The sequence below is a fragment of the Malaclemys terrapin genome, chromosome 1 (genome assembly GCF_027887155.1).
Source record: "Malaclemys terrapin pileata isolate rMalTer1 chromosome 1, rMalTer1.hap1, whole genome shotgun sequence".
NCBI lineage: Eukaryota > Metazoa > Chordata > Testudines > Emydidae > Malaclemys > Malaclemys terrapin.
In genome coordinates this window covers 237718957-237863135 of record NC_071505.1, presented here as the reverse complement: position 1 = coordinate 237863135, position 144179 = coordinate 237718957, and the positions used below count along the sequence as shown (strand labels likewise).

Here is a 144179-nt window from a genome sequence, read left to right as displayed (position 1 = left end):
AAGGTGTTTCATTCTTTGTGCCTATTCAATCCTTTAGTTCAGATGATAAATATATTCATGGCCAGTCCTTTGCTTATTTTGTTATTTAATCATTGGACAGGCATCCAAAACACAAGATGTACACCTGTAGCTACATTTTAGAAATTCAAAAGAATAAATAAATCAGAAGGTTTGACAGGGTCACAGCAAAGGTGGCACAGCTGCAAACACATTTGTTGTTAGGTTTAGGTAGCAGTAGGAGCCAATGTTACTAAATTACTTCAACCTAGTGCCAGGCAGTTTTAATTCGGGCAAGAATGTTTTCCATGTTTTAAAAGAGCAGAATCTGTATGCCTTGTTCTCATCTCTACCTACTTCATTTACTGTGTTTTCTGTTCTACATATACAATCCACCTTCATCCTCATTTTAACTTCCATATGTACAGTATTGTACAGGGAGTACAGTATTGTACGATGCTGAACAGGGAGAATACTGACATCATGTGATAAACAAGAAACCTCAGATCCCTGTTATGTTACTTTTCTATTTAAACTACCCCATTCTGGGATGTGACTAAGGTAAGGTGTATTTTTTTTTAATTTCTCCTTTCCAATTACACAGCAGCCAAGATCACAAAAGTACCATGTCAAAATAAATACTGTTCTACTCTGTTGACAGCCTCAGGAAAAGTTCATGACTGAAATAGCACAGAAGTATAATTATATCTTTGCTCTGTAGAGGGTGGTCCATCTAGGTCAGGGCTGAGGTCATTGGCTGTGTGGGGAACTTATTCACACTTAGCTAGTCTGCCTCTTTCTGGCTTAAGGATGTCAAAAAGTTCATCTTTTTAACTATCTTGAACAAAAATGTTATTTATCCTATCAAAAGAAATAGCTCAAGGAAGCTGAACTGAATAAGGCACTTGTTGGGAACTGAAAGGACAACAGCTTATTTATTAATTCATTGATTTCACCTTCTTAGTCCAACAACCCCTGCAACTAAACATTATATTATGGAAAAACAGCAAATTACATGGGGATGGATGGACTCTTACAGAAAGCTATTGGGGAAGGAAACCCAAGGAACCTTTGCTGGATTCTCTCCTTGTTGATTTGTCTGTGATTTCTCTCTCTCTTTCTCTCTCTCTGTTTGTTTCCATCCTCCTTTACACAATTTTTATTTATTTATTTATTTATTTAGGTAGGTAGTTCACCTGCCAGGAGGGCACAGGAAAAAAACAACACAGGAAAAAATTGTTCCCATACTATTGAGGAAGAGTGATCTTGTGGTTAAAATACTGAACTGGGACAAGGGGCTTTGTGATCTCTTCTGCCACAGACCTCCTATGCAACTTTCAATGAGTCACTTAATCCCTCTGTGACTTTCTCCTACTCTTTTGCTGTCTTGTCACCTTCAGGGAACAAAGCACCTCTTACTATGTATTAGTTTAGTGCCTAGCACAATCTCAACTGGGATCGTTAGGTCCCGCTAGCACAGGGGTAGGCAACCTAGGACATGTGTGCCAAAGGTGGCACACGAGCTGATTTTCAGTGGCACTCACAGTTCCTGGGTCCTGGCCACCGGTCTGGGGGGGCTCTGCATTTTAATTTAATTTTAAATGACGCTTCTTAAACATTTTAAAAACCTTTTTTACTTTACATACAACAATAATTTATTTATATATTATAGACTTATAGAAAGCGACCTTCTAAAAACATTAAAATGTATTACTAGCACGTGAAACCTTAAATCAGAGTGAATAAATGAAGACTCAGCACACCACTTCTGAAAGATTGCCAACCCCTGGTCTAGCACATATAATAAATAATAATTTCAGACTATTGTATTGTGAGTCAAACTCTAGAAAAAAGGAGACTCACGTTTTAGTCAAAATTTTAATTGAAATCAAATTTATTCTGGGCCCTGAACAGAAGTGCAAAGGATGGCATCCCCCCTCCCCCCCCCGCCTCCTCATGTCTATTCCTGGACTGGCTGGAGCAGAAAAAGTAGGGCCACATTGATTCCAATCTATTTTACCACACACTAGATTATGTTCTGTAGACATGTTTTCTATCTTCCTATTACAGTACCTTACATCTAGGTCTTTGTTCTATACACAGGGGAATGGCTGCAGACTGGAATAATCCTGCTGGTCTGGTTCACAGAACCAGCGCTAAGCATGAATAAATCATAGAATCTCAGGGTTGGAAGGGACCTTAGGAGGTCATCTAGTCCAACCCCCTGCTCAAAGCAGGACCAATCCCCAAACAGATTTTTACCCCAGTTCCCTAAATGGCCCCTTCAAGGATTGAACTCACAATCCTGGGTTTAAGCAGGCCAATGCTCAAATCACTGAACTATCCCTCCCCCCGTAAAAGTTACAGTGATTACATTTGTTTACCTTTTAATATATTGAACACTTACAAATATAGTATTAATTATGTGTATAACAGAAAATAATATTTGTGGATGGAAACATTTTCATAATAATATTATTCTGTGGGAAAACACAATGATAAAGTAAAGAATGATATATACTATGCTTTGATATTTAGTAACCACCTTTACTACTTCAGTTTAAAATGGACTGAAACACATATTTTCCAATTTATAAAGATCAGTTTATGAAAGAGTCTTTTTTTGTTTTGCAACTTTATTGAATTCAAAACTTCAAATATAAAAATGGCTAGAGAATGATTTCAGGCCCAGACCAAAAAAAATCCCTGACATTTATATTTCAGGAAGCAATGAGTCTCCAGATCTCCAAACTATCTCTTACAGAGGAATCATTCTCTCCCTGGGGGAAGAGAAAAGCTATTGGAGCACACATAAAATTTAGGTGCTTGAAGATTTTCTCCAGGACTTCTCTTAGATTTGCTATCAGAAGAAGCAATAAAACTGAAATTTATGTTTTCTCTTTAACAAATCTCATGCTTTCTGATCTGGTGTTTTGTCTTGCAATTAGTGCTGTTTCTTAAACTTAAAGTGATACACACAGAAGTGGTGGCACAGTGTTTCTTGTCGGTATTAACATGAAAGAAGTAAAAATACAGCTTTTAGAAATATTGTTAGGAAGATAATCTTAAAGTTAATATACTTCATTCACTTCCTTTTTATGACAGAATACTTTTCCAAAGACTCAGTAGAACATGGCTTGTTCATGACTTTAAAGTTGCTTCTTTCGCTGGAGATTGCGGTAAAATAGTAAATTAAATTATGGTTGCTACAGATTTCAAGCTGTAGACTTCCTAGGTGAGAAGTTCTTCCTAACATCTTGTCTCTCTGAAAGAGACATTAGCAATGGAAAGAACAATTAGGTCATATAATCATTTCTGCTGTTAATGTTGGATTGTTCCCTGCTGTGCAAGAATGTTCCATACACCTTCCTTTAGAGGATTGTCTGGTGCTTTGTCTAAAAATGAATTTATTCCAGGGGCATACACAGGGGGGACGGGGGAGGGAAAGCAGGGTCATCCCTTCCCCCCCCCCCAATAATTGACAGGGCTACAGAACTCCTCTGACCCCAGGGCTGGGGCGCGCGAGTTCCTGTGGTCCCAAGGCCATGGCAGGGGCACAGAACATGCCCCTCCAAAAGCCTCAAATTTTTAATCCTGTGCACGCCCCGGTTCATTCTATATCTCTATTTCTATACACCTGTAGGAGTGAAAGTTAAAATGAACCAGGCCCAATTCAGAACCATCCACAACTAACTATGGACATAGTCCTGGAAACTAATACTCTCATGTGGACCATTATAATTGCATGACGTCCCATTGCTAGTCAAACTCTGGATAGCATTACATGGTTATCTGAACTCCAGTCACTGTGTTACAGTGAGTCAACTGTCCCCACATATAATACTTTATATGATAGCTTGTTACTATAGTTAATGCTTTGGGATTCCTTGACATGAAAGGCAAATTATATTGTAAATATGAGATCTTATTATTATTTATAATATAGATTTTATGACAGATAGCAAGTTCTTATAGACGGAGCATACAAATTTTGGATTCAATTAAATTACATAGGGTCAGATTTTCAAAACATCAGAAGTCCAGAGACATGTATAATGGCATGTTTAGGACTATACTGTTACATAAAAGTATGTCCTGTGGAAAAGCAGCACCCAGGAACAGACCAAGAAATGAATTGTAACTGTGCGAGTTACATTTAAATTCCTGGTTCTCCCCTTATTCCAGGTTGCAGTAACAGATTACTTGTTCCTATTCATCTCTGTTGACTGATGCATTGGAGACGGGTGAGCTGAGCAAAGATTCCCCCCATTCCTCACCCTTGCCTGCCCATGCTCCACCCATATGCACGGGATGTAGAGTATTGGCCTTTGGGAGATGCTTTCCCCATCCCCACACTATGACCCGCAATTCATGCAGCTTATTTAGAGAACACATAGGTCAAGACACAATCTTGCTCTTGAATTTGCATGGATGACTGAGCACAAGAATCAGGTAATTGCATGCCCACATGACCCGCTAAACATCTAGCTGACTATTTTTGTGCAAAGGTGCCTGATTTCAATTATTAATTGTATAACTGCATAGGCATTATGAGCATATTTTTGCATGCTGACCTGGGTTTCTAATGTTTTGAAAATTAATCCCCTAACCTTTCAATGTCTCAGTTTCCTTGTCCGAAAAATGGGGAATATAAAACTTCCTTAATGACCTTACATGATGATGTGAGGATTAATTAATTGGTTAATGTTTGCATGGCACTTTGAACATGTAAACCGATATACAAGTGATAATTAGAGTATGCAATAATTTGAACCTAGAGGAAGTTCTAACTTTCGTATCGACACTGTAGTAATTGCTACACTAAGTAGAGTTGATTATAAAAACAACAGGATATATTTTATTGTACGTCAATCAGCAACAAAGTCTTCATTTCCTCTGACCAAACCAACAATTCGTATTTCATTTATTTCATGCAGTTAATTCATTACATAGCTATGCCCAAACCACAATGCAGTTTTAGGGACCAGTGACTGTGATCACATATATGTTTTATTTAAAAGAAAAATATTCACTAATCTGATTTACGTGATATAATGATATCTGAATAGAAATTTGTACTAACAAGTGGAATGATGTAGGATATTTTGGATTAATTAACTCATTATGATAAAATAGAAACCAGCCTCACTTCAAACTGAACCCAAACCCTTTCAAAGATTAGAAAAAACTTCTGTGAATGTGTATGTACACATGTTTTTACTTCCAGCTTTTGCCCAGTATAATAAGTGAAAATCCCACAAGAAAGGCTATTCTCATGAGATTCAGACCTAGCTGAAACCAGGAAGTAATGATAATTTAGTGGAAAGGATCTAATGGATTTCCACCATGATATGTAGTGTGAATAAACATTACCTTTCAGAAGCTTTTTGGACAGAGCTTCCAAACTCTCTTAGGATTCTCCAATCAGTTTGTGATAATACGGTATATCAAATAATGTGTTCTAGTCTCAATGAAGTCAATGGGAAACTCACTTTTACTTCTGTGGTCATCAGTGCACACCCTTAGAAAATAGCTTGAAAAAACTACATGCATCCGATGAAGTGAGCTGTTAATCTCTAAGGTGCCACAAGTACTCCTTTTCTTTTTGCCGATACAGACTAACACGGCTACTACTCTGAAGCTTGAAGAATGTGTGTTTGCAATGCTACCATAAGCATTTTTTTCCCACCAAATACAAAATTCAGAAAATTTTGGCTAACTTTTTAAACTATCCTGAAACAAACCCATCATCTGAGAATCTATTCAGCATTTCAAAATATTTGAAGGCTATCATAAACTGATAATAGCAACCTATGGAGTATTCCCAAAGTATCCAGTATTGGTGTTCAGCATTTGAGCTTGAAAAATGGTCACATATATTCTAATAGTTGTATTCAACCAAATCATGCAGACTGGTTTTGAAGTTTTGAAGATTCCTAAATATCAAAGACTTGGATAAGCTGTCAATGGATCATAGCTCTAGTATTTATAAAATACTAATACTTATTTCTAGTATTCCACCAGTTCTTCTTTTTTTGTTTAACAGGTAAAGAGTGGGATCTCTCACTAAATATTCTTTTAAATGTTTAAGGATTGCACCTAAATTAATGCTCACATTACAGTTTAGAATAAATGCTATATGCTCACAACTTTGCATCTTTACATTATTAATAGGATCATTGGAATGTTTCAAATTCTGTCACATCAGTTTTGATCTTTCCATCTAGCTCAGCACATTTCTCCATGTTTTGACTGAGTGTGCATTCAACAATGATTTGTCAGTTTCCTAAACAAATCTGAAATTTTTGTATAAATCAGTGACATAGTGGTACTTTGAAAATTTTGTGTCCATAGATTAATTCCTTTTTTATCTTTTATTCCAGTGTTTCCCAAACTTGGGACGCCGCTTGTTTAGGGAAAGCCCCAGAAGGGCCGGGCTGATTTGTTTACCTGCCGCTTCCGCAGGTCCAGCCGATCGCGGCTCCCAGTGGCCGCGGTTTGCTGCTCCAGGCCAATGGGAGCTGATGGAAGCAGCGGCCAGTATGTCCCTGGGCCCGCGCCACTTCCCGCAGCTCCCATTGGCCTGGAGCAGTGAATCGCGGCCACTGGGAGCCGCGATCGGCCGGACCTGCGGATGTGGCAGGTAAACAAACCGGCCTGGCTCTCCAGATGCTTTCCCTACACAAGCGGCGTCACAAGTTTGGGAAACACTGTTTTATTCCAATCATTGAGTGATCAAAAGGATTTCTTTATAATGGAACATTTTAAAAAGGAAACAAGCAAATACATTGCAAACATTAGGTTGGTTAGTAGGTAGATATATACACAGACACATTGTCTAGTGCACTCTACAGTGACTTATCTAGGTTTAAAGCAGAGTTATATGAATGTGATAATGAACGATAATAGTGTTTTCTTTATATCAGTCATATGTACAGTTTACTATCTACATGATGTCATTCCAGTTTCATTTATATTGATGGAGGGGATGATGCAAGATTTAATTATTAATTTTAAATAACTGAACACCATAGAACTCAGGGTTCAAATACTCAGAGATTCAACTCTGCCTTTCAACATTCCATGCTAGAAACATCGAGTGTCAGAAAATTAAATGTATTGATATATTTTGGATCAGACATTAAAAATGCCTTCTCCATTTGGATATTATGGTTCTTATGGCACTTTCTTTAAGAGTGGGGGTTTGAGTAGGTGTTCTTGACAAAAATTTCTTATTGTTCCTTTTTTGTGCTCTAGTTGTCCACATGACTTCTACATTTCAGTGTTGCTTTTATGTATATGTAGCGAACATATTTTATATCCTTTGGGATGAGATGTACTGGGTAAATAAAAGATAATATTTTTACTGAAGCATGGAGGCCTAACCATGATTTTACCAAGCAGATCTTAGTGAGGTCCGAAAGCCACTATTACTATGTATTGAGTACCATTCCTATGCCATAGGCTGACAAACGCAGAGCAAGACACAATCTCTGTCCTGACCGTTTTACAACATAAAGCAGAAAAAAAATAATGAAGTTCACACATGTAAAACAGGAGTACAGGCTCTGATCTCAGAATGGTGCAGAGTTTGGGGGCTTTTTGGAAAATCGTCTGTCATATCAGCGGATTATCAGTGAAAGACTTCATGGCACAAATGTATTTAAAGAAGGGATATGAATAGAGAAATGGAATTCATCTGGAGCACAAGGGGTGTAGCTCCCACCACCGCTGAGGGCCAGCACAAGTCCTATGTGTTACCTAAATCCCTCTTACTACACTGCATCTGGGAGTGGGCCTTGCAGCCTGGATCCACTGACTCAGAGTAGCTCTCTAAAAATAGCTGTGGAGATGCTGCTTTTATAGTGCAACTCCGGCTGGAACTCAGGCTCTCGGGCCTTGCTCCCCAATCCCCAGGCTTTAGAGCCTGAGGTCTAGGCTTAGTTGCAAAATCTATGCAGATATTTTTAGAGCACTAGCGCGAGTCCTGCTAGGGTAAGTCTGTGGCCACAGGCTGGGTGGCTCGCTCCCAAATGCAGTGTAGACATGTCCTAAAATCCTAGTACTTCCAAGCATTAAGAAGACCATAGAACAGTGAACAGAAAAGTGAGATGCTGAATCTTCTCTGATATCTCCTGCTACCTTGAAAGCTACATGGATGTCCTTATGCTGCATTCACAGTCTGCTCTTTTTTAGGGGCGAAGGGAAAGAACTACTAGTTTGTCTCTCCATATTCTTCTGCTATTGACACCTGCCATTCAAATTCCATCCAGTTTGTTGTCTCTTTTTTTTTCTTTTGTTAATAGTAAAAAAGGATACATAGGACACTGGTGAGCAAACTATTTAAAAGTTTAATACTTTCAACTGCAACAGTTATATCGGTGTTAGCTTAAAACAAGTTAAAAATAAAAGTTCATGCACATACAGGACTTGTATTTTAATGAGGTGATTTGTGTAGAACTGTCATTGATTGTTAACATTTACAAATATAATTAATTCACTCATATAAAACAAATATTAGACGGATATATTTTAATGAATTTAAATCTATGTATAAATGCCAGCAGGAAGTTCAATCATATTTAGTCAGGAACATACATTAATCTTGCTTAGTTTTGTCCTATGTGGTCCACTGGCCAGGCTATACACAGAAAATTAACAATAAATGCTTACATTTGACCTCTCTTTTGTGCTTTATGAAAACATACACTATTTAGGTTTTAATTGTGCAATTTTTCAGCTGCACAAAATCTAACAGTCTGCCCAATGTCTAAACTAGATTTGTTTTCCTCCATGTAATCAAAATGAATTTTAAAAAATAGTTTTCCATGTAAAGTTTAGCTATATTTACATGTAACAAAACAAGAATAGTCTGGCAACCAATTAACAATAATATATGCACTGAGTAGGAAAAGAATCAACATTTATCTGCAAAACACCATGCCTATTTGCTCCCATACTAACCTCTGTCTCTCCGATCACCCACCTCCTCTTCCAGCAAATTTTAGGGAAAAGGGAAGAAAAGCTAGAATGAAATATAAGCAGATACTTTTTGCTTGTGGAGGAGACATGACTACACTTACTACAAACACTTAGGACACAATTCTCCCCTGAAATACTCCAGTTTTATACTGGACAGAAAGTAATGAAGCCTGAGCATTAGGCTTGGAATAACTGGACACCATAGATGGTGACGTTCACTTGTTTGAAGGTATCACATCTGTTTTATTTAGAAATTGTTGGGAAGTTTCTTCCATCTCAATACATAAAATGGTGGGCCTGTTACAAACAGAGGGGGAAATGGTGGCAGTTAGCCAGTGGCTGAGTAGTGGGTGGTGCAGGGCCCATGTGGAACACTGGAAGGCACAATCCCTGAGCAGTGTGCAAGAGAAACGTGCAGGCTGCTCTCTTAGGTTTGGCCAGATTGCTGTGCAAGCCAATGAGGAATGGATCATACTCCCTACTCCTCTCTCCTCCCTTTGGGCATAGTGAAACTGCAGTCACTGCACTCCCCTGGGTTCCAAGGACTTTGACAACTGTGAAATCCCCTGCACAAAGCAGGAGGCTCCTTGTGTTTTCCCCCCTCATCATAGAATCATAGAATCATAGAATATCAGAGTTGGAAGGGACCTCAAGAGGTCATCTAGTCCAACCCCCTGCTCAAAGCAGGACCAATTCCCAGCTAAATCATCCCAGCCAGGGCTTTGTCAAGCCGGGCCTTAAAAACCTCCAAGGAAGGAGACTCCACCACCTCCCTAGGTAACGCATTCCAGTGTTTCACCACCCTCCTAGTGAAATAGTTTTTCCTGATATCCAACCTGGACCTCCCCCACCACAACTTGAGACCATTGCTCCTTGTTCTGTCATCTGCCACCACTGAGAACAGCCGAGCTCCATCCACTTTGGAACCCCCCTTCAGGTAGTTGAAGGCTGCTATCAAATCCCCCCTCATTCTTCTCTTCTGGAGACTAAACAATCCCAGTTCTCTCAGCCTCTCCTCATAAGTCATGTGCTCCAGACCCCTAATCATTTTTGTTGCCCTCCGCTGGACTCTTTCCAATATTTCCACATCCTTCTTGTAGTGTGGGGCCCAAAACTGGACACAGTATTCCAGATGAGGCCTCACCAATGTCGAATAAAGGGGAACGATCACGGTCCTCGATCTGCTGGCAATGCCCCTACTTATACAGCCCAAAATGCCGTTAGCCTTCTTGGCAACAAGAGCACACTGTTGACTCATATCCAGCTTCTCGTCCACTGTGACCCCTAGGTCCTTTTCAGCAGAACTGCTACCTAGCCATTCGGTCCCTAGTCTGTAGCAGTGCATGGGATTCTTCCGTCCTAAGTGCAGGACTCTGCACTTGTCCTTGTTGAACCTCATCAGGTTTTTTTCTGCCCAATCCTCTAATTTGTCTAGGTCCCTCTGTATCCGATCCCTACCCTCTAGTGTATCTACCACGCCTCCTAGTTTAGTGTCATCTGCAAACTTGCTGAGAGTGCAGTCCACACCATCCTCCAGATCATTAATAAAGATATTAAATAAGTTTCAGAGTAACAGCCGTGTTAGTCTGTATCCGCAAAAAGAAGAACAGGAGTACTTGTGGCACCTTAGAGACTAACAAATTTATTAGAGCATAAGCTTTCGTGGACTACAGCCCACTTCTTCGGATGCATATGCATCCGAAGAAGTGGGCTGTAGTCCACGAAAGCTTATGCTCTAATAAATTTGTTAGTCTCTAAGGTGCCACAAGTACTCCTGTTCTTCTTTTTTTAAAGATATTAAACAAAACCGGCCCCAGGACCGACCCTTGGGGCACTCCACTTGAAACTGGCTGCCAACTAGACATGGAGCCATTGATCACTACCCGTTGAGCCCGACGATCTAGCCAGCTTTCTATCCACCTTACAGTCCATTCATCCAGCCCATACTTCTTTAACTTGGTGGCAAGAATACTGTGGGAGACAGTATCAAAAGCTTTGCTAAAGTCAAGAAATAACACATCCACTGCTTTCCCCTCATCCACAGAGCCAGTTATCTCATCATAGAAGGCAATTAGGTTAGTCAGGCACGACTTCCCCTTCGTGAATCCATGCTGACTGTTCCTGATCACTTTCCTTTCCTCTAAATGTTTCATAATTGATTCCTTGAGGACCTGCTCCATAATTTTTCCAGGGACTGAGGTGAGGCTGACTGGCCTGTAGTTCCCCGGATCCTCCTTCTTCCCTTTTTTAAAGATGGGCACTACATTAGCCTTTTTCCAGTCATCTGGGACCTCCCCCGATCGCCATGAGTTTTCAAAAATAATGGCTAATGGCTCTGCAATCTCACCCGCCAACTCCTTTAGCACCCTCGGATGCAGCGCATCCGGCCCCATGGACTTGTGCACGTCCAGTTTTTCTAAATAGTCCCGAACCACTTCTTTCTCCACAGAGGGCTGGTCACCTTCTCCCCATGCTGTACTGCCCAGTGCAGCAATCTGGGAGCTGACCTTGTGCGTGAAGACAGAGGCAAAAAAATCATTGAGTACATTAGCTTTTTCCACATCCTCGGTCACTAGGTTGCCTCCCTCATTCAGTAAGGGGCCCACACTTTCCTTGATTTTCTTCTTGTTGCTAACATACCTGAAGAAACCCTTCTTGTTACTCTTAACATCTCTTGCTAACTGCAACTCCAAGTGTGATTTGGCCTTCCTGATTTCACTCCTGCACGCCTGAGCAATATTTTTATACTCCTCCCTGGTCATTTGTCCAATCTTCCACTTCTTATAAGCCTCTTTTTTGCGTTTAAGATCAGCAAGGATTTCCCCATCCTGTGCACTCACTTAAGGGCCTATAACAATCTAGTCTTGATCATTTTTCCTACAGATGTGTGAAGTCATATCATCACATGCTAATCCAAAGGCGAGTCCCTATAAAGCTAAAGATTGGTATTGCATATTTAGCCATCTTTAAAAATTACTAAAGTATCTGTTCTCATACATCATGAGTTGCTTCACTGCTCAGAATTTTCTCTTCTTTCAATCTACATATCACCATCTTTCTGCACTCTACACAGAGTGGTCCCAAAATATCTGCACATACATAACCTTAAATCTCTTTTACCTCTCCACAGGATACAAAATGACTCCTTAGATGAACAAACACCTAGATAAATACCCCAAAATCACATCAAGTTGGTAGCAGCTATAGTTTTATATTAATTTTTCCCAAAAGACACTTTTGCTGAAGTATCTTTGTCAAATTGAACTCACAAAGAGCTAAAAAGGTCTGTTTGTGCATGTGTGTTATATGGAGGGACAGAACATCTTGTGAGTCCTATAGGTGACAAATCAGTGATGGCTCCATAGAAATGAATGTGATTCAGCAAGCCAGAAACTGCAAAAGCAAAACGGAAAAAAACACAACCCAACTGAAACACAGCTTATCTATTTACGCAGCAATTGATAAAGCCTGACAACTTAATTAAGTCTCTTTTATTAAGGTTGCAATACCATGTGATGTTTCAGTGATAGTAAACTTAACTGATATTAACAATATTAAAAAGCATTCTTCTGAAATGACACAAATTTAAAGTTTGCACTTTAAAAATATCCACTACAATAATTGATCCAAATTAAAGTAATGAATATAAAAATAACTATTTTTGGTATCGTCAATAAACACATATTTGGGATGGTCATATGACAGAGGAGCACCAGATATATTTCCGTGGATTATTCTGTTTTATTACAAATATGGCAAGATTGGAGCAAATCATACTACAATTTCCATATTTTATATGTGAACAACACTGATTTTTGTGGGGAGAGGATAGACACATGTGTGTTTGTGTATGTGTGTTTTTGTTTGTTCAGGGAAAGAGAGTAAAAATTGTACAATCACTTAGAATAATTCCTGGTTAATACAATACTTATGGTTCAAATCCACACCTTTCTGGAAATAACTACTCTATGATATACATTATTAATAGTGTTTGTATGACACTAATACTTTAAGGTGAGCCAGTAAGGGTATTACGATACTGTAAAATTTTAATCCCAAGTACTGTGTCTATAGTAATACAATGTATGTAAATTATTGCTTATATGAGTTTTAAGTTGATTTATCTATTTGTAACTGTTCCTGTGTAGGATATCTTTTGCTCTAACTTAGAAACGTGTGTATTTCAAACCAGTATATTTCTCTTTACCCTTTTATATTTGATCAATAAAGTTTGGTTTGATAGGTAAATAGAATTTTGCGGAAAACATATTACAATGACTTTATAATCAAAAACGCTTTAGTTTTTAAAGTCATGAAGGTTATTCAACTATTCAAATACATTTTATATTCAAAAATTGAACTTTGAGGTTCCTATGTTAGGTATATTATTCCACTGAAAATGAGTGGTAGTTAAAAAATTATTTAATCTATTTTTTCATCAGTTACATCCTTGATATGAGGGGCTAGACACTACCACCATATTTTAGATATTATTGCACATTAAATACCCTAACACTCTATTAAAATGGACTGTGTCATAGTGGAGGGCCAAAGGGAAATATAGTCGAAAAATGGTTTGCCTTTAAGAAGGTTCCCAGTCCATGTATCATTTGCTACAGTGCACACTAATTTTACCTGTTAGTATACAGGTGATCAAAGACACTACAAAAGGAACAGGTCATTTAAATCACTGATAATGCAGCATTGTTCCTTGCAATATAGTTTTAAGAGTCATGTCCAATCTGGGTTTAAATTACTCTGTCCATGGGCCTTCTGCCATTTCATCTCAAAGGTAGTCTCATAGAGGATACCTTTAGAAAGTTTTTTTAATATCCAGCGCACATTTTCTTGTGCTCGGCTACAAAACATTACTTCTAGTGATAACTCTCTTTGCGACCCTGAACAATTTTTGCCCTTTGTCAGTATTGAGTTTATTCTTTAAATATTTGTGAAGAGTTATTATTAGACCTGATTGGAATTTTCTGTCAGAATCATTTTCCAATAGATAATGCCATTTCTGCAAAACTGATAAAATGCAGTTTTCATGAGAAAAGTTCAATTTTGTTAAAACATTTTCAATTTTCTGTCAGGAAAACCTAAGTGAAATATGTCATTTCAGCTCAGTTTTATCTGAATTGGAATATTTCATTTTGTTGAACTGACCCAAACTGTTTCCTTTTGAATCAGTTCAACATGAAACTGAATTTCCCTATCATAGCACATTGCCTCATGCAAGTTGTAGATCGGGCCCCCGTTCTAGCCTATCGACTGGCGTCCCTGAAGCTCTCATACTATCTCCCAAAATGCAATGTGGACTCCCCGCTGACCACGTTGCTTGGTAAATCATGGGAGTTATGTGACTGTAGGGCCATCAGACCCCAGGAGCTTAGTGGGGAGAATGGAGCATCAGGCTCCTGAACTAAACTCCTATAAGGCAATGCATTGCAATGGGGAATGCAGTTTAATGTTGAACTAATTCAAAAGGAAACAATTCATGTCATTTCAGCAAAAAACAAAACAACAACAACAACAACAACAAACTTTTCAATTTTGGGAAAGTCAGAAAGCTTTGTTTCGATTGAAAATGTCAAAACAAATGTTTTGACATTTCCATATTGAATTCTTTTGGAGTATTTAATTTTGTGAAAAGTTAAGAAATTTCAACTTTTCATCCCAATTTAGATCAAAGTCAATGGGAATTTTGCCATTTGCTTCAACAGGGTCATGTTTTCACCCTGTGAGGACCATATCAGGGGGTGAAAGGGTATTTACTTTTTCCATCAGTCTCCTCAGTCACATGCACAAGAATTTCCCCCTGGAAGGTAGTGCTGAGCCATCCCTCAGGGAGTAATGTGCCAATGGGGTGAGGCTTGGAGATTAGTGTAGAGATATTGAGTCTTTGCACAAAAGTCCCTGCCCTTCACAGGCATCTCAAGATCCGGGAGACTTTGCCACGTTCTTAGGACATCTTTTCATCTCTTCTGCTGCTCCTTTCATGGGAAGGGAGGGACCCACTCTGCATGGAATGCATGATGGAAACTCAGACGGACTGATTCTTAATTACACTAAAGCCCCTTTACAAAAATTTAGTAGTGTAAAAAGGCCTTAAAATGGGTGTATGTAACATATTCACCATGTTCAGACCCCTTTACTGCCAGAGTAGTGTAAAGGCCTTAACGTAACTGAAAGATAAAGCCACTGAGATTACCATTCCTTGTGTAGATTTTTGCCATGTAGGAGACGGTGTGGCCATAAATGCCCTAATTCTCCAAAATTGACTTTCCTGAAATGTCATACACTTTAAATGCTGTACTTGATTAACCAGTTGTCTGTTGATTAATTAAAACATCATAGTCTCTAGCACCAACCTTCCTTATTTTGATATTCTTATTTGATAATCTTTCCCTAATGGAGAAAAATAGATGATTTTAGATGAGAAGAACCAGCAAAAGAAGAAAATATGAAAGTAAAGACTCAACCAGATAGCATGGTTTGTATCTCCTCTTCAACTTGCTGCATCAACTTTGCCTCACAAAATGGCAGCTGTTCCTGCAAACAGCGAACTCCAAGAAATTAAAAAGTGCAATGAAAAGGCTGGGGCCTGGGTGTGTGTGTGTGTGTCACAATTACATTGTTATATGCACCATTGATTCTCTGAAGTCTGGGTCACAGAGTTGTCCTCCACCTATTTTAGTAACCTTTGGTGATCCATGTTTAGATTTATTAGTCACCCAACACATATTTCATCAGATAAAGCCTCCATCCACCACACCCCCATGGGCATACATCCTTGATTGTTGCTTCATGTTTGTTTTCACTTTCTTCCAATTGTGAAAGTCTGTAGCAATTGCTAAAATAATTTTCTGTTCATTGGATAAAGTGAAAACATATTCTTATCCAAAGAACTTCACAGCTATGTTCTGCACTGGCAAATTCTATTTCAGTGGTCTGGTAAATAATTCTAATATAGGGACCACCCCCTCCACCGGTTTCTATCTTTTCTTCACAGATTATATTCATCACTGTTCATACTCCAATTATGAGAAACATCCCACCAAATTTCAGCCGTGCCCATTGTGTTTGTTATGCATTTGTGAACGTTCCCTTTTGTGGTCTTTTAGGTATTTATTAATGTTCGCCTAATTTAATATCTTTATTGCCTTATTTAATAGATCTAAAACTGCAAACCATAACCTAAGTATTTATCAGAGATGCATATTGTGATGAAAGGAAGACACTGCCTTGCATTTTTGCATTTTCTTTACCATTGTCTACCTGCCTTCTATGTGCTGTTATAATTATTTTAATAATAAATAAAATGTTAAAAACAATGTTACCCTTTCTAAACCTTTTAGATATGAATGCAGGGACAAAGATGTGGTGCACTGCTGAGTAAGGAGATGTATCTTCACTTCACAAGATGAGTGAAACAGAAGCCTTCACAGAGGCCTTCACCGAGTGCCTCTGACCCTCTGCTTTCACATGAAACTTCAGTGTACAACAATCTAGACCACCCCACCCCAGGTGAGAAATGAGAAATTTTAAGGGCCGTTGAACACTAAGCATTTTCACAGTAGGCCAGCACACATTTATTCAGCACAGGTGTTTCTGTAATTGTGAAACACTGGTAAAAACCTCACAATGTTTAATGGCCCTCAAACTCATGCTTCTACTGGTTTGTAGTGGTGATCTAGTGTTAATACACTGGGCTATAATATAAAAAATCATACAAATACATGCTGGTTCAAAAGCTGAGGAAGTGTCCCTTACACTCAGTTTGCTAGCTGCATTGCTTTGTTTCTGAATTTACAGGTCTCTGTTATGTCTCTCTCCCCACTCCCCTTGTTACCCAAGTCCTTCTGTTCCTCCCTGTGTGCTCTTCCCCAGTTGGCCATCTGTTTCCACCTGTATTGCCCCCTCCAGCCAATCAGTCTCTGGTTTTTTCCCCTCTCTCCTTTCCTTCCACATCTTAACCATGTTGTGTCCCATGTCCCATCTCCACCTCCGGAACAGCATGTCCCTACCTGTTGCTATCTTCCTCCCTTTTTTCCCCTTCTATCCTGCTAGTCAGTGAGGCCCTCCACAGCAGAAATCTCCACACCCATTATCCCTCCTGCCTCTAGACAAACACCCTCTTTCTCTAGTTTTAGCCTCCTTGCTAGCCAACCTGTCCCTGTCTCCTTCCCCTCCCTTGCGCACACTGTCCTCCCTCACGCCACCCAACCTCTCTTTGGTTGTCATCTCTGCACCCTTTACCCCAGTCAGTTTGGAAATGATATTTTAGGTACCACTTATCCTACAAAAACAACCTCATTAAACCTATTTTGCCCCAAGCAGTTCAATAGCTTGGTTTTTCTTTGCCTGTGATGGCAGGAAAAAAACCCATATGGTAGGAAGCCATGTTCTAGTGTAATTGCTACCCAAGGTTGAAATATGAAACACGTGTTTATATCTGTGCACCCAGGTAAGGTAAAATATGAATGGGCCACAACATGCTTCATAACTGTGATACCACAGGGTTACTTTTGTAGCGTGTAGCGAGCCATAGTGAGCTGCTGCCGCAGCAGACCAGCATAGGGTCCCTGCACTGGCTTTTGTTAAAGCTGACTGTATTTATTTGTTTTACTAAAAAAATACATTTTTAATCAAAAACATGATAGGGAGGGGAGAATGAATAGGAGGGTTCCCAGTGGGCTGACTTCAGGGGACAGGATGTGCTTAAATAAAGGTACTAGCATTGTTTTATAATTGGAACCGGTTGAGAATTTTCCCTTGATTTTTTTTTCTACAGAAACTTTGTTTATACAATGGAAAACAGAAATTAAATAGTTCATTCTGGGATGGTTTGACTCAAATCAAAATATTTCTGTTTGTTCAATTGAACCAAAATACTTTGTTTCGCCTCAGTTTAACTTTAAAACTACATTTGTCTAAGCTGCTGCAGTGCCTCAGGGGAGCTGTAGTTTGGGTGTTGAGCTGTTCTCCTTGCCTGGACTAGATGCACTGCAGTTTCTACTCTAGTGTATCATTGGAATCACCTAGTAGTGGTACAATGTAAATCTTGCACAACTCTAGTGTGAACACCTTATGCTCTTCATGGTGGACTGTTGGGGTCACATTAAGTTTGTACAATTAAAAAATACACTATGGATTGCATCATGCAGAATATACGCTTGCAATTCAGATTTTGTTTCCATTGAGAAATAGAACGGATCCTTTCTTGTCCCCAGTATTCTACTCTATAGGTGTTCCACATCTCAGTTACACCAATCAACCTGTATACTGCAGAACAAAACACAGACAAGACACACAACAAAATGGGAATAGTATTTTAGACAATATTCAGCGTTCTGGAGGTTTTTATAATGCTGCACTTGTATGCAGATCTACAACCAGGAATTTGTTCAGCAAAATATAAGGTAGAAATGTTCAATACATGTTTTGATATAATGGTACAATGATACAATTTTTTGCAGCATCTGATGTTTCTATAGAGTGCATAGGCTAGACTACTCATGCTTATGTGGAATGGCATCTTCATTTGTGATTAATCCCACTGAAATCAATGAGTAAGGTACTACTCAATCTCATTAAGGATATCAGAGTCTCTTTTTATGATGTTAGTGAACCAGTTTTCAGGATGGTGGTAGAATATAATCCTTGGTAGCAACCTTTAATGGAAGAACTTGGCATACATTATTGTAAAACTAATTTCTCAGTGTTTTTCTTAATCTTTTTGGAAATGTTATACAGATATGCCATCATCTATTGTACAATTGTTTCATATCAGGGAACAAACTCACGTCATCCAAATTAAATATTTGATCATTGATGTCCTTAATAATTAATAAAATAAATAAATAACTTATCTGTTCATAACCCCGTGATCACTGAAGGCTTGCTCTTGTGCCCCAATGCTACAAGGTGTCTCTTGAGAGGTGCTGAGATCACTCAACTTGCATCAAAGTTAAGGGTGTTCAGCACTTTCCTCAGGGTTTTAAGCAGCTCACAGTACAGGACTTTGGTTATCGATATGTTTAACTGCATTACTCTGAATGGCTTTTAATGTCATCCTTCATAGATCTCAGGTAGCAGAAGTGGAATGTGAAGTAGTCCCAATTTCTTTCATACCAGGAGACTCATATACATGCGTTTCAGAGACCTTTCAACAAGTCTACTCAATAAAATTTGAGTCCATTCCAAGTTTATAAGGGTTCAATCAGGCAGATGTTAATCAGTGAACTATGCATAAAAAAGCGAGCAGCCGTTTCCACCGTCTCCAAGATACTTGCCATAGAATCTATTATTCTAGTGCCACAATTGAAAAAGGGCTTAGGTTTTAATTGAATCTATTTTGCAGTCTCGAAGAAATTAGGGCTCTTCCAGGCTGATACTTATTCTAATGAACCTGAATACTATGAAACACCCTTTTCCCTCTCCCTCCCCCCAAAAAAATTCACTGACCATAAACAAGACTGTATCTCTGGAGGATTTCCTGTGCTCTACAGATGTAAAGGTACACTTTATAGTGTCTTAATAATGGTATTTGTCTGTATGTCCAGTTCAAAACCATGGCAATTGGTTAAATAGTTCCCTTGTACAATTTCATCAAGCTGATAGTGAAGGAAACTGCTCTTTTAAGGAATACAAGAGACATTTCCTTTGACGGTCTATTAATCAAAGCCCCTTTGTTTAGTTCCTGTGAAACTATCTTTGCTACTCTTCTGAAGCAACAGTATCCATGAAATTTCTTTTGTATAGGTTTTCAAACTTTATAAAAGCTATCTCCTCTTATGGTTGAGATCTAATCCAACTCCCACTGATGTCAGTGGGAAAAAAAAGACTTCAGAGGGATTTGGAAAACATTCTTCAAGAGGGTTTTTGTATTACTGTACTTCCTGAACAAGTCTGCACATGCAAACTGTTAATTATATGTATTATTTACATAACATCATAGCTGTGCATAAATGTCATATTCAAGGTGTGCATCAGAGCCCAAATTAATGGGAGTCTTTCCATGGACACTGGATTAGACCCACAAAATGAGGAGATCCCTGCTTCAAGGAGCATACAATCTAAATTAGACAGATATAGCATGGGAATGACAAGCAGCATGAAGAGAGGGAGTAGGATGTGAAGGAGAAGTAACAGAAGAAAAAGGGAAACAATAGAAGTCAAAGGTAGGCAGGTGCCTTTGTAAAAGAAATGAAAGGTTAGCTCATTCTTTCAGTGATTATGGCAGAGGTAAGGAGTGTGACAGACACTAGCATGATGTTCAAATCAATTGGTATATATTTGTTTGGGAAGTCTACAACTTTCCCAAGTTTGTTGGAGGTTTCGCTGTTGAATCTAACTTTGTTTTACTGAAAAGAGGCTATAAAATCTCTTTTCTAGTTCAACCTGGCAAAGATTGGCTGGCACACAGTGTATCTGAAATCCAAGAACTTCAGGGACTCTACAATTTAGGTCCAGATCAGTGAGAGGTTGTGTCACCACTTGCCCTGCAACCCTGGGTGTCTCACAATGCTTTGCTGCTGTTGATGCCAACCTGAGCTGCTCAAACCCAGCCTACAAGCATGCGGGTCACTTCTTGAGTGACTGCATGCTAGACAGCCCTGGTTCAGGAGCTCTAACCCCAGCATCCTGTCAACAATCCACTGCCCCACTCTGGCTTCCACCAGCTTTGGTTACAACCAGCACAATCACCCCAACACAGGCCCAGTCCCAATTTCCCCCAAACTTTGTGCTTTTATGTGTCCAGCCCTCTCCTGTATAGCTCAGAGAAATAATAAGGTTTGTTGCTCCTGTGAAGAGACAAAATCACATCACAGCTTATTAACTTAACTGGAGTAAATACACCTTTTCATTTAACCACCATGCTGAGGTGGTTTATAGTAAAAACTAAAACAAAGTTATTAACAATAGGATTTAGGTTGAGTGATGCCAAGTAAAAGGAATAAAGTTAGAAAGTGTTACAAGCAACGAAAAAGAAAACGTGCTTCTAAGGGTCTAAAACTTAATCCAGCAAGATACAGGCTTTGTTCAAGATGGTTTCTCTCACCAGTCATTCTTCTCCCTAGCCATGGCTGATTTTCCCTCAGTCAGTACCTTCCACAAAAGTACAAGATGCTGCTTTACTTGTCTTTCTAGGTGAAAGATCTTTGCCTAACCAGCTTTTTCACCTATATTCAGTTCCAGAGACTTCAAACCTCCCTCCCCCTGCCTTGGTTGAAGGAGCTATCTTTCTCAGCTCGCAAGAAGAGCTCTGTTCCCTTGTGTCTGGCTAGTGATGTATGCCAAAGATGGCTTCTGTCTTTGTTCATATTTTCCAAAGTTCAATTACTTTGTTTCAAGAGGCAGAATGACCTCATGATGCTTTCCCCTTCCAACAGGCTTCCCATCCCCTTGCTGATTGCTATGTACATGGAGCTTCCATTGTTTCTGGTTATACCATGCCTAATTTACATAGGAGACAAGTAGATAGCTGTAACATTCCCTCCTGTATGGGCAGGTTGTATAGCCTAATATCAATGAGTATCCATAATGCCTTATATAGTGTTAATACACACATTTCCCAATTATATTAATCACTCGTGTGTCATTAGCTTTCAGAAGAGACCTCACTCTGTAAAACAGTAATATTGTATACAATCAGTTGATTCAATTGCTTAGCACTTGAGGTCCTGCTCCCCTGTCTTTATAGACCAGTAAACCTTTGCAACGTATTCTTTGAAAAGTAAAACCCAGACCAAGCTTCTCTCTCCTGCTGGGTGTAGATGCCACGTGTTCTTGTTAGTGTGAGGTTTGCCTACACCCGTTGTTATCTTGATGGGTCCATTTAAGGAATATGCAAATACAATTTCATTTTCCTTCAAAGTACTTTGGAAGTAACTCCCAGGTGGAGAAAACACATTCCTTTGCCTAGTGGAGACCTGTTTACCAACTCCCCTGGCATACTTGGTTTATACATACTTTAGTCATAATTCTAGAATATATCCATAACTCTTAATACCCATGACATACATACATACATCACATAAGAATATTAATGATCAGTGAGTTAATAGTTTGCAACTGACACGCCACAAGGCATATTTTGTACAAATATTTTTACAATAGTGTGTCGGGTGTGAATCACACAGAGGAGTAGAGAGACAATTCCGCTACTGAAAAAGAACTGATTCACTTGGATTAGAATTGGAGAAGAAGATGCAGAGGAAAAAATGGAGACACACAAACAAGAAAGAAGGAGAGAAACAGAAAGGAGAATGGGGAAGGAATAGTAACAAAGCAGAAATAACAATGGTACTACTGGGAAGTGTATTTTCCCACTGAATGGTGCTGAATATGACGAGAGGGTACTGAACATAGAATAATGATAATGGAGAGTTTAGTTACTGTTACATAAAGGCCATATTCTACCTGATTTCTGTACAAACCTCTTATTGCCCTCAATGGGAGTTCCTCTGTATTAAGTAGGGTGTTAGTCCTAAGTGCATAAATTGGCTCATAAATCATAATTAAAAATAGAATTTGGCCCCCTCTGAAGGCTGAGTTTGACAATTCCCGTAATAGGATATCTTTCTTCCTTCATTTATATGATTTGGATATAGCTTTTTAAGCATAGGAAATCTATTATCTACAATTTGTTCTTGTCCTTTTGTGCTAAAGTATTTTCAAGAATGAACCAGTGAGGGTTTGAGTGTCAAAGCTGTTCAGTTCACCTGGTGTTAACAGGTGTCAACATTAAAGGGTGAATCATGCTTACTTTACTCACATGAGGTTTCTCTGTGAAGCCAATAGAATTACTCAATAGTAAGGAAGATGAGCAACTTTAGAAGTCTGATTCTTAATGGTCCTTTGACATCTCAAGTTGATGAGCTGAGGTTTTAGGAGACTATGAAATTTTAGACAGCCCTGTGGAAAATCTTGGTTACTCATCTTAGAATGTTAGCATTGTTCTGAAAGTCTTTATCAATCTTCCCTGGAGATTAGGGGCAGGAGTGCAGGGGTTTGTTTTATGTTTTTCGTATCAAGTTTAGCTTCTTTCTTTTTACTAACTTTATGAGATGAGTTTTGTTCATGACACACTTTTGTAAGCTTTTCTTAAGAGTTATTTATTGTCCTGGGAATTAAACAAGATATTGCTGTCTTTCACTTGAATCGGAATCTAAGTTTGCCATCTGTTTTTTCCATTAAAAAACCCTTGTAAGGTTAATTTTGTCTTAATAATTTGAGGACATTTGTACATAAATGGATGTAACTGCATTTAAACTAGGGAGTCTTACAGAACTGTCAGTCAGTATGTATATATATTAAAAAAAAACCCAAGGGGGAAGGGATAGGGTGCTGCATCTCGAAAACTCACAACTCCAGGGTGGCTTATAATTTTCAAAGTTGTTAAATCATTCTAGCATTGCCATTGTAATCTCTCAGAGCAGAAAACAGGAAAGCTTTATATTTAGAGTTGTAGGACTTTTGCTTGAAGAGCACATACAGAAACACAGCAAATTAGATGGCAAAGCCTGAGTAAAGGTGACTTTTGGTTGAAGGATGCTGCAGGCCATGGTTGGTTAGCTTTGTTCTTGGACCATGTTTGATGTTACTTGTCAAGTCTCCAGCATAGAGAATTGGCAGAGAGAGAGAGAGCTGCAATTAAAAATAGGTATTTTCTAAACAGCAGCATTTTATTTTTATAGCTGGCATATCCCTCAGTTTGGATCTTTCACTAGATGAATCTGGTTAATTATTTCTTATATGACTTAGGCCTTTGTCAAGACTACGTTAACTACTAACAGAAATACGCAAGAAACTGTCAGGCATTCATGGCGCTCTAATTCCCAAGCTTATTTTTGTAAACAATGATGCAATTTTCTTTGATGGCATCACTCCCTGTCAGAAAAATAAGAGATCAAACATGAATACTTCATTTTTCTTAACAGTATGGCATGGCAAATGTATCTCTTCCAGAAAAACCAAGGACACAAACAATGTTCATGCAGGGAATATAGCTTAAGTAATTCACACAGTATACAAACATTTATTGGTACAAAACCTGCAACATGAGGTTTTTGTTAAATTTTAACAGTGTTTTCTCAAATCTTCAAAGCTTGCCTTGATGGTTTGCTGAAGTAATTGAACCACTCTTGAGTTGTTTTATATAGGACATCTTATCTTTCTTTCATTACCCAGTCCGTGGCTTCTTTTCTATTCCCATGAAATCCATGTACACACTTTAGAAGCCCTCCTGAACAAGCTTGCTTCTAACTTTCACAGAGCCCTTAGCACAATTTGAATACGAAAGAGATACTGAATAAAAAGCTTTAATCTCTTGTCTGCTATTCTTCTTTCTTGCCTCTCTTCATCTCCCCTTCTTCTAAGAGCTTTTCTGTGTAAGTAAAGTGAACACTTTCAGTTTAAAGTAAGTATAATACTCAATAAGATGCATTGGGAAAGTGAAATCGAAAGGCTGGCCTGTGAAGCTTCTCTATCACAATTTAGCAACATTTGTGCTGCATTTACTTTTGGTTAAGCTTTTGCAGGTAAAAGATTAGTAAAGAGCTCTCCTTAACAAAATCATTCAATCAGCAGCAAGTATAGGCAGTATCAAATGTGCCCTCTACTTCAAATACTGTGGGGCTCTTTCTTCTGATACCTCTTCCCTTAGTTAACTGGAATTGCTTTGAAAGGGCTTTCTGTTCTCCAGTCTCTTGTCAATTTGAATGCCAGGAAATGAGCCCCCTTTGTGAGATTAATTAATAGCAGGAGCTGATCGGCCCAAGCCCAATCACCACGCAACAGAGCTGTAATTGCTACTTTGTGGAAAGGAAAGAAAAAGTTTTGGTTGCAGTTTAAGAAGAGGGTTTAAGGAAAGTTCTTTGAACTAGAGGTCTCAGTGCACTGGATTAAGGCAAGAAGCAAGAAGGCCTTTGAAGTTTGTTAAGAGGTTTTGGAGGAGAAAAAAGTTGGGTGGCAAATGGGAGCTGGCAACATCAAAAGCACTTAGCACCACTCCTCACCTGCTTGTATTCAGAACCGGGACCAGACTGTAAGCATCATTTGCTATCAGTTTAAATTATCAGTTTGAGGTTTTGTTTTGATCTTAAACTGCAGTGTGAATATGTATAGATACATGGGGGGGTATACACCTGTACATACACAGGTATGGGAATACATACATATATTATATACATACACATACAGGGAAATGTTTATTCACATCTGTCATTTGTCACCAGACCTAGCTACAGAAGTTTAATTATTGCTACTTTGTTAATTATTGATATTTGTGCTTAAAGTCATGCTTAAAGTCACTGATACTCATATTGCTAGTCTCACTTTCGGTTAAAGAACAGGCTTATTGTATGCAAGTATTGCTAACTGGTTCCAAACATTATATACCTTCTGGGAATAAATAAAAGGTAAAAGGGTCAAATGCAGGCAAAATACAACTTGCAGAAAGTGGGTACAACTCCCATGGAAGTCTTTGGGCCAAAGTCAGCAGTGATGTAAATGCTTGTTTAAGCTGGCCATAACGTGAGTAAAAGTGTATGTGACAAATTAATATCATTTGTACCGTTTTAGCATTTAGTGGGTGTGCAAAATGGATGTAATTTAAAAGCAGATCTTGCTCCAGCAGCACAAAGGGGCTAGAAAACTGTCCTAATGGGATATCTGACAATTATATCTGGGGTGGGGGAATCTTCAAGTGGCTCAGAGCCAGCATAGCCAGTTCTACTCCATCTGTACCTGACCATCATAGGGATTTGGCAGTCCCTAGCCACTGTAAAAATATATAAGACTACTGTAAGGCAGTGGAACTTAGAGCTCTAAATTATGCTGAGGGACAATCCAGCCCATGGAAATCAAGACTGCAAAGGTGGTGAAAGCCACTTTTGTCCACCTATCATTTACACCAGTGCAAGCACTAAAATCAGTGGGCCAAATTCATGACTAATGTAACTCCAATGTGGCACCTTAGAGACTAACAAATTTATTAGAGCATAAGCTTTCGTGGGCTACTGCCCACTTCTTCGGATGCATCCAAAGTGCAGTAGCCCACGAAAGCTTATGCTCTAATAAATTTGTTAGTCTCTAAGGTGCCACAAGTACTCCTGTTCTTTTTGCGGATACAGACTAACACGACTGCTACTCTGTAACTCCAATGTGTTGATGATGACCTCAGATTGCTAGCAGAAATGACATGGGCCATGTCCATATGCTTAGAACCTAGGAGCATTCTAATTTACAACACAAATACCTAGCCACAAACATGATGATACATTACTATTTCTTCATTATGCCTACTAATTGAGGAGAATAATAGGATGAAATTCCAGGGTGCCAATAATTAGAAAAAATTACATCACTATCAACTACCTGCTTAAATACAACACACAAGATTTGTTTTCTACTGCTGGAAACTGCCTTTAAAAAAAAATTCTCAGCACTGGATAAAAATAAATTTAAAAAACAAAGCATTTATTCAAATTAATATCAATGGGCATGTTAACACTCTTACATGACTCCTCATGAATCATCTGATTCATACTTTTTTCCACCTATTCATTTTAATCCTTAACCGGCACTATTAAAAGAAGATACTAAATGAAGCCTTATTGAAATAGCAAGAGTAAAATGACATTTTAGCTGCAAGACTTTTGGTGGGATAGTAAAAAAGTTAGAAAGGGCAAGTCAGCTAGAGAAGATGGACAAGAAGCTCTAGTTCAGGGATCTCAAACTCAAATGACCACGAGGGCCACATGAGGACTAGTACATTGGCCGGAGGGCCACATCACTGACACCCTCCGGCCCTGCCCCCATGCCACCCCTTCCATGAGGCCACATCCCTGCCTCTTCCCACCCCTTCCCTGCCCCCATCCCAACCCCTTCCCCAAAGTCCCTGCCCCAACTCCGCCCACTCCCTGCCCTTATTCCAACCCCTTCCCCAAATCTCCACCCCTGCCCCACCTCTTATCCACCTCCTCCCCTGTGCGCGCGGCTCCCCACTCCTCCCCCCTCCGTCCTTGAAAGCGCTAAGAGCTGACAAACAGCTCTTTGTCAGCGGGAAGCGCCTGGAGGTAGGCAGAGAAGCAGGGATGCGGCGCGCTGGGCGGGTAGCAGGTGAGGGGAGCTTGGCAGCCGCAGGAAATAACTCAGGGGGTGCGGGGAGCTTGGTGGGCCGCGTGTTTGACATCCCTGCTTTAGCTGGTCTTTTCCATTAGTATCTGTAGAGATCAGGGCCTGCTCTAGGCACCAGCAAAACAAGTTGGTGCTTGGGGCGGCACATTTTTAGGGGCGGCATGGCCGGTGCCAGAATGCCGCCCCTAAAAATGTGCCCCGGCCGCCCTAGCTCACCTCCGCTGCTGCTGCCACGGCGCACGAATCAGCTGTTTCGCGTGCCGCGGCGGCTCGGGGTCTCCCCCTCCCTCCCAGGCTCTCAAACCTGGGAGGGAGGGGGAGATCCCGAGCGGCCGTTTCGCGCGCCGCTGCTCCCCCTCCCTCCCAGACTTGAGAGCCTGGGAGGGAGGGAGGGGGAGAAGCGGCACCCGCGCCGCGGCCACTCGGAGTCTCCCCCTCCCTCCCAGGCTCTCAAACTTGGGAGGGGGGGGAGACTCCGAGTGGCCGAGGCGCGGGCGCCGCTTCTCCCCCTCCCTCTCTCCTAGGCTTGAGAGCCTGGGGGGAGGAGGCAGGGCTGGGGATTTGGGGAAGGGGCGGAGTTGAGGCGGGGCCGGGGGTGGGGTAATTAAAGAACAGGGGGTGGGGGCGGCCAAAATTGTTTTTGCTTTCGGCGGCAAAAATCCTAGAGCCGGCCCTGGTAGAGATCACAGAGACTCAGCCCACCATGGCTGGGGTGAATGCAAGACTAACTTTCTTTCCTGTTTACAGATAGACTCTTACCTCCTTGCTCTATTCCCCTAATGGTCACTCTAAATGTTCCCAGCTAACACCACAGCATCTTCCGTAGTTCTAGCCTGTTCTTTTCATTGTTTTAATGAACTATTTGGAGTGCAGAATGAGCAATATAGTCATATAAAGTACTGAAGCAACAGATTGCTTATGTAATATTTTCACTGTATAATTTTCACCAATATTTTCACTCATACCATGGAGCTCACTCCTGCCCCCATAGACACCAAGCATGTTCCGTTGAAGGACCAAATCCTGACTTCAGGGGGTCTGCTCATGCAGGGAGATCCACTTTTGATCCAATGTCTGAATGCCTCCTATTCAAAACAAGAAATTTACCTTTCTAATATTTTCATTCTGAACTGTCTTTGGCAGAAGTATTTGATTATTGATTATTGTCATGCATGTATTCTACCTGTATGGCAGCATATATTGCAGCATGTCAAGTTATTTTCATATGTATATACTAAGCAAGAAGGAGACAAATATAAAAACTAAAAGAAAATTTCAGAGTTGAGACAAAATAAGTTTAATTATGGTAAGTATACTATTGTTGTGATAAAATTTACTTTAGATAGATAGATAGATTAACTGTTCTTCTAATTTGGCCCATCTTTCCTCAAACAGAGGCAGAAATATTTGCAGCCAATCACTGCTAATGTTACACAGATGTTTGTTATAAGCAATTTAATATAATAGCAAGCTTAGAGAGAAACAAATTCCCCACCTTGCACTGACTGAAAGCCTAGGACACATGTGGTTAAATATCGCAGGTCATATCATATGTAATGCTAACTTTTACTCATCTTGGGCAAAACAATGGCATAGATATCTTCTTTATTTAATCATACACATTAATTCACAAAATGTCTAAAAGATACCCAAGCCCGTCCATATATCATTGTTTTTCAATGAGATTTCTATAATTACATCTGTTAACAAATGCAGTAAATTCAATTAAAATTTAACTGACAGTGCATGAGAGCAAAGCAGGTTCTCTCTTTTTATGTCAAACACCTTATATTATGCCATGCATGTTAAGATTTACCACTCCTTAAGGCTTGCAACTGTAACATTTTAAGTGATATCTGGAGGCTTGTAATTGTATGTGCACATCAATTATGGATTGGATTCAGCATTTTCGGATAACTTCACCAATCACAAAGACAGCCCAGTGGTCTCCTGGCATTTTCAGAGCAGTTTGGTTAAAGGTGTAATACATACAGCCTTGTTAGTTCTCAGTGATGAGGGACTCCTTTCCCTGTTGGGTTCTAGCTAAAGCACTGACCATTGCTTTTCACTAACAATTTCTGTCTGCTCCCTAGAGATGTTTTAATGAGCCCCTCTGACATGGCCAAAGGCAAGCAATATTCTCTGGGCCAGTGAAGTGAAGAGCCAAAGCTTAACCTACTAGGCAAGCAATAATTAATAAGGCATTTTTGATTCATCTCAATTCATTAACAAAGTTAAAAAAATTATTACTGCTAAGCAACACAACGTTAAGTCTGTGGCGTTGCTCACAAGTATTGAGTGAGAAGCCCATGCCAAGGCCTGTGAATATATATAAAAAATAATAATTTGTTACACAAATAAATGAATTTAGAATACTAATTTGGGGGGAAAGGCAACCGACAGATAAGTCAAAGACTGATTTTAGTGGAAAAAGATCAATCTGTTTTCTGTTTATTTTAAGGAGAGGAAATGAATACTGATTGGAAATGTATAGGCAGTTGGGCTTGTGCAGCATTTGGTTATGTTTTTGCAGAATACTCCATTTGTCTCAAATTTTCCCCAAATTTTTGGACTAAGTGCTAGTTATCCAAATTGATAGTGGGAATGTGGTATGACAGCATTACAAACTCCTTGAAATCATTGCTGTTGAACTGCACTGTGGTGTTGCACTGTGACAAATAATTTGGCAGATCTTAGCTAGTGCATTTTTTTTAGGAGGCAATTCCATTTAGTATTAATAATCACTGCTTTGGGATGGGCCAAACTTCTGTAGGGAATATTTGAAACATGCTAGTCTGAACTGATTTAGAATCCTTCCAAATTTTAATTTGCATCAATTCGGGTTCTTGAAAGGAATAACCAATTAGGAGCAGTTGGATGGGGCAAGGGTTGGTATTTTTTTTCTTCCTTCTTCCCCCAAGTCTAGGATATAAGGAAAGAAGAATAAAGGAAATATTTCCAGAAAGAAGAGTAAAAAGAAATATTAGTTAAAACGAATGCATCAAAACTGAAGCTCTTTAGAGATATGGAAAGGGCATCAATCACTTCTGTGGGCACATTAAGCCGTTACATATTATAGCCATCTCGGTTTAAGTGGTGTAAGGCTCATCTCATTTGCATTTGTTGTGTTACAATCTTGCTTCAGGCCTGTCTCCGCAGTGAATAAGGTGGCTGTGCAAGGCAGCTTGTGGCTGGCATAAAGGATATGTCAGAGTCAAGCTGCTTCACTAATCAGCTTTGCTGGGGCAGATACATGATAGTCTATGTGAAGAAATTTAGATAATAGTCTACAGCATCCACTAGAACTGTATATAGTGTATATGGGGCTTTAGTCTAACTTCTAATCCTTCATGGAAAATGTGTAAATACTGCGGTGATGTTCTAGTGACCTCTAAAGGCAGCTGGTTTGAGCTGTTATTTTGTTAAATCTCATGCTTTGAACTACACATAATGTTGATGTTCTTTAAGCCTCTTCATGGGGAATTTTTTCCAAAGGGTATGATTAATCATGTTACATTAAACCTTTCCTATTTCGTTTTTGTGTTCTCACCCCTCTCCTTCTCTCTTCTGATTCCAGGTAAGCTCCCTGCTCCTGCTCCCATTAGACTCCCCTTCTCTTATGGATTGGTCACACTTACTGACTGTGCTGGAGGCCAAGTCAGGGCTACACGCCCAAGCCAACAGCAGTCCCAACTTGCATGGCCCTCCCCTGGGGCCCAGCAGTGGTAGTCTGCAACCTGTGCTGTGGTCTCTCCCCATTCTTCCTCTAAACAACTTGGCTTTAGCATCAATTCCCCTGCCTCCAGCAGGCCAGATCAGAGGCTTTATTCACAGAGCCTAAAAGTACCTTGCCACAGGTCAGCAAGCATGATGTCGCTTCGAGTTGAATTTGACTACACTGCCAGGCTGGCTAAAAAGTAAGTTTTTAAAGACATTGCTTTTCTGTTTCAGCGTTTTTGTTTGTTTCTTTCTTTGTCTGTTTTAAACAACATCAACCAAAAGTTGGGATTCCAAAATCAACCTCCCCCCACCTCCATCATCTCTATGCAGTACAACACTTTCCCCCTCATATCATTGCCCTTTGCTCAGCTGGCGGGTACACTACACCATTTTTATTGAGTGCCAACTTGTAAAGGTGGCTAGGTCGAGCCAGGATCCTTCTACTTATTAGATGAAAGCTCCAGTCATGAGCCTCTGCTGTTTGTTCATATCATGCATACAGCAGTTTGGTTTGTATGTATGAAACTCACTGTGCTTTCATTTGCCTTAATCATCATTAAACAATTAGGTAGGACATTATTGGTACACTGGCATAATGGTAAGAAAAATTAAACCTCTGAGGGTAACAAAAAGCAACAGAGTATTTTGCATGCAGGTGATTCTTAGGAATAATAGAACAAGAATGTCTTTTTCTTAGTTCTCTATTGAGGATGAGAGGAGTGTTTTAAAAAATGGCACCATGAAAGACCGATAAAGTTGAATAGTTGGGAGATAATAACTCTAATGGTAAAGGTCCCTGCATACGTATACCACCCTGCCTCTGGCAGTAATCCTGGCTTTGGGGATCTGAAATTTCCTAAAGATGTATTAGTGTCTTATACACATGTGCTCTTGTGCACTCATAATCCTTTTCACTAGCTTCTTAGCTGCATGCTTTGTATTTAAATTTTCCTTCTGACCAAGTAAATCCCTTTGGATGAAGTGACAGGAGCTTTTCAGCACCCATAGCTGGGTGACAGCTGGTGCAGAGACTCTGAAAGACTGCAAAGTGTTCCTTACTAGCTTTCTTCAGGACCGGTGTCAGCCACCAGCTGAGCGATTTGTTAGTTCCCCCTTTGGGCATCAGTCAGCTGAAGAGACTCACATTAAATGCTAGAGTAATACAATAGATATTAATATAAAAACAATATCTTTGCTTCTGGCTTAGCTGTGCTTTTAATTAGATACTTATTTATTACATATGAACATGGTACATTTTCATTACATTCAGTGTAACTCTTTATTAATACTGTAGGAAGTATAGTCTGGTTTCAGAAACACACGGTTAAAACTTTGGTTTGAAAAGAAGTAATTGTCAGCAGCCTTTCAAAGAGCAGTGCAGTGGTTAAAGTAGTTTAGTTACAGATCACAGAACAAAATGTTTGTATTTTTTCCCCTCAAGTAAAGTTTCCCTGCAATGTCCAATACATAATATATTCTGTTATTTATAGCTAAATTTGAAGGTTTGCTTCTCAGGGGTTCTGGCAAGTTTTTGCTATTAGAATTAGAAATAAGAAGCAATGTAATCAGGTTGTTAAAGGTAAAACAATCCAAAAATGGAACTATTTTAGAGCCAAGCTGTTAGCTAGACATAACCTTTCAGAATGTTTAGATGTTTCCTGCAGAGATTTTTTGAGAGGGTGCAGATGAATGGAAAAAAATGCTGTGCTGTATCCTCAGAACTGAAAACAAGGAGTCATTCAAAATAAGCCCATTTTAAAACACAGTTGATTACATTTTTAAAAAGTACTTAAATTTTTGTCGTTCTCTAACGCTATAGTATTGCAGCACAGAGCCAAATAAAACTCTCACTGATTTTGAGTTAAAGTTTGCCTGAGCAAGGACTGTAGGGGCTGGCCTAAGATTTATGAGAGCAGCTTTATACAGAAATTACAGTTCACATTAAAATATTTTATTAGAGACCCACATACTTACACACACATATGTTTATGAAAATATCTTAAATATAAAGGGTAATCCAGCCTGTGATAACAGACGTTTAGAACTCCTTTGCTTTTATTTCTTTTTTGCAGAAATATTTTGGTAATTAAAACTCTCTTCCCCAATAAGGGACATTTAGGGATGTGTGTGTGTGTGTGTCTGTGATTGTTTTGTTTTGCAGGGAATAAATCAGAATTCCAAAAGAACTGCTCCTCACTAAAATGATCTGAACCCTTATTGCTTCTAAAGTCAAATATCTGAATTGAAAACTGAGATATTAGAAGATGTTCCTGGATCTAATTCTGTTCCTGACTTCAATGGGAGCAGGTTTGGGCATTCTGTGCCTATTAACAGCAAGTTTGAAAATGTTTTCTTATGCATGATGGTTTTCCAAAATATGGTAATAGTTTCAATAGTATACATTTCCATCAACTTTTATTTGAATTTAAATAGACCTTTTAATTTGTCTGTTTTTAAAACACATTAAACTGTTATTTTGACCTTTTAATTACACAGGTATCACCTAGGATAATTGAACAACATTGTGTGTTAGATGGAAAGAATAAAGCAATATATTAATTTTGCAAGGTGATTTCTATTTATGAGTGCTTTAGGGTCATGGAGGTGAGGAAAATGAATAAATAAATAAACCCAAAGGAATTCTTGTCATGTTGCTGTTTCTTTTACTTTTGAAACTTAGTCAAACTAATTTTCAAAATAAAAATAGGGGATTATACTTTTAAAAATTATTCAAACGTTACATGCACACAAGAGAAAACCATGATTCAATCTCAGTAGGGAGGTGGCATTACTTTTCAAAACCAAAGAGAGACATTTCTTTTCAGTTTTTAAAACTCCTGTCCTATCTCAATCTATCCTTGCTATTCATTCTTACATCTGGATTTAGACCTATTCTTTTGCATGCATTTTTTTCTTCCAAATAAACTTCTATTGAGCAAGAAAATAAGCACTTACTAAAATTTCAAATTAAGCAGATCCATGAATGACTTTCTGATGGGTCTGATCCTGCTGCCACAGAAGTCAGTGGGAGTTTTAGCCACTGATTTCAAGAGAAACATTACAGGGCCCTATATTTGTAATACTTGTGTACTAGTTATAGATGTGAATAAGCAGAGCTGAAAGCCTTCTTGGAAGTGGTGTAATTCAAGAAATCTGCTAATAATAAAAATGTAATTTGGAAGATTTTGGTTTGAACTTGGAGCATTTCAATTAGGTCTTGAACTCAAGCACTTCTTCAGCATTTTTCCCTTATGAATTATTAATATGGGGCTTGTAATGGGCTCACCAGTGACTCCTGAATCCTTATTAGTAAAACATGATCATTTTATCATAATACTATACTGAAGAATTCAAGAGATGTATATTAAGAATAATGCCTATGTTTCTACATTGTGTTTATACATACATAAATATGTGTGTATATATATATATTGCTGTATATATGTGTATGGATAGATAGATAGATAGATACATGCATACACACACATATATATATGCATACACACACAATTCCAGATAATATGGTATTCTGCATTCATTCTCTCTATATATAGACAGAATTTCCAGTTTGAATCTAAAGATCCCAAATTTTGCATTTTTATTCCTTTTATTCCTTTTCTTTAGAAACTTTTCTCTGGTTATTTCAAATATTTTTTATAAGTTGTTCTTTTTAGATGTATGAAACATTGTTTGGTCAATTTTTTTAAAACAAATTTCTAGCTTGGGAAAAAAAAATAGGGCATACCTGTATGTTTGGTGTCTGTTTACATTTTCTGTAATGTAGTCATTAAGCACACAACGTAGACTTAAAGGATGTCAAAACTGACAGCCACACTATGATTGATGATGCTGTGCTAGACTAATTCTTACCAGGTGTGGGTGTGATGTGAATTCAAATGTAGCTCAGAGTTCTTATTTGTATTAGTAAAGTTATGCTTTGTCAAAGTTCTGTGACTTCTTAACCTATTAAATCCCATCTTCTTAATCCCAGCTTTTCTTTCCCTTATTTTTGTATACATTTTTCTTCCCCTCCCCCCAGAAGACAGTACTCATGTCTTGAGCTCTCTTCTCTCTTTGTGATTTCTTAAGATATCAGTTTGTACAAATGCACAACTTGGAAAATACCGAGTCTGTTGGGGTTATGTTAACTAAGTCTAAAATTTTACAGAGAGGCTTCCTAAGTGACTTGACCTGGGGTAGACTAGATTCTGTAGTGTGAAATTCACTTAATCAGCACAAAGCATGAGCAGCAGAGCTTTATGAGTGTGAAGTGTATAATCTATCCCTCCCAAACCCAAGATTGGGCTGCAGCCCCCACCTCTCAGCTCCCACATATCACCACCATCACCGCTTCCTATCTGTTACTAGTATGGTGTGGGAGGGTAACTGGATTCTCTTAAAAGCCAATGGAGGCTGCTAGGTGCTCAGCACTTTTGAAAATCAGGCAAGTGCCTAAATATGGCTTTACGAGCCCAATGTTAGGTTTTCATTTTTGAAAATCTTGGCCTCAGTGAATAATTTTCATCCTATGGACTGTCTGTGAATTGTTGGCCTTGACTATTTGGTAGTTGATATTTGTCTTGTGTGATAGGTTGCTGTAGACACATGGTTTTATTTCTGTTTCCTGATTGGATGACTGAAACTTTTTGAAAAAAGGAAATTAACACAGATCATGAACTTCCAATATGAATTTTGAGGTGCATAAACCTTCCGATTTGGCAGTCAATCAGAGAATCACAAATAATGAGCAATATGACCCCATGAATCATAGCAGACCAAACCACAATTTGCACTTTAATTTGTAAAAGTATTCATTCATCTTTTTTCCCCGTTATTTGACAAGGTCTAATTTTAAATTAGTCCTTTCTCATGCAAATTCCCATTGATTTAAATGGGATTTTGCCTGAGTAAAGACTAAGTAAAGACTTCATGATGTGACCCTTGGGGGCAAACCCAGACCACTCTTTTATGGATACAGACAACCCAGAGCAGAATTAGGGCAGTTCTATCACACATGGGGGGGATGGATAATGGAGGCCAGCAAAGAAGGCACTGCTCTGCATGGGTGCCCTCTGAAGCAGAGCAACGGGGCAGAAGGGGATAATGTGGGGAATCATAGAATATTAGGGTTGGAAGAGACCTCAGGAGGTCATCTAGTCCAATCCCCTGCTCATAGACTGGATTATCCTGGCACCCCTCTGTAAAAGGCACATAAGGTACGTAGTTAGGCTGAAGTAACTTCCACAGAGCTTTTCTGCAGGCACGCTATAGCCCTGAAGGCAGCTCACTTTCTAGCTCCCTCACACCAGAGTAGGTATATACCTCAGGCCCTGGTGGTCTGGGTTTTGGCCATAGTACGTAAATAATTTGGTTCCCACTTGTGCTATTATCCTTCTTTTTGGGGTAACTCCATTAATATTGCAAAGAACATGTCCAGACTACAAGGACATGGAGCTGGATACCAACCAGGATAAACACTGCTGCCCGCTTATATTTAGATGCCTGGAGAAATTGGATACTTGGTATCTAAAATGTGTTAGCCCAATTGTTTCCCATTAGCTTCAACTGGGCAATATTTTGCACCACAGAAAAGAAAGGAAATTTAGTTTGGATTTTTGCATTTACACACGCATGTCCACTTCTGTGGACCTTTCCCTATGCCAGTTCCTCCTGCTGAAAGATACCTATGCACATACATACGGTAGAGGGATAGCGGTAGGGTGGTGGGTGGGATTGTGCTAGTAACAATAAGAGGTAAAAATTCATCTAAACTGAAACCCATTATCTCTAATTGGGGATGCAGTCTGTACTCACAAAATATCTGCCCACATTTTTGCACCCTAGAACTAAATTTTGGGTGCCAGTCTCACTATTTTCAGCTCTAAGTACATTTTTTGTGTTAGTGAAAAAGGGAGCTCACGCTTCTTCTGAAAACATTGTTCTTTGTAAATACAGCTTTGTTTCTTTTTGAACTATATAAGGTGTGGATTTATGGTTCCACAGAGGCAAGTTAATGCCTTGCCTTATTCTGCAAAACAAGAAAACCCATCTCAAGAAATTGTCAGGCGCAATATGTCTTCAAGACACATGCACAGAAGACCCATTTACAGGGTGGGTATTCAAACTTGCCAATTGCTTGGGATAGCTAAATGAGATTTGCAGTTAGCTAATCTCAGTATTTACAGCATTCAAGCTACTTCCTACAGAAAATACAAGGGATCCAAGGGAATACTGAATCTAGTGAGCAAAGTGTAGATACTTAAATGAGGTAAAATTGGCAATTTTTTCAGCAGCATCATTGTAGAAACCTAAGGTGAATATCCTAACTTTCTCAAAGCTCCCCTCTTTCTCTAGCCCAGCCCCCACGTCCACCATTCAAAATGCAGTACCCCTCTCTCTAACCCCAACTTATTCAGTGGTGAAGAGGGTTTGTTTGGACTTGCAGTTCATTACTGGCAGGGGGAGGAGCACTGACACCCTCGGGGGGAGGAATAGCTCAGTGGTTTGAGCATTGGCTTATTAAACCTAGGATTGTGAGTTCAGCCCTTGACAGGGGCCACTTAGGGATCTGGGGCAAAATCAGTACTTGGTGCTGCTAGTGAAGACAGGGAGCTGGACTTGATGACCTTTCAGGGTCCCTTCCAGTTCTAGGAGATAGAATGTCTCCATATGTTATGTTATATTATACCCTTCCTCCCCCATCCTTTGCAGACTTGTGCTTGGGTGGAACTTGGGCAAAGCTCATTTTCCTCCCAATATCTGATTGATCCTTTCATGGACTGCCTGCAGGGGCACAGGGCAGTGCTTCTGGAAAAAAATCAGGCCACCATCTCTTACTCATTTTACCCAACTGTCAGATGTGGATGATAATACTTCACCACAACAGAGAAGTATTGCGAGGTTTGGTTGACTAACATCTGTAAATTCTTTAGAAAGATTTCAGGGAAAGTTGCTATATAGTGCAATGTTGTGATGATTATTATTTAGATTAAAACTTAGGGATCTGAATTACGTGGCTGGTATCTTGCAGTGTGTACTCCTCTCCTCTTGAACTCAGGGTAACTGCAATGCTTTTATTAATCCTTCATCTTGCTTATCAAATAAAGGTGGCACATTTTTGTTTGCTCCACAGTCACACAGGAAGGAAAAGAAAGAGAAAGAAGAGCAGGGAAGCACAAGGAGACCCCGACTCTCAGTTGTAAGAGGAACACATGGCCAAGAGTGGCAGAAGTGAAACAAAGGTTGAATACATGTTGGCAAGAATGACATGAGTGGAATACAGCAGGCAGCATTGAGGAGGAATTAGCTCTGACCTTAATATGCTGTTGAACAAAGCACAATGTGAGGGCTTCTGAGGCCATTATGGATCTAACATGCTAACATCAAAGCATATTAAGAGTTTTATTAAGAGACCCTTATGTATCATTTTATCACAGTAGAGTTACACAGTCAGTGCTGTGCAGGGAGAATTAGTGAGGCAATTCTCATTAAGGGCCCAAACCTCATTGACTTCAGGGGGAGTTTTGCCTTCTTAAGCACTGAAGGATCAGGCTCTAAGGTTGGATAAGCCAAGCTCTAACCTATCCTTCTTAGGATAGCTTAGGGTATCAGCTACTGCTCATGCAGAGGAGTCTCACAAGGCATTTTAATCTTAAGAGGAAACATTTCATTGCAATGCACAGTGACTGACATTCTTCTCAAAAAGTTTATTACATCTCTTTTTCCCTGATTAAAAATATCAAGACATGCACATTCATACATAGGCATTCAATACAGGAGGTCTGGAGTCCACATTCAGTTCAGGCTGGAGGAGATCTGGTACCTTCCAGCCCTTGAAAAATTCATCCAATTCTAATAATAGTCACAATTTACAGTTAATTATCAAGAGAAGTTACTCTGTTTTTTTGGGGGGTGGGTGGGGAGAGGCAGTGGAGATTTCTAAGATATTCAAGTATTGTCTGCCAAATAGCTGCAAAGGATTGTGAGCAATGGGAGTTAGGCCATGTGGCTTTAATTATATTTACAGGTCTGGGATCAAATTATGGCATTTAGCTACTGATCTGAGCAAGGAGTGAGATGGGGCCACACTGACTCATGGGAAATCTGGATAGGGACTGCACCTCAAGGAGGCACAGTTCTTCCCGTGCAGCCTAATAGGAGGCCTCACCCATCCTTTAGACTGTGCCAGTTGCAACACAGTCCTGCCACCTCCACACCACTCCAGCAATGCACCGAAGGAATGGTCCATGTGCTACCCCAAGAGCAGGTTTTCCAATTGCCCCAGGCTCTTTTGTGGGTCCCGTGGAGGTGGGGCGATTCACTGAACACTCCCCACCTATGTAAGTGCTGAGAGGAAGGAAGGTCCAATGGTTAGTGATCTAGCCTGGCACTGGGGAGACTTGGGTTCCATTCCTCACTTCACCATCAACTTGCCTTGTGACCTTGGGTAGGTCGGAGTCTCTCTGCCTCAGTTCCCCATCTGTTCAAAGGGAATAACAGCACTTCCCTACCTCACAGAGGTACTATGAGGGTAAATATATTAAAAACAGTGAAGGGGTTCAGGTATTTTGTTAATGGGACCATAGAAGTACCTAAGATAGATAGATGGCACAATTCGTCCCTTAATATAAAACTGTTGTGTGATAATAATAATAATTAATAATAATAAATATAATTGCTGTAATAGAATATGGCTACTGACGTCCCTGGGAATGTATGCTACATGTAATAGGAAAGTAAATTCCATGCTGTTCTCAAGACTGGATCTTTATTTGTGATGGGTGAACCTCAAGAGGTTCAGAGGTTTGGCTAACAGTCACCTCTTCACCTCAGAATCTGGATGCTTCTCTGAATTTAACCAAAACTTCTTGGGCCTGATAGTTTTGAAGGGTAAATTTAATACATAAGCACACAACATCACTCTAACAAAGTTAAGATTTGTCATTTTAATGATTTCTCTCTCTCTCTCTCTCTCTCTTTCACTTTCACACACACACACACACACACACACACACACACACACACACACACACACATGATAGTAAATTAATCCTTCCACAGGAAGTCGGGTTATAACTGTAGCCCACGCTGGGCAGAGTACTGCTAAGAGCTGTGGGCTTTCCCACTCCTCCTGGTGGCACTGTGGCTCCTTTCCCAGTGACCACATTTCCATCAAAAATAAAAAAGCCTCTCAGAACCAATATGATCATGCAGCAAGATGGCCATAGGATTAGTCATAAGCTGTTTATGAGGCAACCAATATGCCTGAGGAACTTATTTAACCCAAGTGTTAATTTTACTAAGTAACTGTGCACTGCTATAGGGGAAAAGCAGCGCGTACTTGCCTCTTTTGATACATGAGTTAAATTGTTCCATATCATTATTACAGTCACTGCCATTTATAGTCAGAATGTCTAGCAGCCTGTTGATGGAGGGCAATTAGTGCTGCAGAACAAATACTAGTAGCTGGGACACTACTGACTCAGTGGGACTGTAACTGGACAAGGAGGAAATGACCTATGAAGAACATTAGTACCTCAGCTTTTTCAGTCCAGACCACAGACCACCTTTTCTGGTCTACACTGTCAGCCAACTGGTAGCTCCAGAGCCAAAAGGCATACAAAGTAACTGCTCTATTGTCCTTTTTTGCCCTATGGTTACCAGATCCTTGGGAAAAAAAGCTACACTGGTATTTGCTGAGCTTTCCTTTCTATTGTCTTATTTTCCCCATATATATATGGATGAAGAACAATGTCCTGCTTATGTACTGAACAATAGAATCATAGAATCTTAGGGTTGGAAGAGACCTCAGGAGGTCATCTAGTCCAACCCTCTGCTCAAAGTAGGATCAACCCCAACTAAATCATCCCAGCCAGGGCTTTGTCAATCCGGGCCTTAAAAACCTCTAAGGATGGAGATTCCACCACCTCCCTAGGTAACTCATTGCAGTGCTTCACCTCTCTCCTAGTGAAACAGTTTTTCCTAATATACAACCTAGACATCTCCCACTGCAATTTGAGACCATTGCTTCTTGTTCTGTCATCTGCCACCACTAATAACAGCCTAGCTCCATCCTCTTTGGAACCCCCCTTCAGGTAGTTGAAATCTGCTATCAAATCCCCCCTCACTTTTTTCTTCTGCAGACTAAATAAGCCCAGTTCCCTCAGCCTCGCCTCATAAGTCATGTACTCCAGCCCCCTAATCATTTTTGTTGCCCTCTGCTGGACTCTCTCCAATTTGTCGACATCCTTTCTGTAGTGGGGGGCTGAAAACTAGATGCAATACCCCAGATGTGGCCTCACCAGTGCCGAATAGAAAGGAATAATCACTTCCCTTAATCTGCTGGCAATGTTCCTACTATTGCAGCCCAATATGCCGTTAGCCTTCGTGGCAGCAAGGGCACACTGCTGACTCATATCCAGCTTCTCATCCACTGTAATCCCTAGGTCCTTTTCTGCAGAACTGCTGCTTAGCCAGTCGGTCCCCAGCATGTATCAGTGCATGGGATTCTTCTGTCCTAAGTGCAGGACTCTGCACTTGTCCTTGTTGAACCTCATCAGATTTCTTTTGGCTCAATCCTCCAATTTGTCTAGGTCACTCTGGATCCTATCTCTATCCCTCCAGCGTATCTACCTCTCCGTGCAGCTAGTGTCATCTGTGAACTTGCTGAGGGTGTGATCCATCCCATCATCCAGATCATTAATGAAGATTTTGAACAAAACCATCCCCAGGACTGACCCCTGGGCACTCCGCTGGATACTGGCTGCCAACTAGACATCGAGCCATTGATCACTACTTCTTGAGTCCGAGGTTCTAGCCAGCTTTCTATCCACCTTATAGTCCATTCATCCAATCCATACTTTTTTAACTTACTGGCAAGAATACTGTGGGAGACTGTATCAAAAGCTTAGCTAAAGTCAAGGTATATCATGTCCACCACTTTCCCCATATCCACAGAGGCAGTTACCTCATCATAGAAGGCAATCAGGTTGATCAGGCATGACTTGCCCTCAGTGAATCCATATTGACTGTTCCTGATCCCCTTCCTCTCCTCCAAGTGCTTCAAAATGGATTCCTTGAGGGCCTGCTCCATGATCTTTCCAGGGACTGAGGTGCGGCTGACCAGTCTGTAGTTTTCTGGATTCTCTTTCTTCCCTTTTTAAAAGATGGGCATTTACCTTTTTCCAATCATCCAGGACCTCCCCCGATCACCACAAATTTTCAAAGATAATGGCCAATAGCTCTGCAATCACGTCAGCCAACTCCCCGAGCACCCTTAGATGCATTAGATCCGGACCCATGGACTTGTGCATGTCCAGCTTTTCTAAATAGTCCTTAACCTATTCTTTCACCACCATACTTGATGGACTCATTTCTACTTTCTTGTAGATTATGCTCACTCCTGGAACAGGTAGAGGTTTTTTTTTTTCCTGGTTTGTGAACCTTTCATGTACTACTAAAATGGAATATTTTCATCATGCTATATTTAGGTAATAGTTTCACCTCATGTAGCAGTCATTGGACTTTCAGGATAAAGATTTCAAAATGTGGTCCCCAAATGGTGCCAACAAAATTTGTGTGCACTCCCATTTCACATGTACAGCCTTCATTTGGATATGGAAAAAAACAGGCAATTGCAAACATAAATATCTATTTGCTCATGTAATAACCTGTTTTGCAAATGCTCGTGCATGCAGTATCAACTTCTGGAAATTTTGAGCTTATCATCTATGCCCCACCACCCAGGGCTGAAGCCGAAGTCTGAGCAACTTAGCTTAACAGGGCCTCCTGTGGTGTAGGGCCCTGGGCAACTGCCCTGCTTGCTATCTCCTAACATGGGTCCTGCCTTTTATATGCAGAAAAACAGTTGTTGTGGCACAGTTGGGCCATGGAGTTTGTACAGCATTGTGGGGGGGCTCAGAAAGAAAAAGGTTGAGAACCCCTGCTCTAGGTGAACTTCCCCTGGATCCTGGGAAGCTACGAGAGGAAGAAAAAAATCAGATGCAAAACTACAAAATGGGAAATAACTGGCTAGGCAGTGGTAGTCAGGAAAGGATCTGGGGGTTCTAGTGGATCACAAATTGAATATGAGTCAACAATGTGATACGGTTGCCAAAAAAAGACTAATATCATTCAGGGATGTATTAACAGGAGTCTCATATATGAGACAGGGGGGTATTGTACCTCTCTACTCAGAAGTGGTAAGGCCTCGCCACTGGAATAGTGTGTCCTTCTTTGGGTGCCACATTTTAAGAAATAGGTGGACAAACTGGAGAGACTCCAGAGGAGAGCAATAAAAATGATAACATGTTTAGGAAACCAGATCTGTGAGGAAAGGTTAAAAGAACTGGACATGTTTAGTCTTGAGGAGAGAAGACTAACGTGGGACTGATAACTGTCTTCAAATGTATTATGGGCTGTTATAAAGAGGATGGTGATCAATTTTACTCCATGTCCACTGAAGGTAATGTGAGAGGTGATGGTCTTCATTGCAGCAAAGGAGAATTAGGTTAGGTATTAGGAAAATCTTTCTAACTATAAGGGTAGTTAAGCTCTGGAATAGGCTTTGAAGGGAGGTTGTGGCATCCTCCTTATTCAAGGTATTGAAGAACAAGTTGGACAAAAACCGGTCACTTGGTCCTGCCTCATTACAAGGGACTGGACTTGATGACTTCTCAAGGTCCCTCCCAGGCCTACATTTCTCTAATTCTATGAAAATGCCTTTTGATGTTCCTGCTGAGAAGGCATAGTTCTGCACACCTCACCACAGGTCAGAATTAAATTGTCATAATCTGTGTGGGTTTTGAAAAAACAATATCTGACCAAGCACTAGGCCATGCAGTGTGCACTTATTTGCCAGGATGAACAGCTTCTCTGCACTCCATACTATACTATATTCCAGATGCAAGTCTGAGGGCTTAAACCTTGGTAAACATATCTGTTTATATTTATTTTTCAAATAAACCATATCAAGCAATGACAAACAAACTGTAAGTGATAAGTAAGTCAACAGCTCATGGTATCTCCCTGAACCACAAATATTAAGAAAGAAATAATTTCATGGAACGTTATTTGAAGAAATGATCAATGTTTTCAATTCTAATTTCAGCTTCTGATGGTATGATTCAAACATTAACATGCCAGCTGCTTTTGAATGTTCCAAGTGGTGTTTCTTGGAGCATTGTGAGCAGGTGGCATTCCCACCCTGCTCCAAATAATGTTTACATATGCTGTGTAGAAGGGCTGGTCTATCCACAAATATACACTTAAATAACTAAATTGGTTTTAATTCACTCATTTTGTTATTTTGGCAAAAATCTGTATGTGCCTCCTCCCATTTTTTCCCAAATGCAATGTACAGTAATTAGATAGTATCCCTTTAAATAATTTATAAGTGCCTCCCATGCTATCTTCTATTGCAGAAGCCACCAGAACCTCACAAAGCAGCAGTGTATATATGTAGCTAGGTTTAGAATGTTTATATATAGTTGTTAAACATGGTTATTTAGAACTCAACTGTGTCAATGTGGTTTCTTCAGATTCTTATTGTTGGTTAGAGTGCAAAAACACAACATGGATTAAGAGTGCGGTATTTCGATTTAGCTTGTCTTTTTTTTTTAACCAATTTACCAGTTGATATAGTGCACTCTTCATCTGAAAGAAGAGCATCCACCACCGAGACTTGCACCAGAAAACAACATTGGTAAAAAGGAAAATCGGGGGAAGGAATCATGATTTCCAAGAATATCTCAATAAAGCTAAGCCAATGTGAACCTGAATATAACCATTCAAAATCCAAAATAAAAATAAATTCAAATCCTCAGAGTAGACATTTGGATAATTTAGTAGAAATACAAAGATCCTTTATCCTGTTTTGTTTCTAGGTGAGGTCCTACAAGACAGTTTCTTTCCTACAAGAAATAAGATGGTAGAAATTTGCTTTCAGAAAGGAAAGCAAGATGATTAGTTAGATGAAGGCTAGGAAAAATAGAAACTAAGTGTGTGTGTGTGTGTGTGTTGGGAAAAACAATATATTTATTCCCAACAAATAAACAGAACATCTTTTTTATTAAAAATCAAAGGTAATTTATTTTTATACGTCTGAGCACAATGCCACATTATTTTTTACATTGGGAGCTGATGCCTTCTGCAACTGGAGACTCACAGATGCTAAGTTGTACTGACTAGAGATGACCAGAAAATTTCAAACTTCTTTCTGTTGAAAAACAAATATTTTCCTAGATCTAGGTATAGAGAGGTCCAGAGCATCTTCTCTACAGTCAGTTTAGGAGAGATAGAGCATTTGCCCATTGCAGCATTTAAGCAACCTCCTGAAATTTCCAAAGGTTTGGGTTATTCCCAGCTCCTTCCTAAAACTGGGGATGTATTATATTAAAACAATTAGATGATCATGATTGTCCCTTTTGGCCTTAAAGTCTTTGAGTCTATGAATTTTACATAAATATGAGTGAATTTAGCACTCACAAAAATGAAGTGATAATGGCTGAATTAAGCCAGGGATAGTGTAGGGAAACTTCCCCACACATCTCTGCCAATGAAGCTTCATCCCAACATACAATAACATCTGAGCTATTCAAGCTCTGGATGTTTCCTGAGCAGAGACTGCTCATGACTGCTGATATAAATAAATGGCTCCATGAACAAGGCCACCTAATGACCTTGTGCTAAATTTAAATTAAGAACTCCAGAATCTAGTATATTGATCCACTGTGTTACGGCAGCCCCCTCACCTCCACATTCATGGTTAATGATGGATGCACAATGTTGGAAATAGTTTTACACACCTGAAACAGAACAATTTCTAGCTTTCCATTCAAGCAGTCATTGAAAATGTTCAAAGCATTATCAAAAGAGCAAATATTCTTTGTTGCTGATGCACACAATTTTTGTGCAGTGACCTTTTTTGTCCATATCTCATGCCCCCTTGACCTTATCAGAACCCTGCCTCTAGCTCTCTGTGAATGAGGAAACATTAGTAGAAATTTAGTGACAATGAAGAGAAATGCTGTTCTTTTTGTCATCAGCCAAATGATATTCAATACCTTTATCCATGAGCTGGAAGAAAATATAAAATCATTGCTGGTGAAATTAGCAGAGGACATAAACATTGGGGGAGCAACAAATAGCAGCAGGAAAAGATCATGTATACTGACAGACCTGCATCACTTGGTAAGGTGGGTCCATTTACATATGATATGTTTTAATGCAGTCAAAGGCAAGCTCATACATTTAGGAACGAGGAATATAGTTCACACTTATAACATTAAGGACTGTATCCTGGAAAACAGTGACCAAATGGTTTGAGGTCTGGAAAACATGTCTTGCAGTGAGAGACTAAATAAGTTCAATCTATTTAGTTTATCCAAAAGAAAGTTAAGAGGTTACTTGTTCACGGTCTACAAGTATCTATATGGGGAAGAGATTTCTGATAGGACAAGGCTCATTAGTCTAGCAGACAATAGTTAGAAGCTGAAGCTAGACAAATTCCCACTAGACATAAGGAGCAAATTTTTAACAGTGAGGGTAATTAGCCATTAGAACACCTTACGAGGGGATGTGGTGGATTCTCCATGATTTGAAGTCTTGAAATCAAGCCTGGATATCTCCTTGGTCTTAATGCAGAAAGTATTGAGTGAGGTTTTTTGATGCAGAAGATCAGATCATAATAGTCCTGTCTGGCCTTAAAATCTATGACTATATTACACTGAGGCCAAATCTAGAAGCGAGCACTTGCTCCAATCAAAATGCTTTAATTTAAATTCACAGTTGAAAATTGAGGGTTAATGCTATTGTGGGGATGGAGTTAATTTCAGTTTAACTTTCTAGAAACTATGTGTCTACATCTTGTATTTGGTGACATATAATTTGATTGTGTAACTCATTTACAGATGTAATGGTATTCCTGTGAATTTATACTGTGGGACCTTTGCAGCATACACTCTCCAATTTTACTTTATCTTTCTGTGTAGTTATATTTTACCTATGATCTCTCTCCTAAATTTCTATGCTAAATTAATTGCCCTGGAAGAGTAAAAACTCTTTGGACTGTGATTTTTATTTAGGAAAGGAGTAGATTATCAACATTAATGCTAGACCATTATTATTTTTATGATTAATTACTATCAGGTTTTAAAAACTTTATCAGACACCTATTAATCCAAAGCACTAAACATACTTGCCAGAGGCCAACACTAAAGATTGGACAGAGAATCAATGAAATGAGAGGTTCACCGGACCCAGGGCAAAGGCCTGGCTAGAAAACAGTGGAAGTTAGGAACCCAGTTGCCAGGACTAAGAACTTTCTCAGGCAATGTCTTAACCACAAAGTTTGGGCGACATCAATTATGTCATTTTATAGTCACCAACTTTTGTATGTCGCTCAGGCACGTGCACACTTGGCTGCTTGCATCGGTGCTGTACATCCTCATCATGAGTGGTTGGGTCAATAGGATGCAGTGGTCCATGGGTGCCCCATGCTATCACCAGGAGCACTATTTTTGTGGGACATTTTCACAGTGATTTGTGGGATACTAGTGATTAGCCCAGAGATTTCTGGGAACTGGGGTCAAATTCCCACTATCCCACCTGTGCCAATTATAACGCTTATTTTGTTTAGGAATTTTTGTACCCTCTTTAATATTCCCATAGTCTCATATGCCATTTTTGGGGAGTAAAGAGAGCAGGACCAAGGAGTTTTCTATGGATTAGAAAGGTTTCTGCGTACAGGGTCTTTTGGCATTTAGTTCAGTGACATTCTGCAACATCTGTGTTAGTTGCCTGAGAAAACCCATTATGTCCTGGTGCACTTTCTGTTGTACTTCTTTGTCCCTTGCCTTTTCTCCATCAACCGCTCTCTCCCTTCCTGGTCCTTCAGCCATTCAGCCCCTCCAATCCCTGTGTTTACAGTCAGCAGGTGTAGAGGACGGGAGGATTAGAGAAGATACCTTCCCTGGTCGTCTTCCTTCTTCCCTGATCTGGTTAAGATCTTCAGCGGGCATGGAGAGGGCACCTCTCAAGGCCACCATGGCAGAGTCTGCTGATAACAAAAACTAGACAGATACATGGTTAGCTTTACAGCCACAGTGGAAAGGGAAAGAAATCTCAAAGCTCCCTCGTATTCTTCACATAAAGAACTTTTATCAAAATAGCTAACTGCCACTTTGGCTGTGGAGCACCTATTTACATCACCCCTCTGCAGCTCAAGTGACAGTGAGTACAGACTAGTAGTGGGGAAAGGGGAAGGATCTGTTGCATGGGAGGTCAGATGCTGGGCTCCCCTGGGTATGAGTATAGAGAAAGTGCAGTGAGTACTGCCAATATTTTCATAGACAGTGGTGATTTTGGAAGGTTGGTCACTCCTATGGGTGACAAAAGCCCAGAGAGCACAGCTGCTGCTGGCATCCTGAAGCCACCAGGCCCGTTTGCTGCAATGCTGCCAGCTATGCTCATAGAATCACAGGACCTCGAGAGGTCATCTAGTCCAGTCCCCTGCACTCAGGGCAGGACTAAATATTATCTAGACCATCTTTGACAGGTGTTTGTCTAACTGCTCTTAAAAATCTCCAATGATGGAGATTCCACAACCTCCCTAGGTAATTATTCCAGTGCTTAACCACCCTGACAGGAAGTTTTTCCTAATGTCCTACCTAAACTGCCCTTGCTGCACTTTAAGCTTATTGTGTCTTATCCTATCCTCAGAGGTTAATGAGACCAATTTTTCTCCCTCCTCCTTGTACCAACCTTTTATGTACTAGAAAACTGTTATCATGTCCCCTCTCAGTCTTCTCCAGACTAAACAAACCCAATTTTTTCAACATCACAGAATGATATGGGAATGACTCTTATTGCAGGGGATGAAATAACCCCACCATCCCTAGCAACATTCAGGAGAGGATGGCAGAGTATCTCCATGGAAGTTTCATTGAGACTATTCAAGAGGATAAAAGGAACATCCCTGTTCAGATAAACGACATATTCCACATGAGGAGAATTGTGTCCTCCCGCACCTAGCTCAACAAGCAAAAGAAAGGAAAAGTGAACACCACCTCTACCTGTTCCTTCTACCTCTAGCCAAGCACAGGACAATGACCTGTGGTGGACTGTGTAATTCGGAATTACAATGTGACCGTGGACACTTTGCAAGAGCCAGGTGCAGAAACCCTGCAGGGCACAGCGAATGGGGGCCCACGCCATGCAGCAAGCCAGGAGTTCTTTGAAACTCCACCGGAGATGAGCAAGGCCCAACAGATGAGCACAGATGAGCCCGGTGATGAAGAGGAAGGGAGCTCAGATAAGTGTAGAGATTATTATTCCTTATAGGCATTGTTTGTTTCCCTTTTTGGTGACTAAATCCTGCCTCTCTCCCTGTCCCTGTCCTCCTCCTACCTCTAGCAGAGCACAGGACAGTGATCTGTGGTGGACTGTGTAATTCAGAATGCCACACTAATCTGTTTGAATTCATTCTCTAACCTATAGTAGTTGATTGAAGTGGCAATCACATATGCATTGCAAAGCATTAACTTTAATTGCATTCCCAGCGCTGGTTTTAAGTTAAAGTGACGAATCAAAAGTCAATGCTTTTGTTCTTTAAATGTGCAGCTGGGATGGGTGCCATTTTTAAATAGAAGGAGGATAGGGGCAGGGAGGGAAGGCAGGATTTAGTCACCAAAAAGGAAAACAAACCATGTCTATAAGGAATAATCATCTCTACACTTACCTGAGCTCCCTTCCTCTTCATCACCGGGATCACGTGCGCTCATCTGGTGGGACTTGCTCATCTCCGGTGGAGTTTCAAAGAGCTCCTGGCTTGCTGCGGGTCCCCATTCGCTGTGCCCTGCAGGGGTCTGCACCTGGCTCTTGCAAAGTGTGCACGGTCACACTGGGAGTGCTGGTGGGATTCTTGCCAAGTACAGTCTGCAGCTCATTGTAGAAGCAGCAGGTCTGCAGGGAGGCCCCAGGTTTGTTGTTATCTTTCCTCACTTTCTGATATGGCTGTTGAAGTTCCTTGGCTTTCAGCCAGCATTACTGCTCATCCCTGTCATATCTCAGGTTTAGCACCCCTGTGCAATCTGTTCCTTAGGCTGCTCCTTAGCTGAGATTGCATAGCTTCTTTTCCCCACAAGCAAGGGAGATCCAGGACTTTCTCTCTTGTTCCAGGCAGGAGCACGTCTAGGTGTAGCTCTCTGTCTGCACTGAGCATGACATGGCATGGGGCGGAGGAGGGAGCTATTATAGGGTTACCATACGTCCGGATTTTCCCGGACATGTCCGGCTTTTGGGGGCTCAAATCCCCATCCGGGGGGTAACCCCCAAAATCCGGGCATGTCCGGGAAAATCGGGAGGGAGGGAGGGCTCAGCCGGGGCCTCTTTGGCCGGGGCCGGTGCGGGGCCGGGCCGGGGTCGCGGGGCTGGGGGCATGGGGCCGAGCCGGGAGCTGGGCCGGGCGCGCGGGGCCGGGCCGGGCTGGGCACGGGGCCGGGCGGGGAGCCGGGGGCGCGGTGCCAGGCCGGGGGGCCGGGCCGCCGGGGGGTACGCTGGGCCACGGGGCCGGGGGCCGGGCCGGGAGCCGGTCTGGGGTCGCGGGGCCGGGAGCCGGTCCGGGGTCGTGGGGCCAGGGGGTCGGGGGGTGCGCTGGGGCCGCGGGGCCGGGCCGCCGGGGGGTGCGCTGGGCCGCGGGGCCGGGAGCCGGGGGGCCGGTCCGGGAGCCAGTCCGGGGTCGTGGGGCCGGGGGGCCGGGCCCGCGGGGCCGGGAGCCGGTCCGGGGTCGCGGGGCCGGCAGTGCTGGGCGGGCCGGGGGTGGTCGGCCGGGGGCCGGGGCCGGCACCCCAGGGCCCGAGCTGACCCAGGCTGGTGCCACCGGGGGGGCCAGCCTGGGCCGCACCTCCTCCCCCCACACCCTCCCTTACCTGCTTCAGGCTTCCCGCGAATTAAATGTTCGCGGGAAGCAGGGGAGGGGGCGGAGACTTTGGGGAGGGGGCGGAGTTGGGGCGGGGGGCATGGGCGGGGCTGGGGGCGGGGCCGGGGCCCCGTGGAGTGTCCTCCTTTCGGAGGCACAAAATATGGTAACCCTAGCTATTACAAGAATGAAATGGGCCACTTATGTCAGCAGGAGACAAATTTAGGAGTGAGTGCATAAACACTAAGTTGAAGTAAGTTGACTTAGGTTGACTTAACTTGTAGTGTAGACAAGGCCTCAGACTTTCCACTCCACAATCTCCTGAGTCCTGACTACTGCAGTGCCACTCTACCCATCTCCATCCTATATTTCTTGGGTCTTCTTTCTCTGAGGTTTGCTTAAGTGCCTGTTTCTTTCCTGCTTATAGCAGCAGCCAAATTAAAATGACATGGTTTTGGCTAGTTTTGCCTCTTCTTACAGAATGCTGAATAGCGGTAGAAAACTGGCCTGAGTCTTCCTACCATCATTCTGCTGCTGCTTGCACAATCTGTGAGCTGCAGCAGAGACATTAGAGCAGTCTCCTTGCAGACTCAGAAAGACATCATTGTACTTTTGCAAAAAGCAAGAAAAGTAATTATATTTATAATATTGAAAGCTTACATTTGGGATAAATTGATGCCTTAGTTCCCACATCACCCAGGGGAAGTTTCCTACTTGTCTGCAGTGAATGGTCATGTGGAATTTTCAAGACCTGATTATTTTTACTATGATGTTCATTTCAGTATCCGATGTAATGGCATGGAACATCACCACATTCAAATAACTATGAAGAGGTTAAGCTACCCTTTACTCTGAAGCTATATTGATTAGAGAAAAGGATCTGAACAAACACAGGAGGAATTTGGCATTCCTGACTCATAACACTTGTAAAGTTCTATAAAATATAAATGTATGTGTCACCTTTTTGGTTAATTAGACATAATCTGTGACTGCCTAAAACCCTGAAAAAGAGCCTTCCCTCTTTTTTTCCCTGCTATTTGTGATGCTAAAATAGCGACCACATTTTGGCTGCTTATTTAGAAGTATTAAATGTATTTCATTTGAACAACTGTCTGAAAAACACGATATCCCACGCTCCCACTTTTCCCGCTATTTGCCAATTTGTAATTACAGTATGTAAATACACAGCAGAATGGGCCTTTGGTTAATCAAATTGATTTAATTGCTGAATCCCCGCAGATGAATTTGAATGGAGTCTTCTCTTTTCTCATTTTTTGTTGGCAAAACATAGCCACACACTTGATAAAAATCCCACCAGAAAGGGGGATGGGATTTGAATACCTCTCGTAGAGGATTATTGGTGGGACACCTGTAGTCAGGTTAAAAGAACTTTAACAATTCAGTTAATTCCCTATAATTTTATACATAGGACTTATATATTATTATATACCCCAGAGATATTGAATTAATTAGACCCTTGTAGCTAATCATTGTGTATTACATGCCCATTTTCTATGGAAATGTAGCAGAGGTTTTTATTTTACTGAATTACATTATTAAAATGACAGATGCAGTAACTAAAAAGAAAAGTTACCAAGAGGTCCACAGATACACTCATTAAAATTGGATATGTTATAGACTTCAGAGGGTTCATTGGTGGTGTCACTTTTAGCACTAGACATTGGAATCGTAACATTATGCTGATCATTTTTGGTGGGTGAAGGCAGAATATGATGGACAAAGAAAGACAGGATGAAAGCCTGAAGATGGTTTTGGCAAAACATGGGTGTGTTGTTTGGAGGTGGCGGGTTGGTCCTGTACTTTTCTCTCTCACCCTCAATAGAGAGGAAGCATTGTTCAATGGCTGAGATACTAGCCTATGACCCAAGAGAACTGGGCTCAGTGCTCTGTTCTGCTACAGATTTCCTTTGTGACCGTAGGTATATTAGTGAGGCCTGAATTCACAGAAGGAGTTAGGTGCCTGAGTACTGGGTTTAGGGTTCACTACAATTCAAAAACTCCCACTCTCTGCCTATGGGCACTGCTGCCTCCTTCTAGGTGTCCAGGCTCTTGCCTAAGCCCCAGACCAATCCACAAACTGAAGGAAGATAGGCATTCCTCCACCTAAGGTGTGTGTGGGCCTCAGAGGCACCTACAGGATCAGGCTGTGTGCAGGCAAGTTCACACAAAACTTGTGGGGAAGATTACTTTTAGCCTAGTGGTTGAGGAGTGGGAGTCCCCTCGTTCCAGTCCCCACTCCACCTGAGCGGTAAAAGGGATTTGAAGAGGGAACTGCCACATCTCAGCTGAGTACACTAACCACTAAACTATGGGATATTCTGATGGGAGTTGTACGCTATCTCACTCTCTCTCTCTCTCTCTCTGGTTCCCCCTGCCCCGCCCCAACAGCTTAAAGAGTAACAGAAAAGACACATGAGAATGACTCTGTAGCCTGATGATTAGTGCACTTACTTGGGTGATGGGAGATCCAGGACCCCCTCATGCCAATGGGTCTTTAATTATTTATTAAAATAATACTGAAACTGATTTAACACAAGAGACGGAGTGAGCCTCATGTCAGAATGTCCTATTGCTCAGCAGCGTGGGAACTCACCTGAGCAGTAGGAAAGCACTCTTCAAATCTCTTATTCTCTTCAGGTAGAGGGAAGGTTTGAACTGAGGGTCTCCCACACCCTAGCCGTGTACCCTAACCACTGGGCTAAAAGTTCTTAGGGTAGTAGTTTCTTCCTCCTTTTGATTTACTTCCCTTCCCTTTCCACCCCCAGCGACTTACTAACAGCATAGTAAGCATCTAATGCCAAGAAAGGATCTTCAGCTGAGAATCCCAACCACAGCCAGGCACTATCTGCAAGACACAGATGGGGCTTAGCACACACCCCTCTCATTGATATTTAGCGTAGATGGCGCTGCACCTAGTATCCTGACTTTTGTGAATTGCAATCTAAGGTGCCTATTTCTTCCCATTCTTTCAGTAGGAGCTTAGGTGCCTAGCTCAGACTTTGTGAATCACAGGGGTTTTAAAAGCCCTTTTTAGGTGCCTAAAAGCTAGGTATTGTGATGCTTAGCTTTACAATGCCTATCTCTTCTTGTGCATTCAAGGCTTAGTCACTCTGTGCCTTGGTTTCCCTTCTGTGGAATGGGGATAATTACCCCAACCTCAGGCTAAATGAGGAAAAATAAAGATTGTGAGATACTCAGATACTATGCAGGCCATAGATAGACATCAAACCAATCTTCAAGTCAGGCAATTAAATGAAGATAAAAGCAAGCACATACCTCTCTAATTCCCCTTTGTATTTAAGCTAAGACCATTGGGTAAGCAGAAGAATATATATATGCACCATATTTAGTTACCAGATTCCAAAACAGATTTGTTAGTTTTGGGAAGATGGCAGAGGAAGGTGGAACACCAGAACACTAACCATCTCTGGAGCTCAAAAGATGAAACCCACCTACCCATAATCTCAAGATACACACCCAACCAGTCCCAAACCTACAAATGTGCACTCAGTCCTAGCCCCAGCCCCTTAATGAAATTAAATAAATAATATTGTGATCATCAGGGTGTGGGAGCTTAGTGCCAGCACTGCAGGTGTACAATCTGAAAGAAGCACACTTTACTACACTAGATTGTGTTGGGTCCAAACTTCATTGGCCCCAGTCATCTCCAACATTTTATTAAAGTAGTTGCAGGCTCATAGCCGTGGAACTGACTTATTATTGCTTTTCTAGCATCTCAAGAGGATAGGACTGGCATTGTAAAATACTTCAGCAAGCAGGTCTTTGCACATTATCTGCAATGAGAGCTCCTAGGTGCTGAGCTCTTTTGCAAATCTGGCCACTCTAAGGGTCTAAATGGTTGCTGAATTGCTTTGAAAATATGGCTATATTAATGATTTACTAAAATTCCTCTGCATTCACTAATAAAATAGCTGTAAATTCATTGCAAGCATTTTAGCCAAGTTTGCATTTAGCTTTCTGAAACAGGCCTTCTGCTATATTTTGTTGGCTTTTCAAGTATTTCTTCAGTGATAATTTGCTCCATCTAATATGCAATTGGCCTAACTAGCAACCAACTATAGCCCCAGGTTTGCATTAAAGGCCTCATCCTGAGAAGGTCCTGTTGCCTTTGAATAGATTTTTAAAACATGAGAGTAGTGTAACAGTAGTAGAGGCATAAGGTTGCAGGCCTCATTGGCTGAACTATCCTCTTACCAGGCGCTTAAACTTTGAATTAAGGGATGGTCTAACTATAGATGAGTTGTATTATCAGGTGGATTCAGTTAGCTCCAGGATATAAGAGGAGTGGAGCCACAGGGCAAGAAAAGAAGTGTAGAAAGTGTGAAGGGGGAGATTTAGGAATAGTCAATTTTGTGGAAGTGTTAGCTGAAAGTTGTAGTATTGTTACTATTTTAGCTACTAGCCAAACACCCAGAAAGGGGTAGGTTTAGATTTTGAGTTTGTGTATGTATTCTATCAAGACTAGGGGGGGGATCTTGATCTGCTTCAAATAGACGTGGAAAGAGCAATGGAGCCACCTTAACTACCCATAGGGCTAACCAGCCTTGACCTACACTGATTCTTATTTTTGTCCTTCTCCCAAGCAACTTCTGCTATACCTTTCACAAATCTGGGGTATACTATGAAAGTTTTTTTGCATTATTTTTTGAGCGTATGCCAAAATGAACTAACTCTGTCACCCTCACAAACCAATGTGTGGTCTAGAGGCTTTAATATTGTGTTACTATATCCTAATATCAAAGAAAATACAGATTGCTATAGAAATGTTAAGGAGGTTAAGTGTCTGCACCAAAGCACTTTTTTGTATGCTTAAATACAAACAATTGCAAGTTACTTGAACTGTTAGCAACAATAATTTTATAAAGGTAAATAAAGTTGTACATATAATGCATCATTAGCCATAGCTTCTCTCAAGACCAGCAGCTGTGACTAGGACACTGATTTAAATGATTGCAATACCCTTTCTTAGATTTAGTCTCAAACTCCTGCCAAACTTCTATTCTAAACAAAATAACATTCTTTACATAGCTTTAGTATTTGCTTCACGTGATGACTACCTTTTTGGGGTATTATTACATTCAATCAGAATGTTTCTCACTTTGCAACTATATGCTGTGGCTTTCTGGTGAGACTAATGAACAAAGTTTCATAAAGTCAGTTTGTGACTATGTGATGATGGTTGAAACTTTAGAATGCCTTTGCTGATTATCAGAATGAAATTCTACCTAAAAAAAAAAAAAGCTTACAGCGTCTGCAAATTCAAAGGAAAAAAGGGGCTTATTATGAAAGTGTTGCAGGGAACATCCTGAAGCAAAAAGCACTTCAGAGCTACTCTTGGGTTGGAGTACAGTCCCAAATTTAAAGACATAGAGAAGTGGAAATATAAAGCTCTAGGTCTTTACTCAGCTTTGTTTAAGAAACAAATCAACTATATTTACACTGAAAGGTTCCATTTAGACAGTGCATCACTTTGCAGTGCTGCATATTCTTCTTTCTGTTAGTGAACCTTTTCTATAGAAGTACGTTGCTCTGATGCCATATTTTTTGACCTAAATCAAATACACACATACCATTAAAGCACCTTTCCTTTTCTGGTAAGGTGGTAGGCCATGAGTTATCAAATGCTTCCTTCTGAATCCTTGTTCTTTATTTCTACTGGTTCTACCTTTTCTGTCCTTGGAGTCTCTGACTCTGACTTACAATTGCCAACTGCATATCATGATCATTACCATCCTCATCCAATTTGTTGCTAGTTGTGTCTTTGAGAATGAATGTTAGAGCCATACTGAAGTTACTCCTCAATAGGACACTATGAATCAGGCAGTGCTACTCATGAACACTGGCAGATTCTTGCCCTACAGAGAGCACACAGGAATAATATTGATAAGTATTTTACTTATAAGTACATTCATCTTACAGTGATGAACATTGATTAGACAAGAGAAGAGCTGTGACCTCTGCTTTTGTGTTCATTATTTTGCTACTTCCAGCCCTCACCACAGTTGTCTGTTGTCATCTGTCTGTTAAACCCTGTCAGACACCAAGATTGTAAACTGTCTGGGGCAGGGAATGTTCTCTTCGTTATTGCACCTACCACAATGGAGCCCTGATCCTTGATTTGGGTTACTACTATGATACAAATAAATAATTCTGAAGGGGAAAAGGATTTCTGACATACAAGCTTTTGCAAACCTGTTTAGGCTTTCAGCAGTCTTCCTTGCCATGCATATAACTTTTTTTTTTTAATTTTCCCAATTACTGTCGGAGCAGCATTTTCGTGTCATTAATTTTTTCACCTTTGAGCAGTGAATGCTGCAATGCCACACTTGCCTACTCTTGCAGTGACGACATATAGGGTACGTGTAGCTACATGCCGCAGTGAAAGGTGCAGCCTCATCCTCTCCACCTACAGTGCGGAAAAACATTCCAAAGAGTAAATGCAGACGCAGATACCACCCTAGTCACAAAACCCAAATTTCCGTTGTCTGTCAGAGACCTGGTAGAGGCCTACTCAGGTAATTTTAGTCTGTCATAGGGAAGATCTATTATATGAGGTATTTTAATGAGATTAGTAGAAATTTATGACTGAAGGACACCTTTATTTCTTATTCTTGTTCTTTCCTTTAATCTTTATAGCACCATTTGTTTTAAATGAGTGTGGGCGCTGTCTCACACGGAATGCTAAAGTTAGGTATGTTTCACCTTTCTGTGACTTGCCACATAGTCTTCCTTAACAAACTGTTGGTTGAAGATGTGGACAAGTTTGACTTAACAATATTGATATTCCCCTTTTCAATTTTTGTGTATTTGCCAGAAACAGATTTTCTTAAAAATGTAGGAAACCACACATGTAGCACAATGTGAAATTGGGCAGCCATGATGTTTCCATAGAAAACAAAAATGCACATGATTTGAACCATTATATTTACAAAGACTGAGCCTAAATAAATAATGTGTGTTCCCTCTGTAGCTTTGCTCTATTCTGGAGCATATTTGAAGATTTCTGACTTCCTGGTAGGCTAGTGGTATACCTTGTGAATATCCTTCCAGTATTCATCAGCCCAGAAGAGTTTTTTTACTGATGATCATCCTGAAAAGCTACTAACCTATTCGTACTTTCTAAAATTTCAGTAAACTTAACAGGTATGGAGGTTCGAGGCAGCATCAGTAGCTACTTGGGATAGAATTTACTGGATTAAAAATTTTTGTGTTTCACTTTTCATGAGAGAGGGCACTGAAAAGTTTTTTTTTTCTATAGTTCTGTTTGCAACGTGAATTTTCAAAGTGTCTACACCAAAGCTCCTGTTCACATACACTCTGCAAACCATTACACATTAGACCACACTTAGAGGGCATATGGTTGGAACTCGTACTACTACATTTCAGCCAGCCTGTCCTCTGATTGCCAGATGGACTGAGAAAACTAACATAACCGAAGAGACTCAATTTTTTTCAGTATTGCACACAAAGAGTACACCAAGATCTGAATTTCTGGTTGAGCTTGTTCCAGAAGCCAGCTCTCAGTGCTGCTAGGGAAAGGCAAGTCAGGATTTCACCCGCTATTTCCAGAAAGTATTTGTGTCCAAACAAAACCCAATATGGAGAGTTATTTTACCAGTCAGCCAAAAAAAAAAAAAAAAAAGACACGCATTTTCAAGGGAATATATCAAGTGCATTTCACATTTTCATTCTATCAGGTATGTTTCTTCCTCCCTCTCATTTTATTATGTGTGGCCACTTCTCTTGGTCTTCTGTACTTCAGCTGTTCTATACTCCCAGGAGATCTATAGTAATTATTTAAAAACCAAGAGGTTTGTCAAAGCAGTACAACACAGCCATGTTTCTTGTAATATTTTTTCCATAATTAAAAAAAATGTTTGGAAAATGTATATGTGTTGTGAAAACTAGAGATGAGCCAACAAGGCCAAACTGCTCTTTGTGGATAGGTTAAGGCTTTCTAGCTACCTAGTTTACCTCAGGGCACTCAGGGACAGCAATTTTGGATGTCATAATTTTTCCAGCACCAGTAGCCACGGAAAGGGAGAGTTCCAGGAATAATGTGGCAACCCTGGGTCATGATGGTTGGATGAAACTGGAACATTATTCTCAAGCCTTATTCCATGGTTGTTCTTATAGCTGATTTAAGACAGACTGCAGAGTGTCAAGTTAATAACTCTGGGCACCCATAGCTATGGGAGCATTCCTCATTTCTAATGACATATACACTGTGAGATTACAAACAAGTGAGCAAGTTAATTGCATGAACTCCAAACGTACGGCCTGATCCTCCCGAGAATTACCTACATGAGTAATTCTGACCTGATTTCAATGGGACACCTCACCTGAGTAATGCTTACAGATCTGAGTAAGGGATTGCGGGACTGAACTCGTACATGTTACACATACCTATGGATTTGTATTACTAAATAATATCAGATATGCTATGTGATTCTTTTATTCACTAGAAAACTAGTGAGAAATGCACATCAGGGGCCTGCTCTGGTGCTCCTCTCTAAGGACATTTAACTAACCAATTAACTTCAAGAGGAGATTTGTCTGAATAAGACGTGCGGGAGCAGGTCTTTGTTTCACAGGAACAAGTAGCCCTGTATATCTTCAGCAGATAGAAATTTAAATCTGCCTTGCAGAAATGCATGGCTGTTTAAGTCTAGAGAAAGTACCTCAGCTTGTGTAAATACTCTCCAACAGGAAGTACTTTAGCTGGGTTGTGGAGAAATTTCAGCTCTGACAAACCAGGGCTGCAAGAGCATACACAAAGATTCTTGAAATTAATTCTTCCTGATTTAAAGTAGAAGACAGCAATTTTTTTTATTGAATCTTCCTACTGCTCTCAAATTATAATGTGCTTTACTAGATTGCAGGTCAGTCACACCAATCTGGAGGATATCATTTTTTTCACCCTCCCCCCCACACACTTATTCTTTCCATCAGACAGCACTATTGATGAAGACCTCAGGAAAAAAAATACCAGAGCCCAAGACACTTTGATGGCCTTTCCACTGTGTAATTATACTTACTCTTGATAACACTAAAGACATGCCTTATTGGTAGTGGCACAGGCTGCTTTCCTTTTCACAGAGAGATGGATTGTTTCTGCAGGCCTTGATGGCCTTCAAATTATCTGAGCACAGAAAAGAGAGCAGAGTGAATTTTATTTTAACTCATTTTATTTCTAAATTTATTTCCCCGTAGCTAGAAGGTGATGACTGCCCCAGCAGTCAAGTCAATTGTTATCTGTGGGACTTGATTATGTTTAGGCCCAGTCTCTCATTTTGAGCAAGACACAGTTAATGAGGAGAGAAATGAAAAGTGCATTGAGTCACAGTGTGTTTGTGGTAATTTGTGACACATTCACTCTACTCAGTTCTTTGTTTATTCCTTCCCCCCTAAGAGCTGGTCCTGTAGAAAAAGGAGCAGATAAGCGAATTCAGTGGTAGACAGTTAAGGGTGTTGAAAGTAATGAATCTATATCTCTCTATCCCTTTCCCCATTGTTGGCAGTAATTGGAGCAGTGTTCATCTATACAGTAAAATGCCAATGAAGCCCATCTTAACGAAACATCTTTTTTTCCATTATTTTGCAACACATTTTTCATTGACACCGCTAGTTTTTATTTTCACTCTGTGTCTTTTTTTAAGCTCTTCGCCACTTTTCTAAATAATAGTCCATTAAACAGTTCACAGTGTGTGTTCTGTAGAAATGTAAAAAAGTGATTGGATGATACTAATTAAGGAGAGATTCTGTTTCCACTTACTGCAGATCAATGGTGGGTTACATTAAAGCTGCATTTTTTTTTTTGATGAGTTTAAACACAAAAGAACAGCTGTGCTAAATACATATTTCAAGGCATACAGGTAGGTCAAATAAATCTTTCTTTCTTTGCCTGTCTATTTTAGAACTACAGTAACTGCAAAGGAAGAATAGTAGTAAAATAAAAAGGCAAATTTCTCACTTCTGATTTTTTTTGGTTTTACTGGTGGCAGAAGAAACTGTTAAATCAGGACTAATAATTGTGGTGCTTTCAGATCTTGTTAGCTTTTAATTTACTCAGTACCATTCCATGTGTTGATTTTAGTGTGACTCTTTTCTTCAGAGTTTCTCTACAAATGCCATTCTTAGGCTCATCTCCTCTCTATTTTATGACAACGTTTGATAGTATGAAAAAAATAACATTTAATGTTGAAAGTCCTCTTCATGTGGTTGAGCCCATATTTTCTCCTTTAATCCTAAATCATTCTGTGTTACAAAATTTAACAAAAATCATCATAGAGAGATGTTTTCATATGCAGAGAAGAGCTGAAATTCATCCCAGTCAGATCAATTAAAATAAAAGTGCTCCACCCGTTGGCACTCCTTGATCATCATAAACAACATTCTGAGAAAATTTACCTTGCTGTCTTCAAGTAATATAATGAATCCTGAACATATATGACAAGGAACTAAAAGAGAAAATGTGTTTCAGGCACTGGGTGTAAATATTTAAAAGCACAATACTATTTTAAAGCCAGTTCATTTTGAGTATCAAAGAATTTTAATTTATTTAGTATAGGATACTATGGAACGATGACCTTGTTTTTACACAGACTATTTTACTATAAGAAGGAGTTTGCTATTGTCAGAATTGTTATTCACAACTTTCCCTGCATTCAAACACCCTGGGACCCTTATTCTAGCTTAATATGAATAGAGGTGTATGTAACATGTGAGTTCTTTGCATGGGATTCCACTCTGCATATGAGATGGGCCACAGAGGCTGTGTAAAGTAGCTTTGGTTTTGCAAAACTAAAATCAGGGCTGCTTCATATATAGGTTTCACTTCATCTGAAGTACCAAAATTCAGAGGTACAAGGTTCCGATTTGGGTCCATCTTTCCTATATTGAAGTTTAAATGAATCTAATAGACATGAATTATCTCAACAATTCAGCTAATGCTGTGATTGATTTTTTAACGTCATAAAATCTTTATTCCATATTTAAATCTGGGTGCTATCAAATACTGGAAAGTGTTTGTGTATACTTGAAGCATATGGGCCAAACTGTGCAACATGCTTTCCAAACGGGTGTATTTATTTTGAGAAAATCTTGCCAATGTGTGCCTGTACTCTATTTGGTTGCAGCCTGTGATGATTACTCCTGCCAGGAGCAAGAGTAATTTATGTGAGGGGCTATATTGCAGATTCAGGGGATGTACACACATAAACATGTAGACCATGCCACCTGACTCCCTGCCCACCTGCCTCATTCCACAGTGTCCCACCCAACAAAGAGACAGGTGGCTGGCTTTTCCCAGGGTAATGTAAAACCAAAACAATGTCCTCTACATGGGATTTCAGTAACATTCAGTGCATGTTTCCTTGAATCTTATAGGAGTTATAGGTAAGGCTACATTTTAGTCATGGATATTTTTAGTAAAAGTCATGGGCAGTAAACAAAAATTAACAGCCTGTGACCTGTCCATGACTTTTACTATATCCCCCTGACTAAAACTTGGGGTGGGACTAGGGGGGCCAGCCCTGGGGGTGCTGCGGGTGCTGGGGGGGGGGGACGTGGCTTGGGGGGCACAGCCCAGGGAGGCACTGGGGGTAGGGTTGGCGGGGCTGGGGAAGCTTCCCTACCCAGCTCCTGGAAAGCAGTGACCTTCAGCTCCTAGCTCCACATTCTGCCTCCGCTCCATCCCAAGCCCCGGTTCTGCAGCTCCCATTGGCTGGGACACTGGTGCCTGCGGGCAGAGACAGCACATGGAGCTAGGAGCTGAGGGAGGAGAGTTCCTGTCACCCTTCTGGGGGAACCCTTTCCCAGGAATCCGTGACTTCCATGACCTCCATGAGAAACACAGATCCTTAGTTATAGGGCTATAACACTCTGATCTAATTTCAGTTGTTGGGCTAGTGAGCATGTTCTGGGTAGTGTTGGTGACCTGTGATACACAGGTCAGACTACATGATCAGATGGTCCCTTCTGGCCTTCAAGTCTATGACACCTTGGAGTGTAAATATCACTGTATTTCATTAGTGTCTATTTTTACTTTAGAAGAGTATTTAGTTTGTTCATTGCATATTTTACCAATGATGCATGCATGAGATGATTCAAAGGTTCATTAATTTTTAAGGCCAGAAGGGCCTACTATAGGGTGACCAGATGTCCTGATTTTATAGTGACAGTCCTGACATTTGGGGCTTTGTCTTATATAGGCATCTATTACCCATATCCGCTGTCTCGATTTTTCATACTTGCTGTCTGGTCACCCTAGCCTACTATATCAGAATAAGGCCACTGCCAGTCACCACCTAACCCCCGCTCCCTGGGGCAGACTGCAGTATAGGCCACTCATCACAGGCAAGGTTGGGTTTGGACCTGCTGCCTTGGCCTACCCCTGGGCTGCCCTCTGCAACCCCCAGTACTCTTTGGCCTCCTACTAGGCCGCAGCCTGGGGCTTTCCAGGCTGAAGCTCCCCAGATCCTCAGCCTGTCCCCAGCCCTGCTCCACTCAGGTACTCTGTCTCTAGCTCACTGCAGCCAGGCCCTTCTCCCTCTGAAGGCAGAGAGACACTGCTTGGCCTCTGGCTCACAACCTTTTTATATAGGGCCAGCTGAGGCCTGATTGGGGCACGGCCCAGCTGCATCTCTCTCCCAATCAGCCCAGTTTAGCAGCTCCCAGCCACAACCCTCCTCCTGGGCTGCCCTAAGCCCTTCAGGGCAGGAGCGGGGTAACCACCCCACTACACTCCTGTATAACTCAGGCTATAGGCTTTCACCCAGTTACTCCTGCACTGAAGACAATAACTTGTTCGACTAAAGTCTATTTTCTAGAAAGGCATCCAGTCCTACCAGAAGACATCAAGATGAAGGGATTGCCGTGTTAAGGATATACTTTTCCCTCAATAAACTGCGGTTTAAAACCTACATAACTGAGAAAATTCATGCCACACATTGTTTTTATTGCTTTTTACTGAACTGCATATATTAGAGCTAGAAATGCCATTTTGGATTAGATTTTACTTTGAGGTTTTCTGTGCATGTAAGACCCACATGTACAAATTCTGGAAATCTCTTTTTAAACATCTTTGTTACCATCAATATTCTCATAGTAATTTCTACAGGGAAACTTTTTCTGGCATAAGTCATTAAAAATTAATCAACCCATTTCTGTGCAAATCTCTGTGACATGCATTCTTTGATGCAGTGAGTGCTGAATAGTCTTTGCTTTACTCTAAAGTGACACAAGTGGAACTTTCTAATTGGCTTTCAGTGATGTCATACCCATGTCTATAATGCATAGTAAATGCACATGTTGGCTTGTTTGCCTTATAATGAACATATTCCATGACAGACTCTGTATTTTTAGAGAATTCTTGCATCTCTTTGGTGATTAAAGTCACATTGCCCTGGGAATTATAGCTATGATGTTATAAGAGGGCAGAAATGCACTAATGTGTTTTCAGTCTTTATGTGCAATTATGTGTCTTTCACTTATTGTACTCCATTAATGCTGAGTCTCCACCCTGTCAACGAAGGGAAAATTAGATGTTTCTTCACCTGAGTTAGCCATGTCTGTCTTGGTGATCTTGCAAGGATCTCCTGTTGGGCAGTTTCATTGGTCAGATCAAAAGCAACAGTAAAGGTGATAACTTTCTAATTTAACTCATAGTTGGCAAACTCCATACAACTTAGAGAACCAATAAGAGAAACATAGCCAAAGGGCTATGGAAAAATTAAGTTCTGGTTCTAGCAGTCCTATGATGGGTTGGACTCCCTGTGCTGGGGTCCCATTGAGCCTGCCCGTTCCACCAGCCAGGGCTTTCTCACCCTGTCCTTGCTGTGTAAAGCCCTCAAGCCTTCTCTAGCACACACAGGTAAGGCCACATCCTGCTGCAGACACAGACTGAAATTAGCTCTGTGTGGGAGAATTCATCTCGGAACTTTATCCAGCACTCACATGCACACCTCCTTTGGGGTGTAAACCCCCCAAAAATTGTCTTGCGCTATATAGAGATCTATTTAGCGTAAGCTCATAAAAATCAGCAGTCTTCTTTCTTGGGCAGGGAGGCAGTGGAGAAGATTGACTCCGATTGACTCACTTCCCAGCATTAAATAGGATTTATATAAGGCAGGAATCCTTTGTTTGCAGTGGAAAGATACCAGCAGTGTCCAAGGTGGTACTCCGTACCAGGTGACATTTTCACATGACTTTGCAGTGTTAAAGCCACCATGAGACAAGGTTTATTTGTAACATCCACAGAAAGGAACTCCAGGAAGATGAGAGATCAGCATCTTCAAAGACACATTCTATTGTTTTTCCTAATGGCCCATTCAGGCTGATTACCTACTGTCTGGTGGGCATTCCCCAAGTACCCACACAGTTGTAATTGTTACATAGTCAATATTCCTAACTTCAGATACAGAACTGATACATGCTTCCTGCAACTCCTATTGGCTGGGAATGGCAAACCGCGGCCACCGAGAGCTGCGAGGGGCCGTGCCTGCAGACGGTCAACATAAATAAAATGTCTCGTGGCCCACCAGCAGCTTACCCTGATGGCCATGTGCCGAAGGTTGTCGACCCCTGGTCTAGCTCTTCAGTTCAAACTATAGTAGCTCATACTTTTAGTTCTGGAAGTCTCTGGTTCAGCCTCCAGTATATTGGCCAAAATGGTGACCACTACACATGCTCAACATGTCTCCTTTCTTTTTTCCCTCTCTATGCTTGCTTGTTTGCTTTTTGGAAACAAGATATGCATACAAGATAGTGATACATTATGTACCACTTCCTTCTGTTCTGATAGTTTGAAGTATCTACTACATTTTTATTTATTATGTTTGGTTTCTTGCCTACCAGGTGGGGTTGACAGCAAAATTGGCTAGGTTCAATATCTAGGGTTTTGTCCTGATATTGAAAAACAGAACAGGCTCAAGCCTCAACCCAGTAATCTGGGAAAACTAAACATCATCTCAGGATGCCTCTAAGAGGGAATAGTTTCCCCACTCATAAGCATGGAGTCTATATATAACAAAATAATTTTTTATTAAAAGGGAAAGGGAACTCAGCATTAATCTGAGAAAACACCACAAGAATGATTCAAAAGCATGTGAATCATAAGTAAACACCCAAACAATACATTGGGCAGTATCCTTTGCCTCAGTTTCCCACCATACAGTGGGAAAGTCCAGTGGATGAATGTCCCTTTAACACACCACTTCCCTTTCCCTCTGCTGCACCCTACTCACAGTTGATTGTCTGAAGTCAGCAAAGTCCTATAATTAAGGGATGCATTCACATGGGTTCACCTGAAAAGAGGGGGGAAATCAAACAATATCTCTGCCACTGTCTCTGTTGCCACTCACCACATGCTGCCACCTTTGCCGCTGTCACTGCTGCTGCTGTTATCTCTGCCACTGCTTGCTGCTTGAGCCCATGGAAAGGAACTAGTGATACACCTGGTGAATCAGCAAGACATGTAGGAGCATGCCTATGGACAGAACTCTAAGGCTTTTCCATGCCATGTGCTGTGAAGCTTGTGTTTGGGACACAGGAAGTCCAAGCTGGATCATCTCCATTTCGTCTTCAATCCTGCTTCTTACCTCTGGAGTAACTTTTCTACAAACAAAGCTCTGAACAAAGGACTGAGTGACCCATCCAAGCTGTGGATGTGTTCCAGAGGGACTGTCCAAGCCAGCAAACTTACCAATACTGCTAAAAACCTGATATATGAACACTATATATCTGATTGCTTTATCATTTAACAACTCTCTTCTCATTCTTTCTTTTTTCCTTATAATAAACCTTTAGTTTTAGGTGCTAAAGGATTGGCTGGCAATGTGGTATTTTGGGTAAGATCCAAACTGATATTGACCTGGTAACATGGCTGACCCTTGGGGGTCAGAAGAACATTTTGTATAGTGAGCAGAGTTTTCAAATAACTTTTCACTGTACTGGACCTAAGTGCTGATTGGGAGCCAGAGAATTGGAATGCAATAAAGAGGACTGTGATTTCTTATTTTGCTTCTTGATAACCAGTGTGGGGGATCAGGAGCACAGTTTGTGACTGTTTGGTTAATTTAACTTCAGTGTTAACTACAGTCTTTGGGAGAATCTGCTCTCCTGTTTGTAGGCTGCCCTGACCTTGGCATTTTTAGTGAGTGTTACCCTAGGCACCCCGGGCCATACTGCTCATCGGTCATTTCAGCTCTAGTAATCACCAAACAGAAAATAGGACTTTCAATGGAGTCCAATTGGCTCTATGTTTAAACACAAGAGAAAAGAGGTTAAAGTTAGGGCATGCTAAATACATTTCTGCTGCCCTATACTCTTGCAACAGGGACAACAAATTTTCATTACCCCTGTATTAAGTGAATATTAACCCAAAACCTCCAAAATTGATCATTTTGGCAAAGCAAGTATGTCTGATGATCACCTAGGCAGAGTAGGTGTGTCTATGCAAATACAAGCTGCTCCTGGGGTATTTTACCCCAGTTCATCACTAGATTTCAGGGAAGAGCCCATTTAGACACTACTAACAGATATATATATATATATATATATATATATATATATATATATATATATATATATATATATATATATATGTTATTTTTGTTTGTTTCACATAGTCAGAGAATCATAGAAGTTAGAGTTGGAAATGACCTGCAGTAGTATTAGACCAATAATGCTGCCCATCTTTCTGCCATGCAGGATTGATCCTTTAATTGTTTTGTCCAATCCAACTTAAATGACTCATGAGATGGCAAAGGTGAGCAAAAAACATGTGATCCTCCTCATAAATGAGATCATTGATGTCTTCTTCAGAGAAATAAACAGATAGAATAAAGAATGCAGTGACCTGTCCAGTTCACAGTGAATACCAATGACTTCACAAACTACCACCCTGTTTCCTTTCTCCTTTTCCTCCTTTAGAAAGTGACAGTGACCAAACTCCACCACCACCTCTCCTTTTTCAGTGTCCTGGGCCATTAGGATCCAAGCTTCAGGCCAGGTCATTGCCAGCAGAGTCTTTTCTGTGCACTGGTGGCTTTCCTTGACCTTGAGCAGAAAACAAACATCCCATGGTTATATTGCTAGGTTTCTCAGCAACCTTCAATGACATTAGATAAAGGTAATAGCATAAAATGTAATATACTTCAACTTCTGCAAAGCATTTGACTTGCTACCACACAATATTTTGATTAAAAAACTAGAAGGATATAAAATTAACATAGCACGCATAAAGTGGATTAAAAGCTGGCTAACTGATAGGTATTAAAATCTAATTGTTAAAGGGGAATTGTCATCACATGGCTGTGTTTATGTCCCACCGGGATTGGTTCTTGGTCCTCGGCTATTTAACATTTTTATTAACGACCTGAAAGAAAACATAACATAGCAGATGACACAAAAATTGAGGGAGTGGTAAATGATGAGTCACTGATACAGAGATATATGGATCACTTTTGATAAGATGGTCTCAAACAATGTGTGTTGTAATATGGCTAAATATTTACATCTAGGAAAAAAGTGTGTAGGGCATAATTACAGAATAGGGGACTCTATCCTGGGAAGCAGTGACTCTGCTAAGGATTTGGAGAAACTGTGGATAATCAGCTGAACATGAGCTCCAGTGCAACCTTATGACCAAAAGATCTAGTGCAATCCTTGGATGAAAAACAGGAATCTCAAGTAGGAATAGAGAGGTTATTTTGCCTCTGTGTTTGGCACTGGTGTGACCATTGCTGGAATACTGTGTCCAGCTCTGGGGTCCACAATTCAAAAAGGATGTTGATAAATTGGAGAGGGTTCAGAAAAGAGCCACAAGAATGGTTAAAAGATTAGGAAACATGCCTTACAGAGATGACTCAAGTTGTTCCATCTATTTAGCACAACAAAAAAAGGTTAAGGGGTGATTTGAATACAGTCGATAAGTACCTATCCAGGGAACAATTTTTTAAGAATGTGCTCTTCAATCTAGCAGAAGATATAACATAATCCAGTGGCTGGAGGTTGAAGCTACATAAATTCAGAGTGGAGATAAGATATATATTTTTAACAGTGAGAATAATTAACCATTGGAACAACTTCAGGGTTGTGGTGGATTTTCCATAACTGACCATTTTTAATCAAGATTGGATGTTTTTTCTAAAAGTTATGCTCTAGGAATTATTTTGGGGAAGTTCTGTGGTCTATATATAGCAGGTGAGACCAGACCATCAGAATGGTCGATTCTGGCCTTGGAATCTAAGAATCTATGAAAATGCAGTGCCCACCTTTTCACTAAAGAATTCCCCTAGTAATGACATATGAACACTGAGGGATAGGAGAAGAGTAAGGACAAGAGGATGAGACATGAAGAAAGAATGCTACAAACTACACCAAAAATCATACAGAATACTGAAGATGCAGATGGCTCAGAGCACTTTTGTGTGCGTCCTAAATTGTTTTTATTTGACACCCTGGTGTAGCCAAAGTGTCTTAGATACTATGATGATGGGCACTACTATTTTCTCTACTTCCCTGGGGAGGCTACAACTATTAGAGGCCTAATGCAATGGTATGCTGGAGCTGGTTTGCACCATTCTAGTGATGTAGAACAGCCATAAACCCAGCATAACTGTCCCTAGGATATTTTTATTAAGTTCAGTCTGCATTTTTCTTTGCTTGATTTCTTCTTTAGTTTTACCTTTCTGAATCATCATCAATTTCTTCTACCTTCTTGCTGCTTAGACCTTTCCAATACTTGTTTATGACTGTCACAGTCAGGGCAACTGCATCTGTATTTCCCCTTGGTAGCCCAGCAAGGGCACCTACTCTAGGCTTCTGCCTCCCCAGCTGTCACCTTTTGGGTGAAGAAGACCCAAGACTCTCTTCCTCTTGACCAGGTTTGTCCACACTGCACAGTTCCCTGCCTACACTATGCTATTCACAGCAAGCCAAAGTGCATAACCAGACCAGCATCCACACTTTGCTTACTCTCTGAAGCTATGAACAACATGATTGCCAGCAGTGATGTTACCCCACAGCTCTTTCTAAGTAAGCGTATTTATTCTTAAGATGAAAGCATTACAGAGAAAACATATGAAAACAATAAAAGTATCTTACATGCATGTCAATGAGCTTACTAAAGATCATTCCCAAACTCCAACAAGGTCTCTAGCAGGAATCAGTCGTTCAAACCCTACCTAGGGTTACGAGTTCATAACAGCTTTAGCTCAGAACAAGTGCACCCATGCATAGGTTAGTTTTTCCTTTATACAGTTTGGCCTTTTAACTTCAGATTCTGGGTACAGGTATTCAGTAGACAATGGTCCCCTCCTCATGTCATAGCTTCAAAAGGCTGGTTTTTGCTTCACCTCCCCCTAGAGATTCCCCATGCAAACCACTTGACTCTGGTTGTCCAATAGTCCATTCTTGTCTGGTGCATTGTTCAATACAGTTATCTGACATTCACAACACTTCATAAGGTTCACATCATCCCTCCCCCCTAGCAAGGTTACATACAATGCTGGTCCCCAAAAATACATAACCTTTGCATTTAATACAATGGACTCCAAAGATACTTAAAACTTAATTCAATGAGGGTTTTTCCAAGGATATTGCAGGAAATTGCCATATCTGTTACAATGGCTATCACATTTCATATACTCGTGCTATGAATATTTAGTTCTTTTCATCCAACAGTCCCTCCAGACCCTTTATACTTTTCATTGCTTTTCTCTTAATTCCTTCACATTTGTTGAAGCCTTGTTGGAATTGTGTTGTTATAGAACTGTATGCAGTAGTCAGGTGAGCTCTCACCATTGTCTGTAATTCTGGACTATCCCTTCCGTGGCCTGTGATCTGTTACCCTTTCTATTCAGTCCAAAACATCAATGTGCATTTTCATTGTTTTCAGTATACCTTATGGTAAGTTTTCTTAGTGTTGTTTTCAGTATACCTTATGGTAAGTTCATAATTAATTTTCTCTATATCTCCTTCATCTCCTTCATTATGATTTCTTCATAAATCCATTCCATTGCATATCAGTGGCTTGCCTGTATACATTCTTATTTATGCACTTTCATTTCAGATGGAGTTCTTTTTACGGTCTCTCTTATAAACTCTTGTGTTGTCTTGTTAATGCAGAATGTCTGCCACATACCGTACTTCTCCAGAAATTTTTATCTTTCTCTGTGGGAATGAATGATTCTGATATATTATAGAAAATACACATACAGTGGGGCTTTGGGAAGAATGATGCTGTTTAAATGTATTAATATCTATTATTTACATAGCATGTTACCTGCTTTAAAAACACATAGTACATATCAACCACTCAGTTTTGGAGTGTGGATGATTATATTAACTTGTTCAATTTTTCTAGTTTATTATTTAATGTTCAATGATTATTTGCTTTAAAAACACCTTTCCATAATACAGGAGTGGGGTGTGGTCTTATTGAAGTCAGCTCGAGTTTTGCAATTAGACTCACTGGAGGCCGGGACTTATCACTGTTTGTTTTAAACTATTAAAAACAGGCCATACAAAAACCAGGTTTGATACTGGTGTGAGTAGGTACAGTACACATACATCAGTGTCATCCTAACCAGCTACTGTTTGAATGATTGATTGGTGCAGAATTGCTTGGACTTGTTTGATTTTTTTTTTTAAACAAGACAACTTCTTTCTTTGTGAACCGACAAAGGCTTAATCTAAGGAATAGAGAGAGCCATATGATTATGTCATTGCCTAGTCCAGTTACAAATCTTTTATACGTTCTGTTATCTCTTCTGTTCACCCAGTGATATACAAATCACATGGCTGTTCAGACTTGAAACTCTTTACCTTTCACTTCATGCCTTATCAATCCTTTTGTATTTTTCTGTAAAACAAATGTGCAATATGAAATTATTTGATTGTTATCTTATGAAAAGAAGATTAATAGTAAGAGAAAGATACAACCCCAGTTAATTTTTGTTGGTTGAGTTTGTATGGACTGTCAGTTTAGAATGTGGGGATAGACTCCTGGCCACGGTGAATCAATGGCAAAACTCCCATTGACTTCATAGGGCCAGGATCTCATCCTGTAATTATTATCCAATGACCAGCAGACTTTGAAGCAATCTAGTACTTTCTCCTGTGGTGATGTGACACCATTTTGGAATACTTTGCAGTTTTATATACAGTAATTCTGAATGAAATCTTCCTGCCTCAAGCAAAGTCTTCATAAAGAAGGTTCGAGAGAGCAACAGGATCCTCTCACACAACCTAGAACTAGGGAAAGGTCAGCTGCACAACCACGTAGGAGCCACTGCTGTTGTTCATGGACAGGAATAGCATCCACACCAGCTATATGGAGGCTGTCATGCAGAGGATCTTGGTGAAGGGCATGGATGCAATAGTCATATCCATCATTCCCTGAGTTCTGTGTTTTAACCAGATTGGATGATGTGTAAATCTGTACAGAACTTCGGTCTGCATTTGGTTTTGTGTTAGATCAAATGTAATGCACATACCAATTTAAAATATTACCCCATTGACCCATTTCATATTGACACCAAGATAATAATGATTGCAACGTGCAGTGCAGAATAATAGAGAATCTGATTAGAAAGTATGTGCTGCATCATCTACTCCATCTGCTTACACTGGTGTTGGATTGTCTTCTATGCTAAACTCACCACTTACATCTTAGCCAATGCCAAGGGAAACCAGTGGGATTGGTCAAGCTGTGTCAGAAAAGACAGAATGTAATCCATATAATATAAACGGGTGAGACACCCTGTGCTTCCCCTTTTGGTCCATTACAGGTGAGCCTCATCTTCCCTTCCCCCAACTGCATAGATCAGGGCAATGAGAAGCGAAAACAAACTAATCAAAGGAAGAACAGTTCCTTTAATGAAACTCCAGAGAAGGAGCAGATGGAATAACAGCTCAAAGGATCCTAGTTCAGTCTCCCAAACTAAAAGTCCAAAACAAAGTCTCTATGTCTGGTCAGCCTAGTCTTTCAGGGAGAGAGAGATGGAGATTGCCATCCCTTGCAGGCTGTTCTGCTTCTAGTCTCCTTCCCCATGTTCAGGTTCCTCTTTCTGTTTAAATAGGTCACTAAGGGCTTGTCTTCACTACCCGCCTGGATCGGCGGGTAGAAATTGACCTCTCGAGGATCGATTTATCGCGTCTTGTCGGGACACGATAATCGATCCCCGAATGGATGCGCATACTCCACCAGCCCAGGTAGGAGTAAGCGCCGTCGATGGGGGAGCCGCGGCGGTCGATTTGCCACCATCCTCACAGTGGGGTAAGTCGGATCAGATACGTCGAATTCAGCTACGCTATTTGCGTAGCTGAATTTGTGTATCTTAAATCGATCCCCTCCCCGTAGTGTAGACGTAGCCTAAGGGACAGTAGGAAGGCTCCTTAATTTCATCTGAAAGGTACGATTTGTGACATCAGGGTCACTCTCTAAAAGGGGTAGCACACTCCTTTACCTCATATTAACTTTTGATCATCTATATTGGTGGTAGTTCTCTGACCTGCCTTGGCAAATCATTTCATTATCTAACTGACCTCACTGTTAGCAAACAGTATCACAAGTTTAATCTAAGTTTTCCTTATTTCTTATGTTCAGTTGTTGCTTTCTCATTCTTTGCTAATAACTCATCCTCCTTTTTGTGTTCTTACTTCTCAAATATTCCTTCCATTTACATTACCTTTTCTCTGAGGTGTACTTCAGTTAATTAGTATAGCTTTAAAATATCATGAACATTGTATTAAATCTCCCATGATGCACCCCTCTCCCTCACCAGGAGGGAAGAAAGTGGGACATCATGGGAGCTGTAGTCAGGTCATAGAGTCCCGCTGTTAGAGGAGAATTGGGAGCATTAAGCATCTGAACTGAAACTTCCATGAAGCACTCTGGTGGCAGTTTGAATCAAATGTTTTTCAGTTTCTGGCTGAAAAATTTTCAATTTTCAGCCATAATATTTCACCACCAAGTCAGAATTTTGTGCAGAAAAAAACTGTTTTCTGACCAACTCTACTTCTACTTCTAACTCAGATCAGCAATGTTGTATCTTTCTTTGAAGTTGGCTACTATGTGAAATGAGTTGAGAAATCTCATTCCAGGTCATCGCAAAACTACCATCACAGTTGGGTTTGGGAAGGTTTTTGAAGAGTTCACTTTTCTGTAACTCTAATGGCAGTTCCTCTGCAAGATGGTGGAAGTGCAATAGTGAGGCAGATTACCCAGTCAGTTCTGCTTCCGTTGTTAATTAAAGGACTTCAATCTTAAGTGAAGAGTTTTACAGCTTTCATGAGCATTACAGTCACCTTAAAAATTAATGAAATAATTTTGTGAAAAGTTAACTTATAAAATGTTTAATTTTATCTTATCTATTTTCATTAAAGGTGCAAAATTTGGATCTGGCTTTCAAACCCCTCTCAGTTTGATATTCTGTAAAGTATCCCAATTCAGGTAAGTGCGACTAAAAACACTGGTTTATAATTAACCATATGCTTAAGCGCTTTCCTTAATTAGGTCCAATGTTTGGGCATGTTCAGATCCAGGTTTTAGAGTAAGGGGCCAAATACAAAACTGGAATCTGAATTCAGATTCTAATCCCCTTTCCCATAGTAAGAGAGTGTTCAGATCAGGACTTTATTATGCAGTATGTATTATTTTAGAATATTTTTTTCCTATCTATGTCTCATAACTGTTTCATAAGGTAATATGCACTAGGTCTCTTAGGCACAGATCTGCATTGTTAAACGGCAACAAGTCAAAGATGACAAGGCTCATCATTCAATGATGAGCGCATCGGAAACTAACATTGTCGTAGCCCCAAATGAAATGTGCTTGCTGTCTGCAGTCCTATTTGCTGACAAACTGTCAGCACTCAAGTAACTAGGAAGTTCACAAATACTGGTGAAAGTGATTTCCCTGTCAAAAAATCAGCAGCAGTTTGTTTACTTAAAATAGTGATTTTTGTTTGTTTGTTTTTGTTTTATTTATTTAGCTATGTACCATTATCATGATACATTTTAATATCAAACTAAATCCATGAAAGCTATCTAAGCTACTTTCCCTCGTACAATTGATTTCTGACATTCTGAAAATCCTGCCTGTGTGATATATCAGTCTCTCACATACCACAATGATGGGCAGAATATATGAGCCTGAATAGAACAGAAATACTATTCACATATTCAAAAGAAATATAACCAAAATTATGAATGATTAAGGATTACAGAAGTGATACAAAGTAGGACCCAAAACCTTCCTGAAGTGTGTAAAGTTACAGAATCTTAAAAGAACACGTTAACATCAAGTGAATGGTACTATGGTGAGGGACAGATCAAAGATACAGCTGGAATGCTTTAAAGACAGAAAACACCATACAAAGCGGGGGAAGGGGGGTTAACAGCACACTGCTGAGAGAAATAAAACCTCCATTAAGAGGAAAGAAGGAAAAAACAAACTCTAGAACTGCTTTTGTTAAACAAGCAAACAGTCTCTCCCACAAACTACTGGCTGGTGAAATGATCTTGCAAACTTTGTGAGTCAGATGAGGAAATGTCACATAATATAGATTGGCATCTGTCTCTGTCAAGTTTCTGGATCTCGCCCAAAGGAGAAAACTCACACTACCACATAGGGAAACTTACAGAAAAGAACATTTCCTGACCTGACCATCAGGGATGCGACCTAAGTGAAAGCTCCCAAGAGTGGATGGTCTAAAACATTGATTCATTAGTCTGTTTAATCTTTGTGGCTGCTAAGAGAGAGATCCTCCTTGATTTAAATTCTGACAGACTGTCATCTCAAGAGGTCCCTGATCTCCCTCCCACAACCAAGCTGATAAAAAATAGCTACTGCCCATGTTGCAGAGAATTAGCATGAAGTTCAAGTGTAGGCTGGAAATTTAAAAAATAAATTTAAAAAAGCATGAAGGGCTTGATTCTCCCCTACATACTAACTCCACCCAGTACAGGGGACTAGGGGCCATCAGACAGCCAGTCACTACTCCCCAGTCTGGGCACTTGGTGTGTACCTGACCTACCCTCTGTGGATGGTGGAGGAACTTTGGGGACCCTACAAGAGTGGAAGATCAGGATAGCATAACAGAGCTCCACCACTTGCCTTCTGCCCTCCCCTTCTGATCCTCTACACTAGCAGGGGATGTCTGGTGCAGGAGCTGGCTCTGCTGGTTACAGATGGTAGAGGAGAGTTTCCCTTCACCAGGGGAATGGAGGCCATTTGAGGCTAGAATCTTTCTGTCCCCTGAGCAATGCAAAGAGTCCAGCTCATAGATGAGACTCTTCCCTGAAGTATTTCTCTTGGATAAATGTGTGTGCACACAAGTGCAATCTCTGTGCGGTTTAGTATTTAGTATTTGCATGTGACTCAGAGCAGCTGTAATAATATCACAGCGGTATTGCATGCAACACAGTATTAATAAAAAAAACAAAGGTGCAAAACATATACATGGAGTTAAATTCACCCCAGAGTGGAAGGCTTATGTAAACCTCTCCACGCACTTACTCCCTATGGTAAGCCTGTTTAGGGATTGTTCAGAAGCAAAAGTGGAGCAACTACACAAGTTCCTAATAAAATGGTGCACAGGGAAAACTGTAAGCAAGCAGGGCAGAAGCCAATGTTATACTTTCATGAATCCAGTTGTCTGGTGCCCCCACATAGGATTTGCTGGGGGAGTACACTGCAACCCTCAAGCCTAGCTGAGGATTGATGCCCCCCTCCATGCTTAATTCCCCACAGAAAGCCCAATTATTGTGAAACTTGGGTTTTGTGCAGGACTTGTACTCTAATGACTCCAGGTTTGAGTGGGTGGGAGTGACTTTCACCATAAAGCATACACTATCCCTCATGTACGCTTGTGAAAATGTACGTCCATGTAGCTGACAATTATTTAAAGGCTTGCTCTAGCCTTACATCTTGTTTGTCTCTGGTATTTGTTTGTTAATATTGTTGATGCATGGTTTTGGTATTAGTGACATAAAAATCAATATTTTTCCCCATAGAAAGTCACCTAGGCACTAGTCCCCTGATGGAAATCCATTGTCTGTTGGTACTACTGGCCAGTTGGAGTCCATGGCACAAAAATTCAGAAAAATACCCAGCTATCTGAGACAGGCATATGAGCCCCACCTGAGGTAGCATCTTCCCCATCTATTGCTAGCAAAGGAATCACTGGCAGACCCCGAGCTCTAGTGTGTGATCCCGGATCCCCAGTGAGGGAATGCATCACATCCCAGTGAGAGATCCCAAAACAGTAGAACTCCAGTGCACCCTGTTGTCACAATTCAGGGTACCCACTCTAGGCTTTCGACTCCCTGGCAGTCACCTCTCTCGAGCAAAGACACATGTCTCCCTGTTCCTGACTGGGGTATTTCCAAGCTGCCCAGCTCCCTGCCTACACTGATTTCCCCAGGAAATAAGACTGCCTCAACAGGCCTGCTTTGCTTTCCTCCTCAGAAGCTGTCCACAACATAATTAAGTTACCACATAGCTCTTTCTGAGAAAGCACATTTATTCTTAAGGTAAAAGCATTACAGAGAAAAGATATGAAAAACAATAACAGAACCTACACACATGCTAATAAGCTTACCATAGCTCACCCCAACTTCAGCAAGAGCTCTGGCAGGCAAACAGTCCTTCAAACCCCATTCAGGGATTTATCTGTGGTCACAAGCTCATAACAACATTGGCTCAGAATAAGCACACACACCCCACCCCATAAGTAGGGCAAGTCCTTCCAACCCTTGCTAGGAAGGATTGGAATCTCCCAGGACAGAAGGTCCTGTCTCTTTGCTGGATCAGAAAGCAGGCCCTGAGTCAATTTAAACTCAGGCTATTTATTCAAAAGTCCTTTCTTGTATGATGGTCTCTAGAGAATCCAGTTTCAACCAGTATATGCTAGTCTCTCCAGGTGGTAGTGCCTCTAGTGAGGTGTTACAACCTGAATGAATTTGTCTAATCACCTCCCTGATCTGAGGTCCTGGAGGGCTATGGTCACTCCGTCCCTGCATTGGAACTCCATGTAATCCCTGGCCCATGATGATACATAATCTCAATACAGTCAGATCTCCCAAAAATATTGCAGGGAGTTGCCATATATGTCACACCCATACCATCGCTCATATCAGTGAAGGACTCAGAATCCAGATAGAGACCCCTGTGAGAGATCCCAGATCCCCATGTAGAAGATCCAGAGAGACCCTAGATCAAACTGTACACCATTGCAGGACCCCAACAATCCTGACTGAGGGAGTGGAGAAGGGCCTGATGGCCCCATTGCATGAGTGAGCAACCCCATTGCACTATCACTGGCATTTGTGGGTTTTGGTATCATTCCTCTATGATGTCTAGGTGTTTGGGCTGTACCCAGGCGGCATCTACCCAGTATCTGAGCATGATGCCATTGAGTGGCTTAAGTTTTGGTTGTGGCTCGAACTGGTGTGAATACCGTTACCTATTTTTTTCACAGTCTGACCCCTGCTTATGCAGATGCATAACGGAGACTGCACAAGCAACTTTTCCTTTTCATTTGCATCTTGTGTAAGTGACAAGCACAGTTTCAGTTCTTGTGGTCAGGAAAGTACTGGGACCACTCCCTCTGTTCTCCTCCAGAGGGTCAGCAAGAGGCAAAGAGAATGCAGAGCCATGGATTTCCACAATGGCTCACAAAGAGACACCATCACATTGGGGACAGTATGCTGTGTCCCACAGAGGACATTACTAGCAATGCATTGCTACAAAAATATAAGCATGTACATGCTGATCTATAGAAAATTATATAATTATATTGGTTCCTATCATTATCATGCCTAAGTTATAGCTGACTAAGGCCTGGTCTACACTATGAGTTTAGGTCGACTTTAGCAGGGTTAAATCGAATTAAGCCTGGACACGTCCACACGACGAAGCCCTTTCTTTCGACTTAAAGGGCCCTTTAAACTGGTTTCTTTACTCCACCTCCGATGAGGGGATTAGTGCTAAAATCGGCCTTTGCGGGTCAGATTTGGGGGTAGTGTGGATGGAATTCGACATTATTGGCCTCTGGGAGCTATCTCACAGTGCTTCATTGTGACCGCTCTGGACAGCACTCTCAACTCAGATGCACTGACCAGGTAGACAGGAAAAGCCCCACAAACTTTTGAATTTAATTTCCTGTTTCCTCAGCGTGGAGAGCACAGGTGACCACGCAGAGCTCATCAGCACAGGTAACCATGATGGAGTCCCAGGATCGCAAAAGAGCTCCAGCATGGACAGAATGGGAGGTACAGGATCTGCTCGCCATATGGGGAGATGAATCAGTGCTAGCTGAACTCCGTAGCAGTAAACGAAATGGCAAAATATTAGAAAAGGTCTCAAAAGCCATGAAGGACAGAGGCCATAACAGGGACGCACAGCAGTGCCGCATGAAAATTAAGGAGCTAAGGCAAGCCTACCACAAAACCAGAGAGGCAAACGGAAGGTCCGGGGGAGAGCCGCAAACATGCCATTTCTACGTGGAGCTGCATGCCATTCTAGGGGGTGCAGCCACCACTACCCCAACCGTGTGCTTTGACTCCGTCAATGGAGAAACACGCAACAGGGTGGTTCGGAGTACACGGAAGATGATGATGATGATGAAGACAATGAAGATAGCTCACAGCAAGGAAGCGGAGAAACTGGTTTCCCCAACAGTCAGGATATGTTTATCACCCTGGACCTGGAACCAGTAACCCCTGAACTCACCCAAGGCGTGCTCCCAGACCCTGAGGGCACACAAGGGACCTCTGGTGTGTGTACCTTTGTAAATATTACACATGGTTTAAAAGCAAGCGTGTTTAATGATTAATGATTAATTTGCCCTGGCAATCGCGGCCAGTACAGCTACTCGAAAAGTCTGTTAATGGTATGGGGATGGAGTGGAAATCCTCCAGGGACATCTCCAGAAAGCTCTCCTTCATGTACTCCCAAAGCTTTTGCAAAAGGTTTCTGGGGAGGCTGCCTTATCCCGTCCGCCATGGTAGGACACTTTACCACGCCAGGCCAGTAGTACGTAGTCTGGAATCATTGCATAACAAAGCATGGCAGCGTATGGTCCCGGTGTTTGCTGGCATGCAGACAACATCCATTCCTTATCTCTCTTTGTTATCCTCAGGAGAGGGATATCATTCACGGTCACCTGGTTGAAATGGGGTGATTTTATTAAGGGGGCATTTAGAGGTGCCCGTTCCTGCTCAGCTGAACAGAAATGTTCCCCGCTGTTAGCCACGCGGTGTGGGGGGGGGAGGGGTGAAGGGATCATCCCAGAGAATTGGGTGTGTGTGGGGGGGGGGGTAGTTGGGTTTATGCTGCATATTAACCCGGAAACCCCAGCCCCTCCTTTTACATTGCAAACCCATTTTAAATGGCCAACCCAACAAGTCCTTGGTATGGGAAATGAGGGCGCTACTGTTTGAAACCATTCCCACATGTTATGAGGGTTAAAAAAGCCAAAAGACTGTGGCTTACCATGGCTGCCTGCAAGCCGAATTCTGTTGCCTGGCACCGCGTGAGTGATCTCTCACACCAAACCAGCAGGCCCTCAATATAAGAGGAAAAATGCGACCTTGTAACGAAAGCACATGTGCTGTGTAATGTGAACAGCAAAATTTAACGTGAAAGAGTGTACCCATTGTTCTCTAAAATGTGTCTTTTTTTAACCACCTCTCCCTTGTCCTCCACCAGCTGCAAATGTTTCTCCTTCGCAAAGGCTAGCAAAGATTAGAAGGAGAAAACGGCGGACTTGGGATGATATGTTCACGGAGCTCCAGATCTCCTCCCACGCTGAAAGAGCACAGCAGAATGCGTGGAGGCAGTCAATGTCAGACTACAGAAAAGCACAATATGAATGAGAGGAGAGGTGGTGGGCTGAATCGCGGGATGAACAGAGCAAGTGGTGGGCTGAAGATGATAGGTGGCGTCAGCTTGCATACAGAAGGCAAGAATCAATAATCCGGCTGCTGGAGCATCAAACTGATATGCTCCAGCGTATGGTTGAGCTGCAGGAAAGGCAGCAGGAGCAGAGGCCGCCGCTACAGCCCCTGTGTAACCAACAGCCCTCCTCCCCAAGTCCCATTGCCTCCTCACCCAGATGCCCAAGAACACAGTGGGGGGCCCTCCGGCCACCCAGTCACTCCACCCCAGAGCATTGGAAGGCTGGCCTTCAATATGTGTTAAAGTTTTAAAGTTTTAAACTGCAGTGTGTCCTTTTCCTTCCCTCCTCACCCACCCCTCTCGGGCTACCTTGGCAATTATCCCCCTAGTTGTGTGATGAATTAATAAATAATGCATGAATGTGAAGTAACAATGACTTTATTGCCTCTGCAAGCGGTGCTCGAAGGGGGGAGGGGAAGGGGAGGTGGTTGGTTTACAGGGAAGTAGAGTGAACCGGGTGGGGGGGGCGGAGGGTTCATCAAGGAGAAACAAACAGAAGTTTCACACCGTAGCATGGCCAGTCACAAAACTCATTTTCAAAGCTTCTCTGATGCGCACCGTGCCCTGCTGTACTCTTCTAACTGCCCTGGTGTCTGGCTGCGCGTAATCAGTGGCCAGGCGATTTGCGCGTAATCAGTGGCCCACCCTGCCATAAATGTCTCCCCCTTACTCTCTCAGATATTGTGGAGCACACAGCAAGCAGCAATAATAATGGGGATATTCTTTTCGCTGAGGTCTGAGCGAGTCAGTAAGCTGCGCCAGCGTGCTTTTAAACATCCAAATGCACATTCCACCACCATTCGGCACTTGCTCAGCCTGTAGTTGAACAGGTCCTGACTACTGTCCAGGCTGCCTGTGTACGGCTTCATGAGCCATGGCATTCAGGGATAGGCTGGGTCCCCAAGGATCACGATAGGCATTTCAACATCCCCAATGGTTATTTTCTGGTCCGGGAAGAAAATCCCTTCCTCCAGCTTTCGAAACAGACCAGAGTGTCTGAAGACACGAGCATCGTGTACCTTTCCCGGCCATCCCATGTTGATGTTGGTGAAACGACCCTTGTGATCCACCAGGGCTTGCAGCAGCATTGAAAAGTACCTCTTGCGGTTTATGTACTCGGTGGCTTGGTGCTCTGGTGCCAAGATAGGGATATGGGTTCCGTCTATGGCCCCACCACAGTTTGGGAATCCCATTGCAGCAAAGCCATCCACTATGGCCTGCACGTTTCCCAGAGTCACTACCCTTGATATTAGCAGGTCTTTGATTGCCTTGGCAACTTGGATCACAGCAGCCCCCACAGTAGATTTGCCCACTCCAAACTGATTCCTGACTGACCGGTAGCTGTCTGGCATTGCAAGCTTCCACAGGGCTATCGCCACTCGCTTTTCAACTGTGAGGGCTGCTCTCATCCTGGTATTCTGGCGCTTCAGGGCAGGGGAAAGCAAGTCACAAAGTCCCATGGAAGTGCCCTTACACATGCGAAAGTTTTGCAGCCACTGGGAATCATCCCAGACCTGCAACACAATGCGGTCCCACCAGTCTGTGCTTGTTTCCCAGGCCCAGAATCAGCATTCCACAGCATGAACCTGCCCCAGTAACCCCATGATTTGCAAATTGCTGTGGCCCGTACCTTGTGTGAGGGCTGTGTCCATGTCAATTTACTCATCACTCTTGTCGCCGCGCTGCAATCGCCTCATCGGCTGGTCCTGGTTTTGCTTTGGCATGTCCTGGCTCTACATATACTCCAGGACAATGTGCGTGGTGTTCATAGTGTTCATAATTGCCGCGGTGATCTGAGCGGGCTCCATGATCCCAGTGCTATGGCGTCTGGACTGAAAAAAGGCACGAAACTGATGGAGGGAGGGAGGGGCGACTGACGACATGGCGTACAGGTACAGGGAATTAAAATCAACAAAGGTGGCTGTGCATCAGGGAGAAACGCAAACAACTGTCACACAGAATGGCCCCCCCAAAGACTGAACTCAAAACCCTGGGTTTAGCAGGCTGTTGATTTCATGGAGGGAGGGGGAAGTAAATGAATACATCTATTTTTTACATCTTAAGCTGGCAGCAGATGGTGCAGCATGCCTGATAGCCCTCGGCATCTTCTGGGTGCTTGGCAGAAGATACTGTACTACGACTGCTAGCCATCATCGTCAAGACGGTTCAATAGGACTGCCGGAAGGACTGAATCTCCAGGAAACAAAGCATGTCTGCCCAGGTGCCTCTGATTGAACTGGAATACGACGATGACTGATACCAGTCGTAATACACCATCTACTGCCAAAAGGCAAGGGGCTGCTGCTGTGTAGCAATGCAGCCCCAAGTTTGCCAGCATCCAGATAGCCAATGAAGGCTACCAGGCATACTGCACCGTCTACTGCCAAAAGGCAATTAGCTGCTCCTGTGTAGCAATGCAGTACCATGTCTGCCGGCACCTAGATGACATATGGTGACAGTGAGCTGAGCTGAGCTGAGCGGACTCCATGCTTGCCGTAGTATGTTGTCTGCACAGGTAACCCGGATAAAAAGGCGTGAATCGATTGTCTGCCGTTGCTCTGACGGAGGGGGAGGGGCCTGACGGCATGTACCCAGAACCCCCCGCGACACTGTTTTGCATCATCAGGCATTGGGATCTCAACCCAGAATTCCAATGGGCGGCGCAGACTGCGGGAACTGTGGGATAGCTTCCCACAGTGCAACACTCCGGAAGTCAACGCTAGCCTCGGTACTGTGGACACGGTCCGCCGGCTTCATGCACTTAGAGCATTTTATGTGGGGACACGCACAATCGACTGTATAAAACCAATATCTATAAAACCGGCTTCTATAAATTCGACCTAATTTCGTAGTGTAGACATACCCTAAGGAGTCATGTCAAATCTTGGAACTTTTTTTTTTTTAATTCTCTTGTGGCTTGGTCATGCAGTCTTTACTTAGGGAAAACACACTTCAACTCCCACTGAAGTATTTTGCAGAGTAAAAAAACACTAACAAACCCTTTGGGAAAAGAGCCAAAAAACAAAGGACATGCACACACATAAAAATCAGACCCAATCACATTTTTGCATAACATTTCATGCACCTCTTTAAAAATGTAACCTATACAGTCTAAAAATGAGGGGATCTGGGTATTACAGCACTGAGAAAAATCACATAATTACAATCAGGACCTCAATGTTGCATTAACATTCATCATCTCCTGTTAAACCTTGGTATTTTATCTGCATTCATCCCTAACTGTATTTCTGATTCTAAGGTACTGTAGCCTACATTAACAGTCACTTTGGGTTTAACATGATAAAATGTGCACTGTCAAGTCCCCACAGATCCCACATTTCCCTGGTCTCTCAAGCTTTAAAAACTCATTTAACACTGAGGGCTAATTAATTAACAGAATTTTCCGATATTTAATGGAGACTACCCTAAACCATAGAACCAAGCCCAGCTGAAATGTAGTTCACTGAAGTGGCCTCTAATTACACCCATCTTGATCTAACAATTGCTCTAATTCTTATTTGTTGTTGTTAGTATTCTGGGTTTTATTTGAAATAATATTCATAACAGTACATTATGGTTTAATTTTTTCCCTAATCTATGTCAGCAAAGAAGACTTTATAAAGCACTGAGTGCTGTGGGCACTTGAACTGCTTTTTGCTTTAATTAGAACAACATGCACAATTCAGGAAAAAAAGACAGATTTATTATTTAACAAATTGGTAAACTTCAGGGAAAGATGTTCAACTTTTACACCAGCTGCATAAAAACTTTCACATGACTCCAGATGGTTGATTAACGTTTTATATGTCAGCAAACTGCTTTTCTTTATTTGCATTGTTCTTGTTGGCTGTTGCAAAATTTATTTCTATTCATTGTCTTTTGTTTACAGGTGTTTGCAAAATAAATCTGTGACTTCAAGAAAGAAATCAAAGATGTGTGTAGCTGTTACTTGAAGCAGAGTACATTGGAGTAAAGAAGACTCTGTGTGAATTAATAATGAGACACAAATGAGCATGCATAAGTGTGTGGTTATGAACATCTGTTTCAGGTACATCATTAGGGCACAAAAAGCCAGAACCTGCTCCCACTGAAGTCAATTGGAATTTTGCTGTTGACTTAGGGCTGGTCCACACTAACCCCCCACTTCGAACTAAGATACGCAACTTCAGCTACGTTATTCACGTAGCTGAAGTCGAACTATCTTAGTTCGAACTTACCATGGGTCCACACGTGGCAGGCAGGCTCCCCCGTCGACTCCGCGTACTCCTCTCGTGGAGCAGGAGTACTGGCGTCGACAGCGAGCACTTCCGGGATCGATCCCAGAAGATCGATTGCTTACCGCCGGACCTGGAGGTAAGTATAGACGTACCCTTAAATAGAAGCAAATTTGAGTCCTTACAGGGGTATGTGAAAAAATGCTCGTGGCCAGAGAGTATTCCTTTTTAAAAAAAGAGAGTAATCTGAGAGTTGTTTGGACTAGAGATTTGGATACACAACTATCTCTGACCCAATGCAATACAAATGTATTTAATGTTAAAAAAAGCAACTATCGATCTGAGGGTAGGCTTATTTATCAAAAAACACTTTTTCAAATATAGTGTCCCCACATACGCTAATGGTAATGGGCCTCATAAATGCTGACTGCTATTGTAATTGTAACTTCCGTGGTGCTACATTAGCTCATATGTTTTGGGAGTGTCCCAGTATCAAGAATTTCTGATACAAGCTGGGTCAAAGGGCTACCTTGATACTAAGCTGGAGCCCTACCCCTTAAGTTTCACTCTTGGATATATTTCTGATGCCTGTAGTTACCTGGTAACAAAACAGTGTGGTTCTAATATACAGTTTTGGTCCCTAACAAATGAAACCTGCAAAAATGGAAAAGTCAATCCCCACCAGACATTGATGACTGGTTCAGTGACATGGCAGCAAATGAATGACTGGCATTTTGCAGAAGGGGAATGCCTGAAAAATTCAAAACAATTTAGGCTGACTTTTATAATTAAGGTAGAACTTGAAAATAGATATGTTGCTTCCCCTGTCCTCTCTTAATCCTAACCCTCTTTATTTACTTCATGTATTATGATGAATTTGGTATTATGGTACATTTGTTATATTTGGAAAAAATAATATATATATAAATAATAAAAGAGAGTAGCATTTTTGTGGGTTCAATAAAACATTTCTGGTCCCTGCTTTGCAATTATCCTGGAAAACTGTCTTTACTCTGTGAAAAGGTGATTTTACTGCAAAGGTGATGAATTTAAGTGTGGATCGGGGTCAAAAGGGCCTGGTTCTCAGTGGCTTGGTGAGCCAGAACATTTTTCACAATGGCATCATCTAAGCTTCCCTTCTAAAAAATTAACTCTCTAGTACATATGGTTGAGAAGATATGAATGTGAATGGAAGGTAACCAAAGCAATGATTTCTGCCAGAGTCTGCAGATAGCTTGAAACACTAGCTCTGAAAGGTATGAGTTGCCCCTGTTGATCTCTGTGGTGTGTTAACATGAAAAACTATGACCATTTCAATGGCCCTTTGGTAATTATTTCACATCTGTTCAAAGTGTGCAACAGTGGAGAGGGATGATTGTTTTTATGAAGATCTGCGCATAATATCATGAGTAACACTGGAGCAAATCTTGTAGAGCTCCGTGGAACACAATGGGGTACGTGAGTCTTACCTAGGGTAAGCCAAGCCCAAAGCATATACATTTCACTGACTGGCAGTAGAGCCAGCACTGCACACATAATCATATTTTGAAAAGTTACACAGCCTAATATAAATAAATAGGAAGGGGATCTTGCAGTAGGAAGTTAGCCCATACTCTGATTAAGCTAACAAGTAAGCAAAGGAATACAGAACTTCCTGGGGGTGGGACTCCTAACACTCCCCTGTGGGACAAACAGAGCTATGGAAATGTTAATGGACTGTACTCAGCAGAGGAGAAACCAGCGGGGAGGAAAGCACTAGCTGACACCTGGCTGTGACTTAATTGTGTCTTTACAAGTGTTGATCTGCTCCATGTCTAATAAATGCAGCTTGGGAGTCCAGAACTCAATTAAAAACACTATAAATACAACAGCAGAGTGCACAGAAAAGGAAGCAGTGTGATAAGTTCACACCACGGCGTTGTGACTGAGAAAATGTCATTGCCTAGATGCCGATAGGAGAGATTACTCTGGGTCTAAAGTGGTAATAAAGAATGTTTGGGCTGAAATATCAAAGTAACAACTGTATATCTGAGAGAGTTTCTGATACAAGTGAAAATCTCAGATGATGAGCAGATGACTGAAGGAGGACCATAACCTTTACATGTCCCAAGTGTCAAGGAACATCACCCATCTGAGTCCTAAAGTTCCCTATAGCCCACATAAATATGGTGTTCCCCTCACATTTATTATTGAACATTATTTATCACAAACATTCAGAATTATGGAACTGAGCTTTTAGAAAGAATTATTTACCCTAAATTAATGGTTCTCTGTCAGGAGCTGGTTGAGTGCTCTGGGCCAACAGTACCCCCTAATGGTGACATACCAGGATATAATGCTTAACAGTGAGCCTCCAAGGGCCACTTTGCCTAGCAGCAATATCACAAGGTAGTGTCCCACACTAGTGAGAGTCAGGGAACCCAGTCCCACCCTACTCCACCGGGATCTGACCCAGGGCCCTTTGAAACAGTGGACCCTGACACAGGGTTCAGATCCTGAAACCCCAAGCGCATTCGCTGGGTCACTTTCTACCCTTGCTCCAGTCCCTCCAGCATCATCTCCGGGGTTGGACATGGGATCCCTCTAGTGTTTCCTCTGATTTGTCTCCAAAGTCTCCTTTGCTGGCAACAGTGGGTCATCCCCATCAATTCCTGTGGTCAGCTGACTTCCCAAAGCGTGGCTAGGAGGCTTAATCCTGGCAGCTTGGAATCCTGGCAGCTTCCCGACAGGAGGTTGCTGCACCCATCTGCTCTCCTCCTCAGTCAGCCCAGACTGAGTTGAGCTGCTTGCTTTCGAATGCTCCCTCCACAGGGAGCATGCCCAGCAGGGGTGAGGACATGTGGTCTCTTGGGCCCAGAGCAGTTCATTAACATTATCCTCTCAAGTGTGGGGTTGGTATTCCCCGTCATAATTCCACAGCATTTTAAGTTTCCCTCAGGAGTGCTTTTTTTGTTGTTTATTTTGGGTCTTTGTTACACATTGCATTCCACAGTGGGTCCTTGGTAATTTGAGAGGTATGAGAAAGGCAGACACCTGCACTCTAGATGATAAATGTATGGTGTCTTAAATCAAGGTTAACTTCAAGATTTTTGTCCCTTTAGCCATTCTGTTACCCAGATGTCATAGTAGATATGATATTATGTTGCTTGCATTTGATTTGTTATGATTTTTCTCAATTTTCTAGCAAATGTTTCTTTCTTTGAGATACTTTCGGATTTAGGCTGTTGCTGGGAATATCCCTGTAGACTTTTTGGAGGCAAAAAAAGCTAGCTTCCAGCTTGATGAGAGGCAGAAGCAGAGACAGAGTGATCTCAGCTAGACAACTCAGCCAAATGTGTGGGCAGAAAGATGCCTATTCCAAAAGGTGTTGCCAAAATACTGTCTGTGATTTTTTTTTTAAAAAAAGTCCTGATGAAAGACTGATAACTGCAAGTTTAGTTGAAGAAAGAGAGTACCTTTGAGTTACACCCCATCTTGGGCTCTGAACTCCTGCCTACTATGGGAATTTTGACTAATGCAAGTTCTGGGATTTAACAGAAAAGCAATTCTATCAATTCTTGTATGATAACATTTTTTGTATGATAACTGCTGTATCAGGCAGATTGCTACTAAAGCAGGACAGTAGACAAATTGAACTACCAACCAATCATGCCTCAGTACTCTTGGCAACTAGGTTATTTCTACTTTTGATTTTGATTGTTAATACTATCACTGTTTTTAATCTCACAAGAAAGAACTGGTGAGAGTGTATTAATAAACACATGATAATGAAAAGCATCTTGGGTTACTTTTACATAGACCCTCCTCTCACATGTACTTCTTTCCTTGTATTATCTATTTCTTTCCACAATCTATTACTCTGGTTTATCACAATATGAACCTCACTTCTGAGAAACCTGGTGATTTGACATTGTTTAACTAACATGGGACAAATTCTGTTTGTATTTATATGACAGCTAGAGACCTCCAGAGATAAAACCATGTGTCTCTGTAGCTTGCGCTAAAGAGCCAGGATCTCCAGATGGGAGTTGTAACAGACTCTTCAACAGGCACTGAGGGAGATAAGTAACACACACTGACCAATGGGTTACATTCACATTTGCAGTATGTACCTCAGAGCAGAAATTAGCCTTGTATCTCCGGCTGTATTGTGTGTCTCTGTCAAGCTTGTTTGTCTCACTTACTCCTTTGTTTTTATTAAACACAACACAAACAAAAAGCCCTTCATAATAAAAAGTACTGCAAGAAACAAAAAAAATGAAAATAATGAAATTGAGTGTGAAAAAAGATGGTTCTCCCTACAGGACATTTTTTAGGTTTGTTAAATGATTGTCTCTGGTTATGTGGCCAAAACTCAGGGCAGGAGACAGGCTATCTGGGTTCTACTTCGGCTCTGAACAGATGTCGAAAAAGCTAGATGTCGGGCCAGATTTTCAAAATGGTCATCTAACTGTGGCTGCCTCCGTTTTTGAGTCCATGATTTTAGACAGATAGTGCCTGGTTTTCAAAAATGTTTTATAGTTATTATTATTACTATTATTATTAATGTTATTGTTAATATTATTTTAATGTTATTACCATTTGCATAGCAGTAGCACGTAGGCCTTCTCTGGAAATAGCACCTTAAGAGGTTTGTGTATCCCAATGACACGGAGAGCTATGCCAGCAGGAATTTTAACCCCTAGAAGGACCACCCAAACCAGAGAGGTCAGAGGGTAGGGACTAGACAAAAAGCAGTCAGCTACTTCTCCGGAGATGGTGATGCTTTTTTGTGCCCTAAGCTACATCTAACAGTGAAGGAAGGATTCAGATTCATCACACTACAGGCCCCAAACAGTGTTAGGCATTGTACTCATACATAATAATTAAAGTACCTTGATGGTCCCTGCCCCAAAGAGCTGACAATCTTAGAGCACCCATAGCCCCTATTGACCTCATCTGTAAAATGGGCCTAATAATAGCTATTTAATAGCAGTGTTGTGAGACATTCATTCATACTTTCAATTTTTTAATTAAAGTTTGAGATATTTGGATGGAAAGCTCTATTAAAATGCATGAAAAATATTCATTATAACCTCTTCTTAGGGAAAACTCAGTTATTTCTTTTAAAATTTTTGTATCACAATACATAAAGCATCTTTATAATGATGCTGTATAGCAATATCAACACATTACCACAGACCCTTGTATGTTTGTATTTTGCAATTTCATGGAATCACTTATTTGCCAAGTGGTCATTTTCTCACATTTATTATGACAACAGGATAAATGCCAGCATTTGTCAACATCTTGTAAATGATGAGTCTTAATGAGTCAATCTAGTGTTTCACTCCTCTGAGGAATCGCATAATAGGATGAGCAAAATATCAGGTTAAAGAAAGTGGGAGGGAATCCCAGAGGACAACCCTTTTCTATGTATAGTATATTCCTCAAGGTTTTGCTTGGAGTGGGTTCTAGGATGCAGGCCAATTTGGCTTAACCCCCTGTACAACATTTTAATTGTATTTTTATCAAATCCAGCAGAAATGCAGTCTACATGTTGGATGACAGAAAGCTGTTCTCTACTCTTTAAAGCTATAGAAAACAGCTTGAGCTTTGGAGAACTTTTTACATAATACATGAACTTAAAGCTATTCACCCTTAGCTTAATGAGTCTAACTAAAGTGTCTGCTTTTGACCAGTTCTAAACTTTGTTTTTCTCCGTCAGTTTTGTAAAATGTTTTGCAGCCTTTCAGGTTATTTGCAAACCTCTTTCCAAAGATTATCTGCACAGAGCAAGGTGCATCCTGATTGGTCAAACATTTTTTGACTAAGGATCATGTCTAAAGTGTGTGTGTGTGGTTTTTTTTTTTTTTTTTTTTTTTTAATGGTCTAGGCTAGAACAGGGAAGGGGATTCTTGTATTGCCTGTGAACATGTTAATGTAATATATTGTTTGCTTTTAATGTATGGGATGTCCCACATGTTGAGGTACTAGACAGAAAAAAATAAGTGACAGTCACCAACACTATTAACACTTATTAGAAAAGAAAAAAAGACTTATTTTTTCCATAGTATTACTTCATCGTTCCAATATGTTCTGCAAGATCACCAGAAGACATATTGTTCTGATAATGAAATATAATATCAGTGTGAACCAAGTATACTTTGAAGATCCAACATATCATTTGGCAAGTTTTCAGTCCATTGGAAATGTGTCTGGTTTTGTTTTGTTGGTGTTGCAGATGGGCAGATGATTTTAAGGGATTGTTTGTGTGAGTGTTTCTAAAAACAATCACGAGGATGTATCAGGTTTTTTCCTATTTGAGCCTGAAATCAGAATGGGCAACCTCAGGATTATACAGTTTCTTTTATAGAAAATTGTCATTAAATTATGGTTAAATTTATAAATTGATCCTAGTCCCATTTAAGTTAATAGCTAGATTCAATGAGGTCAGGATTTGACCTTGTGTGAATAAATTGCAAGGCTATATCCTTGGATCTGAACACCCTTGAATTTTGGAGGTGTTCAAAATCTGTGTCAAGATCTGAATTTTGCAAGAGACCCCTGTTGTTGTTATGAGATAGACCAAGATCCCACCGTACAATGAGCATTCGAACTCTGGGTCTAAGATCATCGTTTGGCTGGAGATTAATGTTGCCAGGATAGTCTGAAGACAAAGAATACACATTCTTTTAAATGTTACCATAAAAATGAAACAAGTTTAGGAAGACAATCAACAATAATGAAGAAAAATATTTGTTAATAAAAGAAAGGATATGCAGTCAGATACATACCACACTAATCAAAAGGATGATATGGATGAAGTCCTGATGGTAATGGATAATTGGGTAGTGGGTAGGGCAGCAGTATTTGCTGTGCTACTTCAGGGTGTGGTCCCCCCCACCCCCAACCAAAGCAAGCCTCGATTCTGACTAGATCCAGCCAGTAGTATTTGATAAGGGGCCCTGCTCAGGGTTATGAGAAAAGGTGAATGATAGACAAAGTGAAAAAGGAAAAATACTCCCCAAACGCTGGGGAAGGCAGATGAGTTACAATCTCAGAAACATCTGATTCATGCAGAAAGGGTTCAGGAGAGGGGGTTGGTATCCACAAACAAAAACACCACACTACATCTCCTCTACCTAAGGAGGTAGACTGAATCAAGGGGCATCCAATAAAACATGGTTCACACTTTAGGCTAACCTCCATAATGCCTATAGTGTCCATGACTGATATGAGAGACTCCACCAGATTTGCCACCTGGAATGTACTAACCCTAAATGAGGTTGGGTTTCATTAGTCCAAGAGATGAAACGATGCCTCATTGCAATTGCTGGGATAACCAAAAGACTAGTGAGAAATGATCAACATTCTGTGAAGGATGCAAGTCTACTGTACTCAAAGAAACAAACACATAAATGGGGTAGCATTTGTCCTCTCTTCACCCTTTAATAAATCACTCTCAATGTGGCACCCAATTTCTCATCGACTGGTGTATGCCAGGTTGATGTATTGCCATGGATGACTGTCCATCATTGTAGCCTATGCTCCCACTGAGAAAGCTACAGATGCTAATAAAAATTAATTTTATCAGTAGTATATGTAGAGCTGAAGGCAGCCTTCGATTATGTCTTTAGAGCTTCCCTGTGAAAGCCCCTATTAGGCATTGGTGATCCTGACATCCTCTTGAGGTTAATTCAAGATCTACATAATGATTCGGGGCACAGGTGTGATGGGGGACTCATAGGTATAAAAGGTTTTACATTAGATCCGGGGTAAAGGAGGGCGGTGTCCTGACTCCAGCCTGATTCTGCCATCCAGTGGATTGGCTTCTTGAACATATCTCCACGAGTACTGGTATATCTGTTGGTTCAATTTACCTACCTGGATTATATGGATAATACCATCCCCTTCAGCCAGGATGCAAACAACCTTAAAGACACACTAGAGAGTTTTGAACACATGGCAGCTGCCCTTATGCTAAGGGTGTCTTGGGCAAAACAAAAATGAGAGAATGTCACCGCAAAAGTTGTGATACAAGAAATCTGTGCTGCCAGACAAACCAGGGAAGTAGTGGATGATTTCATCTATCTAGGCAGTAACTAGTCATCAAATGGGTGCAGCAAGACAGAGGATCAGTTTAATATACTTGGCTATGAAAGACCTGCATAGGGTCTGGAGTAAAAAGAAGGTGAAATTATATACAAAAATATGGACTTATCAAACCCGTGTACTTCAAATCCTCTTTATTGGATCTGAAATACGGACGTTGGTTAAACAAGACATCAGTATGCCGGAGGCATTTATTATGTGTTGCCAGCAGTGACTGTTGGGGATAAGATGGCTTGATTTTATCAGTAATGGGGATGTACTATTGAGAGCTGGCCTGGAGAGGATTGAAGTGATTGTTGGTCACTGCTGCCTGGCACTTTCTGGTCATATATCCCATCTTGGAGATAAAGTCGCCGCACGTTGAGCCCTGAAGATCAGCCTTGAGGTCATGGGGAGACAGTGCCTGGCCATTGGCTGGCAATGGCCATGCTGGTGTGTATGTTTAACCTGCCTGCACCATATCAGTGATAATCCTGTGGACCTTTTAGACACTAGAATAAATCCATACAATGTGGCCATGGACATTTGACACTATGGACCCTCTCTGTCAGCATATTGTTGTCGTTGTTGTTGATTACGGTAGTAGAAAGGACCCAATTCACACTCACTGCTTATATGCGGTACAGTATATACAGTGCTGACATATCTTTGAAAGAAGTTAATGGAGAATAAACTTTTACAAACTATCTCCAAGTGAAAGAAATATTTGGGTAACTTTTGGCGCAGATTTCATGAAGTTCTACCATGTTGGAGATACATTTCCTTCCGTTTTAATAAATTATCTCCTACTTTATTGTGATGCACAAAATCTGGATGTATGCATGGTGAGATTCACATAAATACAGTAGTTATGTTCAGAAATTACTCTTTGCATGCAGGCAATTGACAAACTGGCCCATGCAAAACTGAACACAAGTAGAGGAAGGAGGCAGAGATACAGTGGGTTCCTGAAGGATGGGAGAACAAGTAGGTTTTGTGTGGCCTGAGAGGATTGAAGTAGAAGTGTATGCTGAAGTGTGTGGGAGGAATTAATGGCAGGGACCTGTGGAAAGAAGTAGTGATCGGGGCCAGAGAGTTGGAGGTGGGAAAGTGTTTGCTTGAGACTTGATAGAGATAGAGGGAATCTGTGAGAGTGAGGCAAAGATGAGGGGCCTGAAATACAGAGGCAGAGAAAGGGAATCCAGATGGGAGAAGAACTGAAAGGAGAGATTTTTACTGTGATTTTTGTATCATGTTATATATGATCTCATTAATTGAAATATATGTTCAGTTAAAGACATAAACAGTGCAAGTACAATTACATGTAAACTTAATTTTCCTAGATTAGTGCCTCATTTATGAATTTTGGGAGATGGTCTTTTTTTACTGTGACAGCCATTCAGCTGTATGAATTCTTGTGAATCACAGGAATTACAATATTTGAAATCCAGCTTGGAAAGCACTCTAGCTATAGCACAAGACACATCAGCCTGCACCCAGAATGAACTGATTGAACTATATGAGAAATTATAGTGTAGGGGCATCAAATGCGTCCGCAGGTTTTCACTTTTAGCTGGTGAAATTGTAAATATTGCCAGGGCAGAACAATGCCATCATTGGGGGTGGTTTTCTGAAACAGTGACAAGGATTAAAGAGAGATTCTTGAGTTTTCTCCTATTTTCAGAACTGAGTGCAAAAACTCAAAGCCAATAATATCTCAACAGTTGTTTCTATAAGGGCTGGTCTACACTGGGGGGCGGTGTCGCTGTAAGATACGCAACTTCAGCTACGGGAATAGCGTACTGAAGTCGATGTATCTTATTTTGACTTACCTTGGGTCCTCACGGCATGGGATCAATGGCCACTGCTCCCCCGTCGACTCCGCTACCGCTGCTTGCCCTGGTGGAGTTCCGGAATCGATGGGAGCGCATTTGGGGATCGATATATCTCGTCTAAACGAGACCCGATATATCGATCCCCAATAGATCGATTACTACCCGCTAATTTGGCAGGTAGTCTGGACGTACCAAGTTTAGGCTTCACCTCTTCAAAATGAGTGGTCAAGGATATAGCTGTTGTTCCTTATTGGTGTGAGTGAAGTCTATATTATCAAATCTACCCAGCTGATTATCACATTGTTTTGCAAAAGTGAAAGGAGACTCTCCCATCTCACTCCAACGTGATGGGAGAACTGCCAGAAAAAGAAATAAGAATGTTCACAGTTTTACTGCAAATATCACATCCATTTTTATGTAATTGCAAAACCTTGTCCATACAAGAAATAGGACAATTAGACAGTTTGCATATCAAAATTTTTGTATAGCAATTGAATTGTCTTTCATCGTAAACTTGACTCTCTTTCTATAGTGTTTCACAAAGTGTAGGAGTCAGTGGCTGAAATAAAACAGGCTATATAGTTAGATCTACTAGAAATGCAGGCTCACATTAAAAAACTAGTACTTCTGAGATCAGCTTCACAGAAAATGGATAATGCTCAAAATCTAGTAGCTGGAGTAGGCATGGAAATCAGACCTTCACAAATAGGTTCACAGCAGATTAATCAAACTAATCAGTCAATTGAATTTACAGCAGTGAGTTACCACCACTCTCTGTATGAGCCTCACTTGGACTTTCTGCTTGGGACATTGCAGAAAATGAGCCAGGATTCAGCTCGCTAAAGTCCCAAATGGTTCAGATGGAACTAAGTGACTTTTGAAACTGAAAAATATTCAGGCCACATGAAGCAAAAGTGTTAGCTTACTGTCCAATGAGGATTAAAAGAATTACTTTGTGGGTGGGAGAAGAAAAGAAAAGGAACTAACTTTGTGAATTACTAACCAAATCCCTTCACAGACTTTACAACAGACTTTAATTAACTAGGAATTATGAAATGAACTCATCTAGGTCTGACCCAAAGCTCACTGAAGTCAATAGTAAGACTCTCATAGACTTCCAGGAGTTTCGGAGAAGGTCTAAATAATATCACACGATAGCTGGTCAAAAATTTTTCAGTGGTACATCTTTCCACCCTTCTCTCTCCCCAGAATAAGTAAATAAATAATGCTGACTAATTTAAATCAAAATATTTTGTGGGAATGTAACAATTTTGTTGAAACCTTGGATGAAAAATTATCAAAACATTTCATTTCAGTAAGGTGAACACAGATTCTACTTTATCATTGCTTACAATTGCTAACATAAAATAATGAATGATAAAGTTGAAATGAAGTACTTCAATAAGGCCTTTTCAATATTTTGTTTTAAATGGAAATTCTGAAATTTCATTTTGTGGTAAATTTGTAAAGTTCAACTTTTTGTTCTTGTACAGGATGAAAGGACATTTTGAAATATCAGTATTTTCCACAGAATGGAAATTCCGAGTTTTGATGAATGCTAGTTCCCACTGTAGCTATGCAATATCCATTCATTAAGTAATTTTAGTTTTCTAATTCCCTTCCCCCACCAAGTTTTTTTTTTTTCCTCAGAAGACCTCCTTGCTCCCTCAGAATGCACTCAGAACCTCACCAGATTGGGCTGGCAGTGTTTGGGAAAAGGCAATATAGTTGTATTTTCTGATTTGCCCTTTTGCTGTTTAACTGCATACTGTATTCATGGTTTGGATTGGATTGGACTGGATTGGCCATGGCCTTGCCTTGTCCTGGCAACAGAACTGATGTTGCAGTCTTTTCCTCCTAAGTGTTTGTATAACAACTGCAAACTATAATGTTAATCAGAACTGTAACTGGCTCCAGTTTGTATTTGTTTTGTTTGCAATCAGCATTTAAATGTTAACATACAGTACATGAGAAACAAGCAGGACACTTGCATTACACTCATGCATTGCTAACAAACATCTACAGCAGCACATGGTTTTCAACCTTATTAACCACTGAATTTTAAGCTGACTAAATTATCAGTGTTCTATATTTGTGGGATACGTCATAGGAATTGTTTGTCCACATGTGAGAAAGAGAACAAACGATAGGCAAAGAATGAGTTACAGCTGGCAAGAAATGCTAGGGACAACAGGAAAGGGTTCTCAAATGTCAGATGAAAAAGAAAGATCAAGGACAGTGTGGATCTGCTGCTCAATGGAGAAGGTGAGCTGGTAACGGAAGATGATAGGAAGGCAGAGCTGCTCAATGCCTACTTTGCTTTAGTCTTCTCACAAAAAATAAACATGTGACCAGACAACTAGCAAAGTTATGATAACAATAAAGGGGAAGGGATACAGATCGGGATAAGTAACAAAGACATCAGAGATCTTCTGGCCAATTTGAATGAATTCAAATCAGCGGGTCTGAATGCTATTCACCCAATGGTGCTGAAGAAATCTCGGCGCCACTGGCAATAATATTTACAAACTCATGGATGACAGGATAGGTCCCAGAAGACTGGAGAAGGACTAACATAATGCCCATCTTTAAAAGGAGGGGAAAAGGAGGAGCCAGGGAACTATAGACCAGCCAGCCTGACTTTGATACCTGGGAAGCTTCTAGAACAATGTATAAAACATTCAATTTGTGAATACTTGGAGGATGAAAGAGGTAATTACTAGCAGCCAGCATGGATTTACCAAAACCAAATCATGCCAAACCAGCTTGATTTCCTCCTTTGACAGGGTAACTGATTTGGTGGATGTGGGGAATGTGGTGGACATAATATACCAGGACTTCAGCAAGTCCCATATGACATTCTAATAAGTAGGCTAGAGAAATACATGTTTGACAGAACTACCATTAGGTGGATACATAATTGGTTAAACAACCGCAAACAAACAGTAACTATTAATAGAATGATGTCAAAATGGAAGGAGGTCTCAAATGGGGTTCCACAGGGACCTGTTCTGGTTCCAGTGTTTAATATTTTGTTGTTTATTAATTACCTAGATGTAGGTATAGAGAACATACTGATCAAGTTTGCAGATGACACGAAGCTAAAGGGCGGGGGGGGGAAGTTGCTAACACTTTGGAGGATAGAGCTAAAATTCAGAGGGATCTTGAAAAATTGAAGAACTGAGCTATAGACAGCAAAATGAAATTTAGCAATGACAAATGTAAGGTGCTATACTTAGGGAAGAAAAACCAAATGCATAAATATAGAATGAGGAAAACTGGCTTGGCAGCAGCACTGTTGAGAAGGATCTGGTAGATCACAACCTCACCATTAGTCAGCAATGTGATGCTGTTGCAAAAAAAGCAAATGCAATTTTTGGTTGCATAGCATGCAAGGCATGGGAGGTGATAATACCATTCTACTCGGTGCTGGTTAGGCATTAGCTGGAATACTGTGTCCTATTTTGGTCAGCAATGTATAGAAAGGAGATTGTTTTCTGCCCATTACAGAGAATGATAAGTGACTTAGTGTGAGAGGGAAGTGAGGTAAATAGCTTGAGTATTGTGACTGTGGAGAATCAGTGATTATTGTTTCTTTGTATTATTGTGAAAAATGGCTTTCTCCTTCTTAAAATTTTCTGCTCCCAAAGGACAGGATAATTGTCATATACAAAATGAAACATTTTTACAGTACAGAGTGGCTCAGAGAATTTGTTTTGACTTATGAACAGCACTGGTTAAAAAATGGCAAAAATATTTTGCTAAGGCTGTTGTAAAAATTTGTGAAATCTTTCATCAAATTTTGAAAATTATGATTTTTTTTATCCAGCTTCAGAGGCCAGATCCAGCTCATACTAAAGTCAAAGGGAAACGCCCAGTTGACTTAAATGGGTGTTGAATTGTATGTTAGTGTTGGAGCCTTTTATGCGTAGGTCAATAGCTCAAACTAAGCCCAGGTGACAGAAACCAACCACCAGCTGTATAGTGATCAGTGTGAAATGTACAAGTGGTCTCAGTATAGTTCCAAGTGGGCAGATATCAACATAGTAAAAGTCGCCATCAGAATTGACATCACTCAGCTTTCCCTTGGTTGGTGTTGAAAGACTGCAGAGTGTCAAGAGTGCAAAGGATTGAACAAGTTACACTAGAAGTGGTTCCTCCTGAAAAGAACTGAGACCCATTCCCAGAGTGGTGTGGGACAACTCATTCGTTGCCATGCATGTTGTAAGTGTGAATAAAAGATTTGGCTCTCCTGTGCTATCATAATCACTATCTTTTCTCTATTAAAGGAAAATCAAACATTTCTATGGCAAATATGCAGCTGTGTGTGAGCCGGTCTTCCATTTGCAGTGCATGCCACATGCTATTTGCCTTATTTAGGTAGAGTTAGAATGAAAAACTCTCAGAAAGAAAGTCCACAGAAAACAGCAAATAAAAAGCATATTTCTAAGTGTTTTTTCTCTCTCCGTCTCATTAATCCGATTGCATCAGTGCTGGTTATGAATCAGCAATGCCTGGAGGCAGTCCCAGGAAGTCACAGTCAGGTAATTAATTCAAGTTCTGAACCAAGTATTGATATATAAGTCATTGGCAGATCAGAAAACAGGCAGTTACAGGTAATCTGAATGCTTATAGGTGGGAGCACTAGTCAATCTGTATTGAATTTCAACTACGTAGACAGCTAAAATTCAGCGAAATTTCTCAACCCGGAATGGCATTTTGCATTTCCATACTCAAACGCAAATAATTTAGATGGGAGCTGCTCTAGTGATGTGTAGGAAGAGCCTGCCCAAAAATACCATTTAAGTAGAAACGCTATTCCAGATCCTCAGCTGATGTAAATTGGAATACTTCCATTGACTTCAATGGAGCTTCATTGATTCACACGAGCTAAGACTGTCTCATACTCATTTTCTGCCAGTTCTTGTGCTCTTTCTGAGTCTTCTCCTTCCTGAGACTGCCTTAAGCTTCGTCAGACATTTCCAAAGAGAGGCAATCTTATTTTAAGTGCATGTGTAAAAAAATAACCCAGCACTTTAAGTGCTGCTTATGTTATTATGTTATATTATTGTCACCAACAGTTTTTCACAAGCTGAATATAATTGAACAAGTGTTAGAAATAAATGTTTATTTCTTAGTTATAAGTGTTTATTTATAATATACAACACATTTGTATGCCAACACAGCCATAACAGAGACAGATACTTCTCATTGGCTGTCCCCTGCCAAAGCTCTGAACTTGAAAGAAGCACTGGTGGGAAACATTGCTACAGTAACCTCTTCCAACCTCCCTCTCAGTACCTTCTCCATGGCCATGTTCCAGCTGCTCTATTATAGCTAGTCACTGTCATGCAGACCACAAAAAACCTCTCTGAACAACTGCATCATTGCATCAGCACTCAATGGGACCTATACACAGGACATCACAATAACTTTTTACATCCACATGACCTCTAGCTGCATATACCTTATTTCCCAAAGTTTTGAATGCAGCATGACCTGGGTGCTTTGTACTGGGACTAGATGACTGGATCCATTGCAAGGAGCTCATAGCCAACCACCTGCATTTGCTTAATTTTTTTGTTTTACCTTAGTAGCAGCTATGTCAGCTATTCTGCTTCAGCTGGTTACCATTCCAGTTACACGCTACAGTTGGATGTGGAGTCATGCCAGCTAAGGATCTGGCCTGAGTATGAAATTCACACCAGTGCAGAGAGCCCATAAGCACTACTTACCACTCAGGGTCAGTCTTGAGGATTTACATGAGGCTTAAGCAATGTTTACTGGCCTCCGTGAAATATATTTCCATGTGGGCAGATACCAACATAATAAAAAGCACCATCAGAATTGACTTCACTCAAACTTCTGTCAGTGGCCTAAGTACAGAAGGAAGGACACTAGAAGTTGAGGCCGCGTGCAGACCTGCTGGACATGAAGAGAGGAAGGACAGTCCAATAGCTGGGATGCTAGCCTGGGCCTTGGGAGTCGGGGTTCAATTTCCTATTCCATCACTGACTTCCTGTGTAACCTGACCTTGGGCAAATTGTTTAGTCTCTCTGTGCCTCTGTTTCCCAAACTATAAAGTTCTTTTCTAGTTTGTGGTGGTGTCAGGAGAAAGATTGTGTGATGCTCAGGTACTATGGTAATGAGGGCCCTAGAAGTACCTGAGAGAGAGAGAGAGAAATATATAGATAGATTTTCATCCTTTATGAACAGCCCATAAGATGAAAATGTTTGCCCCTGCCATTGTGTGAGCGCATACAAAATACAAATACTATCACAGAAAGGGAGCTAACTTTGTCAGATAATTTATTCATAAGAAATAATTTGAGCAGTCTCTGTCACTTACTCAAGAGTCTAAAATAACAGCAACAACAAAGGCAACAAGTTCTGGATGATTCTACTTTTGTCTATTCCATACGATTAAGTGCTTTATGCTAATAAATGCTGCTATTAAAAATAAGTAAAAATGAAGACAGGGTGGATGCAGGTAAGTCAATGCATAAAGAGATGATTTTTTTTTCCCTGCATCAATAGAGAGGTCTTTCTGGGAAGGTGAGTCTTGTCTTCAGTTAAGCTCATGAAGCTTGCAGGGAGGCTATAAAGCTCTGTAAGCTTACTGAGCTCATAAGAGTGGGCTTTCCCCCCCTTCCCCTCCCCCCCGTGAGCACACCATTTAAAAATTAGTATAGATAGAGACCCCCTTAAACATAACTCCCTCTAAAAAGTCAGACCTGGTTAATCCAAGCTTAGTTTAACCAAATGCCTGGGTGTTTGAAATATGTAAGTGGCAACTAGTCTCAAAGCATGAATGCACCTTTGATTTGTTAATCTGATTGTAGGGGTGGAAGTAACCTGTCAGAAACGCAATTTAGAAACTGATTCAGATTAAGCCTTATATATTCTTAACAAAACAGATTTCTGCCACTGAATTCGCCATCAAGAAGGACTGGCATCATCCTGTCAGCTCATGTATAGATGTGTACACTTGGCCTAGTGGTGTAATATTAAGAAGGAAGCATTTTCTAATAAAGATGTGTAAATAATGGAAATGGACTGAACAGGCTTGTAATTATGTGGCTCTGTTTAGAGTACTTTATGTCCTACTGAACAAACTCTAAAAAACGACTAACTTACATGAATTTTCCATACAAGTATTAACAAATCTTCATCATAACCTTTATTTCTTAATAGAACTGGGGAAAGGATTTCCCATCCCACAAACATTTTTGAGATTTCCAGAAAGTTTTCCCATCCCAAATCACTAAGAAAAAATTAAATCTAAAAAATTCTCATGAATCAAAAATAAAACTAAAAATAGTTTGTATCAATTCGACACATTTCATATCAATAATTTCAAAACATTTTGTTTCAGTTTTTACCATATTTTTATTATAGCTAGCTTACATTTTTAAACAAAATGTAATTTTGAATTGGAAAAATTGAACTTCTCATTTTGAAAATGACAAAATAAAATGTTTTTACTATTTAAAAAAACAAGATATTTTATTGAGAATTTTGTCAAAACTGACTCTTTCCTGCAAAATGTTTTTGAACCGGCATTTTCTGACAACATACATTTTGTCGAAAAATTCCTGACCTCTGCATTTATTACCTTTAAAAGACATATTTGTATCTGGTCAAACTCTTCTCATTATCTGTGTATTTGTTTTGTTCAAAATTCCAAAAATGGTAATCATATGTTATAATATTGCTTGAACCTGACATAAGGCTGTCGGTGGTTTTTCCATTGAAAGGATTCCCCATGCTTTATATCGCCATGCCACTAACGTTGAGAGATCTATCCATTTCCAAAATGAGCTATCACCCATCTGGCTGCTAGTTATCAATGGGTCCAGGGGCGGCTCTATGTTTTTTGCCGCCCCAAGCACGGCAGTCAGGCAGCCTTCAGCAATCCGCTGGTCACACAGATTCAGCGGCATTTCTGCGGGTGATCTGGCGGTCCCATGCCTTCGGCGTGCCCGCCGCCGAAGCCGCGGGACCGGCGGACCTCCCGCAGGCATGCCACCGAAGGCTGCCTGACTGCTGCCCTCATGGCAACCGGCACGCCGCCCCTGGCACGCGCTTGCTGTGCCGGTGCCTGGAGCCGCCCCTGAATGGGTCCTTCTCTGAGTCAGTAACCTCTTTTGGCCTGTAACCTAACAGAACCATTCTGGATTCAGTGGATAGTCTAACTCAGCGGCTCTCAGCTGCTTGCATTCCAATCAGCATACAGCTGTGGCCCATGTGACATCCTCAGGGCCAAGGTATGCAATTCTCACCCCATAGACCGCAGGCCAAATCTGAATTGCCAGACGCTTTGGAATGAACCGCAAAATCTTTTTATTTCCCTATAATTATCATTATTGTTATTACTTTTGCAATTATTTTCTTTAGAGTCTGGACTTTGCCTATACCTTGATCAAGAAATTTTGACCTTGACAAAAAATAATTGATTACCCCTGGTCTATTCTAAGGCTATGTCTACACTGCACCGCAGTGCAGACTATGGGGTGAGAATTGCAGAGCACACCAAAGTGTTGCGATCTAAATGATAAAGTTTGCAGATGACACAATGAAATGGTAAATAATGAAGAGGGCAGGTCATGGACACAGAGCGATCTGGATCACTTGGTAAACTGGGTGCAAGCAAACAGTATGCATTTTTAATATGGCTAACTGTAAACGTATACATCTAGGGAAAAAAGAATATAGGCCATACTTACAGGATGGGAAACTCTATCCTGGGAAGCTGTGACTGCTTTGGAGGTCATGGTGGATAATCAGCTGAACATGACATCTCAGTGCTATGCTATGGCCCAAAGGGCTAATGCAATCCTTGGATGCATAAATTCAAGTGGGAGTAGAGAGGTATTTTATCTTTGTATTTGGCACTTATGCAACCACTGCTGGAATAATGTGTCCAGTTCTGATGTCCACAATTCAAGAAGGCTGTTGATATATTGGAGAGGGTTCCAAAAAGAGCCATGAGAATGATTCAAGGATTAGTCAACAAGACTTACAGTGATAGACTCAGGGAGCTCAATCTATTTAGGTTAGCAAACAAAAAGCTAGGGAGTGACTGGATTACAATTTATAAGTACCAATCCTTAAGTACCTCTTCAATTGTGCAGAGAAAGGTGTAACACGATCCAATGGCTAGAAGATGAAGCAAGAAAAATTCAGACTGGAAATAAGCCATACATTTTTGACACACAGAGTGATTCACTATTAGTACAATTTACCAAGGATTATGGTGGATTCTCCATCACTGACAATTTTTAAACCAAGATTGGAGGTTTTTCTAAAAGGTATGCTCTAGGAATTATCTCAGGGAAGTTCTATGGCCTGTGTTAGACTTGATGATCACAATGTTTCCTTCTGGCCTTGGAATCTATAGATCTATCTATGAACTGCCTCATGTGAATGCTGCTGGTGTGAACATAACATGTGAACATGTTAACCATCCTGTTTTACATGAGATTATGTTAACGCAAACTAGGTACCTTTTAGTTCACACCTGCAGTGTCCACATAGGGCAGTTACTGAGCAGCACTTTGGTGCGCTCTCAATTCATACCTGATTAGGTCTCATAGCAGCACAGTTAGGCAAGCCCTCTATTTGTCTTTCTCACCATTTTTGACTGCATTCAAAGTGGGATTGGAAAATAGATTTTTTTATCTAATCACAAGTGAAGTCAGCAGAACAGGTTCAGACCTGGGCATCTCAATGTGAAGCTTAATCTCTCCCCCAAAATGGAAGAGATTTGGAGTCAGTTTTGGCCTATTTCTACTGCATGCTAGCAATTTATACAGTGTAGATATTATTTCACTAGCAAAACTGGTTCATAAATTCCCAGTGAAATGTCACTTTCACACTCTAGATTGTAGTTTGCTGGCATAGTACAATATAAAGAGAACTTGATATTAATAAACAGTTGAATGAACAGTGTGGAAAAATATTCACAAACATTGAGGCCAATTACAAACTGAATTTCAGTTTGTCACGTTTGCACACTTTTTTTTCACAAGGTTCAGGTTGAGATTAAATTTGTTTCAGAAGAAAACAGACATAGTTCACTTCCTGCTTTTCTCTCTATTTATTTGAAATTGCTCTTTTCCTTAGCCAGATATCACCAATGTCTGCCACTAGTAGAAGTGCCAGGCTATGATTATGAAGTAAGGCCCTTTGTTTTCATTTTTTTCCTGATATTTACTAAAAAAATTCCTGGGGATTACAAAAGCTATTATTCGGCTTTTACTGCATGTAGGGAATTTCACCCAAACGTTGAACCATCCAAGTAAAGGAAAATACTAATTGTTAAGAAAACCCAATACATTATATTAGGCTAATTTATTATTAACATAAACATCTACCTCAGTGTAAATGGGAAGGTGTCTGTTAAAGCAAGGCAACATAGTGGAAGACACACTTCAGGCATGTGCATGCATATGTGTACATATTTTTAATGTAAAGTTAATGAAATAAACCACAACATTAAACTGTATTTACTTTCAGTACTCCTACTTTTCTCTATTTTTCTCTCTTCTGTCTTCCCATCCCCCAATATTAACCCCCAATATTTTGCCAGAAAACTGCAAGGTTAATCTTTTGCACTGATTTTCACCCATTATTTAATTTTTGCAATAAAATCTCATAAATTCCTGGGAATTTTTAAGTAAAGTAAAAACTGAAAATGAAGGGCCTTATAATGAAGTTATGTTGGTGATGCCCAAGTTAGGACTATCTCTGGGCACCGAGGCAAAAATGCTTTTCTTTTCAACTACTGAGTTCAAGAGATGTTCAAGAGAAAACAGATTTCCAACTTTAGATTATATGTGCTCAGAAATATACTAAATGCTGAAGTGAACACATGCATACATTGAAAAATGGGTTTTTTTTCTTTGCACCAAAACTTGTGCAGTCCTTATACACACAAAAAGATGCAGACAAAAAAAGTTGTATAATCAAACTTTTAAAAAATGGAAAGTCAGAGAGAGAGAGAGACCGAAAGATGCAGTTCTGACATGTGAATGGCACTAGTGCTGGCTTGTCTTGTATAATGTCTGTGTTGTTGATACATGCTAACTTCTGAGGATGCACAGTAGTTCTCTCTGTCTTTCTTTTTATCACTCCCATGTTCCCATTTATCACCTTAATTAAATAGTCTCAAGAAAAAGGCAGCTCACATTACAAAGTACATGTTTATTATTACTGTTCCAAAAGTCCCTTCATTCCTCCCCCACCGAGTCCTTCCCCCACCCTCCCCAATCCCCAGCCGCAACTGGAATGCTCCTCCCTCATGGCCTTTCCCCTTCTTTTTTCAGGAAGAAGGGACACCATTCTAGGATTAGCTTCTGTCTCAAAAAGAAAAAGAAAAAAACGTCATGTGTTATGTGCAAACACCCCTTTTCAGGTACACTGGCCTCATCAGTATCATCCCATGACTGGACACACACACAAAAGCCTCTCACTGCCCCACCTCTAGACATTTTGACCTAAACAACTTTTGTTTCTGATGGTAGGAAAAGAAAATCAATTTAAGAGTTATCCCACCCCCTAATTTTATTATATCTATATTTTTTCTAGTAGTGACATTTCATGCAAGGCCAGACTCAGCTGGCCCTGAAAGGAAAATTTGCAAATCTCAGCCTGCCCAGGACACCCCATACTAGGAAAGCAGAACTTCCACCAAAGAAGTGGGGACCCAGACCTGGTGAGGAGATCAGTTCCCACTGATCAGCCCCTGCTCCCTGTGAGGGCACCACTTGGAGCACAGGTAAGAGAGACCTTCCCATTGCACCCTAACAGGGAAAGATGCCTCCTGGTTACACCCTGACTGCAGTGGGAGGGTTATCCTGGTGCTGCTGGCTGAAGGCTCTGCAGACTCTAGTTAAACTGCCCCTGCTCCCTGAGCAGTTTGCTGGGGATTTTAGTTTGAAAACTCAGTTCTGTTGGTTTGATTAAAATTTGTGCCTTCATCCTTTTTTCTGCCTGTAGCACTTATTTGCTAGGAGTGAATTTTCACCTTGTCATGCACAACAAGGGAATCTGTGCAAAGCGTGTGTGCATTGCAAACCCCTAGTGGGCTGCAGCCTCAGCTACTGTAAACTGTCATGGCTCCCATGAAGTCAGTGGAGCTATGGACAATTTTCACCGGCTGGAATCTGGACTCATTGATTCCAATGGGTTACAGCTGATTTACACCTGCTGGGGATCTGGCCCTGTTGGAGCAATGCCAATTTAAGCCAGGTGTGGTGCTGTCTTGAAAATATTGTATAAACATACAGTGCCTATAGCAATTGGTACTAACTGGCTTTGGGTTCCTTCGGGGTCAGCAAATGCCAGACAACGGGACTAAAAATGGACCTACACATGGGAAAGGTCTGTTCACTCAAGATAAAATACATGCAAGGCCTTGCCTGAACTAAAATATCGGGAAGAGATTCTGCTGTGTTTGTACAGCATCTAGTATAATACCATCCGGATGTATGACTGAGGCTTCCAAGTGCTGCATTTTAGGCACCTATTTTTGAAAACTGGGCCCAAAGAATGCAGGACAAACCTTCAGAATTGGGGACTGTACCCTGGAAAGCAGCAACTCTTGTCATAACTATAAAGGGAAGGGTAACAGCCCTCCTGTGTACAATACTATAAAATCCCTCCTGGCCAGAGACTCCAAAATCCTTTTACCTGTAAAGGGTTAAGAAGCTCATGTAACCTGGCTGACACCTGACCCAAAGGACCAATAAGGGGACAAGATACTTTCAAATCTTGGTGGGGGGAAGGCTTTTGTTTTGTGCACTTTGTTTTGGGGGAGTTTGCTTTTGGGACTAAGAGGGACCAGACATCAATCCAGGCTCTCCAAATCTTTCTGAAGAAGTCTCTCATATATCAAACTTGTAAGTAAACAGCCAGGCAAGGCGTGTTAGTTTTATCTTTGTCTTCTCAACTTGTAAATGTACCTTTTACTAGGGTGTTTACCTCTGTTTGCTGTAACTTTGAACCTAAGGCTAGAGGGGGGTCCTCTGGGCTCTTTAAGTTTGATTACCCTGTAAAGTTATTCCCATCCTGATTTTACAGAGATAATTTTTACCTTTTTCTTTAATTAAAAGCCTTCTTTTTAAGAAACTGATTGATTTTTCCTTGTTTTTAGATCCAAGGGGGTTGGATCTTGATCCACCAGGAGTTGGTGGGAGAAAGGAAGGGGGATGGTTAATTTCTCCTTGTTTTAAGATCCAAGGGGTTTAGATCTGTATTCCAGGGAATTGGTGAAGAGTCTCTCAAGGCTACCCAGGGAAGGGAATTAGCACTTTGGGAGTGGTGGCAGCGGACCAGATCTAAGCTGGTAGTTAAGCTTAGAAGTTTCATGCAGGCCCCCACATTTGTACCCTAAAGTTCAGAGTGGGGAAGCAGCCTTGACAACTCTGAAAAGGATTTAGGGGTCATGACATGATTAACCATTGGACCAAACTACCAAGGGAAGGGGTGGATTCTTCATTTCTTGATGTCTTCAAAAGAGTCTGGAGGCTTTTCTGGACAATGTGCTTTAGCCAAACACAAGTTATTGGGCATAGAGTATCTGAATGAAATTCTTTGGCCTGTGTTGTAGATTTTATACATGATCTAACGGTCCCTGTGACAGTAGCCTGTAATATCCTGAACAAACCTTAGTGCATTGGTTTAAACTTTATTGAACTGAGGTTAATATCTTTGGAGTCCATTGTACTGAAAATGCAATTGTCTGTTTGTTTGAGGGATTATATTTGTTTCAATGGGAAGGGTAAATGGGAGAACAGCAGGGGGTGATTAAGCAACTTCACTCAGGTGGTCACATCTCCAGAGAAACACCACCACTGGAGAGAGGGTCACCTAGACTAGCTCAAACTGGATTCTCCAGGGACCAAAAGACAAAAGATTTTTGGATAAACAGCCTAGTTTTAAATTGGCTCAGGTCCTCCCTTTTGATCCAGCAAATGGACAGGACCTCTGGTCCAAGATGGGCCCGAATCCTTGGGGGAGGGTTGGAAGGACGTTGGCTGACTGAGGCCCATAGATGGCTATTAATTCTCAACTGAAGCTTATGACCACAGGAAATGGCCCTGTGTGGGAGTTGAAGGACTAATCACCAACCAGAGCCCCTGTTGAAGCGTGATCTCTGGTAAGTTTATTAGCACGTGTGGAGGTTCTTTTATTGTTTTTTGTATGTTTTCTTTGTAATGCTTTCTAAATCTGCTTGCTTAGAAACAATTGTGTGGTAAGTTATAACTGGCAGTCCTGCTGCATACCATCTCTGAGGGGAGCTGCTTAGGCAGTCTATCTTTTGCTGAGAAAATCAGAGGACTGTGCAACCTGGAAATATCCTGGTCAGGAAAGAGAGAGATGTGGGTCTCCACCCAAGAAAGGCAAAGCCTGCAAATGGGGCCCCTTGCTGGATCATGGAGGAGAAATACAGGTGAAGTTGACTAGCCAGTCACAATACCATTCCTCTTGAACAGCTGCTCCTTTAGCACTGAGGACACTGTTTCTTTAACTAGATGGGTAAACTGCTGCAGTGGTGTTTAAAAGAGTGGGGTGGCACCAGTGAATAGTGAAAATCAGCTGCTGGAAGAGGAAGTGGTGGTAGTAGAGTCCCCTGAAAGCTGCATGGGTTGATGCAGGGATATTGAACACATTCTGTAGAGAGGAAATTAATTCCATTTGTAAATTTTTTGGAGTGGGTTATAAATTTAAGACTCTCTACTCCCAAGGGTGGGTAAGGTTCTGTGGCCTGCAACATGCAGGAGGTCAGATTAGATGGTCATGATGGTCCCTTCTGACCTAAAGTGTATGAGCCTATGAGTCCTAAAACCCCCCATCATCATGCCAGCCTAGCTACTCCTGACTTCACAGACTGCACCTTCCCTCTCTTTGAGAGAATCCAAAGATGCAGTGAGATGATCATTGTGTCCTCCTGTGGTGCAGGCACACTCTCCCAATCAGGGGACAGAAACAATGTGACTGAGCCTTGGTCTACACTACGAGGTTAGGTCAAATTAATCAAAATTTAGGTTGATTTTATAAGCAATGCGTCTACACAACCAACCCCATTCCATCGACCTAAAGGGCTCTTAAAATCGACTTCTGTACTCCTCCCCGGTGAGGGGAGTAGCTCTAAAATCGACCTTGCTGGGTTGACTTTGGGGTAGTACAGACACAATTCGACGGTATTGGTCTCCAGGAGCTATCCCAGAGTGCTCCAATGTGACTGCTCTGGACAGCAGTTTAAACTCCGATGCACTAGCCAGGTACACAGGAAAAGCCCCAGGAAATTTTGAATTTCATTTCCTGTTTTGGTCAGCGTGGCGAGCTCAGCAGCACAGGTGACCATGCAGTCCCCCGAGAATCGCAAACGAGCTCCAGCATGGAGCGAACGGGAGACACTGGATCAGACTGCTGTATGGGGAGAAGAATCTGTGTAGGCTGAACTCTGATCAAAAGGAAGAAATGCTAATATATATGCCAAAATCTCACAGGAGGCTACAACAGGGACACACAGCAGTGCTGCGTGAAAGTTAAGGAGCTCAAGCAAGCCTACCAAAAGACAAAGGAAGTAAACAGTCACTCCAGGTCAGAGCTTCTATGATCAGCTGCATGGCATTCTAGGAGGGGACCCTTCCACTACCCCACCACTGTCCATAGACACCTGCAAGGGGGGAGTCTCATGCAACAGGGAGGAGGATTTTGTGCATGAGGAGGAGGAGGAGACTGCGCAGCAGGCAAGCGGTGAATCCGTTCTCCCCAGCAGCCAGGACCTTTTCATCACCCTGGAGCCAATACCCTCCCAAGGCGGGATCCTGTACCCTGAAGGCGGAGAAGGCACCTCTGGTGAGTGCACATTTGTAACTACAGTACAGGGTTTAAAAGCAATTGTCTTTAATGTTTGATTTGCCCTGAAGAATTGGGATGCATTTGCATCCAGTACAGCTACTGGAAAAGTCTGTTAACATATCCGGGGATGGAGCAGGCATCCTGCACGGACATCTAGAGGGGAGGGATAGCTCAGTGGTTTGAGCATTGGCCTGCTAAACCCAGGGTTGTGAGTTCAAGCCTTGAGGGGGCCACTTAGGGATCTGGGGCAAAATCAGTACTTGGTCCTGCTAGTGAAGGCAGGGGGCTGGACTTGATGACCTTTCAAGGTCCCTTCCAGTTCTAGGAGATAGGATATCTCCATTAATTTATTTATCTCCATAAAGCTCTCCTGGAGGTACTCTGAAAGCCTTTGCAGAAGGTTTCTGGGGAGGGCTGCCTTATTTTGTCCTGCACGGTAAGACACTTTAAGATGCCAAGCCAGTAGCAAATAGTCTGGAATCATTGCAGCACAAAGCATGGCAGCGAATGGTCCTGGGTTTTGGTCACATTCAAGCAACATTCGGTCTATATCTTTCTGTGTTAGCCTCAGGAGAGTGATATCATTCATTGTCACCTGGTTGAAATAGGGGAATTTTTGTAAGGAAACAGTAAAAGGACCCCATTCATGCTGGGCTGTATGCGCTTGGCTAAAAGGGATCATCCCTGAGAATAGCCACGCGGTGTAGTGGGGAGAGGTGTGTGCTGCACATCCACCCGAAAACTGCAGCCCCTCCTTTTAAATGGCAAACCCAACCGGCATTGCTTGCTATGGGAAAGGAGGGCGCTGCAGTTTGAAACCATTCCCACATGTTATGAAGGCGTAAGAAGCCAACCCCGCATACCCTTTGGCTTACCATGGCTGCCTGGAAACCAAATTCTGTTGCCCAGCCATGTGTGATGTGTCACCATACCAGCAGGCGCTCAATATAAAAAGCAAAATGAGACCTTGTACCTAAAGCACATGTGCTGTCTGCTGTGAATTCCTTGATTCACTGTGAAAGAGTCTCCCTTTTGTTCTCAGAAATGTATCATCTTAAATTTTACTCCCCCATTTTATCCCCCCGCAGGTGCAAATGTTTCTATGCTCTCCCTATCATCTCCATCCCTGAGGTTATCTCAGATTAGAAGGCAAAAAAAGCGCACTCACGATGACATGTTTTCAGAGCTCATGCAGTCCTCCTGCACTGATAGGGCACTGCTGAATGCATGGAGGCATTCATTGGCAGAGGCCAGGAAAGCATTAAGTGAGCACGATGAGAAAAGGCAGGATGTGATGCTGAGGCTAATGGGAGAGCAAACGGACATGATGAGGCATCTGGTGGAGCTGCAGAAAAGCCAACAAGAGCACACACCCCCACTGCATCCACTGTATAACCACCTGCCCTTCTCCCCAAGTTCCATATCCTCCTCACCCAGACGCCCAAGAACATGGGGCGGGGAAGCTCCAGGCACCCAGCCACTCCACTCCAGAGGATGGCCCAAGCAACAGAAGGCTGTCATTCAAAAAGTTTTGATTTGTAGTGTGGCTACAATAAGCAATGTGGCCTTGTCTTTCCCTCCTCCACACCTCTCCTACCCAACCCAGGCTACCTTGTCAGTTATCTCACTTTTTCTTTAATTAATAAAGAAAGAATGCATGGTTTCAAAACAATAGTGACTTTATTTCCTTTGCCAGCTGTGATCGAAGGGGGGAGGGTGGTTGGCTTACAGGGAATTAAAATCAACAAAGGGGGAGGGTTTGCATCAACGAGAATCACACACAACTGGCCCCATGGTAGCCTGGCCAGTCATGAAACTGGTTTTCAAAGCCTCTCTGATGTGCAGCGCGCCTAGCTGTGCTCTTCTAATCACACTGGTGTCTGGCTGCTCAAAATCGGCCACCAGGTGATTTGCCTCAATCTCCCACCCTGCCATAAACGTCTCCCCCTTACTCTCACAGATATTATGGAGCACAGAGCAAGAAGCAATAACAATGAGAATATTGGTTGCACTGAGATCTAATCTAGTCAGCAAACAGCGCCAGCGAGCTTTTAAACATCCAAAGGCACATTCTACCATCATTCTGCACTTGCTCAGCCTATAGTTGAACTGCTCCTTACTATTTTCCAGGCTGCCTGTGTATGGCTTAATGAGCCATGGGAGCAAGAGGTATGCTGGGTCCCCAATGATAACAAATGGCATTTCAACATCCCCAACTGTAATTTTCTGGTCTCGTAAGTAAGTCCCTTCTTGCAGCTGTTCAAACAGCCCGGCATTCCTAAAGATGCGAGCGTCATGCACCTTTCCCAGCCATCCCATGTTGATGTCGGTTAAACATCCCTTGTGATCCACCAGTGCTTGCAGCACCATTGAGAAGTACTCCTTGTGATTTATGTACTAGTTGGCAAGGTGGTCCGGTGCCAAGATAGGGATATGCATTCCGTCTATCGCCCCACCACACTCAGGGAACCCCATTGCAGCAAAACTATCCACTATGGCCTGCACATTTCCCAGAGTCACTACCCTTGCTAGCAGAAGGTCAGTGATTGCATTGGCTACTTGGATTACAGCAGCCCACATAGTAGATTTGCCCACTCCAAATTGATTCCCGACTGACGGTAGCAGTCAGGCATTACAAGCTTCCACAGGGCTATCGCCACTCGCTTCTCAACTGTCAGGGCAGCTCTCATCTTGGTATTCCTGCACTTCAGGGCAGGGGAAATCAACTCACAAAGTTCCAGGCCTTACACATGCAAAAGTTTCGCAGCCACTGGGAATCATCCCATACTTGCAATACTATGCAGTCCCACCAGTCGGTGCTTGTTTGCCGGGCCCAGAATCATTGTTCCACTGTATCAACCTGCCCCACTGCCTCCATGATGTCCCAATTGCCACATTCCATGCTTTCAGGAATGTCTCTGTCCATGTCCTCCTCACAATCGTCTTCATGCTGCATCTCCTCACCAGGTTCTGCACATACTGCAGGATAATGCGCGAGGTGTTTACAATGTTCACAACAGCAGCGGTGAGCTGAGCGGGCTCCATGTTTACCATGCTATGGTGTCTGCATGGGTAACTCAGAAAAAAAGGCGCAAAACAATTGTCTGCCATTACTTTCACGGAGGAAGGGGGGGAGGGGAGACTGATGACATGTACCCAAAACCACCTGTAACAATGTTTTTGCTCAATCAGGCATTGGGAGCTTAACCCAGAATTCCAATGGGCAGCAGAAACTGCAGGAACTGTAGGATAGCTACCCACAGTGCACCGTTCCATGAGTTGATGCTAGCTACGGTATTGAGGACTCACTCCGCCGACTTAATGCGCTTAGTGGGGACATACATAAAATCGATTTCTAAGGATCGACTTCTATAAAATTGATCTAATTTCGTATGTAGACATACCCTAAGATGATCCATCAGACAGTAGTAATAATGACTGCTCAGTGAGGAACTCAAGTAATGAACACAATTCGCAAGCTATCTGTAGGCTGAGATTTTCTTGAATGAATCATTTGTTGAATAATGAACAAACTCACCATCTGTGAACAAGCAGAAAAAAGGAGTGAGATTCAGCTAAAGCTAATAAATTATTTGTGACAAAGCGTTTCCCCACCCACATTAAGCATGGTGGGGAGAGGTCCCCTATACTTTAAAACTGGAAGCAAATGCAAAGCTCTCTTTGGTTTAACAGTTTTGCTTTTTAATTTGTCTGCTGTTATTATTTCTAAACTTTTCTTTTTGCTCTGTAGTCCTCTGATACACTCCAGTGTCATTTGATTGTATATGCAATACTGAAATTTGGGTCTACTGTTTCATGACAAGAGAGTTGATTATTTATTGGGATCAGCTGATGTCAGTGGTATGGTTTTATGTTTTTTTCAGAATATGGTCAAATTGGTCAATAGGAATTATATATAATGAGGGCTTAGCAGGTTACCTCTTCAACCACTGGACAACAATCCATATATATATTGGACAACAACCCAATATATATATGGTTGTTGTCCAGTGGTTGAAGAGGTAACCTGCTTAGCCCTCATTATATCCCTATTGTATCAATTTCGGTTATGGTTTTTAGTGGCTAACCTAGTGCTTCATGTGCCAGATTATATTTTTATTATTTTCCCTAAAATGTTCTTCAATTATGCAGCCAGGAGGGTCTGCTCTACTTTCCCTTTCACATTTCCTACTTGCCTGGGTGAGAGGGGATTTGTTGACATTTGCTGCATGCCCTGTTGCTATTATAAATCAGAAGCTACATTTCAAGCTTCAGCAGACTCAAAGTTAAGTCTGCACTGGAAAAAAAGACAATGAAAAATATGAATGGAGGAAATTTAGTTTAGAAAAGGAAACGTTTTTTTTTTTATTATTATTTCTTAAAAACTGTTAGTGCACATATAAAAGCAGTAACAGAGTTGGGAAGGGTTATTTACTCGGCTAGCTAATACATGCCCACCCAAATTTTCAAAAATGAATTAGGCTTCTCAACTGATTTTTAGGCATCTGAATATGTGTCTAGTAGAACCAGCTGGAATTTTCCAGAGAAATATTTTTCTGGCAGAAAATATCAATTAATTGAAAGTGAAACATTTTTCAGAAACCTTTGATGAGAATTCATTTTGAAACAAAAATTGGAAAAAAAAAAAAAAAAGCATTTTGATAAGGTCAAAACATTCCATTTTGACCTCTGTGGAATAGAATGTTTTGATTTCAGAATGACTTTTCATTTCATTTGTAAAAAAAAAAAATACATAAAATATAATACAAATGTTTGAAAAGGTCAAAATCAGAAACAAAAATCAATTTTGTTAAAATGAAACATTTTGATCTACCAGAATGGAAGACATTTCAAAATCACAAAATTTCTTGCAAAATGAAAAAAAAAAAAAATACAATTTTTGCACAGCTCTAGTGTGCAGGTTTTCCAAACTGCTAAAGCATCCTGCAGCTCCAGCTGACTTCAACAGGACATACTGGCAGCCAAGCACTTTGGAAAATTAGGCTATTTATTTAAGATGCCTAAATATTGCTTGTTAGAAACCTAATTTAAGGTGTCCATTTTTACAGATCTTCCCCCTTGCTCAATACCATGGCCCTTTGAAGACATAATACATTTTCATTAATAAAATAAAATAATAAAAAGGCATATAATTTCAAAAATATTTTTCACATCTTATTATACCTCTGGCCATAATGTTTCTGAATTTTATTTGTTTGTTTTTGGTTTTTGTTATTTTTTTAAATTAATGTGCAGCTGAAAATTAGATGTTAAGACTTATTTGATGGGGGGGCTCTCGTTTGGTTTTTTGGTTGTTTTTTTTTCTTTAGCTATTAGGTTGTATTTTCAAGTCTCATACTTGTAGAAAGCTGGATGGTTTAAAATGAAGCTTGTAATTTTGCATCAGGTTTTACATACACTGTATGTAGGTAGCAGCTAGACAGACAGATATTTAGAGAGATTAGACAGAAAACACAGAGAGTGGCCTGTATGATGCAGAGAGTCAGATTAGATCATAACAGTCCTTTTTCTGGCCTAGGAATCTATAAATGAGTGAAAAGTGTGTGTGTGTGTGTGTGTGTTCAGCTGCCCTTAAATTTAAGGCTATTTTCAGACATATCCAAACGTTTGATTTTTGTCATTATTGTTAGGACTTTTTTTTATCTTGCTCTACATGGGAAATAAAATTGTGATTTAGATATTTAGTCCCAGCGGCCCTGTCTCTGCTCGGCAAATGGTTCCATGTCACTCGCTGCATCACAATATCGAAGCCACGAAGCTCTGTGGCAGCTAATCCTCTGAGCCTGTTAATAAGCTTAGGAGCACGTTCATTGAAGACTGACGCGTTAGTCACAAACAGGGAGAAAATATCTACTGGGGGAAGCTGAATTGGTTTTAATCATCTGCTAATCACCAGTAATGAGACCTACTCTGGGGAAGAAAAGAAAAACAGATAGTCAGAGGGAGGTTTTGTTCTTCACAGCGGAGTAACAGGGAATGAGAGGGCAGCTGTTATTAGGAGAGAAAAGATGGAAAGAAAGGAGGGATTTGGCCAGACCAGATGAAGCTTCTTCTGTGGTGCACTGTTTTGTTAGCTGAGTGTTTCTTTCATTCAGCCTCCAAAACTTCAGATCTTTCAGCTTCTCTGAAAGCCTCAGTCCACCTCTACATCACGGCTGCTGGAGAAAGGGACCCCCTCCCCCACAGCCAACCCCCTTTGGTTTTTCAAGTTTAAACATCTCACCACTGCACTTTTCAGAGGATTTTTTTTTTTTTCCCCTGAGCTGGAGAGATGAAGCAAAGTACATTGCAAAGGGGAACGCTGGATAAAGGGCACTGGCGAAGAGAATATGTACAGAAGGGCTCAGAAGAGCTAGGGGGCATAGTCTGCCAGTGGTCTGGGCTTTAAGGGGACCCCACCAAAGAAAACAGAGGGCTTGGATGACCTGGAATGGGTTTGGAAAGAGAAAAGGGTGGATGGATGCCTGGGCTTAGGTGGAATATTTCAGCTCTGTGAGCTGTAGCAGCCTACAGTGTTGCTGGCACCTTGAATGAAGCCAGTCTCGGAAGTGCCTGCCCACACACTGTTCTGCTGTTCAGAAGGTATGGCTTTAAGCATGTTATTTCAAACAAACAAACAGCCCACGATGGCTGCTGGTAAACCCAGGCATTTCAGGGATACACAGACACTGGGGTAGGGACACATAAACTTTGCCTAGTTGAGGGGGCAAATTCCTTTCCCTGAGGAGTATCACTTCAATAGAAATGCTGTTTCAAAATCAGGTGGAGTGTTTCGCAGTTCTTAGGAAAAGCCAGATGATAATCACACTCAGCGCACCGTGCAAATCAATATCCCAAATCCTAAGGTGTTGATATAAGGGCTATTCCAGTCTATGCATGTATGAGGTCATTCTGTAGCCACTTCGCCCCTCCCTCTGCTACAGCATGTTTGCATATTTTAATGTTTAAAATTAGGTATTTAAATGTGCATCTGGTTGAGAGAGAGAGAGAGAGAGAGAGTTTCTTTGCTTTTCAGTCATCATATGGAAGCTGGAGTGAGCTTTTTAAGAGATTATAAAGTTGATTCAGTGTAACTCTGTGTAAAGTTTGGTGATTTCAGAGGGAAGCTCAGACAATTATGCTTGAGAGTTTTCAGGGGCAGCATGGGAGGCGGGGGGCTCACTGGTAGGGAAAGTTTTTTCTTTAAAATAATAAAATCAATCTGCACACCAACTGGTAGAAAGCCAGCATGGAAAAGCCAAGTCTCATATGCCTTGTACTGGCTGTAAATAAGAGAAACTGATTTATAACAAGCAAGCATGTTATTTAGAACAAATCCTTCCCCAGCAATTTATGGAAGTGAGTTAACAGGAGTCCCTCATCAATCCAGGGAAAGGCTATGTCCCTCATAGGCCTCAGCTGTTTGTTTTAGCGCCCCTGGAAGCACAGCATCAAAAGAGAAAACCACAAAATGCCCTTCTTCCTCTTTCATACCTAGGGTTATCCTAACTGATCTCTGGAGTTTCCACCATTTGTATCTCCAATTCTGAGCTGAGGATGGGGGTGGGGAGAGCTCTGCTTAGTCCAGGGGAAGATTTTGACCTCTATCCTATGTGTTACGAGGGGGTTGTGGTTTTATATTAGGAATGTCAGATTCGGACACTCCTCTTCTTCATGGGGGACTCTTTGGAGGTCTAGGGTGGGCTGGTATCATCACAGGAAGCTGAAACCTGATCTGTGGTTTTCCCAGGCCCCAAATGTATGGGGGCGGATGTTGAGCTTTGCGTGTGAGAGCTGAGAATGCTGCCATTCAGGTTCCCACCTGCAGTTATGGCACTGAGGCACTTCAGTCCCACTAAGAGTCCTCCAGGTAACCAAGGGATGTCAGAATTTGATATTTCTGAAGTATGGGGGTGGGGACTGGAAATCTGAGGACCTCTTTAAATGTCCTAATGGAACAGAGTGACACCCCCTTTTTGACACACCCCCCCCCAGCTCATCTCTAAAGAATAATCGGCTGAGCTTTTCAAAAGTGACTAGTGATTGTTACCAAGTATCAGAGGGGTAGCTGTGTTAGTCTGTATCCACAAAAACAACGAGGAGTCCGGTGGCACCTTAACGACTAACAGATTGAATTGACTGACTGACTGATTGATTGACTGAATGAATTGGCCTTCGACATTGGTTCTCCACTTGTAAGGTATTCCTGTATCTGTAATTTTCACTCTGTGCATCTGAAGAAGTGAGGTTTTTTACCCACAAAAGCTTATGCCCAAATAAATTGGTTAGTCTTTAAGGTGCCACGGACTCCTCGTTGTTTTAATGATTGTTGGTATCACCATTTTTGGGTGGCAAACTGGAAGTATCCTAACTAGCATCCCAAAGTAAATGCTGTCAAGTATCAGGAGGTAGCCGTGTTAGTCTGTAACTACAAAAACAACAAGGAGTCTGGTGGCACCTTAAAGACTAACAGATTTATTTGGGCATAAGCTTTCGTGGGTAAAAACCTCACATCCAAAGAAGTGTGGTTTTTACCCACGAAAGTTTATGCCCAAATAAATCTGTTAGTCTTTAAGGTGCCACCAGACTCCTTGTTGTTAAAGTAAATGCTGAGCACCCTCCTGAAAAATGAGGCCTCTTGAGGCGCCTCAAGTTGGGCACTCAAAATCCCTGGTTGATTCTGAAATGTTTAGCCATAATCAATAACTTGTACCTGCAGAGTGGTCAGTAATCCCCAGCTGGGAAGTCAGCATTTCAGTATGTCAGACTAAAATTTAAGAGTGAAAATTAAAAAAACATTCTCCTGATTCCAAGTAGAATCATCAAAGATCCCAGGCTCTGCCACAGTGACCTGATGTATAAACTCCTCCTGCTAGACTGAGAAACAACTCTGCTGTGGTAGCAAGCATGTCATCACAGCCTAGAGGTAACACTGAATTGCACTGTCTTTCATTCCTTTTTCCACAAGTATATTCAGTATTATACTGAGGTTTTCTCAGCTAGTTCATCTGTCTCTGCATTTTATCTCTCTGTCTGTCAAGCTCATTAGCATACTTTGACAGATTAAAAGGCTCAGGTCAAACAAACAAATCCCCAAAGAAATACTGCTAATTATTGTCATATGTTTTTTAAATACTTTGCTTCTTCAAAGAATTTAATAAGGAACAAAATTCAACTTTGCAGCCCAAATGTTTCTTTTATGATGTACCCCCATTCCACCCCATCCCCATGTTTTTTTTTTTTTAAAGCAATTAGCTTCTTACCAGTGTATCAATAGTGATAGGCTACCCGTCAGACAAGTAGAATTCTATAAGTGGGTACCTGAAATAACTATCAAAGTCTATAGATGCTGTACAGTATAGCTCAACAAAGAACATACCTGGGATGAGACGGTTCTTTCAGCTAACTTCATGTGGAAACAATGAAAGAAAACAAAAATGTAAACTTTCTCTTTAGTAGTCTGATTTATTTTTTGTTGCTGTTGTTTTATTATTATTACTTCTATTATGGTAATGCCTAGAGGTCTATCTCAGGGATCCAGGCCTCATAGCGTGAGGCACTGTGCACACTTTCAATAAAAAGAGAGTCCATACTTCAAAGAGCTCGCAGCCGATGCATATAGTTTGCAGAGCACTTAAAGGCACATTGTGGTAGGTGCTGTATACACTTATACCTGCCCCGAGGAGCTTACAGTCTAAAAGGCAAGACATAACAGGTAGGGGAGACAAGCAAGTGACCCACAGTCAGAGAGATGAGGTAATTTCTTAGCCATTGGGAGCAGCAATCACAACTCACCAGTTGCCTCGCTGTGGTCAGATTCCAGCCTTCCATGTGCATTATGGCAGTGGTGAGTTCTGAGGAGGGACCTGACTGGATGAGGATAAGATGGTGGCTTTATGGATTGATGAGACAACAGGTGGCTAAAATGAATAAACAGAATTGGGGAGCAGTTGGGGAAAAGTTAAACAATCCTGATTAGTTTAATGAGTAGAAGTGTATTTATCTTTTTTTCTTCACATTTCTATTAATTTCCAGACACTTTAATGCTTCAGGACAATATATCTATTTTTTAAGGAATTAATTGTCTGACAGGTATGCAAAGGTAGTGTTGCCAATCCTTGTTCATTGCAGGTAAATCATTACATGGCCCAAGACAGTGTTCATTAGTGGCATTGTCAATCAAGTAGGAGTCCTGCCAGAGAACTGCTGATGATACGACAGGGTCAGAGACGAAGATGTTCAGTCTCTATTCATCCATCAGATTTTTTTTAAATCAATTTACAGCATGATAATTGAGTCAAGTTTATTGTGCTGCCCCTCAAACAATGCAGGATTTCGGTGATTATAAATTGCCTGATACTGAAGTGGCTCCACAACAGACCAAAAAAAAAAAAAAGAGAGAGAGATTGAGGGAGTGGGGGAAGGGGTGAACAACAAAAGCTAGTTGTTAAGAGAAATATTTTAAAGCAGAATGCCACTGGAGTAGGCCTGCTTCTGGGGAAGAATGGCTGGGAGATAGCCTTCAGTTAAAGAGGTTGTTCACTAGAGGTGAAGGGCTAAATTGCCAATTCAAGTGGCGGTATCATCTGAAACGATTCCATTGATAAAACTGATGATTCCTTCTTAGGGGAATAATACTGCCATCAAAAGTATTGTTTCTTCTTGCTGTTTTGAAGAACCAAACGATAACCTTTTTCTTTTCATACCTGTAACCATGTGTGGGGTGTGTGTCTATGTGCGGGTACTCATGCGGGGTGGGGGGGTGGGGGTCCAGCCCTCTGTGGCATGGGCTTGAGAAGAATTCTTTTCATACTGAAATGAGAAATGAAAAGTCCATTTTGGGGGCAGCAGTACAGGAACCTCCTATAGAAAGAAAAGCCCTTTCCTATCACTCTGACTGTGCCTGGTTTTTCCAGACCAAAAATTTTAACACTATATTTCCAGTCTACAAAACTATTTATTTATTATTATTATTATTGTTATTTTATTATAGCACCTAGGAGAGACAGTCACAGACTAAGATCCCCTTGTTCTAGGTGCTGTACAAATACAGAATTAAAAAAAAAATTCCCTGCCCCAAAGAGTTTACTAGATTTATGGGTGATGCTCCAATGGCATCATACCCATACTTAGGCTAAGGGGTTAAAATAATTGCCTTGCCTTATCTACAGGGTTTCTGTAAAGTAACATTATGCATAAACTTGTGGTTATTTATCTACTTTCCTGAGTTCTCTGTTTGGTTGATTTCAAATGCATGGTAAATAGACACATTTTAAATTTTTGGCATAATTACATTTAAATGTAATTTTGAGTGATTAAAAATGAATGAAATAGGAAGGTGTTTATATTGATGAAATTCACCTAAAAAAATGAACCACTGAAAACATCTATATAGCAAATTCCAGGGTGTGTTCTTAAACTCACCCTCCTATGGGCAATGGTGCGCTCTGGCTTTTCCCTCAGATCCTGACTCCTTTCTGGAACTCATCAGGATGATGCTGAACATATTTAAATCTTCCCCATAAAAGGTTTAGTCTAAGTTGCTTCTCCAGTACTTGTTTGAACATTAAATATGCAAATAATCATCATTACACTTCCAACAATTACACATGTTTGCGAGCACCATGTCAAGTACTGGCAGCAGTGCAATCATTTGTAAAGACAAATATTCCATTCCAAGAGATGTCATGCTGCTTAGAAGATTTCTTTTTGTATTAGTAGCCACACTGCTGCTTCATAAAGTGTGCAAATGAACGTGACAGTGCTGCCAATAGCTGCCAGTTCCTTCCTCTCGGCAGAGCAGATGTCAATCAACCATCCCAAACAGACAAGGCCTCGGTACTGCCACAGACATTAAACATGTAGGATGTAGAGGGGAGGGCACAAATAAAACAGGCAGCTCACAGATTCAATGTACTCCCTCACCCCCCCGTGAGGAGGCCTGAGGCCTTTAGAATATTTTAATTTCTGATTTCTGACTATATTATCATGTGTTTGTAACAGACGAATTGTAATTTGTAGCTCTGAGGTGATATGAAAAGATGCCTGAAACCGTAGGGCAGCTGCAGGAGTGTATGGCAGGTTTCTCTGCTCTTCTCTCTTTCTTTTTTCTCTCTCTCCCTCTCTCTCTCCTCTTGCTCTTTATGTAGTTATGGATAATTGTCACCATTCACTTTTATCACATCCAAAGTAGCAGCTTAGAGAAGCTGCGACTTTAGTCAGGACTAATCTTGCCTCCTCCTGAAGTGGGAAAATCCCAAGTATTTCAGGGTCCTATTGATAACCCTTGCGCTTTTTTTTCCATAAAAGACAGATGACTCTGGCAAGCTTGGGAGACTGCAGATAATGGGATTGACTTGGTACTTAAATCTCAGTGAACCAAGACAGCATAAGTAATTAGTGAATTGGATCCATACTGGGGTGCTAATGATGGCTAATACTGCCCCACACCATTCTAAAAACAACAAGATGCACATCCATCTCACTCAGATAAAACCAAAGGGACATTGCTTTGCAGGCATCATTTATTTCTTCCTCAGTACAGAATTTATCCCCCTTAAAAAAAAATCTAATTTTCCAGAAGTGACATGCAGAAAAACAAGTGACCATCCTGTCAGCAGAGTTCATTATGATCACAAATACCTCTGGTGTTTTTAATTAAGAAAGGCTAATTAAGAGAAACTATGCATTTATCTTCTTATCTAGTTGTCAGGGGAAAAAGTCACAAACACTAACTATACATTGTTTGGAGGGGAGGGGCAGGTTTGTTCCTTTGTTTTGTTTTGTGATCTTTTTTTAAGCTTTAAACAAACTAAACCCACTCAAAGAGGCAGGTAATCACCCATTTTTGTAAAATAAAGTATTATTTTTTTCCAGGACTGGCATTTCTAACTTTGAAGAAAGCATAGTTTCACTTAATACCCTGGTTTTCCCCCTCAATTAAAATAATTGCTGAGTTTTGGTGTACAAACTTACCTTCTGACTCATTTTTTTTCCCCCACAGAGTGATAGCATTTTATCAGGATAATTTAGATAAATGTCTTTCCACAGAGTTTGCTTATCCTTCCAGGAGCTATGATCGACAAAAAGCCACATAAGATGAATGGCGTCGTGTTTTGGTCAAATGTATACTCATCTGAGAGTAGAAGGGGTTTGAAGGCTAGGAGAATGTCTGTTTTCCTAAGATTTGATCATCAGAGAACACAACCTTCCACGCCCTCCAACTTGTTACAACGGGTGTGTTTGTGTATATATATATTTATAAGTCTCATTCATATTATATATAAACCAGGGAGCTCTTATTGGAAGATGCATAGAACTAATCAAAGCATGCTAGCAACATGATTGTACGGAGATAAGGAGGGACGGAAAGAGAAAGAAATGTGGCATATTGTGTGAGACTGAGAACCCAGACACCCTATAGTCTTTGTGCTGACAGCTGAGCTTTAAAGACAGACAACTGACTCCTGCCTCTTTCGGTCAGTTTCTTATGTGTAATTTATCCTGGCATTATGGGATTTAGAAAAGGTGTGGTCCAGGGCATGCCTGAGGTGTGACATGCAAAGGGTTAAGATGCATTATCATTGGCTAGCAACAGCAAAGCAACCTCCCACCAGGCCTTTTATTTTCTTTATTAGTATATGGCTGAAATCTCTCTTTTCCTGAGTATCAGAGTGAGTTGTTTCAGTGAGTGTTTTGGAAGGTTCCTGTGACAATAGCAGAAATGCCTTTTAAAGAGACTTTTCTTCATATTTAAAATATGAGGAGAAAAGCTATTTAATATGGGAACCCTTGGTTTTCCCTTCTCAATCTGTAACTGATTAGGAGGCATTCAGAGGTAATGTAGGATGAAAAGATGGGCACATGCTCAGCTGGGGAGGCGGAAGGGGGCTGGTACGGGTAAAGATCTGAATTGGATTAGCACCAAAGGAAGTTTAGAGTTTGGATGGGGTGCTAGACTATTAGCCTGGAGGCAGGCTGCCCTTCATCAGTACAAACACTATCACCGCAACAACTCTGCTTTATTAAAAACCAGGAGAGTCTTCCTGGAGACAGTGCGCTGAAAATTGTCATTTTAATGTCATCCTTTATAGCAGCACTGGAGATGTTTTTTAAAGAGGTTTTCATTTGTTTGTAAAAAGAAAATGCATGTTTTTAAAGTAAGACTGAAGTTTAATAAAACCCAAATCAAATCTGGTCCTTCTGGGCTCTAAGTGATGCCCTCTCTGAACAGTACTACGCTGCCCCTTCGCTCCCCCATCTCTTCCATGGCCTTTAGGCCTGTGTATTGTCTTTACAAAAGTGCTTCCTCATTGTATTTTTACCACGAATACAGAACCCTGAAAGACATCAGTCCTTACATGGGGAACCTAGATTCCAGGTTTTAATGCCTATAGAAGGGTATCATTGTTAGGTAGGGGTCCACCTTCTAGCAAATTAGAATATCTATTGCTAAGGAAGGTGCTTCTTTCTAGGGTTCTTATTAGAACTGTTCCCCTTCCCCGACATCAGCTTTGGAAGATCTTATTTGCAGTTCTCTTTTAATATGGTTACAGCACCCTCCGTCACTAGCACTGTGAGGCTGTTTGACTTTAAAGAGTTTTCTAGCAGAGAGAGGGATTGCTCCTTCCTTATACCCTTTTTCATCTATTTCTTTGTTACTCCCACAGCAGCTTTTCCAACTAGAAATACTCCAAGAATTTGCTGTCATTGCTGGAAATAGTTGTAACACTAGACAAACTGCAGCCAAAATACCAGTACATAGTTTTACTTCTGAGATATTATTACCCATTTTGCCAAGAAAACAAGAAGGCTTTACGAGAAATCAGAAAAAATTAAGCCAGAATAGACATCAAAGCTCTCCAGTTCCACCTTAGACTTACACACATTCTTAGCAGAATTACAGAGCTTGTAGTAAATGGTATTCAATCTTTTACTGTTGGCTAAAATCAGGCCCATAGTTATCATAAAAAATTAGGTGTCTTTTTATGAAGATGTTGACTCTCCACTTAGCATTCTACCACACATTTCTTATCTTAAAGTTTGGGATTTCTAAATCCTTTCTATTAAGAATTTGAAAGTTACATTAAAAGAAAGGTATTGAACATGAGCTTGACATTCCAAACCATTATGTTTGCAGGATAAAGTGGAATGGACTATACTGACTGACAGAAGTTCTTTTGGATGTCTTGGGTAGAAATCAAGATAATTTCCCCCCCACCCATCAAAAACATGGTGGGGGAGGGGGGGTTGCAGGAGCAGATATTTTCAAAGTATTTTCAACAAGGAAAATAGTGTCTAAGGATGAATTCTGAATGACTCTGCTCTACTGGAAAATGATTATGGGATGACTGCTGTGGGAAAGTTTGTAGTGCACACAGATATTTAGAAAAGTTTATATGAAATAAAGTGGAAGCTAACGCCAAAACAAACAAATGCTTCATTTGACATTATGATTTCCCCACTACTTGATTAGGCACACGTGGCTGATAAAATATAGGACAAGAAGTAACTGCTTTTGTTTTAAAAAACAACTAGGAATACTGTACTCTGCTTTCTAAAATCAACATTGTAGGTAATACTGAAGAGGTACTGTAATTAAAAACAATTCCCTAAACTTAGCAAACAGTCCTGAAATCTGCCAGTTGCTGGCACATTTCCACTGGTGAAGTTTTGAAAGCAGGCTTTAAAAAATTTAGGGGTAGTTTTTGTTTGTTTGTTCCTGACCACTGATAGCATGAGCTAGCAGCTGGTGTGAGAATAAAGGAAAATGTGTGTGTATTGGCAGCAGACAATTTATAACATGAAGTGATTATTCTCTGAGAGTCTTAAACATCAGAACTTGTGTCTTAAAAAATAATAATTTGCTTGGACAATTTTACAACCAAGCATTTAGTTTTTTCCCATTTTTCCTCCTTCAAAGATGTGTTGGAATTTGTAACCAACAAGATACATAATTTATCAATCTTTTTCTTTTTTTTTTTTTTTTTTTGGTTTTGTTTTTTGAAAACGGAATTTTTCAATCTTGTACCTTTTAAAGCTGTTTTATGGGGTGGCTTGGTAAACCTACATCTCCACCTAGTGGTTTCATGGAACAGTTGAGCAATTATTTTTGCTGCAATGTTAGCACCAAGATAGTTTTTACATTGTAACACCAGTCTGAAGAAATTAGATCATTGATTTTCTTTTTAAAATAGAACTATTTTAGGGACATACGTAAAAATTGAATGTTGGCTTTCCATTGTCCTATAAAATACAATAATGATTCTTTCTTTCTTCCTTAACGTTTGTTAACATTTTGATCTTTTGATAAAACAACCATATTTTGGTCGAGCATGGAGCACCCAACATTTTACTCACCCACTCATAAGTCACAGTGGTAGTGTTGAGGGGCATAATTCCCAATTGGCCTAGTCCCAAATATGAGACACTTGGTGTGACAAAAGCCCAAAAAGGGGACACAAAAAAATTGTTCATGGAAGTAACTTAAAATGATGTGAAGATTCTTGTCCTTAGTGTAAATAACTCCCTCTATAACCTCACTTTCAGGATTATTTATTTCTGATGTAAACCATTTTGAGAAATAGCAGTGAGGGGGACCAGGGCGAAATGTATGTGACTATGGGATGAAATGAGGGATGGCCCTCAAAATAAGGGGCATTTGAGGGGTATGATTTCGCTTGCGGATAAGTCTAGCTGTGTCTTGTGCCAAAGCTCCTGAAGGCTTTTCTTCAGTTGACCAGAAAAGGGTGATAGAAAGTACCACCAGATGCGTCTCCCCTGGGGTGTAAGGAATTGACTGCATCTGTGATAGTCCTATTCCCTGCAAACCTCAAGGTGGCTGTATATTGTTCCACCAATTCTCCACCAGGTCAGCCCCTGTTTTAAGCACACTAATGTATCTGTTTATTACTTGAATATTCAATACACAATCAAAACAATTGTGCTTCTTGAATACAAATAAACATTTTAACAATAAAAAATAAGGTCAAGGGAGGAAGGGTATCCTATTTTCCCCTAAAATATTTTATCCTTACCAGGCACAGCTCTAGTTCCTCTTTCTTGCCTCAGGATTGCCAGTTGGCTACATATCAGTGAAGAGCTGGATTTTGTTCAGATTATACACCTCTTTTTCGCTACAAAGTGAATAGGAGATTACACACAGTGCTTACAGTTAAGCACATGTATAAATCCTGGCAGGATCGGAGCCTTATCTAAGATAGGAGATGTATTATAAATTAAATGCTACTTGTAATAAAATATATTAAACTGATTGAAGGTGCTGTAGCTGCTAATGGCCTAGAATGTACAATAATCCTTCACTGTAATGTAGAATCCACATGTCAGAAACGTGTGCTAACTAAGAGTTTAATTAGTGCACATTAACATATACACGCAGAGGGAGAATATATGAAGAGCGTGCCCTGGGACACAGTTAAAATTTTCACAACTTCAAACTTAGGGAAATTTGGAAACTCTCCAATTCAGCAATTTAAAATGATTAAATATTATCTATCATAAAGTTGTCTTAAAATTGAGTAAATGGGAAGAAGAAAGTAGAAATATGGCTTTGTTGTGCTAATGAGGTAATCCAACCTTAAATGTTATTTTCCACAAATAAAATAAATATTGTTTTCTTACATGGCTTGGATTGTGAAATGACCTGCAAATAATCAAACCAAAACATCAGCCCCAAACTACCTAGCAACCACTGGATTCTTTATCCCAGGGATGACTGAGGCTACCAGGCCAAAGGTCAGTATTAGATTAAAATTGAGGGCTACCTGTGAGGCGAAAGGAGGATATGTTTGGCAGGGTGGGGTTACATTGGGGTTTCGGTAGCTGGGAAGTGTTGTGATATGAGATCACTTTTTGGAAGCTGGAGGGAAGGTTGGGACAATTGTCAATGTAGAGTTGTTGGCTCTTCCTGCATCCTCCTTACTGTGCTTTTGGTTGCCCACAACTCCACCTACTGGGACCCCCAACTTCTCTGGCAACACACCCCTGTCCCCACAACTAGAGCTGATTTTTAACAGAATTTGGGCTGAGTCCTCCTGGGTTGCTGAGTTCCTTTGGAATTGCCAAGTGCTCTGGCTTACAAGTACTTCAGGGCAAGCCAAATCACAGAGCATGTCAAGCTAAGTAAGAACTGAATAGGGAAGGCCCAGACTCCTTTAGTGCATTCAACATAAGGGGAATGGGGAAAGGGAACATTGTGCAAGCTCTTCCCTTACACAAATGCTGCAGAACCCGAAGTCACCTTTTAAGATAAAAAATGGAGGGGAATAAATGTGAAAATCTTGTCATTCTTCCCCACCTCAACCCCATTTTTTTAGTTGAAATTTGAAATTTCAATGACATTTTTATCGACATTTCAGAGTTGGGGGGGGGAAATTGCCAGCTCTAAAGCTGGTTGGAAAAAACAAACAAAATGAAAATATCATTGAAATGATTTTTCCTGTTTATGATGGTGTTTGGAAAATAAAAATTTGGAGGCTTTAGAGGGGAGGAACCATTCTGGGGTAAATATCCCAGAATTCCTGCAGGTCACCCAATATTGTTAGGCAGTTATCATCTGGCCATACTCTGTCCTATTGTGTGAGTCCCAGCGAACAGTCTGAATTCTTTAACAAGCAGCTGTTAAGAGAGCTTAGAGCAAATGAGCACTCTTCACTGACTGCTAAAAAGACAAAGGGTATGTCTACATGGGGATAAAAGACCCGCGTCATGGCTGTGGTTAGCCCAGGTCAGCTGACTTGGGTTCACAGGGCTTGGGTTGCAGGGCTAAAAACTGCTGTGTATACATTCAGGCTTGGTTTGGACCTTGAGATCTGGGACCCTCCACCCTCACAGGGCCATACCTGTTGATGATTGACTTATATAAGGGGTTGAAGTAACCAGAGCTACTCAACAGACATTTTTTGTTTTTGTTTTTCACTAGGGGTAGCTCTAAAAAGAATCTAGAAAACTCCTTACCTAGCTTGGAAAAATCCATACACACACCAAAAAAACAACAACCCACAGTGCTTTATGAAAACCACGTGCCTGAAACTTTTCAGGTATAGAGAATTTGTATTAGTGAAAGGAGAGAAATTTCATGTCTGTATTCAAACAATTCCTTTATCTTTACAAGAATTGCATGAAACATAAAGAGCAAGCAAAACTAATGGCTGAGCTGAAGCCTTCAGCTCGTCTCTGAGGGTGTCTCTGCTTGAAAAGGGAGAATGGTGACTGGCCTGCTTTAGCTACCTTCATCTCCTACGTGCTAATACATTAGCTCACTGATTTAGCTACTCAGCACAATTACTGAAACCTTCCGGTAAGTTTGGAAGTTAATGTTTGTACCATGAAGCATTTATTGAAAAATCTGTCAACAAAGATCCAGATCATGAAACTCGGGTTCTTGTATCCAGTACATTTGTTTCAGTATGATGAAATTCAAAACAAAACCAAAAAAGCTAGGAGTCCTCTCTATTGCTCAGAATATCCCATAGTACTTACCATACAGACGGGACCTCAATCATGTTAAAACCACAGTCAATCTACAGGGACTTTCTGGTTCTCTGAATGGTTCTTGTCATTGTTCAGGGCCTGGTTTGCAGAAATGATGAGCTCCAACTGAAGTCAATGAAGCTGTGGGTACTCAGAGATTATCTCACTGCACCAAATGCTCTTGATTTCACAGGTGTCTGTTATGAATTCAGGGTAGCAATTCTTTATTGAAGGGTATAAGTCAATTCCATTATAAAATATATTTTGATCCCTTCCCTTCAAAAACTTTTCAGCATAATACACCTCTACCCCGATATAACGCTGTCCCTGGGAGCCAAAAAATCTTACCGCGTTATAGGTGAAACTGCATTATATCGAACTTGCTTTGATCCACCGGAATGCGGAGCCCCGCCCCCCCAGAGCGCTGCTTTACCGCATTATATCCGAATTCATGTTATATTGGGGTAGAGGTGTATTTCTCATTGGTTGTCTCTTCTTGAGGTTTTTGTTTTCGTTTCTTAGTTGAGACTTTGAAAATGCGCCATCCCTAGCGGGAGTGCGGGGCCCGGGACAAATCAGCCTGTATGCGCCCCCTCCCCCCCCGCATAACATATTTTTTATACAGGTGAAATCTGGTGTGGGGAGGGGACACCAGTGCTGGGGGGTGAGGGATGATGGAGACTCACAGGGTGGCACCTGTCCTAGGGGCGAGGGGGCCCGCTGTGCTGGGGGGTCCCAGAAAAGGGAGGGGTCTGGGGCAGAAGGGCAATAGATGGTGTCAGTCTGGCGCTGGCATGTTCTGGCGGCACTAGGATGCTGGCGGCCGGTGCAGCAGTGGGCGAGCAAGAAAAAGAAATACAATGCGTGCTTCCCACCGGTGACTGTGGGCCCGACCCCCGCTGCCAGCACGAGGTCCCCCGCTAACTCCCTGGGCTGTCCTGGCCCCCCAAACCCCTAGCCTCACACCCCCCCCCCGGGCTGGCCTAGCACCCCCTGCACAACACATGCACACTGAAGCGTGGGGGGGCCCCCAATACGCAGGGACCAGAGCGGTCGCCCCAATTCGCCATACCCAAGGGACAGCTCTGTCCCCCCCATGATCAGGCCTGCACAGAGGTTTTGGGAGGCCTGGGACAAAATCTGAAACGGAGGCTTCCCCACCTTTCCAAAACAATTAACACAGATTTGGAGAGGGAGCCCTCCCTGCTCTCATCCTACAGCAATAGCTCCTGTCCCCTGGGGCTGAGCCCACTCCTTGCTCCAGGCATTGCAACCTGGCATGTGGGTTGCAGTGTCATGACAGATGGGCGGCCAGGCCAAACTTGAGTGGTGCTGCAACCCCGCATGCCAGGTTGCAACACCATTCAAATTCACCATTGCATCAGTACTTGCACATTTCCTGGAGGAAGTATTCTCCCAGCATCTACTGGGAGAGGGTATGTGTGATATTAGCACTTAAAGAACTTCTGTCTTCTGGATACATGGGGTAGGGAAAATCATCCAAAAATCAAGCAATGAAATAAAATAAATAAGTGGAATGAAACACTGGCCGCACTGAAGTCAAGGCAAGATTCCTATTGACTTCAATGTGGTCAGTCTCTTTAATGACTTCAGTGTGACTTGGATTCTGGAGCCACATGAAATCATTTAAAAATTAATCTTTCTACATTATTTCTATATTTTATATCTGAATTATTTTTTTCAGAGTAACATAGATGGAAGGGAATACAAACAAAATCAAGCAGAGATGCATTAAAGGGTGTTACCAAACAATAATCATTGATGAGTCTCCCCAGTGTAGCATCAAAGTTGACTAGGAAGAAAAAAGTCTATAAGAGAAGAAAAAGAGTGCCAGGAGAGTAGAGGGACTCTCTACAGAGAACACAGCACAGAAGTACAAGGGATTAGAGAAAAAAGAACAGTTATAAAAGTTAGAAGAATATAATCACCCAGCAGGTGTAGCACTTATCAGCCAAGCTCTTATATAAACCAAAAAAAATCAGAGTTAAGCAAGGCAAGGTAACAATTAGTCTATAACTAAGAGAAATAAAGGCCATATATCCTGAACATTTCAGAGTTCTTGCCATCATTCATACATGAATCTTTCAAGGGCTGTTATTTCTGATAAGTTGTTATATTAGACAAAAGAGGAAGTCTTGTTTATCTCCAAAGACTGATGACTAAGTCCATTGGCTACAAATGTTTGAGGACCTGTAAGGCCATATTTTGGCCCTGATCCTGCCAACATGTGGGTGGAATGACACTGATTTCAGTTGCACCGTATCTGCCCTAGTATGATAGTTTCAAGTATTAAATCAAATTTGTTTTGTAACCCACATCTCTCCAAAAAAACTTTTATGTTAGGGGAAGCCCAGAGCAACAAAACAGGTTCTTTTACTGATCCACTCTCAGTTATCATCCCCTTTGACCTGCATTGAATTAGATGGTTTATAAGGTCAAAATAGAACATTACACTTGGATTTATCATACTTACCCATGCCATTTAGGACTTTTAACAGGTCTGGTTATTCTGAAGTGGCCAAAGCACTGGGATCTAATTGGTGTTCTAATAAAAGCTACACATGCAGGTATTGCCAAGAGCAAGATTTCTGTAGATTGTATGTCTTTCAGGGCCTCAAATGATTTAAAAATTAATTGGGATATAGAGGTAGAACTCCTTCCCAATCCAGTGTGTCCATATTATTAGTTTATTGTCTATAAGAAAAGCTGAGCTCCCCAGAGAACTGAATTTTTCTGAAATAGGATATGTACTTTAATTTTTGTAGCTAGATATAACCATAGTCATCTAGCAGCTAGAACCATATGTGACCACGACTTTGCTGTAGGTATCTAAAATATGCAACACCTAGGAAATAGGCCTGGGAGACACAGGATGCATTAATTCTCATTCTCTAGATATACAAACGGGGATTGCTGTCACCTATATCTTGATATCCCAGAGTTACTTGTTTTAGAAGAGAGTTGTGGTAGTATTTCGGACTGGGACTGGGGAATCTGAACCTGGTCTGTGAAAGTAGGAGGTAATGTTTGTCCAGTGATAGTCTTGCTTGTTTCCTCTTTCCTCAAATAAAAGCTTTAAACCTTTTATTGGTTTAAAAAATAGGTATGGGGTCTACATAAAGGATATAGAGTGGAGTAGGCATAGCATGCAGAGGAGAATATGAATTTAAATAATGTTAACTTCACCTTGGAGTGACAATGGCAAATTCTGCCATTTTTTCAAATCTTCTATTGTTTAAGGGAGCAGGGAATCCATGTTCCTATTCACCCTGAGGTCATTATTTTTGTGTTCTAGAATCCCTAAATATTAAATCTCTGTTTCTGCCCAACTGAAAACCCGTTTATCTGAGCAATATTTCAAACAACCTCTAGAAATAGAATGGATTTTTGATTTTTATTAGAGTTTCTCAAAACCCAATGAAGTACAGAATTTCTGTTTGAGAGGTAAAAGAAGGGGAATAGAGGTGTCAGATTTTGAGACAAACAGAAGCGTGTCATCCAGGTATAACATCATATGTTTTAGTTGACCAAGCTAAATCACAGAAATATGCAGGTGAGCTCAAATAGCTAAAATTAATGGCTCCAAGGCCATACTGAGTTGAAGAGGGGAACCTTAATGCATCCCTTGATTCAGATAAAATGGTTGAGATAGAAACCTGTTAGTAATAATCAGAGCCAGAGTTTTAGTATAAAGAAACGTGAACCAGGATTCAGAGTTTGGACTGTAACTATATTTAGACACTGCAGAGAAGAGAATGTCCTAATTCACTCTATCAAACGTGTGTCCCGTGTTGAGTGAAATTATAGGTGAAGGATTTAAGATGTCCTGACAAAAGGCCATGCTAACCACCAGTTGACATAAGTTACTGGCCCCATTTCTCACATATTAGGATCACTTATATCAAAAAGAATAATTTCTAATCTAAATCTTTTACAGTACCTAGATTTTGCAACCCAAATTAGTTTGAAATCTAGGGCTGTAACTAGAACAGATTTCAGCAGGATCAAGGCCCTAGTTCCCATTATTACTGTTAGTGTCTAAATTAAAGTGAATTCAATTAATGCTGGGTGGAATTTGTGCACCTTATATCCAGTAGGATTAGTCCCTGTCATGAGCTGGAAGAGCAAAAGAGAGAAGTATTCCAAATTTCAGATAATTTTGTGAGTTTAGAATGGCATTTTATATTTATTGCATATGTGATCAATGATTTTGCTCCTGAATCAGACCTTTATAGTTTATCAATCCATACCTTAGGAAGGAGTTGCTGAGATTTTGGTTTCCAAATATAAGTTCATTTCTTTTCTATGCCTTGATCCAAACCCCACCGAAGTCAATGTGAGCTTTGAAATCTACTGATGAAAAGCAGAATATAAGTCCCAAGTATTATTATATTGTGGTGGCTCCCACAACTATGAGGAAATGAAAACTGGGACATGATCAGACATCTCAGTTGTCTTGACCTCAACATCAAATGTTGCATGAGAGATATATGGGGCGTGTGGTCAAGAAACATGAATAGGCTCTTCTTATACCAATTACTAATCTCTAATGTCCTTTATTCCTACCTGTGTAAGTAAAGCATTTATAGCTATTCTGGAGGAACAGCCCTGTAGGGTAAGTGTATCGGTTTAATATAAAATAGCATTGAGTAATGTTGAAGTTGCCAACTAATATTATGTCGCTACTCTTCTTATCCATTAGTAGTACAATTAGTTTGTGAAAGATGTTAGAATCTTCTTTGTTTGAGACATTGGCATTGTTCAGTGCCATAATGGGATCATTTATATCTCACTAGGAATATATGACCCTCTTCATATTTTGCTGTGTCTAAAAGTTAAACTTTAAGGCTGAGATGTTTCAGAGCCATTTAAGGGATCTATCTAGACTTCGAAGAAAAGTTTTTTAATATTGCTATCACCACTTAGTCTTTTCTTTAATATCTGAAGGCTTCAGATTCTGTTTTTTTTATTTTATTTATTTATTTATGGTTCAGGGTTGGTTGGTTTGTTTTCAAAGAGGCAGCTATTTTAAATTAAATGGGACTATTTAGCCCTTTTACATTCTAAGACACCAATTTAAATTATTTATCCATGACTGGCAGCGGGATTAATACATCCTAAAGGACATTCCTCTGCAGGTTTATTAGGGGGAGACATATGTGACAAAAGATAACAAACAGGCTGGCCTTTAAACCACTACTTAGAAACAGGGTGCATTTTTCAAAAACATTCAAGTGATTTAGGAGCCTAATTCCCATTGATTTTCAATACGATTTGGTCTTCTAAGTCACTTTTGAAAATGTAATTTAGGCACTTTTGTAATTTTTTTTCCCAGATTCAACATCTAGATCCCAATTCATCCCAGAAAACAGAAAGCTTTGGTTATCTGCTCCATGTGGCTCAAAGTTTTGAATCATTAATACCAACAAGCTAAAACAGTAATGAGAACTATTAGGCAAAGAGAAGAGAAAATACTTTGCTGGCTTGTACATCTGAATTATAATCTTGAAATAGCACAATCTGATTGAGGGAGGAGATGTTGTTCTATCTTGCTGTTAGCCTTTGCACAAGTCTATAAAGACTTTGATCTCTGAAATGGCTTGAACATCCTTTACAATGGGATGAGTACCTGTTTGCTCTGACACAGTGGTGGCCAGGTCTTATCTGGCTTCTATTTCACTTATTTTTGAAGGTCTCTCAGCAAGCTTTGGCTTTTAACTTTTACTCTGGTGTCTAGAAAAGTCACAGACTGGAGTGTCATCTTCCCAGAGGTCTACACACAAAATTATTTAGACTAAAAGGAAGAATCACTCAAATCTGACAGCAACAAGAACTGCTCTGCTGAAGGTCACTCCCATACTTCTGTGATCCTTCATTGGCTCCAGAGACCCTCCATGAGACCTTTGAGTCTTTTACAATCCAGCTCTCAGCTGGAAAGCTAGAATCACCCTGAATATGCCAGCAGAGCACGTGAATACCATGAGCCTTGCTGGATTTTCTGCTGGAGCTTATATTATTAGCGATTCCTGAAATGTGTGGCTCCCAGCAGTTATAAATTCCACAGGTTATGTCAGCAAGGTTCTGTGTGACCTTACACTTTGCTCTGCTAATACAAGATATCAGCATGCAATAATCTAGGTTTCAAAAGAGTAATAAACTCCTCCACTGTCTTGTAGCATTTGTTATTCTTGTGATGACCATGTGATGGAAAATGTATCACAAGCAAAATGTGCTCAACCATTTGATTTTTGAGCTTCAAAATTTTATTTTTTTCAACTTTAAGGATCATTAGGAATTTCTCAGACAAAAACATCATTACTACAGAGTCAAATACATTCGCTTTCAAGATGAATTAATAAAATATTATAGTTTAAATAAAAAAATTAACCTGAATTTCTAGCTAGTTTATGTTCTAATACCAACCTTAATTCTATCCCTTTATTCCAACCCACCCTCGATGTATCGACTCCAGAGACTAAAAGGATGGACTATAATCTGTATGTTGGATCTTGTGGGCCAATTAACTATAATTTTACAATTCACTGACACACCCTTTATGGACCGACAGAATTGTACAGCAATTACAAATATGAAGCAATAGGCTATAATTTATAATGTGACCGTATCACAAATACCGTAATACTGTTCCTGAATGTCCCAGGAGATGGTGAAGGTGGCAGGCATGATGGTGAAGCTCACTCCTTCCCCTTCTTTCGTTGTTCAGTCATTATTTTGTCCACCACTTAGGCCTAGTTTCTGACACACCAGTTTTGGTTCACTGATTTCTGGTTTCAGACTCTTCTTGCTTACTAGGTATGATCTTAACACAGTCCTTCAATTATACCAGTAGGCCTTTTCATTTGGATTAATTCAATCTTTCTGTTGCTTTTTTGCACCTTTTCCCATCAACATTTATTATTATAGGTCATTGTGACATTTTATGATCTTTCGCTCATTTTTTACAGTTCAGCTCACAATTAGGGTAAATTTGTAGGCCCAGTTATCACAACAGTGCCTACCTAATGCTTGACCGATAGTGTTTGCATTGTGGCCTTTCCAATAGCAAGTATAAAGATGCACAGTGGTCACCATTAAAAAATCAGTATTTACGAACAGCTACCACACCATGATGTCTAAGTTCCCTTTACTTAGACAACAAGAATATGTTACGTACTGTGATCTGGTAACTCTTTAATAAGTGTTTCCTATAATGATAACCACCATATTTGGTACAGGTATTTCCACTATTTCCCAAGTGTTTCTCCCTCTGTATTCACTATTATCAACTAGTTCAACTCAAGAGTAAAATATATTTTGTACTCAGACTATCTTATTTTTCAGCCAGGTTTGAGATCGAAAAATAAGCACAGGGGTGTGCTAAAGTAAAACCTTTCTTTTTTTTTTTTTTGCCATGCAGCCCTCCTTTTCTGAAAATCTTTGCTTCAGCACAAATGTGCTATGCAAACCCCTATCTATGGGTGAAACACCTGGAGAGAAACTGAGATAAGGCACCTTTCTGCCAGGGATGTCACAGGAGGATTTCTTTCTTGGGAAGGAAGCTTTCACAGTGCCTGTCCACACAGTCTAGATCCCTCTTGTGTTATTTGCCCTGCCTTTGATGATCATTAGAAATAATCAAATGTTCAAGCGATGAGAAATTACATAGACTGTGATTATTGATGTGGAACTTAATTTCCATTTAGTGCTTGATGTCTCTTTCACTCTTTCTGAAGGTGATGGTAGTTAGTAGAGGTTTAAAAAAACAACAACAGAGTGACAGTGGTTATGTTTTAACGATCAGTGTACATTTATACTGTACATACCTGTCATTTTTAGGTACACCACTTAATGGAGAGATTGTAGTATTTTTTTTTATAACCAAACTGGAGTCCTTTCAGAATAATTCATCTTATTTTAATAATGAACTCATGTTTAGCGTCTATCCAGCCTGTTCTTTTGCAGCTTTGGAAAGAAGGAAAGGAAGGAGAAGGAAAGAAGGCAACAGTCCTTCCTTTCCCGATTCCCCAAATAAATCCCTTTGCTCCTTAGTTCTCTAAGACAGAAGTTATTTCAGCCACAAAGGGAGTGCAGTAGGGGAGGTTAAGTTAGGGCATTTTGGATGGGAGGGGTTAAGGAAGATATAGAAACAAATTGGTGCAGTTCATTAGTTTTACAAATATTGCATTAGTTTATTACGTGACTCTGGAAACAGAATGCAAAAATAGTTTCTAGCTGCTAAAACAACGCTGGTTATAAATGTCTTATTATCTGTTTGTTGTCCACCTATGATTAGGATGTTGCTGGGGTTTTTAAATCTCAAAATTGTTGTCATTCTGTATTAAATCTCGTTACAAGAACGAATCATAGATTATATGTTAAGAGGGACAATCAGCTTATCAAGCACTTATGGCAACAGGCAAGAAAAGCTGCACTGCACTCCTCGAGCTTTGCACCTGTCCTGCAGAAAGAGAGTGCCTTCAGGAAAGATATCAATTATCAAGGGGTAGCCGCGTGAGTCTGTATCCACAAAAACAACAAGGAGTCCGGTGGCACCTTCAAGACTAACAGATTTATTTGGGCATAAGCTTTCGTGGGTAAAAAACCTCACTTGGGACTTTAGGTGCAGGTCTCTAATCAGCAGGCTTCCAGAGCAGCGGTGAGTAGAGCTAGGTAAAATCCAATTTGGTTTCAGTAAAAACCCTTTTGGAACCTTCTGCTTCACTCCCCATGTTGTATTTGAATTTGAAGGCTGTGCAATATCAGCATCAAAGCTATAAGTGAATGTTTATGATAGTTTAGTGGAAGCTTAAACAGTTCACGTTCACCTTCTTTTTATTTATTTATTTATTTTTAATTTTTTGCATTTTACATATGAGGAATGGCAGTCTTTTTTAAGTGAAAACTGCCTTTCACTTTCGCAAATGTCCCACATTTATTTTGCCCCACATAAAAAACTCTGATATACTGGTGGCAAATAGGGTTCAGTCAATAAGAGAAAGCTGCCAAATTAAAAATCGCATACACACACAAGACTGATGTGAAATTTCATGCTATCTAAACATTCATGAATATTTCAGCTTTCACAAAGCCAAATTCCCAGAATGAAAAGAGGCAGTTTTGCCCAATTCTTGGTTTAGATCTAAATGAATTTTGTAACCTAGACCCTGTACCATTACTTCAGTGGGGCTCTGTGTCAGTGCATGGGTCTTCCTGGATGAATCATATTTCAGGATCAGGACTCTAGACCGTATATTTCCATATACCCATGGATTTCTGTGCAGTACTTCAATATGGCTGTACAGTGGCTTCCTTGGACTTCAGGATGAAGGCTTGTTTCTTAGGAAGGATGGCCCCATGGTTATGGTGTTAGCCCAAGACTCAAGAGCTAGCTGTTCAATTCCTTACTATGCTACAGACTTCCAGTATGATATCGGGCAAGTCACGTAGTCTCTCTGCTCTACCATCTGTGCCTCACAGCACTGTTGTGAGGAGAAATGTATTTGAGTGGGAGGTGCCCAGATACTACAGTATTAGAGGCTGTTTATTAATGTCTGCAATACCCAAGTGTGCTGGGACTCCATATGAGCTCATTTTGAAGAAGTGGTTTGCTTTTCATTTGTTGAGTTGTGCAAAAATAATTTTTTGTGTATTTTGCCCTGGGAAATGGGATCGATTTGTATTTGCTTAGACCTAAGACTCTTATACAGAAAGAACGTTTGTCAGATATCCGTCATGCCATTATCTAGATAATTCCTTTTGATATGTAGTAACATTCTTCTGGAGCAGTACTAAAGAGGACTTTGCCCTGGAGTGAATTAAGAGCGGCTGATATGGTTGGATAAACTCTTTACTTTCTGCTGATATCAGGTACATGCATTGTGTATTAGAAAGAAGCTACGGTCTTCATGGGTGAAAATGTCTAAATTACCTAACAAATGATTCTCCAGGTTTGATGTTTCAAAGACAATCTTTTTCCTAATCTGTCCATTAGTAAGTGCGGAAAAAGGAGTTCCTATTAGGCTCACCTTTGTACCCAGGAAACTCAGAAGCATCCTCCTTTTTCAAAATAAAACTGTACAGACTACTAGTCTCTAAAATGATGAGCTAGTCCAGGGGTTCTTACAAAAAAATTTTTGCTGGTGGCCGCTCTGACAATTTTTCCTAAAATATTTAATTAACTTTAGGAAAAACAAATAAATATGCACATATACATGTCTAAATCATTGTAATTTATTTATGTAGGGTTTTTGCAGTGAAAATAATGTACAGTGGTCTCTATTATTTACTGAACCTAAGTGCAATAGAAACAAAATAAGGTGCTTTGCACATTCTTGTCTTTTTTGTTGTTGTTTCTCTTCCTTTTTTGGCTGCCTTTTTTTTTTTTTTTTTTTTTTTTTTTTAGACTTGCTAGCTAGTAAGGTTGCTGCTGTGAAAACTTATATTTGTATATATCACTTACTAGCTAGCTGGGAGGCAGTATTAACAAACATACAATATCGCTTTTCACAGCAGACTTACGCAGCCCCCGCAGGCCAGGGAACAAGTTAAGCCATGGATGGAGAGGTAGATAGGCAGGCAGTGGGGGTCAGGTGTGCTGGGGGGGTAATCCCGGGGCTACAGCCCGAAGCCCCCCAGCTGGGGGATGGAGCCTGAAGCCCTGTGGTCGAAGTCTGGCACCCACCACCCCAGGGAAGGTGGGGAACTCACACCAGCTGCCGGCTCCTCTGGCATTTGTGGCTGCAGAGGAGGGCAGGGCCCAACCCCTGCTCGCAGCCCTGGGGTGGAGCAACTGCTCTCCCCATCCCCTCCATCACAAGAAATGCCTCTGGGCCACTGTGGCTGCATTTGAGAATCATTGGGCTAGACATTCGGACCTTGATCCTGCAATTGATAGCATGTGGACAGATTGCTATGCCCATGCAGAGCCCCAAAGACTTCAGCAAAGAGCGCAGCAACTGTAGGACTGGGGCCATAAGTTTCTTTTCTCAAAAAAAGTTACAATGGCAAAATGATAAATATTACAAAACTAATCAACCCCTACATGTCATTTATATTGCAGTAAGTGCCAAGAGGCAAAGAGTAGATCTAGATTACACAGTGCCTGGGCCTTATTCCCATCCATACTAGCCCTCCCAGTATGGCTTCCAGCAGTGGAAATGTAACCATGCTAGTGCAATGGTGGGGGATTTCTCCCAAAAGGCTCAGCGATGAGTCTGAGGAGATGGGCACCAATGGTATGAAACCGATGCAGAGAGAGGATTGTATTGCTTACTCCTGATGTGTTTCCTTTCCTACCAGTAACTTTGAGGACTTCTAACATTACAAACCTTCCTTTTAACTTCTTTGCTGTTGGACCTAGGTTCCCATGGACTTTGCAGTTGCTTTAAATTAATTTTTCAGCTGAAATCAGAGTAATGATGGCTATTGAATGAAGGTTGCCATCTCTTGGAGTTTTATTGTGAGTCTCAAGGCATTTGAATGGCCCAGCCCATGGAGTCAAATGAATACATGAGAATCTTAGCTTTCAGCTGTTTAAATGTGACAGGTTTCAGAGTAACAGCCGTGTTAGTCTGTATCCGCAAAAAGAAGAACAGGAGTACTTGTGGCACCTTAGAGACTAACAAATTTATTAGAGCATAAGCTTTCGAGGACTACAGCCTGCATCCGAAGAAGTGGGCTGTAGTCCACGAAAGCTTATGCTCTAATAAATTTGTTAGTCTCTAAGGTGCCACAAGTACTCCTGTTCTTCTTTTTGTTTAAATGTGTACACTTCTAGGCCTCACAATTGCAGAGGAAAGCTTGAAATGATGACCTGACTGTACTCAAGAGGCTCCAAAAACAGAATGCAAAGAAAAAGAACCAAATATTTCCTATTATTTAAAAATATTTTTAGCAAGACTCATTATTTTTGAACATTTGGGGTTAGCAATAACCCATGTTCAGCAGCACTGCGGGGAGGGGCGGTGTCATTTGCTCAACATACTGAATGTGGCATATTTTATGGTTACAAGGCTATCAGCTGATTCATCCTTTTATTCCTGCTCCATTTCCCTTCAAAAGCTTAGAATTTGTTTTTCTTCCTTGTATGCTTCTCCCCCAACACTCCACTTCAACTCCACAAAGAAAACAGATGCTTGGGTAGCTAATGTTCAGTACATGGGGATAGAAGGGAGGCAAACTCTGAGAGACACTGACAGGCTCGTTTTCATCTTTTTTAAACATCACCTTTTTTTTCTCCTTGTGCCCATCCTCTCTGTGGTGACACTGACCTTTGGCAATCACATGAGTAACACTCACATTGAAGTGAGGTAGCAAGCTGCATTTCTGGACCAGCCTCTTTTGCTTTGCTTCATTGGGTGACAGACATTTCAGTTTTGCTGGAAAAGCTATTTCCCATAATGAAAAATACATTTTTCAATCCATTTTTACAGTAGTTGCAAAACATGTGTGCATTTCCCTAAGCTTCCTGTAGGTGTGATTTTCTGTTATTCGTTGCCCTTCTGTTGGTCTAATAAGTATGATGGAAAAATGTCTCCAAAATATATGTTTTACATGATACATATGATGTCCTTACATGAAAGATTTCTCATGTGCTATGCTTATCAAAACAGGTACATGGAAAATTAAGTAATTAAAAACTGAGACAAGGTGGGTGAAGTAATATCTTTTATTGGACCAACTTCTGTTGGAGGAGGAGACATCCTTTGGAGCACTTCTTCAGGTCTGGGCTGATGGAAATCAAAATCAAAGTCTCTTTCACAAACAGAAGTTGGTCCAATAAAAAATATTACCTCACCTTGTCTCTCTCATATCTTGGGATCAACACAGGTAAAACAACACTGTAAACACAAAATTAAAAACTAATCCAGAATAAAATTATGGCCGTTCAGTATGCTACTACTGATCTTCACAGAACTCCCATGACCATCCTTGGAATATCTCATGCAGATCCTAAACAGCATGTGAATCTCTGGTGTAACTCCACTGAAGTAAATGGAAACTGGATTTATCCCAGGGATGAATTTGGTCAGAAATTTAAAGTAAGACCAGAAAAGCAAATAAATTTAGAATTAAGGCTGCAACTCTAGATTGTTTATTTCATATTTGTCCTATTATCAAATCAGAGGGATCTCAGTACACTGATGTTACAGTATCAAATATGTGCTACGGTATTTGGCATAAGTGTGTAGTGCTTTAAAGAAAGGTGTTTCAGCTTGAAATGTTCTGTATTTTGTCATTTTAATTCTGCTTTGATTTATTCTTTGGACATTTTAGAGCTAGATCCCATGCTGATGGAGTGAAAGAAAACGTGTTGTTTATTAATCATTAGTGAATCTCTGAGATTCAGTGTGACACAAGGTATTTAAGTACACACTTTGAATGAACTTTAATTAAAAAATATAAGGACTGATGGTACCCTCATTATACAAGCATTGCTTTTTGAACATCATCCTGAACTACTAATGTTGCGGTAGCTCAGTAGGTAGGAACAGTCCTTGATCTCTTAGGAAAGCTTAAAATGCAGGGAAAAGAGAGAAGGATTAATTAAGAGAAGACTGTTTAAGTAAGTAAAAACTGTTTCCCACAAAAAAGACATAGCAAGGTGTCAGGTTAGATGAAAAATACAGACAGCAAGATAATAATCCCCTTGACTGTGTGTTTAACTTTTCTCTTATTGATAGGTTTGCCCTAGTAGTATTAAAACATTTCATTAATCTGTTTAAAACACTGCCTTTCTGTAGCAAAAGAAAATGAATGCCTAATAGTGTGCTACATGCTTTAACAAAACACATTTCATTCACTCAAGGGTCTCTGATCATTTGCCCAAAATTAATGATCAGTTATTGAATAATTGACATCTCATTTATAAACAAATCAATAGACCCACTTAAGTGTTTGTGTAATGATAG

General features: G+C 40.8%; 1 long non-coding RNA gene across 1 annotated transcript; it reads left to right on the top strand.

Moving 5' to 3' along the window:
- Nucleotides 1–30951: 30951 nt before the first annotated feature.
- Nucleotides 30952–85918, top strand: LOC128830669 (uncharacterized). The gene is made up of 3 exons (XR_008443639.1): nucleotides 30952–31037; nucleotides 74189–74255; nucleotides 84655–85918. It is a non-coding gene; the product is annotated as an uncharacterized LOC128830669 (long non-coding RNA).
- The last annotated feature ends 58261 nt before the right edge of the window (nucleotides 85919–144179 follow it).